This window comes from Dermacentor silvarum, chromosome 2, assembly GCF_013339745.2.
Source record: "Dermacentor silvarum isolate Dsil-2018 chromosome 2, BIME_Dsil_1.4, whole genome shotgun sequence".
Lineage (NCBI taxonomy): Eukaryota > Metazoa > Arthropoda > Arachnida > Ixodida > Ixodidae > Dermacentor > Dermacentor silvarum.
Genome location: NC_051155.1, coordinates 131463491 through 131607669, shown reverse-complemented (window position 1 = coordinate 131607669; position 144179 = coordinate 131463491). Strand labels below are relative to the sequence as shown.

The 144179-nt window shown below is 47.2% G+C and overlaps 3 protein-coding genes across 5 annotated transcripts in view; 1 reads left to right on the top strand and 2 right to left on the bottom strand.

The window, feature by feature from the left end:
* Positions 1 to 30923: 30923 nt before the first annotated feature.
* On the bottom strand, positions 30924 to 56838 carry LOC119441774 (tubulin gamma-1 chain). Its single transcript, XM_037706383.2, has 11 exons — positions 56701 to 56838; positions 56415 to 56465; positions 56291 to 56352; positions 56019 to 56186; positions 54810 to 54958; positions 52122 to 52335; positions 49314 to 49463; positions 47358 to 47510; positions 45149 to 45310; positions 39433 to 39624; positions 30924 to 35849 (listed from the first exon to the last, which is right to left on the bottom strand). Exons 1-11 carry the CDS (start codon positions 56747 to 56749, stop codon positions 35829 to 35831), a joined length of 1371 nt encoding a protein of 456 aa, XP_037562311.1. The 5' UTR covers positions 56750 to 56838; the 3' UTR covers positions 30924 to 35828.
* Positions 56839 to 57269: 431 nt separating this feature from the next.
* Positions 57270 to 106623, top strand: LOC119441773 (probable ATP-dependent RNA helicase DDX27). The gene is given in 20 exon segments (XM_049661606.1): positions 57270 to 57424; positions 58430 to 58573; positions 65397 to 65469; positions 68419 to 68495; positions 69607 to 69705; positions 73996 to 74101; positions 78849 to 79022; positions 87231 to 87382; positions 90507 to 90605; positions 91107 to 91166; positions 91168 to 91249; positions 97442 to 97677; positions 99471 to 99553; positions 99985 to 100054; positions 100056 to 100080; positions 102096 to 102296; positions 104403 to 104473; positions 105312 to 105438; positions 106084 to 106174; positions 106458 to 106623. Coding segments are annotated over 20 exon segments (2115 nt in total). The 5' UTR covers positions 57270 to 57376; the 3' UTR covers positions 106555 to 106623.
* Positions 106624 to 119656: 13033 nt separating this feature from the next.
* LOC119441772 (acetylcholinesterase) overlaps positions 119657 to 144179 on the bottom strand; it is a 132423-nt gene continuing 107900 nt past the window's right edge. For all 3 annotated transcript variants that reach the window (XM_049661604.1, XM_049661605.1, XM_049661603.1), the window contains exons 5-6: positions 125012 to 133226; positions 119657 to 124653 (exon numbers count right to left, since the gene is read on the bottom strand). In XM_049661604.1, coding sequence (XP_049517561.1) covers positions 133003 to 133226 — 224 coding nt within the window. In that variant the 3' untranslated portion in view covers positions 119657 to 124653; positions 125012 to 133002. The remainder of the gene's footprint in view (positions 124654 to 125011; positions 133227 to 144179) is intronic.

Genomic DNA, 144179 nt, shown 5'->3' with positions numbered 1-144179 from the left:
TGTAAAGGAGTACGTTTATCCAGGTAAATTACTCACTGGGGATCCTGATCACGAGGAAGAAATTTACAGAAGAATAAAATTGGGTTGGAGTGCATACGGCAGGCATTGCCAAATCCTGACTGGGAGCTTACCACTGTCGTTGAAAAGAAAAGTGTACAATCATTGCATTCTACCGGTGCTAATGGTACCAGTACATATGGGGCAGAAACTTGGAGGGTAACAAAGAAGCTCGAGAACAAGGACCGCACAAAAAGCGATGGAACGAAAAATCTTAGGACTAACGTTAAGAGACAGGAAGAAAGCGGTGTGGATCAGAGAACAAACGGGGATAGCCGATATTCTAGTTGACATTAAGCGGAAGAAATGGAGCTGGGCAGGCCATGTAATGCGTAGGATGGATAACCGGTGGACCATTAGGGTTACAGAATGGATACCAATTGAGAGAAGGGAAGCGCAGTCGAGGTCGGCAGAAAACCAGATGGGATGATCAAGTTAGGAAATTTGCAGGCGCAACTTGGAATATGCTAGCGCAAGACAGGGGTAATTGGAGATCGCAGGGAGAGGCCTTCGTCCTGCAGTGGACATAAAATATATAGGCTGATGATGATGATGTAGCTCTTTTGCGCTAAGTGTTACGGGCAATGAATTACTGAAGGCCAGTTCTCCCTTCGCGTTCCTGATATGTGGAAGCTCTAAATTATAATTACTTAACTACATTGCATAAACCCCGTTCGTGTCTATTTGCGAGGACACATTATCGGAAGGTTCTTGGTACTTGTCCAGATCAACGTGCACCTTGCGTTTCAAGGTTTTATTTTAGATAGGGGGTTGTCAAATTATTTTAATTAGTACAGTCTGGCGGTGAGAGTGGCTTGCATGTGGCGCTTGAGGCATTGTGTGTGGCTGACAAAGGTCGCTCCTTGGAGCTTGTCATCTTGCATTTCTGCAGTCCAGTCAGAGCCCACCCACCTCCCGAGAGGCCTTTGGCCAGAAGATCCTCGTTCTTGGAAGCTGCGGCCCCATGGCTTTGAGTAATGCAGGCATCAAGCCGGCCGAGTTGCATGGAACAACTCGACCTCTCGATGCACCATCTGGCGGCGGAGGTGCTGTTGTGCCTGGCGGTCCTTCAGGACAAAGGATGCCTCACCGACAGACGTGCAACTGTGGAGTGCTGTTCATGCTTCGTCGTTTCTCCAGGCCGGGGAGCGTCACCGTCCCTTGAGACTAATGGACGAGCAATTCGACCCCAGGCTGCAATGAGACATATGCCTCGTGCGTCGCTAAAACGGCAGCGTCGCTCTTGGTGTGTTTCCGTGAAGCACCGGCACACGCCCGGACTACGACGGGGCTCGGCGGTAGCTTCCGCGAAAGCCAGTCTCCCGACTGACAAGCTGACCGTCACGGAGTGGCCACTAATTCTTGCAAGGGCCAACGTCAAACATTTCCGTGGGAACAGCATCGACGTTTGGTTCCCAGGTTGCCACCCGTTGCCTGGTATGCGGGGGCGATCGAGTAACATTGGAGGCGGCGCCCGGCGGAACGGTACCACATCATGGGCGGGATTTTGCGAAAGGTCGATGACTGTGATTGGCCGAGAATAACCACAGTGAAATCCCTCGACGAGTGAAAGGGGGAAATGAACTGATAAAAAGCGGGGCTTGAGTGTTGTGTGGAGGCTCGGAGATGGAAACGCTCGGACATCCAAAGACGTTGTTAGCATGCAAACGGCTCCAAGAATCATGGAGGCCTTCGTGCAAAATATCATGTACATTTGTGTATAAAACGCTTTTCTTAAATGGAAAATGAGACATCCACCCAATCGTAGCAATTGCTACAAAGGAAACGGTTACTCGAAAGAAAAGCCTCCCAGTTAAAGAAAAATTCGTCCTGGTCCGAGACTCGAACCCGGGACCACCGCCTTTCCGGGGCAGCCGCTCTACCATCTGAACCAACCAGGCGGCTAGCAGATGGCAGGGCGAAATAGAAAAATCGGTTCAGAAACATCGGAACGCTGGAAAAAAATTAACCAGGGCAGTTATCTTAGCAGAGATGACATAATCCGACGTTTCTGAACAAGCGCTACAACTTTTGTATTGAGGATTTTTCGCTAGAGTTAATAATTAAAAGTAATCATCGTTAATTAACCAGCTTGTCGGATTAAAAAAAAAACATCATGACGTGCTCCATACGTCTCAGAATAATACTGCGCCAATACAACACGCGTAGCGCCTATGTTTGTATTTTTAATAGTTGGCTAAAGTTAGCTGAAACACCCTGTATATCGAAAAATTCCAGAGTTAATATTGCCCCGCCACAAGGCACTACTGGCCATAAAATGACCTCCAGCGCTTGTCGAATGGGTACCGCGGTGCTACAGTTGACCTGCCGAGAGGGGGCCGAGCCACTCCTTTAAAAAATGGAGGGGCGGCCGGGCCCCCTCTGACTTTTAGCACTGAATAGTCGCCACCGAAGCACCGAACGCAACTGTCGGAGGCCCTCAGGAATCAGGAAGCTGGCTCAGCTTGCTCTTATTTCATTAGAACGGTCATGCGAACGAAAACCTGACTTTCGGTTTGTGTACGGCACCAATGAAAGAGTAGAGGAGGCGGCGAGCGCAGTGCGCTGGAATGCCCCGCACAGCTGCCCCACGCAGTTGGTGCTCGGTCACGTGCGCTCGGTCCACGTGGCCGTCCCCTGATGGTCGGTCGTGGAAGGAACACGTGCCGCGCGTTCCGATAGCCGCGTTACTGGCTACGTTTGTGTTCTGTGTGCTCAAAAACTAATGCTAATGCATTACTGTCCCACGAATTAAGTTGACCCCTGATTTGTTCATTTTTAATTTGGTGCATTTGAAATGTAGCCGGGGGTATATTCCAGTAGTGTAGCAGCGGAGTCGGGGAACCGGCCCAGAGGGGAAAGGGAGAGGGGTGCTTACATGAGCCTTAACCCAGGGCCTCCATTTTCTTTTAATCAGGCCCTGACACCAATAAATATATTAGACTAACACACTAATAGACCCAATAGGAGGCGGAAACAACTTTATTTTGTTAATTTGGCTTAGGGGTGGCTACCAGGTGATGCCTTACAGTCACCTCCTCGGCTCTTTTGATGGGCCGAAGTTGAACCTACAGGTTCGGGTTCATAAGTATCGCTTCCCACGCTTCAGGCGAAGGAGCGGCCAGGAGATCTGGCGTGGGGGGGGGGGGGGATCTTATCTGCAGTCCCAGAGAATATGATTTAAGGAGGCTATGGACCCACATAATGAGCAGTGTGGGTCGATCTGTCAAGTCAGGGTAAAAGTGTGCGTATATTTGTGAGCTGGGAAAGGAGTGCGTTTGGAGTCGGCGCCAGGTGACTTCTTGTCCCTTGGTGAGCTTGGGATGAGGTGGGGTTTTTTTCCATCTTGCGAGGCGGTAGTAATGGGCAATATCGTGGTATGTGGTCAGTGGCTCGCTGACCAGGTCCCCTTGGTCAGAGACGGGACCCACCACTCGGCTGACGAATCCTCGAGCACACTGGTGGGCCGCCTCGTTCCCCGGGTCCCCTGCGTGAGCCGGGACCCATATCAATTCAATTGGGGTGGGTTCTTCACTATCTTGTTGTTTAGGGGACAGTAGGGGATGCAGTATTCGTAGCGTGACTGGGGCCACGATTCCACGTGCAAAGTTGGATATGGTGGTCTTTGAGTCGCTGATTATAGTTGCAAATCCGGCTGCTGCAGCGAGGGCAATGGCCGACTCTTCTGCCTCCGCCGAGTTGAGGGCACGGACATAACAGGCCGTCCTTATTGGCGTTGCTCGGGGCGTAAATTGGTTGTTGTCATTGTTGTTGATGATCTTGGGGAGGCTAATTACGCTGATTGCGTACGTGTCATGTGGCAAGGAATATGGAGTAGTGTCTACGTATGCTGCTTCGGAGTTGGACCCGTGGGTTTTGTGCAGGGCTTGAGCTCTTGCTTTTCGTCTGCCGTCGTGATGACCTGCCAGCATGTTCTTTGGCAGTGGCTTGATGATGAACCTCTTTCTAATGTTGGGGGGAATGGTGGCAGGATCGTTGTGCGTTAGAGATACTCTGTGCCCGATGCGGTCTAGGATCCAACGACCTGTCTTGCTTCCCTGTAGTCGGTGAATGTGCGCCATGCGGTGTGCTTCTAGAAGCTTTTCCACGGTATTGTGTAACCCCAGGCTTAGGAGGTGCTCGGCAGGGGTGGTACGGATGAGCCCCGGCGCAGATTTGTACATTTTACGAATGAGGCGGTCCAGTTTTGCTCTTTCAGTTTGGAGTAGATGTAGGTAGGGAAGGGCGTAGGTGAACCTTGAGATGACAAATGAGTGGATGATTTGGAGTAGCTCCTTCTCCTTCATACCTTGCTTGCGTGCCCTCACTCGGGTAATTAAATGGACCGTCTGATTCACCGCTAAGGTGAGACGATCAATGGTGATGTTGTTGTGGTGATTCTTTTGTACAAAAAGGCCCAGGACCCTCATATGATCCACGTTAGGTATTGCAGTGTTGTTGACGTACACGTTAATGTTGGGTAGTGGGGTTGTTATTCTGCGCCCGTCTGGGGGTCGCAGTATTAGTATCTCCGATTTGCTCTGCGAGCACTCTAAACCCGCGTCAGTCACATGCTGGACGACCGTGTCGGCTGCCTTCTGCAGGGTCTCTTCGACTTGTCCGTCGGATCCCGTGGTCGTCCAGAGCGTAATGTCGTCGGCGTAGAGAGTGTGTCGCAGGCCGGGTATCGTGTCGAGTTTGGATGGTAGCGACTTCATTGCGAGATTAAATAGGAAAGGTGATAGAACAGCTCCTTGAGGAGTGCCGCGATCTCCGAGATTGATCGGTTTGGAGAGTAGATTGCTCACCGAGAGTTCGACCGTACGGTTGGATAGAAAAGAACATATGTAATTGTACGTGCGTTCTCCCGGTTGTAACTCGGCCAAGCTGTTTACTATGGCAGTATGCTTCACGTTACCAAATGCTTTGTGAAAGTCTAGGCCGAGTAAGGCTTTGGTGCTTGTACCACTCTCTGGTCTTAGGAGATAATGGGCAGTTGGATGAAGGCATCCTGGGTTGATAGGTGAGCTCGAAGCCTAGCATAGTGGGGGGAAGTAGGTTGTGCTCTTCCATGTAGTTTTGTAGACTGCAGAACACGACGTGTTCCATTAGCTTGCCCAAGCAAGAGGTCAGGGATATGGGTCGAAGATTTACGAGGTCGAGTTTCTTGCCCGGTTTCTGTATAAAGGTGACTCTGCAGTATATGGCGTGTTTCCATTCCGGGTGTAATTGTCCGGATTTCCAGCATTCGTTCATGCACTTGGTGATGGCCCCTACCAATTTTGAATCGAGGTTTCGCAGCGGCTTGTTGGTCACACCGTCGGGGCCGGGCGCCGATGTTGTACGCAGCTGATGGAGCGCGGCGCCGACCTCTGCCTCCAAAATGTCGGCGTCCAGTTCTTGGTTGGGGATTCCAGTGTATTGTGGCAGTTGTACTGTTGTTGCATTAGTGCTGCTGCTCTTCTGATTCTGGTGGGAGGTATTGATGTACCGGTTGGCGAGCTCCTCCAGCAGCTCTTCGTCGGTACCCGGATATTGGTGGATTATACGCTCGAATTACTTGCGTACTACCGACTTGGAACTACCGGGGTCAATGAGGTGTCGCAGCAGATGCCACGTTTTCTTACAGACCATCTGGCCATTCAGGCTGTTGCAAATTTGGCCCTATTGCTGGCGTTCGAGTGTGGCGCTGTGGGCTTCAATGTCACGTTCGAGTTTCGCGATGCGACGGCGAAGCTTCTTGTTGTGCCGTTGACGCCGCCACCTGCGCATGAGGCCTTCTTGCGCTTCCCACATGTGGAGGAGGCGGCAATCTGTCGTCGGCTGCTCTTGAGTGACCTCCATTTCGTGCGTCGCGGTGGTCACGTCCTGCTTTAGCGACTCGACCCATTTTTTAGACCCAATAGGCTATTAGTTCGTGTATTAGAATTTTCGCCATGGTGCGGGTCGCGACAGGCAAGACATTTATTGCATATTTAATTCTTTTTATTAATTTTCTGCAAGAATTCTTACGTGATCCACGGCTTCCTAAATTTTTTAGATGGGTAGTAGGTCTTTCGCGGTAAACTATAATAATATATTTATTTGAACTTTCCAATAAACGAAATGACTGCAATGTTTGCGTTGTCTTCTGTTAGAAAGTCAGGCCAAGATGTGTGAATTAGTCCCTGACGAAAATTCTCCACGTTAGGGCATGTTATTGAACAGAATGATATAGGCGGCCGCTTCTTCTTTGTTTGCTGCTTAGTACGCATGGATATGGGAGGGTGATTTAAAATTAAATTATGGGGTTTTACGTGCCAAAACCACGACCTGATTATGAGGCACGCCGTAGTGGGGGACTCCGGAAATTTGGACCACCTGGGGTTCTTTAATGTGCACCTAAATCTAAGTACACGGGTGTTTTCGTATTTCGCCCCCATCAAAATGCGGCCGCCGCTGGGAAGGTGATCACTAATAGTCCCAGCTGTATCATCCTCAGAATTAATGGTCATGAGAAACACGTCGGCGTATGTATGGATGAATTGACAGCAACTCTTGTTGGCATATTAATCGTGTTAAGCAGTCCGAAGTTATCAAACAACCACGTAGGTCACCTCGTATTTAGAAACATTGTTGAATAAGACATCAGTATTAATATCGTCGCCACATACAATTGAATATATCTGTTCATCACCGCAAGGTGAAAAAAGTTCTCTGAATGAGCAGCAAATTTCGAAATACTTCCGAAAGCGGGGGGAGGGAGGGGGGGATATACGGCGGAGATAACGTACGTAATTGGTTAGGGTGACTATCAGCATTTCACAATGAGGTTTTAAGCAACAGAATTCATTTAACAGTTCAAAGTGAAAAAAATTATTTCACAAGCAAGAAAACACCACCACCTCGACTGTATGAATGATTTACCCAATACACATAATAACCCGGCAATGAAAAGAGATTGTCATCATTCGTGTACCAAGCCTCTGTTAACACGATTATGTCAAATTAAAAATCAAGCTGTAAAAAAAAATCACAGCATATTCACGGGGTGAATGATGATGAGTGGGCGAAGCTCCGGAGAGAATCATCGGATCTCCCGCTTAAGGGGACGCTAGCACAAACGCGTTAGAAACGTGCAGTACTCTCTAGTAAGGGGGAGCAGCCACAGCGTCTTACGCAGCCATTTACACATGCCGGAACGTGCACCGCGTTTGCCGACGCCATCACATGACTGCTGAGAGAGTATACCCCCGTATTCATAAACGCTCCTCGACTTGAACTTGACTTGCCACCGCTTTGGGCAGCGCGTTCGAAACGCGTTGAAGGTAAGGCGGAGAGGCCACAGCGTCTTACACCAGCTTCTTACACGGGCCGTAACGCGCTAGCACAAACGCGTTAGAAACGCGCTAGAAACGCGGTCTTTCGTTAATGTTGGGTATTTATTGCCATCGTGGTGCGTGTGTCCATGTCCGCTTCGTGGCGTAGTGGGCTAACGCCGCGCGCTCGGCAGCGAGGGGTCCCTGGTTCGATTCCGCGCTACGGACACAACTTCGGAATTTTTTTTCTCATTTTTCTCAGACTGGTTACACACTACTACTACGACGACGGGGACGAACGGGTGCCGCTATAAGGAGCTTCGCCCCTAAAAAGACATCTAGAGACAAATATTCGTTTCTCGCGGATCGGAAATTTAAATGAAAAGGCCGGAAGATCCCACGCCCTGTGGAAATCGCTGTTATGCGAAGCAGTGTGCGGGGAGTGTACCATGAGAGCACCAAGACTTAGGCGGCTGTTTTATGACCTACATGACACGCATGTCATGACATTCATGTCATGAGTACTGAGGAGTCCCTTTAGCCCTTTAGTTAGGCCTAAGAGACCTTAAGGCAAAAGCCTTAGTCATGCTCATGACTATGAATTCGACCTTTAATGTTTAGCCTTTTCCATCACTTAGTACCGCATCCGAATCCATTACATTGATTCTTGAGTGTTAATCTTTTTTCGCTGAGTCATTGTCATTTTTGCTCAGTCATGGTCATGACTATGACTTCTACCATCATCACTTAGTGTTTCTCTCACTTAGTGCACACATGCGAACCCATTTCAGTGGTTTTTGAGTGTTAATCTTTTGTTGCTGAGTCATTGTCATTTTATTGCGATAGCAATTATATGGACACTTCAACCGGATTTCTGCCGTCGGCGTCGCCGTATCCGTTGCCGTGAGGATCCGTAAAAAGTCCAAGGGCGATCGTCGCCGCGCGCCGTATGCGCGAGCGAAAGCGCGGGGGGGGGGGGGGGGGTACGACGCGTGCTATCACGGAGAGCGAACGTATGGCGGAAAGCAAAAGCGACCGACGCGCTAAATGCCGTGGGGGTATGGGAAGGAGTGAGGCGGGGCGACGCTCTGTTGCGGCACCAAAGGCGTATCTTGCAACCGGGCGAAGGGGAACTGGCCGCTCAATCTCCCACGCGCAAGCAAGAAAGCGGGAAGGCAGCGCGGGAGGGAGGGGGGGGGGCGCACTTCCACTCTGCCAACAACCGCGTTCGTATACTTTGCCCGACTGTGGCGGTCGCCCGCACCGTCTCTTATCTCCACACGGCTCTGACCATTCTATGCGCTGTACATTCTCCGCTCAGTTTCCGTTGAAGCGATAGACCGCACGAACCTTCGCCCGCTGAGGCGTTGCTGCGAGCGTTTTGAGAGTCGTTGTCTGCGGTCCTTCAGTGTGATCTATTCATGTTTGCTTGTGCGCGCTGACATCACGCTTGTTAATTCAGTTAGTAAGCGAATGTGGCCAAATTTATGCAGCCGATAAAACTACTATCCCAACTCCGAATAGCTCTCTGCTAATTTGCTATCGCAATTGATGCTTCGCCTTTCGGGCGAAACAGCGACATTTTTTACTGAGTCATGCTCATGACTATGACTTCTACCATCATCCCTTAATGTTTCCTTCACTTAGTACCCACGTCAAAATCCATTTCAGTGGTTTTTGAGTGTTACTGTTTTGTCGCTGAGTCATTGTGATTTTTGCTGAGTCATGCTCATGGCTATGACTTCTACCATCATCATTTAGTGTTTCCTTCCCTTAGTACCCATGTCCCAACCCATTCCAGTGGTTTTTAAGTGTTAATGTTTTTTTCGCTGGGTCATTGTCATTTTAGGTGGCTGTTTCATGACCTACATGACAAGCATGTAATGAAATTCATGTCATGACCTATCATTTATGTTCGTCATACACTGTTGTCATACTATGCCAATTTAGGTACCTACCAAGTTAACGAAACGACCATGAGAGCACCAAGACGTAGGAAGCTGTTTCATGACCTACATGACACACATCTCATGATATTGATGTCATGATCTATCATTTATGTTTGCCATACACTCTTGTCATATTATGCCAATTTTGGTAAATACCAAGTTAACGATACGACCATCAGAGCACCAAGACGTAAGCGGCTAGACAGATACTGTCAAAGTGGTAAATGTTGGCCAAGAAATGCTTCGCATTTAAAAGCTTTATGCCAGACAGGTATTTCTCACCAGTATGTCGAGGCAATTATGTCGCTAAAACGCATACATGATTGAGAGGAATATACAGGGTGATCGAAAAATACTGTAACGCACTTTGAATTTTATTTTATATTGTTCGCATTTTTTAGCACCGACGTTATTAAATTTCAGTTCCTTGTGCTTCTTTGATATAGAACTGCTATTTTTACTGTTCTTGGTGTCCCGTCTTTCTAGAAAAAAAATGGTCTCTGAAGAGTTGTGCCACACAATCGTTGCCCACCACAAGCAGGGTATTTATGATTACAGAGATCGCGAAGATGCTCAAATTGCAGAGTGTTCAAGTTCATCGCGTCGTCCAACGGCTTCGGGTAACAGGGGGCATCAAGGATCGGCAGCGAAGCGGGAGGCCACCAACGACAAGAACCCAGGAGCTGAAACTGGCCGTCAGCAAGAAAATAAAGAGAAATCCACTGAGGAGCATGAAAAAACTCGCCCGAGAACACGGAGTTAGCAACTCGACCATGCAACTACTCGTAAAAGAGGATATCAAGCTCATAGTGCGCAAATCAGCGAAAGGACAGCTGCTCACGGACCAAATGAAGGCCTCCAGGATGGAAAAGTGGCGAGGATGAAGCAGCTGAGCTGCGATGAAGCCCTGAACCGGATTCTGTTCACCGATGAGAAGCTTTTCATCGTCGAACGGGCTTTGAATTGACAGAATCCCCGAGAATTGTTGCCGAAGGGTTCTTGGCGAACTGTCAGAGTGTAAAATACCCATTTTGCCAAAAAGCATCATGGTCTGGGGCGGAATTGTGAAGGAAAAGCTCGTCTTTGTGCCGAAAGGGGTCAAACTCAATGCCGAGATCTACCGCGAGTTGATCCTGGAGGGCACCGTCATTCCCTGGGGTCAAGGGAATGCAGAAAACACTGACGCTGGTTGCAGCAGGACTGGGCCCCTGCCTACGGAGCGAAGAAGACTCTCGAGTGGTATAAGGCGAACCTTCCCGGTTTCTGGGGGAAGGGCGTTTGGCCTTCGAATTCCCCCGATCTCAATCCGATGGACTTAGCTGTTTGGGGGATCCTGGAGCAAAGAGCGTGCTCTTTCAAGCACAAATCCATCGAATCACTCAAACGTGCTCTGGAGAAGGCCTGGGAGGAAATCACTCTAAAGGCATCACGGCTATTTTGACGAATTTCCGGAAGCGTCTTCAAGCTTGTATCAAAGCACAAGATGGACATTCTGAAACTGAAATTTGAGTTCTTCTGCAGAATTGAACGGCCTTTCGAATAAAATAAAGCGCGCCTTGTTTCGTTCGTTTGTTTAAGAGTTATGCTTGGTTTTTCGCGTTACAGTATTTTTCGGTCACCCTGTAGATACAAACGCAGTTGGAAGCTCAAGCTGTCTCTGAGAAATCATCCTTACTAAACTTAACAAGAATGGCAGGATATCCATCCTTGCATCTCATCAGAACTTTACCATTAGCACACCACATGAAGCGGATGTCATTCTCCCGCGTCCATTGCTTTGCTTCCTAGAACAGAGTTCGAATTTATTTGGTCAGGTTTAAAACGACCACTTGAGATTTTGGTGTCCCTTAGCCTCTTACGACTATGTAGCCAGGTGTCCCGAACTGATTGTTGCGAAAAACGTACAATGACACCTGGGGGGTATTCTGTAAGAATCCACCTAGTGGACTGTCCACTTCGGCTGTCGCCATTGGCTCAGGCCTCACGAGCGCGAAGGTGACTGGCACCTTCGCGCTCGTGAGGCCTGAGCCAATGGCGACAGCCGAAGTGAACAGTCCACTATAGGTGGATTCTTACAGAATACCCCTTCCCCCCCCCTGGTGTCTTTTCAACAGTAACAAGGTAACACACACTTTTCGATTTCGTAATATACAAGTACACATTAATATACAAGTTCTGAGAAAAACGAAAGAAATCGCGGTCAAATTGCAAGCACCCGACTCCAGTTACTACCCGCGCAAAAATGCCCGAGGTCGTCTGCTACGTTGCAACAGAGGCAAGAAGCCATAACCGCCATAGTGGCCGTTGCAGAGCACAGAGTATGTTCGTCGTATTTATAGGTTGTGCACTGTTGTAACAATGTTTAACTGAATGTGGCGCACTTTCCGAGGCCAGTGCAACATATCAGTAGGTCATAGCTGCACCAGTCGCATGAAGATGATGCCGGGTGTAACGTTTCACTTGTAACATAAGCTCGCGTCATGTGCTCAGGACTGTCGTATATACGTCGTGCGTCCGTTTGCTTCAGTTCGTAGCGGTTGGTAAGATACGCGTATATCAATATTTACGTTTACGTCCTATAAATACTCATTGGCACGTCACTGTGTGCGGTTTTCATGAAGCGCATGCATAGCCTACATGTTAAAAGGGGAGGATTGAATTTCTCCGCTGGCTTGCAGCGGTCTCGGTTGTGCTCGAACCCACGTGCGGTGGGCTTGTACGACGACATACTCTGTTTGGTTTGAACCATGTACGTTCCGCGCAGCGACTGTGTATTAATGGCATAACCAGCGAGACACGCATACAAAGGAGAACGCGTACGTGCACAGGACGAGCACTGCACTTTACAAGGGAAGTGTTGTAAATTCATTGCTCGTTCTGACCACTTCTCTTGCGTACGCGCCTTTATATGTTTCGTAGGTTTCCTGTTCAATAATTTGCACCAACTGACCCAGCAAGGAAATTCCGTTGTAAAGGTGGGCTTGAACACTAGAGCGTGAGACCTTTTACAAAAAAGTTGTCGCAGTTTCACCTGAAAGGCGAAGCATCAATTGCGATAGCAAACTTGTAGAGAGCTATACGGAGTAATGATATTAGCTTTATCAGCTGTATAAACTTGGACATGCAGCAGCATCGGCCACACGCAGAACTGTTGTCGACGCCATCGGCGTTTTGCCCGCGTTAGCTCAAAATGCGTGCGGCGTTGGTGACTGTTGCCGGAGCCTCTGATATAAATAGGCACTTGGTGTCGCAGATAAACGTCGCCTCCCTTCCCCTCCCCCACGGCCTCTCGCGCGTCTGAAGAAGGCGCGTTTGCTCTACATATATGGTGATTGTAAAGGAGAAAAGAGACGCCTACTTCTGCAGCCCTTAAGCGAGCACGGCGCAGAACGCGCGTTTGTTCTCCGCCGTGCGTTCACTCCCCGTGAAAGACGAGCCCCTCGCGCCCTTTCACTCGCACATACAGCGTTCGGCGCGCGGCGACGATTTCATCTCCAAATGACGTCATACGGAACCTCACGGCGACGGCGACGGCAGAAATCTGCTTTTGAGTGTCCATATAATTGCTATCGCAATAAAAATATCGCAGAGCGCTATCTAAGGTTTTCGGTACACGTTCGCGTGTCAAATGGAAATGTTTTCTACTGTTCCTATGTCTGTGTAGCATTTTTGACTGATGTTTTAGTTCTGTTTGTAACCAAAGAATGTCGCAGTTTCGCCCAAAAAGGGAAAGCATCAATTGCGATAGCAAATTAGTAGGCAACTATACGAACTAAGGATAGTTTTATCGGCCGTACAAATTTGTAAACATTCGCTTACTAAATTAACAAGCACGGCCGGTGTCCCTAGTGCACAGGTAAACATGAACACATCTCGCTCGATGATCCTTCAATACTAAATGGCACTGCTGCGCAACACTTTTGATGGTGTGCGGGCCACCATCGTCATCGTCTTCTATCACGCGCTGACGACCCTTCAATACGAAATGGCAATGCTGCGCAACACTTTGATGATGTGCGGGTCACCGTCGTCATCGTCTTCTATCACGCACTGACGATCCTTCAATACGAAATGGCACTGCTGCACAACACTTTTGATGGCGTGCGGGTCACCGTCGTCATCGTCTTCTATCACGCGCTGACGATCTTTCAATACTAAATGGCACGGCTGCACGACATTTTTGATGGTGTGCGGGTCACCGTCTTCTATCACGCGCTAACGATTGTTCAATACGAAATGGCACCGCTGCGCGACACTTTTGGTGTGCGGATCACCGTCTTCTATCACGCGCTGACGACCCTTCAATACGAAATGGCACCACTGCGCAACACTTTTGATGGTGTGCGGGTCACCGTCTTCTATCACGCGCTAATGACCCTTCAATACAAAATGGCACTGCTGCGCAATACTTTTGATGGTGTGCGGGTCACCGTCGTCATCGTCTTCTATCACACGCTGACGATCTTTCAATACTAAATGGCACGGCTGCACGACATTTTTGATGGTGTGCGGGTCACCGTCTTCTATCACGCGCTAACGATTGTTCAATACGAAATGGCACCGCTGCGCGACACTTTTGGTGTGCGGATCACCGTCTTCTATCACGCGCTGACGACCCTTCAATACGAAATGGCACCACTGCGCAACACTTTTGATGGTGTGCGGGTCACCGTCTTCTATCACGCGCTAATGACCCTTCAATACAAAATGGCACTGCTGCGCAATACTTTTGATGGTGTGCGGGTCACCGTCGTCATCGTCTTCTATCACGCGCTGACGACCCTTCAATACGAAATGGCAATGCTGCGCAACACTTTTGATGGTGTGCGGGTCACCGTCTTCTATCACGCGCTAATGACCCTTCAATACAAAATGGCACTGCTGCGCAATACTTTTGATGGTGTGCGGCCGGGTCACCGTCGTCATCGTCTTCTATCACGCGCTGACGACCCTTCAATACGAAATGGCAATGCTACGCAACACTTTGATGATGTGCGGGTCACCGTCGTCATCGTCTTCTATAACGCGCTGACGATCCTTCAATAAGAAATGGCACTGCTGCGCAACACTTTTGATGGCGTGCGGGTCACCGTCGTCATCGTCTTCTATCACGCGCTGACGATCCTTCAATACGAAATGGCACCGCTGCGCAACACTTTTGATGGTGTGCGGGTCACCGTCTTCTATCACGCGCTAATGACCCTTCAATACAAAATGGCACTGCTGCGCAATACTTTTGATGGTGTGCGGGTCACCGTCTTCATCGTCTTCTATCACGCGCTGACGACCCTTCAATACGAAATGGCAATGCTGCGCAACACTTTGATGATGTGCGGGTCACCGTCGTCATCGTCTTCTATAACGCGCTGACGATCCTTCAATAAGAAATGGCACTGCTGCGCAACACTTTTGATGGTGTGCGGGTCACCGTCGTCATCGTCTTCTATCACGCGCTGACGATCCTTCAATACGAAATGGCACGGCTGCGCGACATTTTTGATGGTGTGCGGGTCACCGTCTTCTATCACGCTCTAACGATCGTTCAATACGAAATGGCACCGCTGCGCGACACTTTTGGTGTGCGGGTCACCGTCTTCTATGACGCGCTGACGACCCTTCAATACGAAATGGCACCGCTGCGCAACACTTTTGATGGTGTGCGGGTCACCGTCTTCTATCACGCGCTAACGACCCTTCAATACAAAATGGCACTGCTGCGCAATACTTTTGATGGTGTGCGGGTCACCGTCGTCATCGATCTTCTATCACGCGCTAACGACCCTTCAATACGAAATGGCACTGCTGTGCGACACTTTTGGTGTGCGGGTCACCGTCTTCTATCAAGCGCTGACGACACTTCAATACGAAATGGCACAGCTGCGCAACACTTTTGACGGTGTGCGGGTCACCGTCTTCATGTATCACGCGCTGACGATCCTCCAACACGAAATGGCAATGCTGCGCAACACTTTTGATGGTGTGTGGGTCACCGTCGTCATCGTCTTCTATCACGCGCTGACTATCTTTCAATACGAAATGGCACGGCTGTGGGGTCACCGTCTTCTATCACGCGCTGACGACCCTTCAATACGAAATAGCACTGCTGCGCAACACTTTTGATGGTGTGCGGGTCACCATCGTCATCGTCTTCTATCACGCGCTGACGACCCTTCAATACGAAATGGCAATGCTGCGCTACAGTTTGATGATGTGCGGGTCACCGTCGTCATCGTCTTCTATCATGCGCTGACGATCCTTCAAAACGAAATGGCACGGCTGCTCGACATTTTTGATGATGTGCGGGTCACCGTCTTCTATCACGCGCTAACGATCGTTCAATACGAAATGGCACCGCTGCGCGACACTTTTGGTGTGCGGATCACCGTCTTCTATCATGCGCTGACTACCCTTTAATACGAAATGGCACCGCTGCGCTATACTTTTGATGGTGTGCGGGTCACCGTCGTCATCGATCTTCTATCAGGCACTAACGACCCTTCAATACGAAATGGCACTGCTGCGCAACACTTTTGACGGTGTGCGGGTCACCGTTGCCATCTATCACGCGCTGACGATCCTCCAACACGAAATGGCAATGCTGCGCAACGCTTTTGATGGTGTGTGGGTCACCGTCGTCATCGTCTTCTATCACGCGCTGACTATCTTTCAATACGAAATGGCACCGCTGTGGGGTCACCGTCTTCTATCACGCGCTGACGACCCTTCAATACGAAATGGCACTGCTGCGCAACACTTTTCATGGTGTGCGAGTCACCGTCGTCATCGTCTTTTATCACGCGCTGACGATCCTTCAATACGAAATGGCAATGCTCCGCAACACTTTTGATGGTGTGCGAGTCACCGTCGTCATCGTCTTCTATCACGCGCTGACGATCCTTCAATATGAAATGGCACTGCTGCGCACCACTTTTGATGGTGTGCGGGTCACCGTCTTCTATCACGCGCTGACGACCCTTCAATACGAAATGGCCCCGCTGCGCAACACTTTTGATGGTGTGCGGGTCACCGTCTTCTATCACGCGCTAATGACCCTTCAATACGAAATGGCAATGCTGCGCAACAGTTTGATGATGTGCGGGTCACCGTCGTCATCGTCTTCTATCACGCGCTGACGATCCTTCAATACGAAATGGCACTGCTGCACAACACGTTTGATGGCGTGCGGGTCACCGTCGTCATCGTCTTCTATCATGCGCTGACGATCTTTCAATACTAAATGGCACGGCTGCACGACATTTTTGATGGTGTGCGGGTCACCGTCTTCTATCACGCGCTGACGACCCTTCAATACGAAATGGCCCCGCTGCGCAACACTTTTGATGGTGTGCGGGTCACCGTCTTCTATCACGCGCTAATGACTCTTCAATACGAAATGGCACTGCTGCGCAATACTTTTGATGGTGTGCGGGTCACCATCGTCATCGTCTTCTATCACGCGCTAACGATCCTTCAATACGAAACGGCACTGCTGCGCAACACTTTTGATGGTGTGCGGGTCACCGTCGTCATCGTCTTCTATCCTGCGCTGACGATCCTTCAAAACGAAATGGCACGGCTGCTCGACATTTTTGATGGTGTGCGGGTCACCGTCTTCTATCACGCGCTAACGATCCTTCAAAACGAAATGGCACGGCTGCTCGACATTTTTGATGGTGTGCGGGTCACCGTCTTCTATCACGCGCTAACGATCGTTCAATACGAAATGGCACCGCTGCGCGACACTTTTGGTGTGCGGATCACCGTCTTCTATCACGCGCTAATGACCCTTCAATACAAAATGGCACTGCTGCGCAATACTTTTGATGGTGTGCGGCCGGGTCACCGTCGTCATCGTCTTCTATCACGCGCTGACGACCCTTCAATACGAAATGGCAATGCTGCGCAACACTTTGATGATGTGCGGGTCACCGTCGTCATCGTCTTCTATAACGCGCTGACGATCCTTCAATAAGAAATGGCACTGCTGCGCAACACTTTTGATGGTGTGCGGGTCACCGTCGTCATCGTCTTCTATCACGCGCTGACGATCCTTCAATACGAAATGGCACCGCTGCGCAACACTTTTGATGGTGTGCGGGTCACCGTCTTCTATCACGCGCTAATGACCCTTCAATACAAAATGGCACTGCTGCGCAATACTTTTGATGGTGTGCGGGTCACCGTCTTCATCGTCTTCTATCACGCGCTGACGACCCTTCAATACGAAATGGCAATGCTGCGCAACACTTTGATGATGTGCGGGTCACCGTCGTCATCGTCTTCTATAACGCGCTGACGATCCTTCAATAAGAAATGGCACTGCTGGGCAACACTTTTGATGGTGTGCGGGTCACCGTCGTCATCGTCTTCTATCACGCGCTGACGATCCTTCAATACGAAATGGCACGGCTGCGCGACATTTTTGATGGTGTGCGGGTCACCGTCTTCTATCACGCTCTAACGATCGTTCAATACGAAATGGCACCGCTGCGCGACACTTTTGGTGTGCGGGTCACCGTCTTCTATCACGCGCTGACGACCCTTCAATACGAAATGGCACCGCTGCGCAACACTTTTGATGGTGTGCGGGTCACCGTCTTCTATCACGCGCTAACGACCCTTCAATACAAAATGGCACTGCTGCGCAATACTTTTGATGGTGTGCGGGTCACCGTCGTCATCGATCTTCTATCACGCGCTAACGACCCTTCAATACGAAATGGCACTGCTGTGCGACACTTTTGGTGTGCGGGTCACCGTCTTCTATCAAGCGCTGACGACACTTCAATACGAAATGGCACAGCTGCGCAACACTTTTGACGGTGTGCGGGTCACCGTCTTCATGTATCACGCGCTGACGATCCTCCAACACGAAATGGCAATGCTGCGCAACACTTTTGATGGTGTGTGGGTAACCGTCGTCATCGTCTTCTATCACGCGCTGACTATCTTTCAATACGAAATGGCACGGCTGTGGGGTCACCGTCTTCTATCACGCGCTGACGACCCTTCAATACGACATGGCACTGCTGCGCAACACTTTTGATGGTGTGTGGGTCACCGTCGTCATCGTCTTCTATCACGCGCTGATGATCCTTGAATACGAAATGGCAATGCTCCGCAACACTTTTGATGGTGTGCGAGTCACCGTCGTCATCGTCTTCTATCACGCGCTGACGATCCTTCAATACGAAATGGCACTGCTGCGCAACACTTTTGATGGTGTGCGGGTCACCATCGTCATCGTCTTCTATCACGCGCTGACGACCCTTCAATACGAAATGGCAATGCTGCGCAACAGTTTGATGATGTGCGGGTCACCGTCGTCATCGTCTTTTATCATGCGCTGACGATCCTTCAAAACGAAATGGCACGGCTGCTCGACATTTTTGATGATGTGCGGGTCACCATCTTCTATCACGCGCTAACGATCGTTCAATACGAAATGGCACCGCTGCGCGACACTTTTGGTGTGCGGATCACCGTCTTCTTTCACGCGCTGACTGCCCTTTAATACGAAATGGCACCGCTGCGCTATACTTTTGATGGTGTGCGGGTCACCGTCGTCATCGATCTTCTATCAGGCACTAACGACCCTTCAATACGAAATGGCACTGCTGCGCAACACTTTTGACGGTGTGCGGGTCACCGTTGCCATCTATCACGCGCTGACGATCCTCCAACACGAAATGGCAATGCTGCGCAACACTTTTGATGGTGTGTGGGTCACCGTCGTCATCGTCTTCTATCACGCGCTGACTATCTTTCAATACGAAATGGCACGGCTGTGGGGTCACCGTCTTCTATCACGCGCTGACGACCCTTCAATACGAAATGGCACTGCTGCGCAACACTTTTCATGGTGTGCGAGTCACCGTCGTCATCGTCTTTTATCACGCGCTGACGATCCTTCAATACGAAATGGCAATGCTCCGCAACACTTTTGATGGTGTGCGAGTCACCGTCGTCATCGTCTTCTATCACGCGCTGACGATCCTTCAATATGAAATGGCACTGCTGCGCACCACTTTTGATGGTGTGCGGGTCACCGTCGTCATCGTCTTCTATCACGCGCTGACGATCCTTCAATACGAAATGACACTGCTGCGCAACACTTTTGATGGTGTGCGGGTCACCATCGTCATCTATCACGCGCTGACGACCCTTCAATACGAAATGGCAATGCTGCGCAACAGTTTGATGATGTGCGGGTCACCGTCGTCATCGTCTTCTATCACGCGCTGACGATCCTTCAATACGAAATGGCACTGCTGCACAACACGTTTGATGGCGTGCGGGTCACCGTCGTCATCGTCTTCTATCACGCGCTGACGATCTTTCAATACTAAATGGCACGGCTGCACGACATTTTTGATGGTGTGCGGGTCACCGTCTTCTATCACGCGCTGACGACCCTTCAATACGAAATGGCACCGCTGCGCAACACTTTTGATGGTGTGCGGGTCACCGTCTTCTATCACGCGCTAATGACTCTTCAATACGAAATGGCACTGCTGCGCAATACTTTTGATGGTGTGCGGGTCACCATCGTCATCGTCTTCTATCACGCGCTAACGATCCTTCAATACGAAACGGCACTGCTGCGCAACACTTTTGATGGTGTGCGGGTCACCGTCGTCATCGTCTTCTATCATGCGCTGACGATCCTTCAAAACGAAATGGCACGGCTGCTCGACATTTTTGATGGTGTGCGGGTCACCGTCTTCTATCACGCGCTAACGATCCTTCAAAACGAAATGGCACGGCTGCTCGACATTTTTGATGGTGTGCGGGTCACCGTCTTCTATCACGCGCTAACGATCGTTCAATACGAAATGGCACCGCTGCGCGACACTTTTGGTGTGCGGATCACCGTCTTCTATCACGCGCTAATGACCCTTCAATACGAAATGGCACTGCTGCGCAATACTTTTGATGGTGTGCGGGTCACTGTCGTCATCGTCTTCTATAACGCGCTGACGATCCTTCAATACGAAATGGCACTGCTGCGCAACACTTTGATGGTGTGCGGGTCACTGTCGTCATCGTCTTCTATAACGCGCTGACGATCCTTCAATACGAAATGGCACTGCTGCGCAACACTTTTGATGGTGTGCGGGTCACTGTCGTCATTGTCTTCTATCACGCGCTGACGATCCTTCAATACGAAATGGCACCGCTGCGCAACACTTTTGATGGTGTGCGGGTCACCGTCTTCTATCACGCGCTAACGACTCTTCAATACGAAATGGCACTGCTGCGCAATACTTTTGATGGTGTGCGGGTCACTGTCGTCATCGTCTTCTATCACGCGCTGACGATCCTTCAATACGAAATAGGCAATGCTGCGCAACACTTTTGATGGATGTGCGGGTCACTGTCGTCATTGTCTTCTATCACGCGCAGACGATCCTTCAATACGAAATGGCACAGCTGCGCGACATTTTTGATCGTGTGCGGGTCACCGTCTTCTATCACGCTCTAACGATCGTTCAATACAAAATGGCATCGCTGCGCGACACTTTTTGGTGTGCGGGTCACCATCTTCTATCACGCGCTGACGACCCTTCAATACGAAATGGCACCGGAAATGGCACCGCTGCGCAACACTTTTGATGGTGTGCGGGTCACCGTCTTCTATCACGGGCTAACGACCCTTCAATACGAAATGGCACCTGCTGCGCAGCACTTTTGATGGTGTGCGGGTCACCGTCGTCATCGTCTTCTATCACGCGCTGACGATCCTTCAATACGAAATGGCACTGCTGCGCAACACTTTTGATGGTGTGCGGGTCACCATCGTCATCTATCACGCGCTGACGACCCTTCAATACGAAATGGCAATGCTGCGCAACAGTTTGATGATGTGCGGGTCACCGTCGTCATCGTCTTCTATCACGCGCTGACGATCCTTCAAAACGAAATGGCACGGCTGCACGACATTTTTGATGGTGTGCGGGTCACCGTCTTCTATCACGCGCTGACTACCCTTTAATACGAAATGGCACCGCTGCGCAACAATTTTGATGGTGTGCGGGTCACCGTCTTCTATCACGCGCTAACGACTCTTCAATACGAAATGGCACTGCTGCGCAATACTTTTGATGGTGTGCGGGTCACGTCGTCATGTCTTCTATCACGCGCTGACGATCCTTCAATACGAAATGGCACTGCTGCGCAGACATTTTTGATGGTGTGCGGGTCACCGTCGTCATCGTCTTCTATCACGCGCTAGACGATCCTTCAATACGAAATGGCACTGCTGCGCAACACTTTTGATGGTGTGCGGGTCACCGTCGTCATCGTCTTCTATCACGCGCTGACGATCCTTCAAAACGAAATGGCATGCTGCGCGACATTTTTGATGGTGTGCGGGTCACCGTCTTCTATCACGCGCTGACCCTTCAATACGAAATGGCACCGCTGCGCAACACTTTTGATGGTGTGCGGGTCACATCGTCTTCTATCACGCGCTGACGACCCTTCAATACGAAATGGCACTGCTGCGCAATACTTTTGATGGTGTGCGGGTCACCGTCGTCCGTCTTCTATCACGCGCTGACGATCCTTCAATACGAAATGGCACTGCTGCGCAACACTTTTGATGGTGTGCGGGTCACCGTCGTCATCGTCTTCTATCACGCGCTAACGATCCTTCAATACGAAATGGCACTGCTGCGCAACACTTTTGATGGTGTGCGGGTCACTGTCGTCGTCTTCTATCACGCGCTGACGATCCTTCAATACGAAATGGCACGGCTGCGCGACACTTTTGATGGTGTGCGGGTCACCGTCTTCTATCACGCGCTGACGACCCTTCAATACGAAATGGCACTGCTGCGCAACACTTTTGATGGTGTGCGGGTCACCGTCTTCTATCACGCGCTAACGACCCTTCAATACGAAATGGCACTGCTGCGCAACACTTTTGATGGTGTGCGGGTCACCGTCGTCATCGTCTTCTATCACGCGCTGACGATCCTTCAATACGAAATGGCACTGCTGCGCAACACTTTTGATGGTGTGCGGGTCACCGTCGTCATCGTCTTCTATCACGCGCTGACGATCCTTCAATACGAAATGGCACTGCTGCGCAACACTTTTGATGGTGTGCGGGTCACCGTCGTCATCGTCTTCTATCACGCGCTGACGACCCTTCAATACGAAATGGCACTGCTGCGCAACACTTTTGATGGTGTGCGGGTCACCGTCGTCATCGTCTTCTATCACGCGCTGACGATCCTTCAATACGAAATGGCACTGCTGCGCAACACTTTTGATGGTGTGCGGGTCACCGTCGTCATCGTCTTCTATCACGCGCTAACGATCCTTCAATACGAAATGGCACTGCTGCGCAACACTTTTGATGGTGTGCGGGTCACCGTCGTCATCGTCTTCTATCACGCGCTGACGATCCTTCAATACGAAATGGCACGGCTGCCACATTTTGATGGTGTGCGGGTCACCGTCTCTCTTCTTTCACGCGCTGACTACCCTTTAATACGAAATGGCACCGCTGCGCAACAATTTTGATGGTGTGCGGGTCACCGTCTTCTATCACGCGCTAACGACTCTTCAATACGAAATGGCACTGCTGCGCAATACTTTTGATGGTGTGCGGGTCACCGTCGTCATCGTCTTCTATCACGCGCTGACGATCCTTCAATATGAAATGGCACTGCTGCGCACCACTTTTGATGGTGTGCGGGTCACCGTCGTCATCGTCTTTTATCACGCGCTGACGATCCTTCAATACGAAATGGCAATGCTCCGCAACACTTTTGATGGTGTGCGAGTCACCGTCGTCATCGTCTTCTATCACGCGTTGACGATCCTTCAATATGAAATGGCACTGCTGCGCACCACTTTTGATGGTGTGCGGGTCACCGTCGTCATCGTCTTCTATCACGCGCTGACGATCCTTCAATACGAAATGACACTGCTGCGCACCACTTTTGATGGTGTGCGGGTCACCATCGTCATCTATCACGCGCTGACGACCCTTCAATACGAAATGGCAATGCTGCGCAACAGTTTGATGATGTGCGGGTCACCGTCGTCATCGTCTTCTATCACGCGCTGACGATCCTTCAATACGAAATGGCACTGCCTGCACAACACGTTTGATGGCGTGCGGGTCACCGTCGTCCTCGTCTTCTATCACGCGCTGACGATCTTTCAATGCTAAATGGCACGGCTGCACGACATTTTTGATGGTGTGCGGGTCATTCTATCATGCGCTAATGACTCTTCAATACGAAATGGCACTGCTGCGCAATACTTTTGATGGTGTGCGGGTCACCATCGTCATCGTCTTCTATCATGCGCTAACGATCCTTCAATACGAAACGGCACTGCTGCGCAACACTTTTGATGGTGTGCGGATCACCGTCGTCATCGTCTTCTATCATGCGCTGACGATCCTTCAAAACGAAATAGCACGGCTGCTCGACATTTTTGATGGTGTGCGGGTCACCATCTTCTATCACGCGCTAACGATCCTTCAAAACGAAATGGCACGGCTGCTCGACATTTTTGATGGTGTGCGGGTCACCGTCTTCTATCACGCGCTAACGATCGTTCAATACGAAATGGCACCGCTGCGCGACACTTTTGGTGTTCGGATCACCGTCTTCTATCACGCGCTAATGACCCTTCAATACGAAATGGCACTGCTGCGCAATACTTTTGATGGTGTGCGGGTCACTGTCGTCATTGTCTTCTATAACGCGCTGACGATCCTTCAATACGAAATGGCACTGCTGCGCAACACTTTTGATGGTGTGCGGGTCACTGTCGTCATCGTCTTCTATAACGCGCTGACGATCCTTCAATACGAAATGGCACTGCTGCGCAACACTTTTGATGGTGTGCGGGTCACTGTCGTCATTGTCTTCTATCACGCGCAGACGATCCTTCAATACGAAATGGCACAGCTGCGCGACATTTTTGATCGTGTGCGGGTCACCGTCTTCTATCACGCTCTAACGATCGTTCAATACAAAATGGCATCGCTGCGCGACACTTTTGGTGTGCGGGTCACCATCTTCTATCACGCGCTGACGACCCTTCAATACGAAATGGCACCGGAAATGGCACCGCTGCGCAACACATTTGATGGTGTGCGGGTCACCGTCTTCTATCACGGGCTAACGACCCTTCAATACGAAATGGCACTGCTGCGCAGCACTTTTGATGGTGTGCGGGTCACCGTCGTCATCGTCTTCTATCACGCACTAACGATCCTTCAATACGAAATGGCACTGCTGCGCAACACTTTTGATGGTGTGCGGGTCACCGTCGTCATCGTCTTCTATCACGCGCTGACGATCCTTCAAAACGAAATGGCACGGCTGCACGACATTTTTGATGGTGTGCGGGTCACCGTCTTCTTTCACGCGCTGACTACCCTTTAATACGAAATGGCACCGCTGCGCAACAATTTTGATGGTGTGTGGGTCACCGTCGTCATCGTCTTCTATCACGCGCTGACTATCTTTCAATACGAAATGGCACGGCTGTGGGGTCACCGTCTTCTATCACGCGCTGACGACCCTTCAATACGAAATGGCACTGCTGCGCAACACTTTTCATGGTGTGCGAGTCACCGTCGTCATCGTCTTTTATCACGCGCTGACGATCCTTCAATACGAAATGGCAATGCTCCGCAACACTTTTGATGGTGTGCGAGTCACCGCCGTCATCGTCTTCTATCACGTGCTGACGATCCTTCAATATGAAATGGCACTGCTGCGCACCACTTTTGATGGTGTGCGGGTCACCGTCGTCATCGTCTTCTATCACGCGCTGACGATCCTTCAATACGAAATGACACTGCTGCGCAACACTTTTGATGGTGTGCGGGTCACCATCGTCATCTATCACGCGCTGACGACCCTTCAATACGAAATGGCAATGCTGCGCAACAGTTTGATGATGTGCGGGTCACCGTCGTCATCGTCTTCTATCACGCGCTGACGATCCTTCAATACGAAATGGCACTGCTGCACAACACGTTTGATGGCGTGCGGGTCACCGTCGTCATCGTCTTCTATCACGCGCTGACGATCTTTCAATACTAAATGGCACGGCTGCACGAGATTTTTGATGGTGTGCGGGTCACCGTCTTCTATCACGCGCTGACGACCCTTCAATAGGAAATGGCAGCGCTGCGCAACACTTTTGATGGTGTGCGGGTCACCGTCTTCTATCACGCGCTAATGACTCTTCAATACGAAATGGCACTGCTGCGCAATACTTTTGATGGTGTGCGGGTCACCATCGTCATCGTCTTCTATCACGCGCTAACGATCCTTCAATACGAAACGGCACTGCTGCGCAACACTTTTGATGGTGTGCGGGTCACCGTCGTCATCGTCTTCTATCATGCGCTGACGATCCTTCAAAACGAAATGGCACGGCTGCTCGACATTTTTGATGGTGTGCGGGTCACCGTCTTCTATCACGCGCTAACGATCCTTCAAAACGAAATGGCACGGCTGCTCGACATTTTTGATGGTGTGCGGGTCACCGTCTTCTATCACGCGCTAACGATCGTTCAATACGAAATGGCACCGCTGCGCGACACTTTTGGTGTGCGGATCACCGTCTTCTATCACGCGCTAATGACCCTTCAATACGAAATGGCACTGCTGCGCAATACTTTTGATGGTGTGCGGGTCACTGTCGTCATCGTCTTCTATAACGCGCTGACGATCCTTCAATACGAAATAGCACTGCTGCGCAACACTTTTGATGGTGTGCGGGTCACTGTCGTCATTGTCTTCTATCACGCGCAGACGATCCTTCAATACGAAATGGCACAGCTGCGCGACATTTTTGATCGTGTGCGGGTCACCGTCTTCTATCACGCTCTAACGATCGTTCAATACAAAATGGCATCGCTGCGCGCCACTTTTGGTGTGCGGGTCACCATCTTCTATCACGCGCTGACGACCCTTCAATACGAAATGGCACCGGAAATGGCACCGCTGCGCAACACTTTTGATGGTGTGCGGGTCACCGTCTTCTATCACGGGCTAACGACCCTTCAATACGAAATGGCACTGCTGCGCAGCACTTTTGATGGTGTGCGGGTCACCGTCGTCATCGTCTTCTATCACGCGCTAACGATCCTTCAATACGAAATGGCACTGCTGCGCAACACTTTTGATGGTGTGCGGGTCACCGTCGTCATCGTCTTCTATCACGCGCTGACGATCCTTCAAAACGAAATGGCACGGCTGCACGACATTTTTGATGGTGTGCGGGTCACCGTCTTCTATCACGCGCTGACTACCCTTTAATACGAAATGGCACCGCTGCGCAACACTTTTGATGGTGTGCGGGTCACCGTCTTCTATCACGCGCTAACGACTCTTCAATACGAAATGGCACTGCTGCGCAATACTTTTGATGGTGTGCGGGTCACTGTCGTCATTGTCTTCTATAACGCGCTGACGATCCTTCAATACGAAATGGCACAGCTGCGCGACATTTTTGATGGTGTGCGGGTCACTGTCGTCATTGTCTTCTATTACGCGCAGACGATCCTTCAATACGAAATGGCACAGCTGCGCGACATTTTTGATGGTGTGCGGGTCACTGTCGTCATTGTCTTCTATCACGCGCAGACGATCCTTCAATACGAAATGGCACAGCTGCGCGACATTTTTGATCGTGTGCGGGTCACCGTCTTCTATCACGCTCTAACGATCGTTCAATACAAAATGGCATCGCTGCGCGACACTTTTGGTGTGCGGGTCACCATCTTCTATCACGCGCTGACGACCCTTCAATACGAATTGGCACCGCTGCGCAACACTTTTGATGGTGTGCGGGTCACCGTCTTCTATCACGCGCTAATGACCCTTCAATACGAAATGGCACTGCTGCGCAATACTTTTGATGGTGTGCGGGTCACTGTCGTCATTGTCTTCTATAACGCGCTGACGATCCTTCAATACGAAATGGCACTGCTGCGCAATACTTTTGATGGTGTGCGGGTCACTGTCGTCATTGTATTCTATCACGCGCAGACGATCCTTCAATACGAAATGGCACAGCTGCGCGACATTTTTGATCGTGTGCGGGTCACCGTCTTCTATCACGCTCTAATAATCGTTCAATACAAAATGGCATCGCTGCGCGACACTTTTGGTGTGCGGGTCACCATCTTCTATCACGCGCTGACGACCCTTCAATACGAAATGGCACCGGAAATGGCACCGCTGCGCAACACTTTTGATGGTGTGCGGGTCACCGTCTTCTATCACGGGCTAACGACCCTTCAATACGAAATGGCACTGCTGCGCAGCACTTTTGATGGTGTGCGGGTCAACGTCGTCATCGTCTTCTATCACGCGCTAACGATTCTTCAATACGAAATGGCACTGCTGCAGAACACTTTTGATGGTGTGCGGGTCACTGTCGTCATTGTCTTCTATAACGCGCTGACGATCCTTCAATACGAAATGGCACTGCTGCGCAACACTTTTGATGGTGTGCGGGTCACTGTCGTCATTGTCTTCTATCACGCGCAGACGATCCTTCAATACGAAATGGCACAGCTGCGCGACATTTTTGATCGTGTGCGGGTCACCGTCTTCTATCACGCTCTAACGATCGTTCAATACAAAATGGCATCGCTGCGCGACACTTTTGGTGTGCGGGTCACCATCTTCTATCACGCGCTGACGACCCTTCAATACGAAATGGCACCGGAAATGGCACCGCTGCGCAACACTTTTGATGGTGTGCGGGTCACCGTCTTCTATCACGGGCTAACGACCCTTCAATACGAAATGGCACTGCTGCGCAGCACTTTTGATGGTGTGCGGGTCACCGTCGTCATCGTCTTCTATCACGCGATAACGATCCTTCAATACGAAATGGCACTGCTGCGCAATACTTTTGATGGTGTGCGGGTCACTGTCGTCATTGTCTTCTATAACGCGCTGACGATCCTTCAATACGAAATGGCACTGCTGCGCAACACTTTTGATGGTGTGCGGGTCACTGTCGTCATTGTCTTCTATCACGCGCAGACGATCCTTCAATACGAAATGGCACTGCTGCGCAACACTTTTGATGGTGTGCGGGTCACTGTCGTCATTGTCTTCTATCACGCGCAGACGATCCTTCAATACGAAATGGCACTGCTGCGCAACACTTTTGATGGCGTGCGGGTCACTGTCGTCATTGTCTTCTATCACGCGCAGACGATCCTTCAATACGAAATGGCACTGCTGCGCAATACTTTTGATGGTGTGCGGGTCACTGTCGTCATTGTCTTCTATAACGCGCTGACGATCCTTCAATACGAAATGACACAGCTGCGCGACATTTTTGATCGTGTGCGGGTCACCGTCTTCTATCACGCTCTAACGATCGTCCAATACAAAATGGCATCGCTGCGCGACACTTTTGGTGTGCGGGTCACCATCTTCTATCACGCGCTGACGACCCTTCAATACGAATTGGCACAGCTGCGCGACACTTTTGATGGTGTGTGGGTCACTGTCGTCATCGTCTTCTATCACGCGCAGACGATCCTTCAATACGAAATGGCACAGCTGCGCGACATTTCTGATCGTGTGCGGGTCACCGTCTTCTATCACGCTCTAACGATCGTTCAATACAAAATGGCATCGCTGCGCGACGCTTTTGGTGTGCGGGTCACCATCTTCTATCACGCGCTGACGACCCTTCAATACGAATTGGCACCGCTGCGCAACACTTTTGATGGTGTGCGGGTCACCGTCTTCTATCACGCTCTAACGATCGTTCAATACAAAATGGCACCGCTGCGCAACACTTTTGATGGTGTGCGGGTCACTGTCATCGTCTTCTATCACGCGCTGACTACCCTTCAATACGAAATGGCACCGCTGCGCAACACTTTTGATGGTGTGCGGGTCACTGTCGTCATCGTCTTCTATAACGCGCTGACGATCCTTCAATACGAAATGGCACTGCTGCGCAACACTTTTGATGGTGTCTTGGTCACCGTCGTCATTGTCTTCTATCACGCGCAGACGATCCTTCAATACGAAATGGCACAGCTGCGCGACATTTTTGATCGTGTGCGGGTCACCGTCTTCTATCACGCTCTAACGATCGTTCAATACAAAATGGCATCGCTGCGCGACACTTTTGGTGTGCGGGTCACCATCTTCTATCACGCGCTGACGACCCTTCAATACGAAATGGCACCGGAAATGGCACCGCTGCGCAACACTTTTGATGGTGTGCGGGTCACCGTCTTCTATCACGGGCTAACGACCCTTCAATACGAAATGGCACTGCTGCGCAGCACTTTTGATGGTGTGCGGGTCACCGTCGTCATCGTCTTCTATCACGCGCTGACGATCCTTCAAAACGAAATGGCACGGCTGCACAACATTTTTGATGGTGTGCGGGTCACCATCTTCTATCACGCGCTGACTACCCTTTAATACGAAATGGCACCGCTGCGCAACAATTTTGATGGTGTGCGGGTCACTGTCTTCTATCACGCGCTAACGACTCTTCAATACGAAATGGCACTGCTGCGCAATACTTTTGATGGTGTGCCGGTCACCGTCGTCATCGATCTTCTATCACGCACTAACGACCCTTCAATACGAAATGGCACTGCTGCGGAACACGTTTGATGGTGTGCGGGTCACCGTCGTCATCGGTCTTCTATCACGCACTAACGACCCTTCAATAGCTAGGAAATGGAACTGCTGAGCAACACTTTTGATGGTGTGCGGGTCACCGTCGTTATCGTCTTCTATCACGCGCTAATGATCCTTCAATACGAAATGGCACCGCTGCGCAACACTTTCGATGATGTGGGGGTCACCGTCGTCGTCTTCTATCACGCGCTGACGATCCTTCAATACGAAATGGCACCTCTGCGCAACACTTTTGATGGTGTGCGGGTCACCGTCGTCATGCATCGTCTTTTATCACACGCTAATGATCCTTCAATACGAAATTGCAGCGCTGCGCTCCGCGTATCGCGAATTTTCGCGATTGGCTACGCAGCCCATCCCCCACAGTGGAGCCACATATGTGACAGGAAACACTCCAGGAAACACAGATGCATTTCCATGATGTGTGAATGTTTGTGCAAGCTATCATTAAAGTTACCACTGTAAAGAAGTGTCTATAGTTGCAAGCATGAGTTGAGGCATTTAGAAGCACATTATTCAATAGAACAGAAGTGTGAGAAAAATTTCACTACTGGTAGTCCCATTCCTTGTCGATCGTGAAACTGCAATTATTGAACTGTCTCAAGAACTAGATTGCTTTTCATACACAGGCAGCAGGCGTGTAGCAGCAATGCTACAAGCATTACTCAAGGGTTCTGAGCTGGGCTCCTTCCAGCCTTCCAATCAGCTAGACGATGGGACAGATGGAAATAGACAGGACAGGACCCGCGCACCGTTCTGTCTGCTTTCACCCATCCTGTTGTCTGCGCTGTTTCACCAAAATCAAGCATTACATTATGTCACACACTATGCAAGTACCTGGCACAATGATACAGTGACAGACAGAAGGAGATGACCCAATGACAAGCATTCACTTGTTTTCACAGACAGAAGGAGATGACGCAATGACAAGCATTCACTTGTTTTCTTGGCTTTGCCTGAGGTGTCATTTTATTTAATATAACAATTCAAACAACAAAATGTGTCACAAATGCACAGCAGTAAGTAGTACACAAAGAAATGATAAATTAGTCAGTTCACAGCTGTACAGATGACTAATGCAACTCTACCTTGAAGGCACTGAATAGGAACAGCACTTTGCATGCACAGGCAGGCCAGAACGAAATGTCAATGTAGAAAAGTGCAGAACACTTTTCATATATATTTACTAGAAATCCCCTGTTCAGATTCTTGCCTTGAGTGGTCACTAAACATACATAGACCCAAAACAGAGCGTCTGAACAAATTGTGACAGAATCACTCGTGCAAATGTAGAAGGTTATAAATACAATCTACAATAGCTTGCTTTCTTCTTTTACCGCTTCATTTCGGCTCTGCTTGTGTGTGACACACAATGCCTAGAAAAATAAGCATGTTTGCCGTATAGACAAATCCTCTAGGCGGTTGCAAGACTTTTCATCAAGTTAACCACATTAGGACAGCAAAGCTACGACAATGCAAGCCATTCCTGGCCCGTGCTCCTGGTTCCATACCGTGCCTTACAAGACAAGCGAAGGCTGGATCTAACATGACAAAGTCAATGCATGCCTTTACCATGCCTGCCATCTAAAAACGCACAACACAAAATGTTGTACGGTGTGAATTAAATGATAAAAATTATGCATTGTGCATGGCTGAAACTAGCGAACTGCTATTAACATCTTCTGACAGAAATAGAACTCCCATTTATGGCTGGCTAGTAATCTAAAAAACATGAATTGACAAACTTTTGAATCACTGGTGACAGGCTGTAACCTTCAAATTCAGAACGGTGCATACAAATTATAAAAAAATCTGCACTCTTTGAAGACATCTGTATAAATGAAATACTTCCTTCAGAATTGTGAAGAGCATGTGTGAAAACCAAGCAGTACACATTCCTAATCTAAAAATCTAGAATAGCTTTTAAGAGATGCATTTCCATGATGTGTGAATGTTTGTGCAAGCTATCATTAAAGTTACCACTGTAAAGAAGTGTCTATAATCGTGAGCATGAGTTGAGGCATTTAGAAGCACATTGTTCAATAGAACAGAAGTGCGAGAAAAATTTCACTACTGGTAGTCCCATTCCTATTCAAAACTTTCAGTTGTTTCTAATGATTGAAATTTTCATGAGCCAATCACAAATGATTAAGTGGATGACAGGAAAATAGTACTCCCATCCCACTGCTTAGGACAGTGTATTGCTATGAAGTATGTTTCCAAATAGGCCAGATACCCTAAATATATTACCAGCATTTAAAAACACAGATTTAAGAAATGACAAGATGTCACTGGCAGCTGTGATTGCTTGTGACCTTTATGTGGCTGTCCCGCTGAGCCTACTTACTAGTCCACACACTATAAACAATTTCCGAAACTTGCCCTAGGGGAAATGTGGCGCTACTGTCTATGTGGTTTCTCTCAGCATTTCCTCTCTACTTGAACCAGCATAGGAATGATGGTAAGCACAAGTATTGGCTTGACAGATGGCTCAGAGTTCACTACTGAGGCTCACTACAGTTTCGTACATATCCTTTCTGGCCAATGAAAAAAAAGGCTGCAATACACTACTAAAATAATGTGTTGTACATGGTGCAGTGATGGTGCAAGTTTTTTCTTCTAAACTCTAATTTCTCTGCTTGCTCAACAATGTTCACTACTGATGAAAATGTCACCACGCCTGAACGAAACCATGTGCCTCAAGAACACTCAGGATACTGTGCAATGTGGCAAAAATGCACAAAAGCACCATAATCAGGGTATTGAGTCCTTATTGCAGAAGCAAGACAACAAATGCAAATTTTAAGAACGGCTGTAGTGCCAGCCAGTTTTTCCTCGAGCAAGCTTGGGTCTACTCCTCATACAGTCAAAAATAGGCAGAACCCCTTGATTAACGCACACACACAGAAAAGCACAAGTTAAAGGCCAGGACTAAATTAAGCAAAAGCCTGTGTTTACAGCATCAGGAACATTCTGTTGAGGTCTAACAACTCGTTCCAGAATATCTAGCAGATAATGTTCACATATGCAAGGCTGCTTAAAAAACTGCGAAAGACCCGGCAATGTTGGCAACTTTAGTATTTGAAAGCAAACAAATCTTTTGCTAATTTCGGCTGCACCTTAACAAGCCTTAACTAGAAAATGCAACACTTTAATCCACTAAAGCGCATTTATTACATACCCCTAGTAAAGCCATGCATCTGATATATACATTTGAAGTGTAAAACAAAATTAGTACTTTACAGCCAGACAGATCTAGTAATCTCAACTCCACGTCAACATGCCTAACAAACACAACAATCTAAATAATACTAAGACACCTTTATTCCACAGCACTTAATTCATAAATGCAAGTTTGAAGTTCATACAGTTTAACATTATGCCCATTAAGTATGGAACAGAGTGCACATCACAGATGTTTCCTGAAAAGTTGGGGTGTGCGAATAGTCGTTTTTGAGAACAAATCGAATACAAATCGAATAGCGCCAGAACCAACTCAAATTGAATAGTCCGAGATGTTAATCGAATACAGAATGTTTTTCTAATATTTCGCGAGTATAGGCACCGGGCGCGGGATGAATTTGGACCGGTGGCGCCTTCATGCGGCGGCGCAGCGAATGTATTGGCATGTGGCGGCCAGGCCGCGCGCAGCAGGCGCTGCCGTGAAACCAAGTCTGATCAAACATGTTGCGTTTTTAGGTGCACCAACAGTTACTGAAACATGACTGAAGCTCGTTAGGCCATTCAATTCAATCGTTCATCGCGGCATCGCGTTTATCAGGCGGAAAGTCTCTATATGTGCGGTGTGTAGGCAACAGCGCGTACAGTGCTCAGCAATTGAAACGCGATACTCGAATCGCATGGTCACCAGCGCTTTTTGCACTGACTGTAAGCGCTGGGGACGCATAACTGATGCATTGTGGTGTATAGTGAAAGCGAGAACCTTCGTAACGCATTATGACTGCATTTGGTCCCACGGCGCTCACCTGTGGCGCGAAAAAAAAAAAAAAAAAAAACGGCGGCAGCTGCGCGCTTCCAGCGCTTCAATCGCTGGGCACTGTACATTCCCGAACCTGATTTGCTATGGTCTAGCTGTTCTAACGTTAATGAAAGAGCCGCTCATACGCAAAAGCTTCGTGTCCCGCTTGCCTGTCTTCGCCTACGCAGTGTAACGGCTCCGGAGTGTGGGCACCGAAGGCGAACACTCAGATTTGTAGTCATTTTGCCGTCTTATCAGTGTATCAGTGTTCCTTTTAATGTACAGTTTCCTTTTTAGCAATTCCCAACTCTGCTTGCGTCCGGCACATGACTGTGCTGTGCATCGACGGCGAACGCCAACGCAGTGGCGTGTTCACACTCACCGCCACCGACGGCTCCCGTCGCGCTAAGCTATATAAAATGAAGCGTGACTGAAGATTGGGCTAGTTTATAAGCAATTAAGAATGGGGAATCATTGCAAAGATAAAAGAACTACAACGGACAGAGAACGGGAACTTACTGACACATGTGCGATCGGCGAAGCAGCTCAAGAAACAGAATAAGAAAGACGTATGTCTCCGTTTTTTCTGTCCATAATTTTTGGGTTCTTCACCTATTTACATGATTAAATACGCGAGAATGTTAACGCGCACAGCAAAATAACATCTGCAATATAACTTCTGGAGTTCCACGTCTTAGCTTGCCGCGGAGCTCCGTTCGCGTGGTGCATTTGCATCACAATTTGCGCTCGTTTTTTGCTTTATATACTACTTGATGCCACGAATATGATCTGCCTCGTACAAGTGACGACCTTTCTCAAAAACAGACACACGAAAATGCGTTTTCCGGTGCGTCAGCCCTTAAAACCCGCAGTGCCAAATCACTGGAAGCACCGAGCGCCTTCGTCCCGTCGTCTGCTTCACATGCCAGTGCTCCGACAGCTGCCGCTCGCGGCGCTGTTCCCCAGCATATCGCCGGCGCGCCGCTGGCGCCTTACAACGGCCGCCCGGTGCCTATTGTACAGCCTTCTCACTATTACTACTGTATCAAACAATTTCCACATCCTGGTTTTCACATTTGAAAGTTTCTGTTATTACAGTGCAGATTATTAAGCATGCTTTATTAAAAGTGCAAAGAAGCATTAGGCACAAATAAGCAGTTTGTTTACTCTAGTTATGTCCACTGTGGATGGAATGAAAGTTAGCTATCGCATTTTTGCTTCTAGTTCATGTTTGACATGTAAAATCGATGACCTGAAGTATTTGAGAACTACCCGAAAAATATTTAGATTTTCAATTACGGACCGAATCATATAGGACAATACTATTCGATTTGCGATTTCAAATGTTTTGAATATTTGCACGCCCCAACTGAAAAGGCACCACTGGTGCGTCGCTTTGGCACACATTATAAAACCTGCTTCCTTTTTTTTTTAATGTCTTGGAGTCTCTGACATCCAAAGGCAGCTCAAACTACAGGCACAACTAACTCAAAAATAAGGTCAACAGTTACGAGAAATGCCACACACACACACAAAGAATAACTTACAGTAGCTTCGAAACACAATTCAACAACATTGCGTAATGCCATTTCCTAGAGCAGTGTGCGTTATAAGCATTTGCAAAGCATCGGTACTAAGCAAATGCTCGAAAAGTGCATGACTGAGCATGTTCAATATTTTATCTATGTACAGAAGACATGTAATTATAGAGGAATTGAGCAGCACACACTGAAACACAGCTCCTTCTACAATGGGATAACATTGCGACACAGTTATTTCCCCCCCCCCCCCCCGTCTTCAGAATTTGCTTTCAGAAGTTGCAGCCGGACATGGAATATCAAATGATAAGTAGTACAAGCCCACTTCACTTTGGTGCCACAGTTGACTGGAAAGAGAGAAGAAGGTGCGTAAAGATATTGCAACAACTCTAACCAGTCTTGTTTCAGAAAGCGTAATCGTGAGGAGAACACATACATCAGATCCAATGCAATATGTATTTACGTTAGCACGATAAACACAAGCAAGGTTGATGGACGAGCCTTTCGTGAATCTGCCATGCTAACGGTTCAGTTAACAGGTATCTCTAAAAAGACGTAAATTGAGAACAAGAAGCATACAGGACATGACGCTAGTCCTGTGTGCTTCTCGTTCTCATCTTATACATTTTTTTTACAAATAGTTAAACATGTCTCAATTCTGAAATAGGCACAAACTGGCTAGACTGTCTTCTCCAAAAGGTACTAATACACCACAGCCACGTTACATGTCTGTAGCACTTTAAGATGGAAGACTTTTTTCCACTGAAAAGCAACACTGCAGAAACTGATCTGCAAGGAACTACCGCATTCAAATGATGAATCTGCTGCTCGTAATGAAGTTGGAAATTACCGAGTCGAGCGCGGAGATAAACGAAATCTGACGTGGCTGCAGCATCTGGACTGACATTAGGAAGGAAACTATATGAAATTATCCGACGAGTGCAATGAAGCCGCCGCCGGTTCCCACGAAGTTTGGAACAAGTTGTCAGCATTTTCAGAAGCCATTGACAGGTCACGGGTGAAGAAATTAGTGTGCGCGGACAAAGGTGCCACGACCAGTGGAGGGCTTGCGAACGAGGACTTCCTTGCTGACGTCGTCTATCAGGACACGCATGGAAGGAACAGTGAGGACAACTCGGATCCTGCGCCCACTTACTCCAACATGATGCGTGCGCTCACCCTGTACTGACACTTCTGCATGAATGTGGTAGGCTGCGGCCTCAGCTGCTCAGAGTCCTTGGACAAAGTGGAAAAATGCGTGCTCTTCCAGGCAATGAAGATATTTAAGCAGAAGATTCAGGACTATTACGTGCCACAGTAAACTGAAAGTAATACAGGTGTCACATGGCGCACTTTCTATCGCAATCAAGCCCGATCTGGATCTAATTTCTCTGTCGTGATTGGCTCTTTAGCGCAAGCTGTGGGAGGGAGCCAATAATAGTCAAGAATTTCAACTCTGATCAGTCTAAGTGGTAGTGTGACACAGGTATTAGCCCATTTTGTCAATGAAGTGCTGTTACAAATTAAGTGTTATGCTGTTCAATTATTTTTAACGTTTATATCGAATTATGCCCTCTACTGAACTGGAAGGTGCTTTTTTAGTTTGATATAACTGTTTTTTAACCAATAATGTGTAAGAGTGGTGTTGATTAATATGCAGAAGACAAAGATAATGTTGAATTGCCTGGCAAGGGAACAAGAATTCATGATCGCCAGTCAGCCTCTAGAGTCTGTAAAGGAGTATGTTTATCTAGGTCAATTACTCACAGGGGACCCTGATCATGAGAAGGAAATTTACAGATGAATAAAATTGGGTTGGAGTGCATATGGCAGGCATCACCAAATCCTGACTGGGGGCTTACCACTGTTATTTTAAAAACCATTTTGTTCACCGTCACAAAAGCAAAAAGGTTGTCAGAACAGCCATGGAAGTTGTGTGTGGGGTATATAGAGTGGAACCTCGTTAACACGATTCTGTGTAATACATTTTTCGGGATGATACATTTTTTTTCTTTTCCTCATAATACGTTGGATGATACGATTTTCGGATGATACGCTTTATTTTACGGCTCCTGTGAAGATCGTATCGAGATTTTACTGTATAGCATCGCAATGAACACACACAAAATACAGTTAAGGCTGCAAGCGCTATTAACTGGCTAACGTCTGTAATGGAAGCTAGAGGCACGTTAAAGGAGCTAAATAATACTGCACTGTGGGAGTATTCAATATTTTAGAATTGATCGAACAGACATTCTTTGAAACTTGCCGTCATCTGTAAACCTCATTAGCCATTTTGGAATTTCTAAAGTATTTAAGATGAATTAATATAAATTTGGTAACATGTACAATCGACAGTTTTAGGAAGCAATTTGCACTGCCAATGACATGGCTCATGGTCAAGAAAAGCCAAAAAAGAACTAATTTACAGTCATGAACTGATCTTTCGGACCTCCTCCATTATTCGAATATCCCCATGGCAACGACACCTTCTCTATTGAACCAATGTGTAACAGTGACCAAAATTTCGTACCCAAAGGATGGATAAATTTCCATCATTTCAAGGTAAAGTTTATATGTTTTATCCTTTTCTGAGGGACGACACTGGAACCATAATAAATGTTAAAAAATTTTTCGGTGACACAATGAAATAAAATTAGGTGTGCACAGGTTTGAATACACACTGTTTTCTTAAACGAGCTTCTATTAGAATTGGGTCAATGCAAATGTAAAGCAAATGCAAAGATTTATAAGTTCTCAAGTGTGCTTTATTTTGTTGAATTAGCAGACCATCACATTCGTTAAGACACTTCAGCAACTTACTAGGTGTAACGTTCCCATGCAATACTTGGATGTAACAATGAGCAGCCCTGGCAATGTGAACTTTTGTGGGTGTGTTATGGTAAAATAAACCGCTTACTACAACGTTCCCATACTGCAATACTGGCTAAACCAATTAAATCTGGCTACTGGATGTCTGTGCCGAAAAGAAGAACGCAAAATCCAGGAAACAATACAATAAAAAACACGAGCCACCGCATCCGCCTGCATGCGGCGCACCTTTGTGTCACGTACCCCACACGGCACGTCTTCGTCGCATCGTCCTACGCATCGCCAGCCTCGCGTGCCCCCTCTCCTGTTTCCCTTCCACCCATCCGATACACGAAGCGACTGTGCTGACGTCGGATGGGTGGAAGGAAGATGGGAGAAAGGTGTGCGAGGTTGGCACGCCTTTCGAGTATCTATTCATGGGGATATTCGAATAATGGACGATGTGACCAAGACGTGCCGTGCGGGGTGTGCAAGCACGAAGCACAGGCAAATGTGGCGGCTCATGCCCTTTTTTTTCTACACTCTTGCATTTATTGATCAGAGGGGGGGGGGGGGGGGGGCATACCCTGTGGCCAAATTTAACTGTTATAATCGATAATGCCGCATGGGAGCATTATAGTAAGTGGTTTATTTTGCTATAGAACAAATACAAAAAGGTTACAGTGCATCGGCTGCTCATTGTTATATCCAATCTATTGTTAAAACCGGTATCGTTATAAGTGAGTACGACTGTATCATGCATGACATTGGCATGGCAGCAGTGGCTGTATGACGTAACTAAGTTATTCTGTGGAAGAGCAACAGTTGAAGCTCAATATGACAAGCATGGATATAACTAGGTAAATCTAATATGTTTGTCACCAATATCAGCACGCAACTAATATATGCTTGTAGTGAGTATCCGTTACAACAAAGGTATCTTCATGCTGGATGTGATATTCTGGCAACAAGGTTCGACTGCATTTAAGTGGCCACACGCACTTTTAATAGTATGCTTCCTCTGCAGCTTAACTTTTCAGCAAATATGAAAATCTCAATAAGAACAAAATGCACCCCATGCTCTCTGCATTGCGTTATACTTGAAGTTGTTTATCGTACCTGACGCGAGACCCACGAGAGGTAGTCCGCTTTCGTGGCTGCGACATACTCGTCAACCAAGCCCTGGACAACGTCGCGAGAGCCGTCCAGCTCCTCCAGGCTGTCCTGGAACATGGGTTCCTTGCGGAACTGCTCCAGGAAGGCCTCTCGCTTGCGCAGCTTGTCAAACTGCTGCAACGTGCGCTGGAACAGCTGGGCAAAACAGATGTTCACAGAGATGGAGACTTAATTTCATGGCACGGTGACAGCAGGCCAGAAAAAGTTTTCCCAATAGAAAAAAAAGAAGTAAAATAATGTCATGCAATACAGCCGTCGCAGAAATCAATGAAAGCAACTTCTCTCACAAAACAGGAGAATTTCATCAGAAAGAAGTTACGCTCTTGGGATGGGCTTGAATGAGGCGAAGGAATGTGCTAAAATGATGCACTTTCAAGGAAAGAGGGAGCCCTCCATAAGAACAAATAAAACATTTGGCTACATTTTCCCTTGAAAGACCTAACGGGGGAGGAAAAGCCCTGCATGAAGGAAGGCAAAAGAAACTTCAGCAAATAATGACATTCCGCGAAAATGTCCGAAACAATGAATGCATGCCTTTTACTGCCACCAAGGGCTTAAATTACCACAGGAACATCCGAAATAGCTCTGAAGGCCTGCCAGTACACTTATTAGGCATATCAGTTCTCGCACTGTGACAGAAGACAGTGGGTGCAAGCGTGCATAATTAAGAAATATATACTGTGTCTCAAGACAATTGCCTCTTCCCACTCTTGGTATGCTTCACTGCAATATTTCGCGTATGATTCACCGCGTAACACTGCTGTATAGAGGCGGAACTGACTTTCGGGACCCAGCATTATGCAACGCATCGTGCTTTCCGAGCTTCGAAGCAATTGGTGAGGATTACAAAGGCGGCGCCAGCGCCACTGCTGAGAGCGGCGAATTCTTTCAATAAAATACAGGGCACCGAACAGCCAGAAGCTTGGTGGTGAATGTCGAAGGAGGTAGGCCTAGCGTTGCCTTGGTGGTGGCTTGATAATGCCGTTTCCGACCTGTGGTCATGACAGAAAGTCCGGAAAATTGGACGGTGAAGGGTTTTTGCGTCCGAAATTTCAGACGTTCTTATACACTGACTCTATGGGGTACATGGCGGTGCAGTGAAGGCGCCTGAAAAATTTCGTGTGCGAGAAATCGCTCGTTGACTGTACATGATGTATTACGGCAGTGCACTTCAATACAAGGACATAACATAGTGAACAAACATGGGCGCAATAACAGCTCTCATGTTTGTTTACTGTGTTACGTCTTTGTATCGAAGTGCACTGCCATGATATATCACGATCAACCAACCAGCCCACCGATGCTATTCCTTTTCAAACTTCATCAGTGGTTTAGTACAAGCTAAACCGTCCCAACCATCCAGTCACAAGAGTATGATTAGTAAAACAGGATGTCAGAAAAAAGATTAACAGTAAGCATTTTCCCTTGTTGCCCTTGGTTGTGCTGCCTAGAGCACTGCACGGGCCCGGGCCAGCCCAAAAGCCCGGGCCCGGCCCGGCCCACGGGCCGGGCCGGGCCGTCCGAAGCGTTTGTCGGCGGGCTCGGGCCGGGCCCGGGCTTAAAGCTGCGTTAAAGCCCGGGCCCAGGCCGGGCTCGGGCTTGAGGCCGTGGGCCCGGGCCGGGCTCGGGCTTGAAGCCACGGGCCCGGGCCAGACTCGGGCCCGCTCATTGAAGGGCCTAATTAGGCCTTCGAACACACCCGACCGTTATGCATTGCATGTTTCAATGCATTCTGTGCCAAGCTGAAGTGACACGTGCAAGGTGACTGTCATCATCATCATCAGCCTATATTTATGTCCACTGCAGGACGAAGGCCTCTCCCTGCGATCTCCAATTAACCCTGTCTTGCGCTAGCTGATTCCAATTTGCGCCTGCGAATTTCCTAACTTCATCACCCCACCTAGTTTTCTGCCGTCCTGGACTGCGCTTCCCTTCTCTTGGTATCCATTCTGTAGCTCTAATCGTCCATCGGTTATCCATCCTACGCATTACATGGCCTGCCCAGCTCCATTTTTTCCGCTTAATGTCAACTAGAATATCAGTTATCCGCGTTTGTTCTCAGATCCACACCGCTCTCTTGACTGTATATCTTATCAGATGACTATATCTTATCAAATAAAATAGTAAAACAGATGGAGTTCTCATTTTTAACAGCGGAGGTGTTTCAGCCGGGTCTAATGTGTCCGCTGAATCCAAAAATGTCGGCCGATCTTGGCAGCAGTGCAGAAAGGGTCCAAGCGCAATAGCACATACACCTGTGAACTAGCGAAGCCGAGCCTGGTTAAGTCTAGCTAAGAATGGTGGGGACTAATTGCATATCGATAGGAAATTGATAGCCAATCAATAGCTAGTCGATAATCGATCAATAATCAATAAATTCCCGAAAATGCTGGGGATGACTTTAGCCTAGCTAGCCCAAATACGTGGCCAATACCTTACGATAGCCAATCGACAGCCAATCAATAGCTAATCGATAATTGATCAATAATCAATAAATTCGGATAAGTTGGCAGTGCTTAACCTATCCCAAATACGTGGCCAATATCTTGCAATAGACAATCAATAGCCAATCAATAGCTAATCGATAATCAATCAATAATAAATCAATTCCGGGAAATGCTGGGGATGACTTGGTAGTGCTTAGCCTAGCCCAGAAGCCAGGACTAGCTGGTGCCCATCTTCTCTGCTGTCTCTTTAGCATTGCGCCGCCAGTGCAAGCTACGCTAATTTTTTTTTTCCGCAAAAGCAAACATTGTTTCCGCGTAAGGAAAAATAAATTATACAAAGAACCACTCCTGAAACCATTTCCATGTTACCGCTTTTGCGATCGCACTATTACCAGTTTTAATACTATGGCATTATTTTAGCGCTAAGGCCAGTTACTTTTGTGCTTCAATGCATAAAACAGTGTTTTCCTCAAAAGGTTAACTGGAACGCCCATGCATTTCGTCGGACACTTTGAAAGTTAGTATATCGAAACTGGTTCAGTCCTGAGAATTCGTTCGAAGTGGATACGCCTTGCGAACTCAGCGGCTATAATTCGTAGATTGAAAGATGTGCCGTAAAATAATTAATTAAAAAGTTAATTCGCGTAATTATGTTAAATATTCAATTAGGCCATCAATGTCAGAATTAGCTTGGAACTACATAAAACAATTAGCATCCTTAGAGCGTCGTCGCATTAATGCAAACACAAGAAATCCTGAGATATGGTGGATTCCATACTTCAGAACACTCTATAAGCTTCAGTCGTTAAACATTACCTACCATTCACTTTGAACAGATACAAAAATGGCGGTAATTTCAGTAAGAAAGGACTCAGCTGACATTTTGGTCGCTTGTAGTGTATCTGATGTGATTATTATTCTGCCTTTGTGTATGGTTCTGGGTATATAATGTAAATCCTGTTTCGTTTTCTTAGCAAATGTTCATCTTGTAAAATTCAGTCTCATGCTATGTTGTATAGGTGGTGTTGCGTTGTTTTGTATAGCTAGTATTGTTATTGTAGTGTTGTTTAAAATGCATTCTGTTAAAAGTTTTTCCAATTCTGTTAACTCGTCGTGACGCAAATATTCTTTGGCTTTCCGTTCATAGCTATTTCGTCTATGAGGAATTCCAGCGATAGCTAGAAATATATGTGAATTATTGTGCATGTGTGCACACTGTTTGCTGTACTATTGCCCTGCCTGGTCTTTTGGGTCACGTCAAGCTACATCATCATCATCATCATCATCAGCCTATTCATGTCCACTGCAGGACGAAGGCCTCTCCCTGTGATCTCCACTTACCCCTGTCTTCCGCTAGCTGTTTTCAACTAGCGCCTGCAAATTTCCTAACTTCAACATCCCATCTGGTTTTCTGCCGACCTCGACTGCGCTTTCCTTCTCTAGGTATCCATTCTGTAACCCTAATGGTCCACCGGTTATCCATCCTACGCATTACATGGCCTGCCCAGCTACATATGTAGGTTTTAGTCCAAAATGACCGTCCAGCATGTAAACTGGACAATAAATTGATTTGATTCGATTGATTTCGTCGGACACTTTGAAAATTATTATCTCGAAACTGGTTTAGTCCTGAGAATTCGTTCCAGGTGGATATGCCTTGCGAACTCGGCGGCTATAATTCGTAGATTGAAAGATGTGCCATAAAATAATTAATTAAAACGTTAATTAGCATAATAATGTTAATTCTTCAATTAGGCGTTTTGATTTCTCGTGGAAATAATGGCCACCTCATCGAGTAGTTTAGATCAAGGATTATAATTGCGCTATCTGCCACAGGCAATCTTTAAAAATTTGGTTCAGCTAAAATGAAACGCCCTGTATATTTGCATGCTAAATGACATCATAGAACTATATCGTACAAATCAAGGTAAGTGCATGCGCACCACCAGAAAAATAGTAGCACAGGCAATGGGCCGGATTGCTGATGTTCCCGTGGGAGAAACAAAGATTTCGGCCTTTTATTGCTTATATACTGCAGCTTATTAAACCTCTAGAAGGTGAGGCTGATAGATACGGCACAATCTGTAAGTAAAAAAAAAAGATTTTTTTTTTATTACAGGCCGGGCCTGGTCATGCACACGCGGGCCCTAGCTAAGCTTAGTAATGAACGCCCGGGCCCGGGCCGGGCCCGGGCTCAGTTACACGGGCCCGGGTCGGGCCCGGGCTTGGAACCACGGGCCCGGGCCGGGCCCGGGCTAGTCTGGGTCATGTACGCCCGGGCCCGGGCCGGGCTCGGGCTTTGTATTACGGGCCCGGGCTGGGCTCGGGCCTCGTAAAGCGGGCCCGGGCCGGGCTCGGGCCGAAAAATCAGGCCCGTGCAGTGCTCTAGTGCTGCCTGCATGCATCTGCATGCACACCCTCCACCTGCCAATGCCTTTCTTTAATACTATGAGCACGAACATGAATGTCTCTGCTGCTTATCTTAGTTTTGATAACAATCTTGCAACGCTTCTCACAGCAATAGAATTTGCTGCAACACAACATTTTCTCACATAGCCACAAACCTGCGAGTAGAAGCTGCAACAGCCAAGTTCAGGGTGAAAGTGCAAAGAACATCAGCTGCATCAGCTTTTATAAAGTAAGTTTGTTTCCTTTCATTACAATCTAATCTGGTACTTTACAGTAACTTCAGTGAAACAATTACCTACCACAAATCAAATCAGTGGTGCTTTGGCTGGAGCTCACTGTCTACTATCAGTAACAATCTAAGAATGCAAAGGCAAATACACAGCTGTCCAAGTCGCAGAGAATATGTATAGATGCATAAGCTCGGTTATGTGGCGTAACGGTGAATGCCAACTTATTTCAATATCGGCATCCTTTGTGAACTTTGTCATGGAGTCACAGGGCAGGTACAGTGCCATTTTGTGGGTGATGCTTGCACTAAATTCTTACACTATCATTAAGAATACATAGCTTGAAACAATTTGTCTATGTAACGAATGCATTCGAACTAAAGAGACAGAAAGGAACGAAAAGCAGAAAGGTTAACTTAGACTTTGCCAAGCTGACTACCTTACACGAGATGGCATAGTGAAAAAAGATGCAAGTGTTGGGAGAAAGAATGGGTGACATTACACAGGACAAGTGACATGCATAATCGAGCACTGAAGTCCATAGCCTTCGGGTATTGCACAAGATGAGCTAAGTACCGAGGTGACGCCTGTGTGGTTGGCAAGCATGAGCCCGCTGACTCTGTGCTGCGTCTGGACGTATGGTGACTTGCGAGACAATGCCACCTGGATGCTAGCGGGGCCCCAGGGGATGAACTGCACCAGCTTGCGCTCGCGGATCCTTTGCAAACTCTTGTGCACCTGCACAGACATCCCTCCGCACTCAGTAGATGTCAGCATAGTGCGCATACTAATACCAGTGTCACACAGGCACTTTTGAAGCCCTTTCCGGATAGAGCTGGATCCAGATTGAGTGTCACTACACTCCTTGCCTGTATGATTCTAGTCAATTGTGATCTGTCCATTGGTTTGAGCTTCTCGATTGTGATTGCAGGCTGATGTCTGCACTAGGGTTATAACTGCGTATCAGGCAAATTTGTGAAGTGCTTTGGACACTGTTTGCAACAGCTGGTGTGCTAGAGCTCACCCAACTTGATCCAAATGATTGGACCACGTAGCAGAGATCACTGTCTATCACTACAGAAAAATTTGATCACAATCGGGCTGGATTGCAATCGAAAGTGCCCTTGTGTGACACCGGTAGAAAACATGCTCCGGCAATCGTGGCGAAACAAGGCAATTATGGAACACAGACTTTTTGATAGTGGGCAGACAAACCAGGAAAAGCCTCAACGCAGAGCAAGGATTTTAGCAAGAGAACATGCCATCATCAGGTGAGCAGCTGTTGCTCAAGTGCACGAAGACAAGACTCTTTGTCAAGACGCTGGCTCTGGACTAAGGCTTCTCCAGTTATCCCTCTGGCAATCAACCTCAACAAAGTTTTTCAGCCCCACGAGGACAGGTTATCAGAATGGGACACATATGTACACAGGTGTGTGTGCTCTTTCTATGTCCTTATCCAGGACACTGTGACACTTTCCAAATATGCAGCGCTGACAAGCTTGAGGCTCTACAACGGTCAATGGTGATAGCTAATCGAATCAACACGAGGGCTGGTACTATCCGAGAAGCTTTCGTGCTGATCAAAATACGTTTTATGCAAAGGCCAATTTCTTAATCCCTACTCTTCTTTCCTCAAGGTCGCATCTGCCAAACACACAGCAGTGGGGGTTGTCATTCAAAGAACTGGCAGGTAGACATGCTAGCACTTCGGGTTGAACGTGATGATGTCACCAGAACTGCCTGCTGCTTTCCACAATGTTTGAAAATAAACCATGACTAGGTGCACAAAATATGGGAAGTCTTGGTACCTGAATATAAGAAGAGACTGAAATTGTGCACGCAACATTTTTTGGGGTGAAAAAAAAAAGAAACGCAAACAATCTATAACATTACAGAATAGGGTTTTTTGCGGTGCTCCATGTAGAGTTGGTACTAATTCTGAATGCTGCTTCCTGTGATTTCAAAAGTGATAAGTGCCCCCGCTTATGAAAACTGCCATCATATTTTTTCAAATGAAAGTAGTCATTTTTTTAGGTGCCCATACTTTGGCACTACCAAATGTGCAGCACGCGTCACGTTGGATACAATGGCATCTTGTCTTTGCTTGCGACGATTGAATGTGTTAATGTTATTTTGCAAAAAGCAACGCCAGAAATAAACCCGCCATGGCAATGCACAAAAATAAACCCGCCATGGCAATGCAGCGGCTGTGGTGTTGTGCCACTGACCTCGAAGTCGTGGGTTCAATCACAGCCACGTGGCCGCATTTCGATGGGGGTGAAATGCAACAACACTTTTGTAGTATTTAGATTTAGGTGCACGTTAAAGAACCCCAGGTGGTCAAAATTAATCCGGAGTCCCCCACTAAGGAATACCTCATAATCAGGCGGCGGTTTTCACAAGCAAGACACCAGAATTTTTTGCCTAACTTATGCGCAGGCTCGTTTACGGATGGACATTGCCATCAATTCCAAATGACACTTTTCTCACCTAGCGGCATGCCACCAAAGTGACGCTTGTTCAAAGTGTTACTAAATTTATCGTCTGAGTGGGGTATTAGACCGCTCCATAACGTTTCCTGCTAAAATTACTACAGGGAACTCTGGCGGAGCAATCGTTGAGCTTCCATGGGGATCATGGTTTGTACATAGACTTGTCTGATCTTCTTGCTTGCGGATTCGGTCAATAAGACTCTGACCATAGAGGAAATTCTATATGGCTTGGCCAGACACTGCACTTTTTTAAAAACCGCTGGTTACTCCTTTCTCTTGTGCAGCGGACTCACCTGGGTCGGATCTACCTCGCCCTGGATGATGTTGAGGATGCTGATGTAGCAATGGCTGGCTGAGCGATCGTGCCCGATGGAAACCATCATGTTCTTTGGCTGCAGCAGCCGCCTCATGACGTCAAGCACAGTCGTCTTACGCACGCTGGGCGCCTGCGGGCAAGTGACAAGCCACAGTTTGCCCAACATGAACCGCTAGGAAAAGCACACCGACCAAACTTCAGCGAACTGCAATTGCCAAATGAAATGTTTCTAGTGCTTATTTATTCAACCGAATAAACTACTGTACACGCTTGAGTTGAGAAAAATTTGAAAGAGCTGTAGTGTACGCCTGGTTAGAGCTAATTCAGGCTAGCAATATTTTCACGTGAAGCTGCAAGAAGGAAGCTTCCGAGAGCGTACAGTGTTGCTTTCAAGCTAAGGGTTGTGGCGTACGCTGAGCAGCACGGCAAGCGTGCAGCTGCCTACAACTTCGGCATTGACAAAAAATACACAGACTTGTCATATATGCATAAAGAGGAGCTCACAGGAGCAAATAAATTCATTATAAGAAAACAAAAGCTTTCGCTCTTTTGGTACAGCAAGATTGCATGGATCACGCACAGAGAGAAAACTTGGACCAAAACAGCCAGTTGTCATGTTAGGGCTGCATGTCACCAAAATTGTGAAAAAAAAAAAGCGTAACCCGTGCACGAGTATATCTAAATGATTACTTGAAATTTGGAGCATTCAGGTATTCTGCACTCGAATAAATCTTCACACGACTACAGGCAGGCTCAAAAGCTTACAGGATGCAGGATCTGATAATAAGAAGCAGGATACTTTCAGCACTTGGGCATGCAGCCTGGATTTCAAATGTGCTACATGTACTAGTGTACGTAACCAGCATAGTATTGTTCTGTTTTAATGGTTGTAAGTTAAAACTGGACATCTATCACAGAGCCTGCAACCCATAAACTTTTGACCCTGCCTGCGCAGTCAACATGAACAGAGTTTACAGCTAGCCTAAATCCACGCATCCCTGAGATGGAACAGTGCAATCTAGTGCACAGTGGCTCACTGGAATGGATGTGCTGTCGCCAAGCGCACGGTCAAACTCCCAGAAGCCACATTTATAAAGCGGGGGAATGTAAAACATGTGTGGTGTGCCGAGATTCTGGTGCTCAATAATGAAAACAATGTGGTCAGAATTATCCCAGATTCGCCATTGATTACAAAATCCATCCTTGCATAAACGCAGCGTAGGGATTGTTAAACCAGTAAACAAGACGATTAAATTTTACCATGAACCAGCAGCACCTCTGAAAAGGACAGTACGTAAACAGGAAAACGAGCCGATTCGTATAGGTAAATTACGTTCCTGCAATGCCAGAAGCAGCAATCTTACCGTGAAGGGAGGCTTGAAAAGCTAGAAAAGATGAAAAGAAATGAAGAAGTAGTAGAAGAAGAAGAATTTTATTCAACCAAATAAACTACCGTACATGCTTGAAGATTTCTGCAGCAGCTTGCCAAGACATCACGGATTCAGCGTCTGCTCATGCCTAGCTAATTTTTCATCGGTAAAGATGGACTACACCGTATCCTAAAGGAGCCAAAGACTGAACTTGGCAAGTTTCGAGAACATTTACTACACTACAACGGTCAACTATGACAAATGAAAAAGAAATGTACTTTGAAATCCATTTTTTTTCCTGTGTTGGTATAAAAAATGTTCATTTTTGGATGCTGTTCGTGAAGTATCGACTTGTATTTCAAACATAAAACTTTGCATGGAGGCTGCTTTATCTAGTTACACTATCTGAAAGTAGGATTCCTTATGTAGTAAAAAAATTTGTTGCAGTGGGCCTTTAAGCTGTAATGATAAATTATACTACTGGAAGTGTGAGTACTATTCCAGTCTAGTTCCAAAAAAGGGCTTGGTGAGTGTCTACAGACGATAAGATCCAGCACACTCACCTCGTGGTCAGTTGTGAGAGGTGTGTAGCCTGTCATCAGGAAGTGAAGCTTTGGAGTTGGGATCAGGGGTGCCACCAGACCAATGAGGTTGTTATTCATGTAGCTGGGATATCGAAGGGTTGTTGTGCTCACAGACATGATCGTTGAGACCTGAGCCAAAGAGTGACAGAAAAAAAAAAGAGACGGTTTTAATAAAGTTGCTTCCATCCATTCTCTTTTACAACATGAGCACACATGAAGAAAGACACGGAAGACTGGTTTTTCTTGAACTACGACACAAGAAACATACAGAACAGGGGTGTAGCCAGGGGGGGGGGGGGGCTGATGGGGCTTCAGCCCCCCCCCCCCCCCCCCGAAATTTTTTCGTGCCGGCATGCACCGCCGACCAAAACTACCACTGACGCCGGGAATCATTCTAGATTTTGTCTACAACGTCTTTTTCACGCTCGAAAGACATTTCGGCACGAACATTGCGAACTCGGGCTGGATTTTGTGACAACACCCTTGCACCAGGAGTCACGTAACGCATGGAGCTCCATCCGAGCACAAACTTTCAAGGGCTTTTCGATAGCGAGCGGGCGCGTTGCGGCATCTCGCAGCGGCCGCGGAATCTACGGACCGCATGGATTTCAATTACGAAACTTTATGGGTATAAAGTTCTCATAAACTTTCGACGCGAAAGGTGCACTGACATTTCCAAAGGCGTTCTTTAAAAGATTTTCAATTCTGGAACTTTATGGGGTTAATGCTGTTATAAACTTGGGCCAACATGCCTGCACTGGAGCCCTCGTGTCCAAGCCTTTCCAGAAATTAAAGCACGCGCTCTCAATCTTTCACACACACGAAAATACTAAATATCACCGTGACTGTGAGCTAGCAGCTGATAATTTTCTCCAACCATTTTCAGGAAGCGTGCCCAATGTGATCGATCAGCTGGACCAGGGCAGGCAAAGTAAAATATGAGAAAACAGGAGAAGTAACTAGCCTATTATTGAGAAAATTCTTTTTCCGGGCGACTAGGTCTGCCTCTCCGTGGCCACAGGGACAGTGGCCCTATGGTTTTAAGCATAGCCCCCGCTGAAAATACAGGTATTTTCAGAGCGCTTCTTCGCATGCGAGCTGATTGTGGAGATACATATCTGAAGAACTATTTGGAAAGCTGCCCCAGTTGCCGCGCGCGGCATGACGCGTTGCCGTGCGTTTCTGATGCGCGTTTTTGCTGCGTGTTTTTGCCGCTAGCGTGGCCGTACCCTAAAGTCCGAGGGCGATAACGCAGTCGCCGTGCGCCTTATGCTGTATGTGCGAGTGAAAACGTGTGAGGGGAGCCGACGACCGCGTCTAAATCTCGCGCGCGCAAGAAAAGCAGGGAGGAAGCGCGCCTTCTTCCGTTGCGCTCGAGGCACCGGCGAGAGAGCGAGGGGGGAGAGATAGCGGGGCGGCGCGCGGTCGCGCAGGCTGTATCTTGAAGGCGATCTGCGTTGGGGCATAGTCTAGCAGTGTAGGTGCGTCGGCAGCTCGTAGCTTTCTGCGTGCTGTGTGTTCTCGGCGCTCAGTTTGCGTTGAAGCGATAGACAACAGCACGAAGGTCACTTCGCTCGCTTCTCCAGCGGCGCTTCCACACACCACCAGCGCGTGTCCGCGCTCATCGAGTCTGATGTGCCACAGCGTGTACCAGCGCGTCGGCAACATCAGCTGGAAAAGGAGAGAGTGGTGGCTTGGCGGGCTAGGCCAGCTGCAGCAAGCGGCAGGATGAGATTTGAATGAAGGGAGGGGGAAAGGTCACGCCCGCGGCGGCAAGATCGCCGGGTCGAGGGATGCAGGGCCGCCTCGCACACGTGCGCTCCCTTCGCATTCCATCGCGGCGGAGAAGGTGCTTCCGGTTGCTGCTCGCGCAAAAATGACAAAATTTGGGCCGAAATCTCTAGGTGGTCGGAGGGGGAAATTCGTTATATTGAGGGGGTCTCCCGCTGCCACTTCGTTACGTAGAGGTCTCAAATACATGTGCTTCTATGGAGTAACGGTGGGGAATCGAAAAACTTTGTTATATCCAGGAATTCGTTATATGGAGGTTCGTTATAAGCAGGTTTAACTGTAGTTCTAAAGTTCGTGTGATATTTTCTTTACTTATTAAATAGAAAAAAAAAGGCGGCAGCATTGATATCAGTTATTTCTGCCACAATTTTTGGGACATAGGAATATATTCTTTTATGAAAAAAAAAAAATACTTGACAGTGCGTAGCGTTCAGTAATTCGTTTGCAGCATCTAATATACAATGGCATTGGCAATGACAATGCAGTTGGTATTCATGTATTTGATCCCTCGACAAATTCTATAAGGAGGAGGCCGCACTGCAAGGTGAGCGAGCCCCACCCCGAACAAAATTTCTGGCTACAGCACTGATACAGAGGGGTGTGGTATATTTTTTGCGTTCCTTTAATGCTGCCTAACCATAAAAACCACATTAATTGATTTAGTACCTTACAAAGCAGTCCTGTATTCTTGCAGTTACAAAGTGTTACCTTCGTGACATTGTTTTGGCAGAGGTATTGCAGTCTATTTTCATTGATTTGACGCAGTCGGCAATACAGGCAAAATTGGTTGAAGTTACCCAATGCTCAAATGAAAAGAGTTTAAAAAAAAAAAGGGCTCCCTTATAGAGGTTAAAACACAGCCACAGTAACAGGAGAGTCAAATTAACTGCTGTTCAATTAAGAAGTCTGCTGCACTACCCATTGAATGGCAAGCAAGGAGACATTACGGCAATGAAGAGGTCACGTCGTTCATTCCATGTCAAAAACAGCACTCACCAGTGTGTTGATGTGAGCAAAAGATGGGTTTTCAATATGGAGCCGGTCCACTGCAATCTGGTTGAGAGCGGCATTGTCGAGGACAACTACTGAGTCCGCATTCTGTGTAAGCCTATTTAGAGTGAGCATTGAGTTGTACGGCTGCACCACCACGTCGCTCATTTCATCCTGATTCGGGAACACCGAGTACGTCTGGATCAACTTCTTCGGGAACCTGGAACATGGTAAGGTAATTACACATGCCAAAAACAGTATATGATCACATTTTACAAACATCTTCCAAGCAAGGCCGTCAACACACATTATATTTCAAATTTCTCCAGCTGAACAAATCGCAGATCCTTGAAAGTGTTGTCATGTGCAATGAACACAACTTGTATCGGACGAAAGTGATCTTTCTGCCAGTACCGCCAGGGCAAATCGTTTGAAATTACAAACTACATAACTAAATTCTGGGGTTTTACGTGCCAGAACTACGATGTGATTATGCGGCACACCGTAATAAAGGACTCCGGGGTTAATTCTGACCAACTGGGGTTCATTAACATGCACTCAATGCACGGTACAAGGGTGTCTATGCATTTCACCCCCATCAACATGTGCCCACCGTGGCCAGGATTCGATCCCGTAACTTCGAGCTTAGCAGCACAACACCAAAGCCACTAGGGCGGGTACAAACTACATAATTGTATAAATAAAACTGATTGCTGATAACTTTAGCGCATTGCATTTTTTTTACTGACTCGCATAACGGCAATGACATTAGAATGTTAGCATCGTCATACTCTGCAATAAAATTCCACAACCAAGCTAAACACTCTGCCAATGCGCGGGAGGCATAGATAGCCTCAAAATGAAAAGGACGATATTAAATGTATTTGTCACTGCCAAAGACAGTGGCCATGTTGAACAATTACTATCTCCACCTACATTGCCAAACACTGACAATCACCCCCAAAATAACATCTTTTCAACTAATATTGGGCATACATATTCTGAAACCTGTAGACCAGTCAACTAAATTTCCCAACATTACTTACATTACTTAGAGGCTCCTTACCAACACTACAGCATGCCTCATGTGGGCATTTGTGCAGCAAGCTTTCTCAGCATCTACTGTGCTTTCTGGTTGTGCATACGGGGCTACAGTCTGTTTCCAGCAGAGCAGAGCCATTAGTTTTCAGCACAAATGTCCATGAAAGCAGGTACACTGCACTTTTGTACGACTGATGTACCTTATTTCAACATTTTAATTAAACACAATTAATTAAACATAATTAATTAACAAAAGCGTACAGGAGGAAGGCTAGTGCGGTAGCTTAACTCAGCTGGTAAAGCACCGCAAACTTAATGTGGAAGATCGGGACTCGGCTTCCACTTGCGGCAAGTTAGCTCTTTGTCCACTTTCGCATACATGCAAACCTGTGAACTTTAAAATGAGTGAAATTATGCTAAAATGACACCAGAGGACGTGGGTGTATGGCACCCATACCTTTATTAGACATGCCCCGAGAAGGCCTGTAACCAGGGCGAGCGTTAGGAGGTCCTGATACACCCCAAAATTATCACTACACCGATATACTGCTCAGCACAAGTCACATATATGTCATTATATTGTATGTACAGTGCGGTCCAATGTTAAGTGGGACACTCTACTGTGCGTCTCGCTTTTTGCTGGCACTCTAGCCGCAGGTGCCGACTGAAGCTGTGTCAACGTACTGCACATTAAGTGTGTAGGAAGGTGCCAGCGCCACCCAACCACAAGTGTGATATCAGATAAAAAAATTCTATTTGCTTTAAACTCCCGTGTTCCCTTTAACAGCAAAGCGCACTTTACATGCCAACATATGCATTTTATGTTTATACTATCATATGCCAGCGATGTGCTTGATTCACACGCTAGAATGAGGGAACAGAAATCTTTAAAAATGGCTGTCGTCGTCTCTGCTAACCCCCGCTTCCAGAATATAATTCCTGGTACTGAACACATGCCTTTTCAGGGATACATATGCACTATATTAAAGATGATTTACCTTTAGAAGCAAGAAACTTGGAGCAGGAGAGACTGACAAGCAACACATTGTTTTTAGAGCACAGTTATTTTTTCAGTGACATTTCGGTTGCCGTTCTCACCTGTTTCAGGAATTGCCTGTATAAACTTGCTTGAAGCAAGTACACCTCTTGCATTCTTTCACCATCAGAAGGCTTCCAAAGGATGGTTCACAGACCAACAAGTGATTTACGACAAAACTTAATTTCTGTAAAACTTGATGCAGTATTTGTAAAATTATGAAAGAAGCTCCCTCTTGTAAACATTATTAAAAATTCAGGAGGATTGGTAGGTGTGACTTTTGTGCTTCTTTAACTTGTTATTTGGACATTTAAATTAAACTTAAGAATTAGTTTCCCCTATGCTCTCTCTGACTTTCTGTTCGCTTCAAATCGTTAATTACTACTAATGAAAAATCAAGCTCCTCGTAACCCCTTATTGCTGTTGCTATGAAAAGAGGGGGAAATTGGCATACAGGTCTCTCTCCATTAGCTTTCTTATTGACACAGTGCAAAGGCCCATCACATCTTAGCAACAACCCCCCCCCCCCCCCCCCCGCCACTCACAAATACTTTTTTTTTCTTTTGTTTGGAAATTATTCTGACGGTCCCAGATATTGGAAAGATGACCACAGATACCTGTCGTTCAGGTGTTCGAGAATGTACGAGCCCATTCCAGAGCCTGTTCCGCCAGCAATTGAGTGGCAGAGTACGAAGCCTTCCAGAGAGTCGCTGCCATCAGCCTCTCTTTCAATGATGTCAAAAACGTCCTCATGGAGACGTTCCCCCTAGGTTCAGAAAAAAGACAGCACATATATATATATATATATATATATATATTTTAGAAAAGCTTGACAAAAAGCACAGCTGCGCCCACACTTCATATACTTGCGCTGAAAATTGTCTTAGAAGTGCCTCCACTGCCCAAAAAAAGTGAAGCGGAGTTGCAGTAAAGAAGCAAACACAATGGGATTTCATGGCGCATAGCAGTGCTGCTAAGAAGAGAGACAGTTAAGCCGCGTCCATGTTGTGCAGGAAGCCACGTCACTGCCTTGAATTTCCCCATCCTGCTACCACTAGCATGAGAGACAAAAACTTTGCTGTTAAGCTGGAGATGTTGGCCTGCTTGACCACCTGGCATGCTACTCCAGGTAGCGGGTGATCCCTATGCTAAAACGCATTGATAACAAACACACTAGCAGCATGTACACTTACCGACACACACGTGCACAATAAGGCTATTCACAGAGTTTTATGAAGGCCTGTGGACCTTAGGAAAGCCAAAGAGCACTTTCATAGAATGCAACATGCAGGCAGTGCTTTTACACGAGCTGAGAATGCGCCGCAGTGCCAAGATTGAGTGGCGCTGCACGTGTAGTGCAACCTTAAAAGATTATCGCCCTTAAAAGTAGTGGCAGCAGTCACATTGTACACGTTGCAAGTCATCAGGAGCATCACACACGCAGCACATTGGCAAATCTGCCTACTGAATACCACCAACAAAGCAGCACAATAAAAGATTCGCAATGAAGCTTCCACGACGTCTTATCAGCAAGTAGCGGACGTCGCTGTGGCAAATGTTAACGCTGATCAAAATGCTGCATCAGGCAGTATGTCGAAGGTCTGACCGGTTCTGGGCCGTGACATTGCTGCGATGCCCTTCCGCTCGATTCTATGCCGCTCTCATCATCCAACCTTTACGGCCGGCTGATCCTATCAGCCTAATTGTCGACGATGCGGGAAAAGGAATGGCAATGCGCAACGAAATCCCGGCCCAGGTCTTTTACAAGCAGATGACTGCAGTGCGACAGAATCAAGACTAACGTGCACCACTGTGGTTGTCCCCACCTGCGAGTAGCCGACAGCCCAGTTGTTTCCAGCACCGCCACCAGACTGCGAGAGATAGACGTTCTCCTGGTTGTACAGCTTGGCATACGGCGAATTCATTATTGTGTTGATTACTCGTGGTTCTAGATCTAGGAGTACCGCACGAGGAATGTAATGCTGATCGTCCGCCTGTCGGGATTTAAAGGAATGAAACGGGTAAGTCGTGTGTAAAAGCGACGCAACGTGTGACAGCTCAAACGATCGATGATGTTCCGTGAGCAAGAAGTTCGTACCTGGTAAAAGAAGACGTCTTTTCTGTCTATGCCATCAGTTGCGAAGTTTTCTAGGACTCCCTCTGAACAAGAGAAAACGTTGTTAGACTCTGGCAAGGCAGCAAAGACGGGGGAAAAACAGTACCTGGGCTGATGCCATGCTCGGCGCACAGCTTCTTCCAAAATTCGAAGCCAACTGAAATATGAAAGTATGTTTGAATTAAGTCAGTTCTATTACGTTAACGAGGTGATTTGCACACATGCTTTCGAATAGTGGGGATATGACAGAAACCAAAAGGACAAAGCTATGTTAAAGCAGGAATTCATTTTATTCTAAGCGACTGTTTGGAGCAGACGCCATTCCCGCCACAAACGGTCAACAAGCGTCGCACTCGATGCAGCGGACGACGAATTAAACGCTACCGCCTTACTTTGATTGCCACACTGGCCGAGCTGCAGCATTATCATCTCCCGTGGCATCGTGGTAGCCGAAGCACAGCGAAATCGACGAAAGAATTCAACACAGCGCACGCACAACACACAAGTACCAGCAACGACGGTGCCGCTCTTGTTCTAATGATCGGTTCGCTGCAAGCTGCAGTGACGTCAAGAGGGCGCTGATTGGCGCTAACGCCGAGTTTTACTTTAGTCTACACGCGTTTTACTTCTCTTCAAGACCTTCAAGGCTGGCACACTGGCTAAAGTAAGTACAATCTTTCATGAATAAAATGTAAGCTATATTGGCGGCGTTACGAAACATTTAAGCATAATAACGTCGCGTTAACATTTTGCTCATGAACGCATCGAAACCAAAACTGATGTTCATACGTGCGCTTTCTTTTTAAATTTTTTTGCTGCACCGTGGTGAAAATTGTACTACATATTTTTATTTATGAATAAATAAAATAATTAAAATGACACTTGAGTGTTTGTTTTAATTTTACCTGCCTCGCGCGCAGTGCTGTCACTCACTACAGTCTACCGATAGCCAATGGCGGCTGCCATTGGAACTGTTAATTAATACCGCCAACCTCGCACTGCATCGTTTCGCATCAGCATCGCACGTGTGCGGCGACTGTGCGCGTGTGTGTCTTGCTGTATTGAAATATGACCGAAGAACTTGATGTGTCTGACAAAAGTGACAGCGAGGACGAGGTAATGAGACTCGCGAAGCTTGTCTTGTGCTCCAAACACCTGCAAGTGACGTGCAATTCCTCCGATCTAGAAATCAGGATGACGCTGTGGCGTTGTAAATTCTCGCTGTCAATTCGTCGCGCATGTACTGTGGAATTTTCCTTACACATTTGTGGTTCATAGCAGCCATGTACGTTTTTCTTATGTGATAAAGTTGGCAATATGGTGTCTGGCCAGTTTTTTCGAGACGAGAGCCTACTTCCAAGAAGGTTACTGATTTTAGCTGGTGAATTTGTAAACACTACTGTAGGTGCTTAATTCCGCCGTCGTGTTTCGATAGTTGGCGATTAGCGATGAAACGTGTATCACAGGAGCGGAGCATGTAATTCGGAAGTCTGCAGTAATGTGCAATGAACATGTTAGGTACTAGGTACGTGCTGAAATTGCGCGTAATTGCGGATTCATCTTAAGTTCCACGTTCTCTAAATATTTAGAATCAACGGTGCCTTCTGGTCGTTATTGCACCTGTCCTGAGGGAACTTACAATTTAGATGTTTCTGTCGGAATGCCTGATTTTAATTTAAACAAGCGTATGCTGTCATATTACTGGCCGCTGGTCAGTTTCCTATGATTGCAACCTTTTCTTTGTACCTTTCACACTCCCAACTGGATATGGTTCCTTCAGGCACCAGTAATGATTCGGGTGTCACTTTTATACAACTAGCACACACTAACCACCTAACAAGCACTGCGTAGTACTTACAGTGGTAAATACTTGGTTATTGCTGTGGTGATTAGTAGTGTTTTTAATATGAGGCATTTCTTGCTGCATTTCATAGGGAAAAACCTGCCATTTGTTACAAGCTGTGGCCTGCATATGCATCGATTTTAATCTGCAGTTACCTACGGAGCTGTGATATCAATTGAAATCTCATTGTTCCGAGAAGAGCTTTTCCTAGAAAACCTGCTGGACTGTACATTAAAGTGCGTTTTACGTTGATAACTAATTTCGTCTCTGTTCTGTAGTGTGCCTTTTCGTCGGACTTCCATTTTGTGGACACTGCTGCTGAATACTTTCATGACACGTGGAGCGACCTGACTAAGCTTGTCAAGAAGAAGAGGACGGTGAAGATAGATGAGAAAATATCAAGGGCAATAGAGAAACGCAAGGTATGAGCATTTTTATAGTTTCGTTTACCATAGTTGATATGCTGCCCACAAGAAGCTAAAAATAATTTGTTATTAGTGGACCAATGCTTTGTATTCCTATTAAAAAGTGTATATTTTGTATCGGAAGCCAGCATCTTTGTGGGAGAATTGAACCTTAAAACTGGTTGCGTCATTTTCAGGTTTAATGCAAATGAGTTCTTTTTTCCGAAAATCAAATCGAAAGGTACAAGTAGCATTTTCTTCCGTCTTATAATAGGAACTTATTCCTATTGCGAGTGGTTTAGTGCTAATGACGGAGTTATAATGAGGAGTGTCTACGTCATCAGGTTAGTACATGAATGTTGCGGGGGATCTCAAATTGTGCCCTGTATTCACCTCAATTCTCTATTACTAAAGTTCTTTTAGGGATAACATTGATGCATTGAGACGTTCTCGAGCATTAATCAATCACTTTATTTATTTATTTATTTATTTATTGAAAATACTTTCAGGGCCCGAAGGCACTACAGAAAGGAGTGGGGAAAAAATGACAAGACGTGCAACTAACAAAAATAATACAAGGCATTTTGTAAAGCGATCTTGAACTCGTGATCATCAGTTATGCTTGCGATTGTGGAGGGAAGGTGGTTCCATGCGACGCTTGTCCTAGGAACAAAAGAGTCATTGCACAATTTTGTGCGACAAGACGGTAGACCAACCTTGAAGTGATGATCGGTCCTTGAAGAAATATAATGAGGTGGATGAAACAGGATGGTCCTTTAAATCGTTGTTATAATAATAGATTTTGTGAAAAAGATTAAGGCGAGATGACTTTCGACGCAACGAAAAGTCAGGCAAGTTTAGGGTTTTCTTCATAGACGTGACACTGGAATGACGTGAATAATTCGATAAGATGAAACGTGCTGCGCGATTCTGAATAGCTTCAAGAGTTTGAATGAGGGTGGTCTGAGTAGGATCCCATATGGCGCATGCGAACTTTAACTTAGAACGTACCAAAGTTTTGTAAACTTCAGCGACGATGGGGCATCAAAAAAATTTCGACGCAGATAGCCAAGCATGCGATTCGCGTTGTTAGCGACATATTCGACATGCGTATTCCACGAAAGGTTAGAAGAAATGTGAACACCAAGGTATTTATAACTGTCAACAGATGGCAATGGAATATTATTGAGGGAGTAAGTACGCGGACAATGAGTAGTAGCGTGGCGAGAAACTCGCATGCTTTTACATTTAGTTGGGTTAAGTGTCATGAGCCATTGATTGCACCATTCAAACACCCTATCTAGATCGTGTTGCAGATTGATATAATCAGCATGGTTAGTAATTTTCTGGTAAATTACACAGTTATCTGCAAACAGTCGGACAGTTGAGAAAGAAAGCCAAGTAGGAAGATCATTAATATAAATCAAGAAAAGTAGAGGGCCCAAAACGGACCCTTGCGGAACACCGGATGTTACGGGGGAATTAGCTGAACAAAAGTCATTAGCGGTCACATACTGGCTACGGTTAGAGAGAAATTCCTTAATCCATGCAAGTACACTGGGGTCTATGTTAAGTTGATTAAGCTTGAATATAAGTAGGTCGTGTGAGACGGAGTCAAATGCTTTGGCAAAATCTAAATAAATGCAATCAGTATCAACGTCATGATCCGCGCTAATAAATAAGTCGTTGGTAAAACATAGCAATTGCGTTTCGCACGAAACTGTTTTACAGAATCCATGCTGATAAATACTGAAGAAGGAATTCGACGAGATGCGAGTATATTATATGCTCTAAGATTTTGACTGGGATGGATGTTAATGATATGGGACGGTGATTATTGGGGGAATGTACATCACCAGATTTATGCACAGGGACCACCTTCCCTATCTTCCAGTCAGAAGGCAGTGTCGACACCTGTAATGACTGTTCAAAAAGCTTTGACAATATCAATGAAGAATACACTTGTGTACACTTCATCATTTTTGATGAGATACAATCTGGGCCGGCCGATGAAGACACCTTTAAATTGACAATAAGCCTTTCTACACCAACTGCATCAATAGCGATGGGATCCATTGGTAAAAAGTTGGTTTTTGGTATTTGTGGAAACACTGTGGGAATGCTCTTATTAAAATGAGTAACAAACACATTGTTCAGAACATTGCAGTACTCGCTTTGAACTACTGGAACATTAGATTGGAATAATTGAATGTGTGTCCCTTTAGAACCGTTAATAATGCTCCAAAATTTGCGGGGGTTAGAAAGCAGTAGCAAAGGAAGAGTTTTATGATAGAATTCCTTCTTTGCTTTTGAAAGCATAGTACAGAATTCTCGGTTAAATTTTTGATAGCAAGACCAGTGGTATGTTCTGGCTGTTAGCTTTGCCCGTCGAAATATCCGCTTCTTTTTGTTGCGCATGCGCTTTAACGTGTTATGAAACCACGGAGAGCGAGGACTCGATGAAACTTTTCTTTTAGGTACAAAGCGATCAATTAGGGACAAGAGTTTGTTTTTATAAAGCAACCAGTTGACCTCAACCGACCGCTGCTCAAAACCAGCAAAAAAAACTATCAACAAAGGCCTGTAGTTCCACATTCATTCCAGTAATATCTGCTTTGCTGCAGTCTTGGATGACCCTGGTTTTTTTCTTGTTGGAAACCCGTGCTCGTAGGGTGAAGTGAATTATAGAGTGGTCGCTAATTCCCGGTGTTAAGCAGGAAGCTAGATCTGGTGTAGTTGTAAGCACTAAGTCTAGAATGTTAGCGGCAGTGGGAGTTGTACGAGTGGGAAAGTGAACGAGCTGAGTTAAGTTGAAGTCTTGACAAAAAGTTAAGAATTCCTTGCTTTCAGCTGAGTTGTGTTTTAAGGAAACAGGGGCTCTTTCCCACCTAATGTCTGGAAAATTGAAGTCGCCAAGCATGAAGAGGGGCGATTTTGGGTATCTGACGAACAGCTGATTGACAGCATCGTGCAGGTCATTACAAAAGGACAGTGATGCAGTTGGTGGCCGATAGCAAACACAAAAAATTATTTCGCGAGAATCAATGAGCACGTGTACACACACAAGCTCAAGTGAAGATACAATTCGAATAACATGAGAAGCAAGCGTGTCGGCAACCGCCAACAGAACACCACCACCAGACCGGTAATCACGATCACATCGGTAAAATTTGTAGCACTTTTCACAGTCCAAAATTTCTTCATTTTTAACTTTTGCAGACAGCCAGGTCTCCGTCAGACCAATAATATCAGCAGAGCATGAATCAATAGCGGAAGACAATTCAACGCGCTTATTCAGGATACTCCGGACATTGGAAAGGAAAATAGAGGCGTTCCTTGCGCGGGATCTAGGCAGACATAGCTATGATGCACTAGAAGTGCCGGCACGTGCAGTTACAGTGGCCGCGCTATCTTGCGTATCTGCCGATCGTGGCAAATCAGTTTCGCGTACGCTGTCAGTTACTGCGCAGTAAACATACCTTTTTTTATTCATGATCAGTTTATTCATGCGAAGCGAGTACGGCTGCCCTGCTACCTATGCAAATTCTGTTAGTTTCCTCCTTGAGTTTCCCGTAGCTCTGCACAAATCTTCGCTAGCATATACACCAGTACCTTTGAGCTTATGTTTCTGTGCCCAGACTGCATCCCTGACTTTAGACGACGAAAACTTGATGATAATTGGTCGAGTCTTTTTATCGGTGTAGGATCCTAACCTGTGCGCTCGAGAGACTTCCGAGTCAGGAATTTGTAGTTTAACATGACGAGACAAAACATCTTGAACAAGGCTTTCTGACTCAACCCACGTTTCAGTCGGGCAGTCCAGTATTCCAAAGAACAATAGGTTATCTCGTCTGGATCTGTCTTCAAGATCATCCAGTCGGGAACTGAGTGCCTGGCCTTCAATTCTGACAGCTTCAGTGATTAAACGTGGTGCATCACTGAGAACTGCGGAACCGTCGAATGATTCGACGAAAGATTCAACCGCGGATAATCTTACTGTTAAGTCAGCAACTGTTTGTACTAAGGCCTCCTGTTTTGTCTTTAGGTCATCAAGAACTTCCATGACTTCAACGTGACGGTGGTCAACTTTTTCAGAAAGTTTAGTGATAGCATCAAGTATTTCTTTGTTAGTAGGGCCAGGGTTTAGTTGAATGTCTCCGCAACATAGTAAGAGCTTTGTAACAAATACGCATTCACACAAACACTCAAAAAACACACTTGGGCACGGTAGGAGCAGCAGGCAGACATTGCTAGTCCGCTTACAGTAGAGAGAAGGAGGTTTACTAACCTGCACAAAAAGCAAGGTCGGGTTTATGAGCGACTGCATGGCTGCCGCTCCACCGTGCCCACTGACCTAATACTTGACCTAATAGCTTGACCTAATACTTGCATTTAGTGTCCTCTAATTATTTAGTCATTCGAGAAAGCAATTCTATTGTTATTTTTTTTACTCTAGACAGACAAGGGGAAAATCTCATAAAGTACTGTGTCAGGAAAGCATTTTCACAGACTTTTCTTGAAAAAAGCTTAGCCTGAGTGCTGTCGTAGTTTATCACGTATAAAAGTCCTTTAGAAAATCAGTACTTGCCATAGGTGTTGGATTGTGTTGCTGCATTTAACCAACTAAATTATTGTCTCCCAGAAGCTGCTGGGAAGTGTTTTTGTCTCGTTTTAAACTCGGAGTAGCACTTCAGACTGGGAATAGCTGATCCTGTGCCAAACATTGTACAGCCACTGCTGCCGACACTAATTCAGGGGAAACTGTTCGGTTGTGGGTCTGTTCTATTCATGCATAGCAGTTCACTACACCACCTGCACTGATTCGTGGTAAACTGAACCACATTCCTCGATTCATTGGTGCAAAAGCACATCGCTCCTGTCTTTTGATTTGCAGCTTGGTGTGGGAACCTCTGCATGTGCTGGCAAGCTGGTTTAGCCAAGGTACACGACAGTAAAGTTAATATTTGGGCTATTGATCATGCTTAATGTGCTTACTGTGCAAAACAAAACATGGATGGAAACAAGAAACAACATGAAAAGCACTGACTTCCGCCCGATTTTATTATTCGCAGAAAGAACACTTATATAAGTTTAACAGTGCAAGGATACCAGAGGGGACAAAAAAGAGAACAGGGCGATCTGTTCTTTCTTCTGTCCCTTCTAGTATCCTTGCTCTGTTAATCAAACTTTTAAAGCGTATTTTACCAACAAGCCCAATCTTACATCCTACTTATATGGGACAGTGCTATATGAGACCAATATCAAAACATGCAGAAACAAGGTTTAGCCATTGGGTAATGTGTCAGGCAGGGAAAAAAAAATAACGCTCCCCAATGGGGAATCGTACCCTGGCCTCCCGTGTACCTCTTTCCCTCTTCTCGCAGTACATAAAGGTGTCTAAAGAAATGTACAGGGTAGTCTACTATTAAGGGAAACGTGTCATCAGTATTCAAGCCAGTATAACTTCCAACATTTCTTCTACTTCACGGAGGAAATGTGCCTGATATGTTGCAAAATGGTGATGTCGATAAATTAAAGAATAGTTTTCTGAATTTTTGCTTAACATTAGCTGCTATGAGCTCTTGAATAATAGGTGTTTCCCTTGAAAGTGGCCGGCCCTGTAGCTCAGTCCGGCTTCTCTACCTTTGCGTTCATTAAACCTTTCTCTCTCTTGCTGTAGGTAGTGTGATTAGATGACAGCCTTGCTTCTGTACATTTTTATTTTGACTGTTCATTGCACAGTCCTATGTAAGTGTTTTTTTTTTCTGCAAATAATAAAAGAATTTGGAAGTCAGTGCTTTTCAGTTTGTTTCTCGCTTCCATTTGTTTTTCGTTTTGTGCTGTAATACATTCAGAGTCCAAGGTGATGTTTGCTGACACAGTGACCGTTTCTAAGCAATGTTTGGAAGTGTTGTAAACCACTGCCTAATCTCGGGGGGGGGGGGTCATTTTGAGGAGCCATGCTGGTTCTCAGTGCTCTGGATTCGGCATCATTTCTGGCGAGTGGTAACGGTGATGTTTGATGCCAAAACTTTCTATTTTTGCAAGCTTTTCCGGACACCTCTACTTGCATTTTAAGCAGAAAATTTTGCACGGACGCTGCTTTATATCAACACTATTTTTGGCGGTCAACACTATCTGTGGCAGTCAAAAATTTTGTTGCAGTTTGTCTTGTAGATTGCAAACACTAGCTGGAAGCTTGTGCTGTACTGAAGCAGCAGCCACACCTGCCGCTGGGTCACTGAATTGTTTGACCAAGCCCGTCACATGGCCAGCACTATCTCTTTACTTGATTGAAATTGCGTGCAGTGTGCTGCAACATTGCTTTTGGCGCCACGTGTGCATTGCACTGCCACCATATGAAGTGGTGCCACGGACTGTGTGTGAATCGAACAGACCAGTCTACTACATTGAGTCATAGTGATCACCTGTCTACTTCTCTCCTCTCTGTTTTCTTGCTTACACTCTAAATATGTTGGAGCAGCGCTCAGCTGAAATAAATAGCATATACTCTGAAGCCGTTTTCCTTTTTCTTTTGTGCACTTTCTTCCTGCAAGACGTTTTGCATGCACATTGTTGCAAACAAAGTTTTGTGTTTTGGCTATCTCGTTTTTCATTGACAAAGGAGGCAAGTCTCCATAATTGCATGCAGTTCCATTCTTAATAATATAAATTCTTATGTAGTAAAGGAAAGAGAAGTCTTACCGCTAAAATAGAAATCTTATTTGAAGGCCATATGGTGACTCATCTTTTTCTCTTTCTCTCTTTGCATAGAAACAATTCTCTTTGTGCATTTTAACATTTCGTGTATTTTTAATTGTCAAAATGTTTGCATTTTCAGTCGAAGAATGCTGAAGATGCTACAGACTCGCAAAGAAATGGAGAAGGAGAGGAAGAGGAGGAACATGTCAAAGGTTAACTTCAATACCTTGACCTCTTAACCACCTTGAATTCTTACTACCCGCCGTGGTTGCTCAGTGGCTATGGTGTTGGGCTGCTGAGCACGAGGTCGCGGGATCGAATCCCGGCCATGGCGGCCGCATTTCGATGGGGGAGAAATGCGAATACACCCGTGTACTTAGATTTAGGTGCACGTTAAAGAACCCCAGGTGGTCCAAATTTCCGGAGTCCCCCACTACGGCGTGCCTCATAATCAGAACTGGTTTTGGCACGTAAAACCCCATAATTTAATTTTTTTTTTGAATTCTTACTCTGAGCATATGTCTTTCTATTTGAGCATTAACAATGTATATAGGGACCATTTTTTATGCTATGTAGTTGTGCTTTTCTTTCATCCTGTTGTCATATTAAGGCTGTTTCACATGGCACTATTTTCACTCAGCGACAGAATGATTTTTCATTGCTCTTCGACCACTGCAACCATCGTAGCTTCCCAGGACTACATTCAGCCAAGTTGGCTGCATCGTGTCACAGTGATCGGCATGATTTTGGGCAGGGTGACAGAAAATGCTGTTAAAATGGGCATGTAAAAGCTTTCAACAAAAATTGCTGTTTGACGTGAGCGACAGCAATTTTTTTGCTCCAGTCAAGCGGCTTTTACTGAGCACTGCAAATTCAGATTGATAGACTTCCTTCGTAGTAACTATGCTTAGTAGGACTTCGTAGGTACACTTCAAGATAAAGTGTATCTCACACAGTATACAAATATACAACACACAAATATAATAAGTACTTATTGTGTTTGTGCATGTATTTTAAGTGTAACTAAGTGTAGTTATGGCTATCTCACCCTAGCCATCCACATTGTTTGTCTAATCGGATATAAGGCTGTACTTGTACATTATTGAAACATAGCTGCATAGAAATTTTTAGATCTTTGGAGCACTTGAGACTGAAATGCAGAAAAGGCAACACAGTACATGTACTGTGGTGTCCGTATCTTCCGTTGCGCCTAAATGTCTCTCTTTATTTACAACCAAAAGTTTCAATGCCAACATGCCGAACAGTCAGCATAGTAGCTGTACAGTGGAATCTCGATGATACGATCAGGGCTAATACGAATTTCCGGATGATACAAATTTTTCTGTGGTCCCGGCCGAGCCCCATTACTTTGCAACGTGCTAGAGACCGGTTGTTACGAATCGATTTTCGACCCGCGTCGGTTGATACGAATAAACGCCGCCCCACTGACGGCCGCGAAAGAGAGCAGCGCGCAGTCACGCGCTTTCACCCTTTCTTTTTTGGTGCGGAGGTGCGGACGCGGCGCCGGACAGCGCGGAGGCTGCGACTGGGCGCGAAGAGTTTGAAGCGGTGGCGCTTTTGTTGCTTTTGTGCTTTTCCTCCTTTTTCCACGTGCCATCGGCTGGACGGAGTGGCTGCTGTGCTTCGGGCGGCGTTTCTTGTGCTTGCGCCATTTTGCCTAGTCGCTGCGAGCTATGCCTACCGAGATACGATCTCGGCTGATTCGCGCGGCCGTACGCCGAGGCACGGGAGCCTCCGTTGGTGCGTCTTCCGTCGACTGCGTTATCGGTGCCGATGGCACAGGGCCATCTTCGCTGCCGGAGTCACATGGTGCAAGATAGCGCGGCAAGCAATCTATGGTGCAAGGTAGCACGGCACGTTCAGTCGGGTGCTCCTCCGCTTCTCCCGCTAATCGCCGTATGAGGCTTGTGCTTCCATATTCCGAAGGCGTGCTTTGTCCAAAATTTCTTCTCCAACGAGCGACGATCCATCACTAACCTGGGAGCTCTCAGTAATCCGAATTCTGCGTGTCAAGTGAAGACGCCGGCATGGCTTACGAAGCAGACAACTGCGGTTGCCATCTTGCCCCTGTCACAGCAGCAACCAATGGAGAGACGCCTTTCAGCACGGCAGCCAATCGGAGGCCCGCTTTCACCGGTGGGCCCGTGTGACTACCTATCGCAGACCCGTGCTTCTTTTGCGTTTGTTACAAGATGGCGACTACGGACGAATTGAGATGCGGAACGGCGAAACTTTGAGCTTTCGAACGATACCAAGATGGCGGCGCTCGGTGGCGGGAAATACGAGATATGACTCCGTGAACTGTGGTGATTTTGCGCGATTTAAAGCTGTTTTCTCACCCTGCGCACTGATGAATTAATCTTTTTCGGGCACTTTGAGTGCGTTTTCAGCCAAACCATTTTGATACAGCGTAGATTAGGCGTTGCAGATACCGAAACGCGTGGTTTTCAAAAATCGATTTTTCTCGCGGTTTTCGCGATCTGATCCCCGCGTCCCCCCTTAATTTGGCTAGTTTTAATTGTGTTTCGATGATACGAATTTCGACTAATACGAATATTTTTGTGACCCCGTGAGATTCGTATCATCGAGATTCCACTGTATTACTTCTTCCTTGCTCGCAGCAAGCTAGGTGCGGGATTGAGGTTTGCTAAACTAATTTTTGTGACCCATATCTGACCTTACGTAATGGTTCAGCTTGCATATTGGCCTTGTCCTTTTCTTGATATCTTGACAAGCTACTGCACTCGCTGCCAACACCTCTGACAACGTACTTTTCTACTTTCTATGCTCTTGGTATGTCCATCAAAGAAGTGCGATGTACCTATGTTTTAGAGCTGGTTGAGAATGCAAACCTAATCATTTCTGTCTCCAAGGTGAATGAAAAAAATTAATTTCACTTTTGTAGTTCTGTTGCATCTTTCAAGACAGCTACATGGCAGTTACGTATTGCTTGTGATGCTAAGTCATAATGATGGCAGTCCTTGTGTTTGTGCACTGAACTGCAGCTGTCTGCAATAACGTTTAAAACCTATATATGCACCTGCAAAGCTGTAGTAATTTGACAGCAAGCTAGAGAGCCAAGTCGATAATGTAGGTTGAAATAACCACTTCTAAAATTGTTGTTTGTCATTTGGTGCCAGATACACTCAGGACCAAAAAGAAAAAAGGAAAAGATTCCAGACTAAAGCAGAAAGCAGTCACTATGGAAGGAGTCGAGGTATGTGCTCAGAATGTTTTTTTCATGTGTAATGCATCACTTGCTCTAGATTTTGTTAGAGTTAATTGACCATTCTATAGGTTTTATAAATGCCTTTTAAAACTTCCATTCGAGGAAAGCATGTTTCTCTTTTTATTAGTTTGTCAGAACAGGTGAATGGGGTTTAATTAAGAGTTACATGCAACCTTGTTCACTATAACGCCAATTACAGTCAGGTTGAGCACAGTGCAGCACCCTGCTGTTAGATGTCAGGATGGCATGCATGATTTTATGCCTGAAAAAAGTGTGGCACAATGGTGTAAAGAAAGATTTACAAAAGTGCTTGTTGGGATTTACTGCCATTTATGCTCTGGCATTCGGCACGGCAGAAAATTTCTATTCAAAGTTTTTAAAATCGCAGTTGAACTTGAACCGTATGGCATTCTTGCAATATTATCTCAAGACAAAATGACTGGAACCCCCAGCTATGGCTCCCTCATATTAATAGAAGCCCATTGCAGAGGCCATGCTTTTGTGTATTGCAAACCCCGGAAGCTTAGGAGCCCGAAATGTGTCATTGTTGATATGTGTTATTTGTTTTTGCATGTGTGTCTCGCGGATCAGCCTGGGATAGCTTCTGCAGTAATTCTTTGCTTTGTGCTGCTTTTATCAAGCGAGTGAAATTATTTCAGGCACAATTCAACAGTGTGAGCGTGTGGAACAATATGTCCGATGTGCTTTCTGACTGTTTTGAAGCAGTCGACACAGTGGTAACCCAACAGTTTCTTGTGTCACACAACACGTGCCACCAAAATGGTGGTCACTGTCAGTAGTAGGGGCTTAGAGGCAGTGATCCCAAACTGAAATTTCCAGTTAATATTTGCGTTGGGAGCACAGTTTTATTTTGTGTATAAACATATTGGTCCCTCTACTCTCAGTTACAATGATAAGAGAGTAGTTGGAGGACCATGTCATGGCCCCTTTAAATTAGCGTTTGGGTGGGTATGGGTAGCCCTAAAGTTAGCAGAGAAGCTTCCGTGTGCAGACTGTGTCCCAGGCTTTGAGACAAAGTGGCAGTCATGCTGCCAACTTTTGATGTCATTCTTTTGGTGAATTGCCGCTGCTTTTCCAGAATGGAGAAGAAGATGATGCGGAAGATGTAACGCAGGCATTTTTTGGTGATGAAGGCACCTCCTTTCAGCAGATGAACTTATCCAGACCTTTACTGAAGGTATGTTATTACTGATCATCTAATGGGGGATCGAGACATCACTTTTATAGGTACCACTACAGCAGTGCTTTTGACAGAAATGTATTATGTGTCAAAGTGCTTCTGCTTTCCCCCTTGGACTTTGAGCTGTTGCATGTTGCACTACTATGGCTACTAACTGCTATTGAATACATTCTATCGTACGAGTGTTGTTACAGGTGTTGGCTTTAAAAGAAATGTTCATTCATCTGTTTGTATGGAAACCGACTACTCAGAATGGACTGCCCACTTGGTAGAACCAATGTACGATGGCAGGTGCAATTTTGGATGCCATTACATGAGTAGCATTTCGCGAATAAACTTCGTGAATATTTCTGTGTGGCGTAGAGTATTGTGGCTGATACTATAATGCAGGATGCCTTTTCACAGCGTCCCTGTAGAACAATGTCGACAAATTCTTAATTAACAGTCAGCATATGAGTAATCAAAAAATGATTAAAACGTTTTGCCAAACTTAACTATTCTTTTACTTTGACTGTAGTGTTTTCAAATTTTAAGATTGGCAGGTCTATGGGCGAAACGGCTAGTAGGTGCTGCTAAATTGTAATGATATGTGTGCATGGTCACATTGTCTATGACCTTGTAGGCCTGAGTGTACATTACTTTAGTTCAGACTTCACTTTAGCCTGATAGAAAGTGACAAAGATGGGTCATGCATTAAGGTAGATGATAGGCCTGATTGATGCACCTCAAAAGAGTTGAACCAGTTGGACAAGCAAACACGCTATAAAAGAGAAAAAGGACAGCACTATTTGTGAAGCATGTTTCTTTAAAAGTGTTGGAGTGTTTCCCTTTGGCATTGAAATAGAGAACCTCTACGTGTGAGTGTTACAGTCACCATATTTACTTGATTCTAACACTTCCCTGAATCTAAGGCACACCTAATTCGTACGGGCTTAAAGTAAGAAAATAAAAGTGCACCTGAATGTGATGCAGTGTCAGTTTTTAATGAACTTTCATAATGAAAACGGCGTGTCGTTGTTGCCATTTGTGGGTCATTGGCCACAAATATCAAGCACGATCACTTTAGATACTGCTGTCACTTTCGTGAGACTCTGCATTGGAGTTATTGAAGTATATGACCAGTGTTCCTGGCACTGTGCACACATAGCGAGCTTGGCACTGCGGCAAAAATGCTGGCGGCCGATTACAGCTACACATTCATTGCTGAGTTGCACGGAATCTCGCAAAAGGGCTAGTATCTCTGAAAGCTAGTGACCGGGGATACCGCTCTAGATTGTAGCTGAGTGCAAAATGAACCAACAGCAACCTTCACAAAAACATGCTCTATTGTCATTTTGTGTTGGTGATGATGTTGTGACTGACAGCTCTGGCGTTAAGCTTTACCAATACTGAAAACGCGGTTTTGGTTTCGTATCTGATTGTAACACACAGGCAATTATCGGGCCCATTTACTCTGAAAGAAAGTGCGTGTTAGATTCAGGTAAATGCGGTACAGTAAAACTCCGATGATACGATCACGGCTGGTATGAATTTCGGTGTGATACGAATTTCTCCTAACATTCCCTGGCCAATACGAAAATACAAAAAACATTAGGCTGTTTTGAACGTGTTGCCGTGTCACTGCTGATCATACGAACGCGTGAGCAACAGCGGTGGCGGCCGAGCCACAGAGCAACTGGCACAGACAAGCCGGCACAGCAGGATCTGTGCGGGACTAATTTTCACCAAGCAACCGGCTATGTCAAATAGCTGTGCAATCTCTCATTGGTCTCCTCATCGAGCGGACCGGACCACGTCACAGCCTGATGCTTTGACCAGCGAGGAAGAAGACGACGACTGCTGCAGCGACAGCTGCGGCAACCGCCACGACGGCCAAAACGCTCCCTGCACTCGACGTGCTGAAGCGTTCAGTGGCATGCGAAAACATTCGTGAGATCACGTGCGCGCACTTTTATGCCTTCCAGAAGGTGATTGTTAACTATTTGGGCAAGAAGAAAACGCACATGCATAGTAAAACCCCGTTGATCGTTTTTCAAGGGACCACCCAAAAAAGAAAACAAGTTTCACCCAAAAGGTGAAGCAACGATTGCGATAGCAAATTAGTAGACAGTGGCACGAAGTAAGGATAATAGCTTTGTTGGCTCTATAAACTGGTAAACATTCGCTTACTGATTAAATTAACAAGCACAGTGTCACGCGTACCCAGATAAACACGAACACATCTCGCTCGATGACCGCAGGAACTCATTGTCAAAACACTGAAGTAAAAAATCACGGCAGTAGCAGCGAGCGAATTGACCTTTGTGCAGTCTCTCGCTTCAGTGCGAACTAAGCATCAAAAGCACAGTGCATACGAAGCTACCGGCACTAGGTGCACTTTGTCAGCATCGCAGATCTTTTTAAAGATGAGGCGTGCGCCAGCACGTTATGTCACAGATCGCTTTCGTCGCAGACGGTGCACGTCGCAGATCGCTTTCAAGATACGGCGGCAGCGCTGTATCTGCAACGTGGCGGTTGCTTGTTGCAACGTACAAGCTGGCTGCACCGCTAAATTTACATGACCTCCACATTCAAATGCAACGTAATATGCAGGAACATTACAGATTCACAATGTATGAAGGGGAACTTAATACAGTAAAAGCTCGATGATACGATCACGGCTAATACGAATTTCCGGATGATGCGAATTTTTCTGTGGTCCCGGCCGAGCCCCATTACTTTGCAACGTGCTAGAGAACGGTTGTTACGAATCGATTTTCAGCCTGCGTCGATTGATACGAATAAACGCCGCCCCACCGACGGTCGCGAAAGAGAACAGCGCGCAGTCACGCGCTTTCTCTCCTCTTTTGGTGCGGAGGCGCGGCGCCGGACAACGCGGACTCCGCGACTGGGCGCGAGGAGTTTGAAGCGGTGGCACTTCAAGAAATAAATGCCTTTTACGTACATGTGCCTGAGTGAGTTCACCTCTGATTCTTTAATTTAGCTACAGTCGAATCTCGTTAATTCGAACACGCTTATTTCGAACATACCGCGCACCGACAATGCTCTTAGCAGCGCGCCAAATAACGCGGCGGCGCCTCCGACCGGCATTGCTCCGACACCGCAGTAGAGCAAAAGCTCAGGAGAGACCCCTCAATGCCGCGCGCGAAGGAACGGGGAAAAAAAAAAAGAACCCGCGGCGGAAATTTCCCCCTCTCTCAAATTGCAAGGTCGCCGTTTCTGCATCGCGCCGGAACAAGCGTGTACGTGCCGACTAGAGTATTCTAGCACACACTAGTGCCGACGTCTCAGCCACGCGGATAAAATGGCAGTGAACCCTTCTCCTCTATTTTCTAGTCACATGTTGACCTTGCACGCTGCGGCAGCAGCGCAGAGGGAAGCAGCGGCGGAGGCACAGTCGGGCCAACGAAACTGCCACGCCCGCAAACGCTCGCTTCCCGATAACGGCAGAAAACGAAACTTCAGGGGGCGGCTAAAATAAGCTGGCGCCAGCACGGCGGCGGGCGCGCACGGAGATGTACGCTTGGAGTCGAAGGTGAGAGAGCTACGAGGGAGTTGAGAGAGAGGGCGAGGGGAGCCACTGAAGCGGCGGAGGTGACGCGGCCAAATCCGCTTCCCTGGTGCGCCCTCCTCCCTCACCTTCGACGGTCTCCGCGCGCACCCGTGTGCCGGCGCCGCCCGCTCGCTCCCTGAAGCTTCGTTTTCTGTCGTTATCGGGAAGCGACCGTTAGCCGGCGTGGGCAGTTTCGTGGCCCGCGCTTGCTATGCGCTTGTGCGCCGCGATATTTCACGACTCGCACCGTTCGTGCATCGTGCTATGGTGCACGAATACTTCAAAAATACGTCCTTTTAATTCGAACAAATTTTCGGGCCCCTTTGAGTTTGAATTATCGAGATTCGACAGTAGTTTTAATTGTGTTTCGATGATACGAATTTCGGCTAATACGAATATATTTCGTGACCCCGTGAGATTCGTATCATCGAGCTTTTACTGTACATGGAAGTCAATGGGATTTTGGTTGGGACCGCGAAAATGTGACGTAGCAGCAGCGAGGAACGTATCAATGGGGTTGTACTATTAGAAAATTTTACTGGTAAAAATAAATTAATTTTTTCTTGATTTTGTGTATGTTTTGATGATACAAATTTTGGGTGGTACGAATATTTCATGCGATATATACGAATTTTGGTGGTACGAATATTTCATGCGACCTCATGAAGTTCACATCACTGAGATTTTACTGCACTTGTTTGGTCCAATGTGAACACTTATTTTCATCATTCCAGGCACTGACTGCCATGAACTTTGTCCACCCAACACCAATCCAATCATCAACCATACCGATGGCGCTCTTAGGCAGGGATATTTATGCATGTGCTGCTACAGGAACAGGTGAGATGCTTTGCAAATTAACCCTAGAGCTTCTAAGCACAATCTGTAGCGTTACTTACAGTTTGTACCACTATATCGGGGCAATTCATCCAGATCGCAGTTTTTTTTTTTTGCATTGATTGCCAGGAACGGAGCTGTTCTATTCAACTCGACAGAGAAAACAGACTATAAGGTGAAGATGATACAGAGAGCCAGAAGCACCAAACTGTGTGCCTTTGTATAATGTGCTGTTTTCTCTCTTGCCATGAATTACAAGCTTGCAGGAGCTGGAGAACTTGCATGCTTTGTTGGCTCATATCTGGCATATCTGGCTCATATTGTGTTTGGGCAGTAATGCATTTTTTTTTTCTTTTTGCTGGAGGGGTGGTCTAGATCATGTGCCCTGATACAGTAGAAACCCGCTGATAAGTTTTTGATGGGTCCGTAAAAATAAAACTTAAACGACTATTTTATTTTAATTCTTATGTTTGAAAAAAAGTTGCAGTTTCGCCCAAAAGCCGAAGCATCGATTGCGATAGCAAATTAGTAGACAGCTATACAAAGTAAAGATAGTAGTTTTATCGTCCGTGCAAACTTGTAAACATTCGCTCATTAACTATATTAACAAGCATGGCGTCAGAACGCACAGGCAAACATGAACACATCACACTCGCTGAGCACGAACACTCGCTGCAAGAACGCTGGCATGAGGAAGCGTGGCGGCAGCAGTGAGCGATGCGACCTCCGTGTTGTCTATTGCTTCAACGCAAACTGAGCGCCGAGAACACTTGGCACACACAAACCTACGAGCCACCAATGCACCTACACTACCTAGACTCAGCCCCCAACGCAGATCGCTTTCAAGACTGCACGCAGTACGCAGTTGATGCCAGAGTGCAACACTGCCCTCTATCCTCCTCTCCTCCCTGTGCCTCGAGTGCAATGGAAGAAGGCTCGCTTCCTCCCCGCTTTTCTCTCTTGCGCGCGCGAGATTTAGCCACGGTCATCAGCTCCCTTCGCACGCTTTCACTTCAGCATATGGCGCTCGGCGATGGCGTTATCGCCTTTGGACTGCATACGGAACACCTATGCACCAAAACCAATTTTAGGGCCCCAACGCGTCATCAACACCATCTTTAGATTGCAAATACAGATCTCTCGGCACTGTGGGCGGCCAATCCCACCGTCAAGCCATCAAGCCAAGCAACATGAAAAGTCAACATGGCCGCTCGGGCCGGCGCAGGGTTTCCGTTAGCAATGCATGATGCGGGAACGGTCTCACAGTTGTGACGCAACAGCGGGGTTACCAGTGCAGTGGGTCCTATGGGAGCTATGCTGGGATTGGGCAAAAATGACGTAACAGCCAAGAAAATGCAGTAACCGGGAACGTAACAGCGGGGTTCTACTGTAATAGTAATTTGAACACACGTGTCTTACAGAGAAGGAATGTCTTTTGGAAGTCATTTCTTTCTTTAATATGAAAAATAAATAGGACATGTAACATATCCTGTAATTCAGGTATGCTGTATAGAAATATTTATGGCATAAAAGTAGGCTAGTTGAATTTCTAATAACTGATGCATTTCCAGCGCTTCGGAAGAAACAGAAAAATATAGTGAAAGGGAACAACTGGGTGAAGGGCACGCTGATCCCCCTAGTCCCATTCTCTTTTGCTCTCTGAATTTTTGTTACTTCCGAAGTGCTGGAAATGCATCACTGGTAAAAAAATTGCTGGTTAAAAATTTTTTGAATTAATTTTTTCTAACGGAATTAAGAATGTAGTGGCTGACACATTTATTCATGGAGTGCGTGCAATATTATAGTGAATCTATTTCTGCCTCATTGGTGTGGTGTCCTGAAGCGTGTTTTTAAAGCGAAACTTTATATGGCGAGGCGAAACTGCTTGTCCACAGAAAACTATCATCATCCGCATGATGATAGTTTTCTGTGGACAAGCAGTTTCGCCTAGCCATATAAAGCTTCGCTTTATAAACACACTTCGAAAACTATCATCATCCGCAACCCGCCGCGGTGGCGCAGTGAGCTAAGGCGTTGCGCTGCTGAGCACGAGATCGTGGGATCGAATCCCGGCCGCGGCGGTCGCATTTCAATGGAGGCCAAATACAAAAACGCCCGTGTGCTTGCGTTGTAGTGCATGTTAAAGAACCTCAGCTGGTCAAAATTTATCCGGAGCCCTCCACTATGGCGTGTCTCAATCAGAAATTGTTTTGGCACGTAAAACCCCAGAATCAATCAATCATCATCATCCGCAGCTGGCTCGTTAGCGCCCCTCGTCTCACTGCTCCCACGTTTGTCATTGTCTTCTTCCATTGAGAAATATTTTAATTAATCGTTGCATGTGTACACAAAACTCCTCCGTGAGAACCGCAGGCACATGCGCGCACAACCCTCGTAGGAGAGAAGGTAAATGCAAGGGGAGAGAGAATGGCTGAGTTTAAGGATGACGGAGGTACACTCGTGTCTACATACACAGTGAGGTGGAAATGGCGCATCCGATGGTTAGCGCTTATGGGGGTATGAGCCATTCATTGTCTTACTTGACGGACAGATTTAATTTTGAAGCAATATAATTTTGGAAGAATTGCAAGTGGCAATGTGATAACGGTGGACCGCGGGCATATACCATTAGTGACGTCATTCTCTCCGTCGCAGCCGAATGCATGTGTAACCTCATTAAGAAACACAAAGACGTAACCAATAATTGAGAAAGACTTTAATGAACCGTCAGTGATAAGCACTGGGGCAGCACATTTCAGCTTTGCTGGTTAACCATCTGTACCATCTGGTGGCTTGGGCGGTGATTTTTTGTTTTGTTTATTGTTGTTAATATTGATTGTGGATTTTTATTTTTGAACTTTTGGGTATTTAACATGATGTGGGAGAACGCAAAATAGCTCATGATTTTCAAGCGTAATTTATGTCAGTTGTGTGCAACTTCACTTATCATCTGGAAATCCAGAGCAATCTCATTGTTTTGCACTTTCTTATTTCTTACATTCGCATCCCATCTAAGGGAGCTTGGAGTGTTCTAGTTACAGTATGACGAACCAAAAATCACATTGGTGATCTGTTCTTATGTATACTACAGTGGAATCTCGTTGATACGATTCTGCACAATACAGTTTTCTTGGGGGATAATAAGTTTTTTTTTCTTTTCCCGATGTATGATCTGGTTGGGCAATACGTTGGATAATACGATTTTCGGATGATATGCTTTATTTTCTGGTTCCCGTGGATATCGTATCATTGAGATTCCAATATACATGCCCCTACACAGGGCACCTTAAAATGTGATCTAGACTGATATTAATTTAATTTATCAATCTCAAATGGCTCCCTTCGCAGCTTGCACTGATAGCCAATTGTGATTGAGATATTTTATCTTGATCGAGCTCTATTGGTGATCGAAAGTGACAGTGTGACACTGGTATTAGGTTGCTATTGAGGGGGATGCTTTTGATTATACAGCAACAGCTTGTTTATTTGCACTTCATTAATTCGAACTTTTAGATAATTTGAACTGACTGTCGCGGTCCGGCCATGCAGCACAGACGCCTACGGGTAAACCAACTCATTATTTTGCATGTGCATCGGCTTTTCAATAATTTTAACTGCGCGCCACCAAACTGCATACTGCCACGTGGTGATAAAGAAAAGGAACCCACAATAAGTGGTTATGACAATAGTGCTGACCAAAAGAAAGAAAGAAAACGGAAAAAGTCCCGTCCCCTGGAGCGTTTTGACAGCCAAGGAAGAGTGGGCATGGTCTTCAAGCCGATAGGATGCGCTCCCCTGAATGCACTCCTCTGGTAGCGTGCGCTCCCAATCTTGGAGGCCATAGAGCGGGCCACTGGAAGCCAAGTCTGGCCAAGCCAGCGGCAAATCCAACATGGCGACCCCCAAGAAAATTGCATTAGCTCTATGGGAACCCTGACGATGCATATATGAAGTCTGAAATACCCATGAAGTCCGAAAAATCCGTCGGCTACTGTCATGGAGGCGCTTGGTGTCGCGCACTTATTTTTCAACTTCAAGGAGGTTGAAGATGAAGCTCTGCATCACTTTCACGCTTTGGAAGACAAACTGATGACCATCGCTTCCAGAAAAAAAGCAAGTGATCGCAGATTATTTTGGTCAATAAATATTGTGAGTTACAAGTGCTTTCTAGCAACCCAGTCTCAATTCAGGCTGTTTTTAATGACTTTCGTTAGTCCAAATTCAGCTTAATTCGAACTCCTTAAGCGTCTTTTTAAAATTCGAATTAATGAGCTTTTACTGTAGTACATTTGTACGAGAGTTTCATTCGGCATTTGTGTGAACTCGTTGATTTCACATGCTTTATAAAGTTTATGGCACAATTTGCTTCTTCATTTATGTCTCCGTGTAAGCTTGTGTTCGTGTTTTTCATTGCACAGTCGTTTTATCCTATACCTTCAGCGGTGGTTCAGTAGCTGTGGTGCTTCGCTGCTGAAATTGTTGTCCTGGGTTCGCCTTCTAGCTGTGTTGCCTGCATTCTGATGATGGCAAAAGTCAATATATTCCTGATGTACCAACTTTTGTATTCATGTCGACAGACTTCGGGGGGTCAAACTTATCCAGAGAGCCTCTGTATCGCTGTGGAATGTTTAACCCCATGAAAAAAAAAGAAAGAATTCATTAAAAAAAAACGAATTAAGAGGAATTTATAGGGAGTCCCTCTAGAACTGCATGTGATATCAGACATGCGATGGGCCCATGTCTTGTGCAGGAAAGACGGCAGCCTTCATGCTGCCTGTGCTGGAGCGGCTGCTGTTTCGCCCCAAACAGGATGTGATGACCCGTGTGCTGGTCATCGTGCCCACTCGTGAGCTGGCCGTGCAGGTCTACCAAGTCAGCCTCCAGCTGGCCCAGTTCACCAACATCATGATCACGCTGTCTGCCGGTGGGCCTTGCCTGCAACTTTCACAACTCACTTTTTGTTTGTGTTGTAGATCTAATGCTTCAAATGTCTCTTCACAATTTTCTTGGTGCAATGCAGTGAAGCCTTCTTGAGATCCAGTTTTGGAGGGGACCCACAATTTCTGGGAAACTCATTACAGCTCATACTTTATTCAGTTTGCCTGAATAAACTTTTAGAGCCAGGGATGTGTGACAGTTTTGCTGTTTTTAATGGATTGTGGGAGCTTTCTCTCAATTGTACACACCCAGTTCCCAGAAACATGGCTATGTTTCAGTAGTACGTTTTGTTGACTGAGTTGGTCAAACATTGACAAGTGTGGTAGAGTATACGGCAATTTTAATACAGTAGAACCTCGATATGGTCCTGTTACGTGCGATTTCCCGATGCCAACGTTTGCGATCAAGAACACAAAAAATGACCCGATAGAGCTACACTTATTTTCTACTGGTTCATACGTTCTCGGAAAACACGATCTTTCAGCACCCATGTTCAGTACATGGCCAAACTACGATTGCATGATAGGTTTTCTGGCAGCCAGATCCCATGTAAACAAGAAAATGTGCGAGGCACGTGCGTCCGAGAACAGTAGTCGTCTGCCACGGCAGCTTCACTGCAATACTCGGCCGCCCGTCTCGCGTGAGAATGCCAGCGCACACTCAGTTTTCTTATTCCAGTACCAGCAAATCACTTCCTGGGTCATCGCATGCTGCAATCATAGCTATCCTCAGCAACCCTTTTACAATAAGCATCTTCACCATCTCTTTCCCAGTGCGTGGTGCCATTGGAAGCGTACTGCATGCTTTTAATCGGCGATAACCCGAAAGCACCGCCGTTCCCTGCTGCAGACTGCGTTCATATATGTTTTCCGTCGCTATATCCCATGTAAACAAGAAAATGTGCGAGGTGCGTGCTATGGAGAACAGTAGCCACCCGCCGCATCAGCTTCCCCGCAATACTTGCCCGCCCATCCCACATGAAAATGCCGACGCACACTCAGCTTCTGATTCCGCCAGCAAATCTCCTCCTGGATTGTTGCACGCCACCAACCCTTTTGCGATAAGCATGTTCACCTATCTGTTTCATAACGTGTGGGGCATAGTGCCATTGGAAGTGTACTGCACACACTTGAGTAGGTGATAACTAGGGGTGTGCAAACTTCGAAAAGTTAGAATATTATCTAATATTATATTTCTAATATTATTTGTATTTGATTCGAAAAATACATATTTAAGAATGTTCGAATATTCAGTCGGATACGAATATTCGAACAATATCAAATGTATTGATGGCTGTGCGGGAGCAAACATTTCTTAGCATTTGTTTATATCTAATCTATTATTGGGGTGATCTGTGCTTAATTTTATTAGATGCAAAGCAGCTTATGGCGGGGGCTTTGTCCGTCCCTCCCGCGGCGTCCCACATCCCCACAGTGCATCCGTGTCCCCTCTCTCCTCTCCTACGCTCCCCCCTTTCTCTCCTCTAGGAATCGTCTAATCTACGGAGCGGCGCCCGTGTCCGACACCCCCACAGCGCGTCCCCTCTCTCTCCTCTCCTACGCTCCCCCCTTTCTCTCCTCTAGGATACGGAGCAGCGCGCAAGACAGGTGGCGCAACAGCTGCATACTCTGATGATGATGATGATGATAAGTGGTTCTTGAGGGAAAGGGAAAGGTTGGCGCTATCTTCTGCAGCCCTTGAGGGAGCACGGCTCAGCGCCAATTGGGGGCGCCACGGTAGTTCATGCGTGTCTCTTCCCCCCCTCTCTCTCCTCTCCTACGCTCCCCCCCTTTCTCTCCTCTAGGAATCCGGAGCGGTGCGCATGACAGGTGGTGCGACAGCTGCATACTCCGCTGGGGGCGCCACGGTAGTTCCGCAGTATGAAAATGATGGAGTGTGCGCGCCTCATTCTCTCTCCTGTGCAGCACCGCGATGAGCTCTCGGGCCGCTGCCGCGAAACCATCTGCCGCTCAAGCTAACCATCTCCCCGTTGCTTCGCATCCACACATGGTTCCCTTTAGTGGGAGATGGAGTAATTTTTTATGATTTCGTGCTGCTAGTGAAATTTCGCCTGTAAAGCACACTAGATGTCGAAACTTTGCGGAAAAGCCATCCTATCAGTAGCTAAGGGCAGGGGTTAGCGGTCAGCTAGGGTACACATCTTTGTTTTGCAGCGCCACCCCCAATTTTGAGTTTATTGCTTAACGGCAAGTGCGATGACTGATGACTGGCACAGGATCCACTGCCTCCGAGTTTATGGGCATTCGATGTGGTATAATGAGGCACAAGCTGGCAAGGACAGCTAGTGGGGATGACCAAATTTTCCAATTTACCATGGGCCAAATACACAGTGCTTTAGTATATATAACGGCTTACTAGTCTAGTTTTTTAACATTAACAGTGTAATTGGAATGTTCCAATGCAACAAATTAACCCAAGTTGCTAATAAATTTATGTGCATATTATTCAATATTCGAAGCTAAGTATTCGTCTTAGATGTGTATTAGAAAATTTTGATATTCGCACACCCCTAGTGATAACCCAAATGCATTGCCATTCCCTGCTACAGGCGGCACGATGTAAGGGTCGCTCCAGTGGCATCTGGCATCGTCCACCAGCTCAATTTCGTTTTGGTTTCCTTTAAATCACTACACAATACGAAAACAACAAAACGCATCTTGGGTCACCGGAGCCCCACCAGCTCCCCGCGCATCGGCGTCACGTGCCTCCTGCCGCAACGATTCGCCCGATGCTTCGCATTACGTAGATGTAACTATAGTTGGAGTCTGTCAGATTTTTTTAGTTACTTTAGATTGTATGCTTTTCCAGTTAGTACATCATTTTTTTCAAAAACGTTTGAATGAGCTTCTACTACATAAAGCGTCAGCCAATTGCATAAGTGAGCTGAAAACAACGATGGCTCGCTGGAACACACTTCCTCAGGAAGGCTATTACCAGAGTGTCCCGTGTCATAAATGCATAGCCAATAGTAGATGCTGTGGCATCATCTGCTAGACAGAAATGAAGGCATTTTCACCACACTGGTGGTGTCTGTTTTTAGGCCTAATAGTGACGAGACAAACAACTTACCTCAACGCAGTGAAACATCATCACTAGTACATTGTACTCAAAGTAAGGGGCTAAACTTTGCCGTTTATTTTTTGCAATGGCAAGTTCATATTGAAGCAGGCAACCAGGGTACACGGGTGGAACTCCTGCGCCAATTGCGCCATTTTGATACAAACGTAGATTGCTGCGCCAAACTGCGCCAAACACGGAAAATTGACCGAAATTGTGCCACGCTGCGCCAGAACAGCTTCGGCATGCGTGCTCTGGCAGTGGCCGCGGACAGCGAGCGGATTCGTTTTCCGAAAAAGAGTGCAGCCGATCACATTCCGCAGACCACGCGACGGCGCCTCCCTCAGTTTCTTGTTATTTTCGCGCTTATAACATTGGACTTTTCGGCGCTTACGGCAAGTGGCCGGCACACGCGCGGCCACTCCCGGCTGTTTTTACTACTGTCGGAACGGCCAGGGCGGCTGTATTTAGAGTGTACTAGAATGCGGTTGATTGGGCAGAGCGGCGCGGCGCTCCCTAGCTGAGACGCAAAACAACGAATAGTATATAGGCTGACAGCACTGCGAGCGAACTAGTTAATATAGGGAGGCGCAGTAGGTTCACTTCAGCGGGCGGGTGTCTCTAGTCACAGGACCAGTATACCGTAAAAATATTCCAATCTGTTTTTAAGCCCGTGTGGGCGAGGCAGGCCTGAGCTGTTTTGACACATCGCAAAGGGCTAATGGCAGATTTGGAATAAAATTCGCAGTTTCGCCCTTTCGGCTTCGCCTTTCGGGCAAAACTGCATTGATTGCGTTAGTACATTAGTAGACAGCTATCTGAAGTAAGAATAGTAGTTTTATTGGCCGTATAAACTTGTAAACATTGGCTTACTAAATAGAAGGGCGAATAGTGAATTGGATGTTCGAAGCGAATTCGAAACAAATAGTGATTTGGTCGAATACAGTAAAACCTCGATAATTCGAAATTTCGGTTAATTCGAAGAATTTGAGCGGTCCCGTCATTCTCAATGCAAATTCTACCGGATAATTTGAATGGCCCGCGCCACTCTATTCGGATAATTCGAAGTTTCCGGCTAGTAGCAACGTGCGGCGGTTAGGTTAGGGCGCTCCGTACAGTCGCCAACCGATTTTCCAAGCTCGTGGGAACTGAAAAATAGTCCGGAAAACTCGTTCGGCCGAAAAAAAAAAGTTATTAGTGCGGCTTAAAAAAAATCTCTAATAATGCCCTGCCTCAAACTACGCTTGGAGGGGATCGACTTGCTTGGATTTGCGCAGCAATGACGTTGTCTCCGTGTACAGTCGACACGAACGTCACCGCGTTGGCGATCTCCGCCAACGGAGTTCGCCACGGAGATCCAAGAAACGAGCTTCGCACCGCTTAGCTCTCGCGAAGGTACAGGAAGTAGCGCCGATCACTGAGACATGGGTCTCCGAGACACCTGCTCAGTGTACACGCCACGTTCAAAATAGGAACCGAAACTTGAGAAAAAAAAAAAAAAAACTCACTGAATTAACAAGCGTGGTGTCAGCGCCCGAACGAGCGCGGCCGCCGCAGCGAGCGAAGGTTCGTGCGGTATATCGCTTCACCGGAAACTGAGCGGCGAAAGCACAGCGCATACAAAAGGTCAGAGCCGTCTGGAGATCGCTTTCAAGATACGGTGCGCGCGACAAACCGCTCCGGCACTAAGTACGCAGTTGTTAGAAGAGTAGAAGCCGCCCCCCCCCCCCCCCTCCCTCCCATACCCCCACGGCCTTTCGCACGAGGGAGGAAGTCGCGTTTACGCTCCGCCGTGTGTTCGCTCTCCATGAAGGCGCGCGTCCCCTGCGCGCTGTCACTCGCACCAACGCCTCCTAAATAGTCATTTCAGGAGGCGTTGCTCGCACATGCGGCGGGCGCGCGGCGATAATTTTATCGCCCTTGGACTTTGTATGGAACCTCAGGGCGGCGACGCCGATGGCGAAAATCCGCTTGAAGTGTCCATATAATTGCTGTCGCAATAAAAAAACATCCCACAATAAATGGTTACAACGATAGTGCTGAGCGCATTGCTAAGAAAAAAGAAAAAGAGCAGTACTCTGGAGCGTTTTGTCAGCCAAGGAAGAGCGGGCATGGCCTCCGAGACTGGAGGATTGCGCGAGCTCTCTATTGATAGCGCGCGTTCCATCTTGGAGGCTATACAGCGAGCCACTGTGCAATCCAAGCCAGTGCAAACTCCAACATGGCGGCCTCCAAGATTGGGTAGCGCGGCTCGGAAAGGGAGATTTAGTCCGCAAAATCTAACTTTGGGGTCTCAATTCGTCCGAAAAATTGGGTGCGAAAATGCATGAACTCAATGGGAACCCTGACGGTGCATTGTGTTTCGATAATACGAATTTCAGCTAATACGAATATTTCTCGTGGCCCAGTGAGATTCGTATCATCGAGATTTCACTGTACCGTAAAAATATTCCAATCTGTTTTAAGCCCATATGGGCGAGGCCTGAGCTGTTTTGACACATCGCAAAGGGCTAATGGCTGATTTGGGAATAAAAAGTCGCAGTTTCGCCCGAAAGGCGAAACTGCATCGATTGCGATAGTACATTAGTAGACAGACTATATGAAGTAAGAATAGGTAGTTTTATCGGCCGTATAAACTTGTAACATTGGCTTACTAAATAGATGGGCGAATAGTGAATTGGATGTTCGAAGCGAATTCGAAACGAATAGTGATTTGGTCGAATAATTTCGAATCGAATAGTTCAAATAGTATATATCACTTATTACAGCAAAACCTAATTAATTTGAATTTCACGGGACCGAAAAAAAAATGTCCGAATTAACTTAATGCCGAATTATCCGAGTATCCAGAAAACAATAACCATATGCTTACTACTACATCAGCAGATTTTATTAGTGGAATGGATGTGCAAGTCCTTTTGCTATCTTGCACAAAAGCAGTGCGTAAGCTGCAATTCTCGTCATCTCGTGACTGATTGGCTCTCGCAGCGGCAATCGAGGCTTCGAGACTTCCTTCATAGCATGGCCATGGCGCGCGCCTTCAGTTGCGACACGCTTTGCACTACCGCGTGCACATCCTGATTATTTTTTCGCCAGTAAGCTGATCACCAACAGATCGCATGTCCATCGCGATGTAGCCGGTGCTCTTCATCCTCTACAGCTTTGCACCGAGTCAAACTGACATAACTGTTCATCGCAACCGCGGCCGCTATCGACGCGATTATGAACGTCGACTTTGTGGTGCTTAAGGCACGCGGCCGACGCACGCACCAAGTCAGAACGAAACTACCATTCGCTGCAACAACTGCAGACGAAATCGCGGTCCTATCTATGTGATCATGGATGGTGACTACGCAGCTTTTTAGGCACGCGCCCGACGTGCGTATTGAGTCAAAACGAAACTACTTTTTGCCGCAACCGCTGCGGAAGAATCCGCGGCCGCTATCAACGCGGTCATGGATGGCGACTATGAAATACCCGCGGCCAATGCGTTGTTATGCGTGGCGGTAAACGCAGTAAAGGCACAAATATGCACGAAGCGTTCCGTCATTCAAGTATGATTTCTTCTGATGACAGTGGCGATGTGTACTCCGCCGCTTCGTTTCGGTCGTACGTTAGCGCCGTTTCTGCTCTCTTGTGTCACACATTTTCGGCTCTTTAATACAAAAACGCATAGCCTTTAAGATTGATGGGTGGTGGATGACAGCCATGACTTAAAGCATAGCCTTCGAGATGTGTTTTTCTACCGACCGTCCGTGGCTTCTGGTTGCCTATTCGGGAGCGCTGAATAATTAGAAAATATCGAATACCTGAATTCGAATCGGAGTGAATAATGAATATAGCATAATTCGATCGAATATTCGAAAATAATAGTGACGAAGCGTGGCAGCAGCAGCGAGCTAACTAAGCGGCAAAAACACAGCGCGCACGAAGCTATGAGCACTCGCACTCTGCCCCCATCGCAGACCACTTTCAACATAGGGCCCGCACTGCTGCGCCATACGCAGCAGCCCCCCTCCCTCCATTCCCCACGCGGTGCCTTGCACGCGATCAAGGACATGTGCGCTTCCTGCCTGCTTTCCTCCCTTGCGCGCGCGCGAGATTGAGCCACCATCATCGGCTCACCCTCATACGATTTCACTCGCACATACACCATACGGTGCGTGGCGACCATGTTATCGCCCCTGGACTTTATACGGAACATCACGGCGACAACGACGGCGGAGATGCGCCTGGGCTGGCATTTTGTAGCGATGCCTTTTCGTGCTTATCGCGCTTTGTCAGTGGTCAGAGCGACGGTCCGCCCGCGTTATCAACGGGATCAGCCGGCTGTGAGCGGTGGATGATTAGACTAGTATAGAATAAGTCATAAGGCATCGCTACAAAATACCGGCCCTGGAGTGTCCATGTTTGCCTATCGCAATAAAGACAGATTGGTATAGTTTTACGCTATACCAGCCCAGGGTAGATTCGGTGACAGGGTAGTCTGCGGTGACATATCGTGACCCAGAAATTGTTAGCGCATCGATTGGACGCATAATTTGAGAACATTTTCCGCTATCATCATGAGTGTTGGTGCGGGAAATATATAGTTCGATTGTAGTTCCGACTGATGTTTTCTGCTTTACATGAAACCATGCGCCGTGCCACTGCTCGATCCACTCTTCCATATTCTGGTATGCTATATAGCTACAAAGCATGCTTCTGAGTATGCACTTTGGGTTGGTTTATTTTGTTTCACCGTGGTTTTGAAGTGCGCTGCCATATTCCATTATTCCACCAAAATTCAGATTGGCCTGCTCCAAACTGCTCCAAAATGAAATTTTGTCTGTGCCAAACTGCTCCAAAACCAATTTTACTTGCTCCAAAAATTGCTCCAAAATGACTTTGGGAAGTCCCACCCCTGAGGGTATTGCTATGTTGTGCAAGCTACACATTGCATACAAAGCCTGCAAGGCTAAATACAAAATGTAAAATGCATATGTAATCCTTAAAGATTCCCATTTTGTTGTGTCGAGGTGTACTATGGACCCCCCCCCCCTATTTCATAGCGAATTCATGAGTTTTGCATTCACTATGTTAAGTTGTCCATTGTTTTAATGTGATTGTATTGCAGGCGGTCTGGACTTGAAGGCCCAGGAAGCTGCTCTGCGGAAGGTGCCAGACATCATTATTGCCACCCCAGGTCGTCTTATTGACCATCTGGAAAACACGCCAGGCTTTGACCTCCGCAACATTGAAGTACTCATCCTTGACGAGGCTGACAAGTGAGAAGCCGGAAATTATTTTTTTGTTTTTACTGTCAGATTTCCCCAATCATTCAAGTTCTGGGCATCTCTAGATTCTAGTTTGTAGGGCTTAGTCTACTGGTATGCTAGTGCTAGTGGGCATAGGTTGGCATACTCACTCACGAGCACACTGGCACGGGCTCACTCCACACTCATTTCCTAGGTGCGAGATAGAGCGTTAGTGAGTGAGTGTGAGTGGACGTCTGTAGGAACAGGAGCGTTGGTGAGTTTAAGGGGGGGCGCCGGTTCTATAATGGTAAAAAAAAAGGCTGAAAAATTTATTTTTAGAAAAACACACTTTAGGAATGTTTGGGCCCTTGAGCACCTGCCCTTCATTTATTAACCGTGATTTCGATCGGTAAATAGGAAAAAATCGACTTTCAAAACGCCACGGGAGCCGCCAGCCGACCGCTGCCATCTGGGGCTTGTTTTGTAGCTGGTTTCTTTGTGAGCATATTGCGGGAGCTCAAAATGGCGCCGCTCAAGCTGAACGACCGCTCTCACCACTTTTCCGAAGGGTGGTTGCGAGCCTCTGATTGGGGGAAGCACGCGCGCGCAAGGCTGAGCCCCCCGTCACGCGCTTTCCATTGGCTGGCGCGGCCACCGAGGCGGCCATTTTGCTTTTTCTTTTTGTTTTGCGTGGGCCGCCGTCTCAGTCCTATGTTGCTCCCGGCTTTCTGGTGGTCGTCTGCTACGCTTGCGTTCATGCGGCTCACGCACCGTCTTTTCGTCTTGCGCTCGTCTATCCTATCCTTCGCCTAACCTCAACTTATCCTATTTTAAATCTAACCTATGGATTACGTTTACAGATAAAATCCCTGTGCCTTTTTTTTTTTTTTTTTGTGGCTTCTCAGTTTGACTTCCCCACGATCTCCTAAGCTTCAGACAAGTGCAGAAGCTTCAGTCTTTCTCTGTTCATGCATGCCGCTGCTGTCCCTCAGCTTATTTCATGTGGGCTGCCTCAATTGATTCTGTTGAGCTGGATAGGCCTTGCACCAAGCAGGGCTCGGCACAGTGGGAATTCCTTTTTCTTTTTTCATTCCTATTGTGAATGTCTCCCCATCGAAGACCACTGTAATATATTTGCCTGTACAATAAAGGATTTCACCTGTCCCCTGAGGGCTGATTTGGTGTTTAACAAAAAAATGCACGTAGCAGTGCGGCAGCTGGCCCTCTGTAGCTGCTGCCACTGAGCTGCGGTGCTCATAAGGAACGTTAGTTTACGTTAGTTTATACCACTACAAAGACATTCTGGCAGAGTTCGGCGGACTGTGCAGTAGCTATCGTACACTTTGTCTTTCTCTCCTTGGAACTAACGAGTGATGACATTATTAAATCCATGAGGAATGGAAGGAGGCAAAAGTTGCTGAAAGCAGCAGTGATGAAGAGCCTGAAGACAAGAATTTTGACTGGAAGGCAATAGTGGGCATTTGATACTTTGCAGTTGTACCTTGTGTCGCTGCTGGGTTTTGCCACAGAGCGTGCGGTGAACTTCAGTTCTATAACATCAGCTGAAGTGTACAGAAGAATAGCCACACATTTATCTAGTATCTCTCATATTCATGTTGAATACAAAGTTTTTTTTTTTTTTGCCAGGCAGGCTTAGCCTGCTATATTGCGAGCGGTAATACAGTAGCCGACGTATTTTTCGGACTCCAAAAATTCGGACTTGTTGGATATTTCGGATTTCATAGATGTACCGGTTAGGGTTCCCATAGAGCTAATGCATTTTCGCTAACCGATTTTTCGGACGAATCTTGGTGCCAATGTTCGATTTTCCAGACTAAATCGCTCACTCCGAGCCACGCTACTTGATCTTGGAAGCCGCCATATTGGATTTTCCGCTGGCTTGGTCGGGCTTGGCTTTCAGTGGCCCCCTGTATAGCCTTCACGATTAGTTGACACGTGCTATCCTCTTGTCTCGGAGGCTATGCCCGCTCTTCCTTGGCCGACAAAACGTTCCAAAAAGGTGCACTTACTTTTTCGGTCAGCTCAGCACTATCATCATAATCACTAAGAATCCGTTTTTTTTTTCTTTGTTCTTTTTTTTATGTTTCGGTTGCGCCGTACGCTGTGTGTGGGTGAAAGCTTGCAAGGGTGAGCCAGCAACGCACACGGGAGAGAGGAAGGCGGCCGGAAGTGCGCGGACTTCGTTCGCTTGCGGGGAAGGCGACGGAGACTGTGGGGAGTTGCGTTCAGCTCTTGCGGCTGCTGCCGATGGAGCTGCCGCGCAGGCAGCGTATCTTGAAAGCGATCTGCTATGTGGCGGAAGTGTGCGCCCGCGGGGCACATCTTCAAAGCGATCTGCGATGGGTACAAAGGGCTTGCGCCGAGTGCCAGTAGCTTTGTATGCTCTGTTTTTCCTTTTTTCTTTCGACGTTCGCGTTGAAGTGAGAGAATAGGCAATGCGAAGGTGATTTTGCCCGCAGCTTCTGGCGCTTACCCCAGCGTTCTAACGAGTTTCCGCGGTCATCGAGCGAGATGTGTTCATGTAACCTGTGCGCGTGACACTGTGCTTATTTAGTTAGTAAGCGCATATTTACAACTTTACACGGTCGATAAAACTAACATCCTTACTTCGTATAGCTGTCTATTAATTTGCTATTGCAATCGACGCTCCACCTTTTGGGCGAAACTGCGACATTTTTCTTAAGCCGCTCTAAGCCTCGTAATATTTTTTCTTGGGGGAGGGGAGGGGGGGGGGTGCGCAAGTTTTTCGGACTGTTCGGTTTTTCGGACTGTTCGATTTTTTGGACCATTTTTCAGTCCCCGCGGCTGCATGCACAATGTTTACAACGAAATGACTTGTAGTAATGTCAAACCTCAATACAACTTGTAAATCTAAAATTATTGCCGATATCAGCATGTAATGAATGTATGCTTGTAACAAATATAGGATATAATGAAAATATTTTCACGTCAAATGCGACTTTATTATAACAACGTTCAGCTATATAACAGAGGGTTTTGGAGGTCCCAAGCGCTTTGCTGTAAAGGCACTTGACTGTAGTATGTCAACTTGTTTAGTCTGCTGTGAAATTACTTTGTGGTTCGTCATATAAAGGCACCAATCTCTTATTACTGCTTTCATTGTCTCTCTTCAGATGTTGGATGAAACCTTCGCATCCCAGATGAAGGAGATTATCAGGCAGTGTGCTCCAACAAGGCAGACGATGCTGTTTTCAGCCACCATGACGGAGGAGGTCAGTAGTACTGTGTTTTGTGGGGTAATTCAAAACTCTTACCCACCTTGGACCTTTTATATTTGGCTATCAATGGGGTATTTAGTAGTTCACTTTCTTTTTCTTGTGTCAACACTTGTGCTTTAATTCATGACAACCTCAACAGCTTGAATGTTCCATTCATTGTTAGTCAGCAGGCTGGCTTATTGTATGAAAGGCACAAGAAATTCCCTTTTTGTATGTTCGTACTACTCTGTCTACTGTGTTTTGTTCCAAGACCTTTCGAGACACCACGGCTTCATAGGGAGTGTGGATAAAGCTAACAGAAGTGGTCTTGCTGCTGTGATGTAATGCCTTGTGGTGTGATGTCATTTACCCATGGTACTACTAGAAACCTTTAACATTGCTACTTCCTTAAGTGTGCTTTATCTCTCTAATGGCTGTTGCACTGTGTCGCGCAACACAGATTGTTGAAGTCGAGTCAATTGATGTCTCTCTCTCTCTCTGCCACTTGGAATGCAGGTGAAGGACCTAGCTGCTGTATCACTCCAGAAGCCAGTCAAGCTGTTTCTCAACAACAACACAGACTGTGGCGCTCAACTTGCGGCAAGAGTTTATTCGTATCCGGCCGCAGAGGGAGGGTGACCGAGAAGCAGTTCTTGCTGGTGAGTAGAAGTAAGGTCTCAGGACGCACAGCTAGTCCGCTGATATCAGTCTGCTGATATTAGTCTGCTGATAAAGATGTAAATGGCGTGGAACAAAGATTAGGACAGGAGTAAAAGCACAAATGCTTTATTTGTGCCTTTATTTCTTTCCGGGGTCTTTGTTTTGTTACATTTACGTATCTATAGGACCAGTGAACCAACTAAGCCAGACTTAAGGTTTGATCAAGCTGTCTACTGACACCATTAACGATGTCTCTGCCATTGGATCTCTCTTGGGTACTTAAAGAAAGGGTTGGCACGTACATTGTGCTTCAGGGGGCATTGAAGGGGGTCAGGGGAAAAATCATTGCAATATCACTTATAAATCCTCGCACTATGGTAAAATTCTGCTCTAATAAAGTTGAAGAAGGAGTGTAAATTAGTTTGTTACAACTAACACTTCATTATAATCACTGTACGCTATCACAGCCCCAATTGGCTGCAGTGATGGGGGGTGGGCAGGTAGGGTAGTCTCCATTGGATAAGCCTAAGCCAATGCCCACTGTGCTTGACTAAAGACTGGAAAAAAAAAAGGCTCAACGGTAGTCAACATCTGCATAATACGAAGCATTGTGTGAACTATTGCAGCACAAGGCATGCTTTGTTGTTTTCCTATTACCTTGTCTTTTGGGATGTTGAACAATGGAATGAGCTATTGTCTGAATGATAATACAGTCAACGTCCGATTTTTTGGACTCCCTAGGGACCTCGAAAACGTCTGAAAAATTGGGCAGTCTGAAAATATGAATGCATGCCTTTTACTGCCCCCAAGGGCAAAAATCTCACCACACGCACATCCGAAATAGCTCTGAAGGCCTGTCAGTACAATTATTAGGCCTATCAGTGCTCGTACTGTAATAGGAGATGCCGGATGTTCGCGTGTATAATTAAAGGGGCCCTGAACCACTTTTTATCGAAGTGGAGAAAGACATTTGAAGTGAAAATGGGCTATTTCAGAATCACTTTGCCGTAAAAAGTACTTCAATGCTTTCAGCAGAAGCGGAGTTACAGTGAAAGCTCGTTAATTTGCACCTCATTAATTCAAACTTTCGGGTTAATTCGAACTGATGGTCATGGTCCGGCCACAATATATAGGCGTCTATGGGTTAACCAACTCGTTAGTTCACGCGCGCATCGGCTCCTCTATCGATAATTCGAACTGCGCGCCGCTGCGTGGTGGTATTTTATACTGCCGCCGCAAGCTTTCAAGGCTCAACGATAGATGGCGCGAGCGCAGCGGCGTCACTGTCGTCATTGCGCTCGCTCTTCGCATCGTGTGATGGTTCGTGCCGGACGTGTCTGCGTAGTCTCCGTGTCCTTTGTGTGCCGCACATTCAGTCGCTAGGCCTCGTGTACGTCAGAGCTACGAAGTCGTTCGGTGCCGTGTCGCTACGATGTGACGCTGCTCACGGCCTTGCATATGTTGGTGCGGGCCTGGGATCAGGTCACGGCAACAACTGTTGCCAATTGCTTCTGCCACAGTGGCTTTTGTGTGACCAATGAGGGCACAGCTTGCGAGCCCGACGAGCGCGAGGCCGTGGTCATTCCTGCCGGATTGCGGGATGCGCTGGAGGACGTGACCTTCGACGACTACGTCGATGCAGATCGCTGTGCAGCGGTCTGCGGCACAATCACCGACGATGATATCATCGCGCAGGTGACTGGTGGAGAAGCGCCCGTCGTCGATGTAGGTGCGGATGACGAAGAGGATGATGCACCCACGCGGCCCTCAGCTTTGGAACTAATGGAGGCTATGCGTGTCGTGCGTCTATTCTTCAGCTTCGAGGAAGACGCAGAGGATGCTTTCTGCCACGTTCGCGCGTTGGAAAACAAGGCTATGGCGATCGCATTCAAAGAAGAGAAACAGACAGTGATCACGGATTATTTTCGCAAGTAAATATTTTGAGTGATTTTCCAACAACCCGGTCTCAATTCCTGCTGTTTTTTCAATGAATTTCGTTAGTTCGAATTTCGGTTTAATTCGAACTCATTGGGCGTCCCCGCGATATTCGAATTTTACTGTATTGGCAATAAAACATGGCCTCCATTGTGCTCCCCTTCCTCCTTGGCCAATGCCTTGCACTGCGAAGGCTACAGCGGAGTGAGGCGGGGCCACAACGCTCCGCCTCCGAGACATCACCGTGGTGTGTACTTCAAGTTTCATTTTGGACTTCCGATTTTGGTGCCTACAAAGCGCTAAACTTAAGCCAAACGCAGTTGTCCTCAGCGAGCCGCAGTGCGCTTAGTCAGTGGACTCATGGCAGCACCTCGCGGCGGCCTAGGTGTAGCTGACCGCTGCGACCAATAGTAGTCCTGTATTCATTACGAAATAAAGCACACAGAAAAGAGCGAGGATCGTGGGGTCTTTTGAAACGAGAGCGTTTGAGAGAAAGGGGACTGTGTTCCGCTTGCGAGCTCCACGCACCGCGTATGACAGCAAAACTTGGCTGAGATGTTCACAGCACCGTATGCTACCCGCGGACTATGTTATTTCAGCAAGCCCGATGGGTGGTTCAGGGCCCCTCGGGCTTGGTGTAAGGTATACATACCGTGTCCCGTGACAATTGCCCCTTCCCACTATGCTTCACTGCGTAATGCTGCTGTATTGAGGCGAAGCTGACTTTCGGGAACTGGCATTGTGCAACTCGCTGTGCTTTCCGAGCTTCGAAGCCATTGGCGAGGATTACAAAGGCAGAGTCGGCGTCATCGCTAACAGTGGCGAATTGTTTTAATGAAAAACATGGCACCGAACAGCAAAAAGCTTAGTAGTGAACGTCGCAGTAGCTAGGCCTAGTGTTGCCGCGGGGGTGGCTACGGCTGCCAGCAGATCTGTGTGCGAGGGCACCGGTTCGAGGCGTCGTGATAATCAAAATGGTGGTGGTGGTGGCTTATTCGATTAATGCCGTTTCGGACCTGCGGTAATACTAAAAATACAGGCAAAGAGTTTTTGTGTCTGAAATATCGTACGTTCTTATACATTGACTCTACGGGGTACATAGTGGTGCAGCAAAGGCATCCAAATTACCGGGCATGTCCAAAAAATTGGGCATTCGGAAAATTGGTCGTTGACTGTAATAATAATAATAATAATAATAATGTTTATTGCATCATATACTGTGTACATGACACTGGGGACAAGCATTAAAAGCTGTCAGAAACGACATCTTGACAGAGCCACATGCCCCCGTACATTGATTGCAGTGCATCAGGAACAGAACAATATGTCTTTGTATTATACGTCTTTGTAAACAACCATCTGTGGCGCGGCTGACGCTGCCGGCCTAGTCACGCAGCGTGGCGTCCCTCTCTTGAACTAGGTGGCGCAAAACTCGTGCTGCAGATCTCACGGATTGCTGGCGTTAAAAAGAGCACAGGCAACCCTGTCTCAGTGCCAGAAGATGACAATCAAGTGTTTATTGCACTGTTATCTGCCTTTTGAACGTTGCTATTGGAAATGCAAATAAAAGTTCCAGTGGGGGGGGGCCCAAGAAGTTACAGCTTGAGTGATATCGTGAACAAACATTAGGAAGAACTCAGAAGAAATATTTTTTTTTTGTAACTTGTTTGAGCAGTAACTAGTGTATGTGATGCGCTCCTGTACAAGGGGTTGGGGGCCAAAGACCGTATTTCTTAATTTCAACTGGTTGCCTGGATGATCTAGTTTTGTGCTCGCAACAATGCACGGATGTTCTTGTTTGAGTGCCCGGATAACGGCTCTGGCTTGTGGCTCAAGGTCACTTAAAGCATGAAATGCTAAAAGCATTTCATGCTTTAAAAAAACGTTTTGCTTTGTGCAGTGTCATGCAACTTGTCGGCCGAATTCAAATGCCTTGCAACTTTATCAGGAGCTGGCAGTCACACATGACCCAGTCTTGCAATGTTAGCAAGATTGGTGGCATTCGCTTCCACGGGTAGCCTTATCTCTGCATTCCACGCCTTCGGTCGTCTTCGGCGCCCGATGACAATTCGAAATTTTCTACCTTTGCACCCATCAGATCGCGTAATGTGAAGTAACTTCGCTGCCGCAAAGAAAAGTAAACGGATTCCCGTATTTTAAGCAAATCATGTCCTTGTCACCATCAGGCAGCCGCTAGGACGCAGCAACGAAAGAAACTCGAGATAACCAGGTAGATCTTGAAATGTCGGTTTTGCAATATGCAGAGTGTGCAGCTCGCAGAACCTGCGCGAAACAAGTGCACCAGCGATTCAAATATGTGTCAGCCGTTAGGAGCGCTCCCTGCACTCCACGTGACTGCAGTAACGAATCGTAGGTCTAGTGTTCCGTTTTCGCACTCGCTTTTGTTGCTTTTATTTCTGCATGGAGATATCAGCGCTGCAGCTATCTGAAACTCTGATCTCTGTTGTTTACGGTGATAACAAGATGGCGGCACTGTGTCATCGGGAAGCTGTGCTTGCGCGGTAAGTGGTGCTATAGCACGTCCCGAAGCCTGATTTTGTTCCCGATTTCAAGGAAAACACACTAAAGGGCAGTTCCCTCAAATTCTGCTGCGTATTTCTTCAATATATTTTGGCATGAGATCAAACATTTTTAGCAAGTCTGCTATTTCATTGGCATGTCCCCCCTTATTTCCCACTTTTTTTTTATGTGTTTGGGTGATACAAATTTCAGATGATGTGAATTTTCGCGTTGTCATGAGAGATTCATATCATTGAGATTGTACTGTATTTTGTATTCGTTAGTGCCACTCATTTCAGCTTCCAAAGTTTGTCTGGTAGTTTCATTTTATGAACCACATGGTAGCTTCTATGAAGTCGTTGGCAAAGAAAAACAAAGAGAGAGAGAAAACTTTGAATCTTTATTTTATTGCAATAGCAATTACATGGACACACCAGGCAAATTTCCACCATAGGCATCGCCATGGTTTTCTGTATAAAGCAACAAAATGGTCAATCAGGCTAGTTGGTCGACTTGCATCTTGAAAACGTTTTAAGCACAACAATAGACAGTACATGATAGAAAGTGTCTTGTCCCGTTGTTTCTATCGCATACTGTCTATCGTTTGACTTAAAAAGGTTGAAGTTTTGTATGAAGTCGGCGTGCAATAACATCACGGCCGCGTGCCGTATGCTGTAGGTGCGAGTGAAAGCTTGCGAGGGTGAGCCGAGAAGTATGGCAGCTTGGTGCAGCTGTGTCTTATCGCGCTAACAAGGGAGAATGGCGGAGAGTGTGCGCGCAGTCTTATCATGCATGCAAGGAAGTTGGGGGGGGGGGCATGTTAGTGCGCATCTTCTCTTCTGCCCCAGCTGCAGTGGCTGCGTGCGGCCACGCGCATCTTACCTTGGAGGCAATCTTCGCTGCGTTCAAAGGCTAGTTGGCTGGACAGAGCTGATGACTTTGTGTGCACCATGTTCTCTCGCGCTTAGTTCGCGTTGAAGCGAGAGGCAGTGTGAATGGGAATTCAATCGCCACTGCTGCCACTCTTCATCACCCCAGCGTTTCTATCGCATACTTTCTGATGTTGGATTTAAACAGTTTTCAAGTTCTGTATAAAGTCGAAGTGGGATAACATCACTGACATCGCGCTTCTGTGGTCATCAAGTGGGATGTGTTCGTGTTTGCCTGTATGTGCGTGACGCATGCTTTTTTATTTATTTAGTAAGTGAATGTTTATGGCAGTTTATGTGGCTGATAAAACAAGTAACCTTACTTCTTATAGCTGTCGAATAATTTGCTATCACAATTAATGCTTCGCCTGTCATGCAGTACTGTGACTTTTTTTGTAATGGGTACGCAGCACTTCATACACCTACTTTGTTGCGCAGTACCAAGGTTTGAAAGCTTAGGTTAGTTGGTGGACTGATAGTAGGTGTCCAAAATCGAACTGATAGTAGGTGTCCGAATCTATGCCCCAGCGCCGACTCCCTCATGGATAATAAAATCCGTTCTTAAAGGCCAAGCTTCTACTGACTGCATGCACCTGAAGCAATTGCAGAGCCAGGAACAGGTCAGAAAAGCCATGTTTTAGGCATCAAGGCGTTTGTGCTTCGACAGAGGCGTCATGAGAGTTCATGCTTTGAGGAAGTATCATGAGCACGAAAAAAGCCTGCTTTCATTACGTTGCATCAAATGAAGTTGAAAGTACTCTAGGCTAATAATAACTGGCTGCCATCTCCTTATTCATTATCTTGCAGCGCTGGTGTGCCGGACGTTCCACGACCATACCATCGTGTTTGTGCAGACCAAGAAGCTTGCCCATCGGCTGCGTGTTCTGCTGGGCTTGCTGGGAGCGCGGGTGGATGAGCTGCACGGCAACCTGAACCAGGCACAGCGCCTCGAGGCTCTGCACCGATTCAAGGAGATGGAAGTGGACGTGCTCGTCACCACTGACTTGGTAGCCCGAGGACTTGACATCAAAGATGTGAAGACGGTGGGTGTGCCAGTCCTCATTTAGGATTCCCTCTCACATGGTCAATGAAAATTCTTATTGTCCTGAAAAGGTCGCGCATCATGTCGGATAAATCCAGCTATGTCTGGTACGGCATCAGAAATTTCAGTGGCCGTTATGAATTGGTTCAACAGATTGAGTAGGTCTCAACGCTAGGCCTGGCTGCTTTAGCATTTGCTACCAAGCTTCCTGCAGTTCGGTGCCATATTTTTTATTGGAAGCATTCACCGCTGTCAGAAATAACGCTGACTCCACCTTTGTCATCCTCGCTGATGGCTTCGAAGCGAGGAAAGCACGGCCACCCGCCGTGGTTGCTCAGTGGCTATGGTCTTGGGCTGCTGTGCACGAGGTCGCGGGATCGAATCCCGGCCACGGCGGCCGCATTTCGACGGGGGCGAAATGCGAAAACACTCGTGTATTTATATTTAGGTGCACGTTAAAGAACCCCAGGTGGTCCGAATTTCCGGAGTCCCCCACTACGGTGTGCCTCATAATCAGATCGTGGTTTTGGCACGTAAAATTCCATAATTTAATTTTAATTTTTGAAAGCACAGCAAGGGTCAAGCGTTGGAAAAGGCCAGTTCCCAAAAGTCAGCTTTGCATGCAGTGAAGTTGTTTTATGCAGTCAAGCAAACGGCATGTGTTGCGGTAAAGCATACCAAGATTGGAAAGGGGCCGTATTTGCACAAATCTAACGTGCATCTTTTTATAGAAAAAGAAATGGATCCGGAAACTGCCTGCGCACTACACTTGGGTGCGAAAGCAAAACCATATTCATGGTGTTGGCAACAGCGTACCGTTAGAGCTGTCAGACACAGTGTCATCGCCATCATGAGATGGCAGCAGAGCACGTTTTCTTGAAGGCTGCTGTGAGTTCATTTTGGGCTCTTCTACGATCACTTTTGGAGATGCTATCACTTTCGCGCAATTTCGCAACCAGGCACTGGATGTCGGCATATACGGCCCCCAGTGTTTCTTGCGCTGTGCCAAGCTCGCTATCTGCGCAGAGTGCCAGGAGCACTCTTGGCCGCACATTTCGACTAGTCCAATGCAGATTCACGTAAAATCTCGTTAAATTGATTGTAGCATCTCTAAACGTGGTCACTCGAGAATACTGCCTTGTGTGCTTGGTATTCTGTGACCTATAATCGTCACCACTGACGACGCCAGTAGTGACGATAATGGGACGCTTTCATTATGAAAGCCCACTCAAAAAAATGTTTGTCAAGATAAATTCCACATGTCTCGTTTTTTTTTTTTTCTGATCACAAGCCTAGAGACGTTCTATATTTTTCTTTTATAAATCAGGCAAGTGTTACATTCAGGTACACGTTTATTTTTTTACTTTAAGCCTGTGAAAGTTGGGTGCTTGTTAGATTCGGGGGTGTATGAAAATTGTGGAAATGTGGCAAACTTTAATTATACTTGCGCACATCCTCCACCTCCTGTCACAGAGTGCAGATACACCTAATAAACGTACCAGCAGGCCCTCACAGCTATTTTGGACTTGCCTGTGGTGATTTGAGCCCTTGTGGGCAGTAAACGGCATGCATTAATTTTTTTGGATGTTATCATGATCCCTAGGGAGTCTAGGGACATTGACTGCACCACTGCAGAAACTGCAGATAAGTATTATCACAGGTGCTCTCTCCTTTATTGTACTTGTTGTCACAAGGCTGATCTGCAGGTTCTTGTTGCAAGACCAAAGCAGTTTGCATTGGCAGTTTGCTTGTCATTGAAGTGATTGTTGACTGATGTGTGTTTATATACTGCAGGTAATCAACTTCACGTTACCTCACACTGTTCAACACTACGTTCACCGTGTGGGCAGAACAGCTCGAGCTGGCAAGAGCGGACGGTATGTGATGTATCTCATCCTGAATTGAAACCGGTGATTATAAAGCATCATGTCTGCTCGGGTAGTAAATTCATATGAAAAGAAAAAAAAAGACCTGGGAGAAGAAGAACGCCGCTTACAGTGCACTTGTAGAACACTTGGTAGTTGCTGATTATGAGGTTGATCGGGGCAAGGTTTTCATAATTGCCAGGGAAAGTAACTGGATTTCATGGTGGTGGGCTAAGTTTCTGACTATCCAGACACTGGGAGAAATACTGTATTGCAGTGATGTCAATCTTCTGCTTGCATGTGCAAGGGGCTTAGATTGGCTACTACAGTGAAATCTCGAGATAACGAACTTCTGGGTACTGCGGTAAATTTGTTCGGTATTCCAAAAGGTCTTATAGTGAAAGCCCCAAAATTAACCGTTCTGTCCATCAACCTGTTTGCAGGTCAGTCTCAATGGTCGGTGAGCAAGAGAGGAAGCTCCTCAAGGAGATCGTCAAAGCAAGCCAGGACACCAGTCAAACAACGAATTCTTCCACCTGGTAGGTGTGTTTAATGGCAAAAAGAAACTTTATATGGAAACACTCCAAAGCTGTTGTAGCATTCATGATGTCTTTACTGAATATTGCCATGACAGCTGGCACACCACAGAAACTTGAAGCCCCGAATGGGGTTGACCAGTACACATTTCTTGCTGTGATTTGGGTTAATATGGGTGAACGTTGCCACGGTGACTAGCACCTTGCAGGAACTCAAAGCTCTTACAGTTGCATGATGTGGCTTGTATTTGCTGTTGAGCTGCCAGTGCTGGATTGACGCATCCATTGATGATCCAGTGATTCATCACATCTTAAGCACTGACCAGCACAAGACAAAAGCATCAATAGTTCTGTATTGTCTCGTGCATGGTGCCTAGCCACCTTCATGCAGCACAGAATAAAGCTAGACATTTATGTGCTGATGTTATGTTATTATAAACATCTATGCATAAACCGTAAAACATCACTTTGTAGATATGTATGCATGCGTGTTTGCTGCCTGCCTGGTTCGAACACTGCGAGATCGCGCCTCGCGTCGCCGTGCTCGTGCAACTATTCACTTTTTCTTCCCGGAGCTTGGGTGGCTGCTCCAATCTTCTAGCGGCACCTTGCGGAACTTACATGTGACAAACTGATAGCCTGTGTAATTACTGCGTGTGTAATCGCTGCTTGCTCGCAGTGATTAGAAACATCTTTTGTGTTGGGCGCATTCATTCAGCCTGGGAAGTTGTAGAGTCCAAAAAAAAAAAAGAAAAGCTGCCATCGTGTTATTTTAAGCTCGTTTACACTATTAGCTACACCTTTCTCTCCTGCCTCGAGAAATTGCTGCTTTCCAGCTTATCGATATAACTTTTTCACGAAGTCGGGGACAGTCAACCCTTTGCCTGCTGATAGAGCTTTGCCACGCGGCCTTCTCATGCCCAAGAACATATTGTGTATAGAGTGCACAGTTGTTGACTTTTAACAATGTTGCCATTTCACTTGTTTGTGATTGCAAGAACGCTTAAAGTTGAACTTGTCAGCTATCTTCTGGTTTGGCTGTACATGTTGCTTGTTCCGCTTTTCTTGTTATGTTTCTGCCATACCTTGTGGTGCAGAAAATGGCAACTTCTTCTTTTTACTGCCTTTGCACGAGGTCATGGGTTCTATTCCAAGCCACAGCAGCTGCATTGCGATGAGGGCAGAATGCAAGAACGCTTGTAAATTGTGCTTTGGGTGCTCGTCAAAAAACTCGATGTGGTAAAAATTAATATAGAGCCCTCCATATGGCATCCTTTATAACCCACTGTGTAGTTTCCAGATGTTAAACCACACAATTTAATTTTATTGCAATATCAACTTACACACGCTTGAGGTGCAGAAATACTGTTGATGCCATCGTTGTCAGGCTGTCTTGTTCAACGGCGCATATGTGGCTCGCGCACGGAGGTTTAGAGGGTTTTCAGATGCAGAGTGCGTTTGGCTGCAAGGAAGACGAAGCGAAGTTGACGCACCATCAACGCCACGCTCCATTGCCTCGGTGGCAGAGCCAGGACAGTGTTCTGTCTTTCGCTGCTGGCATGAGTGTTGTGCACATGTGCACTATAAGCGCACTAGCATTCCTGATGAGCTGCTGTGTGTATGCTATGCGCTGAGCAGAATGGGACTAAACGTCAAGCTAACATTATCTAATATTTTATTGTGCGCTGAATTCAAGCTGATGGTTTCCCGTTGGTCTCATCTCACGCACAATCCAGTTGCGACACCTGCAACCCCACTGGCAGCCCTTTTTATCACTCCAGCATTGTGAGATGCCTTGTCGTTGCCAGAGCACTGTTTCTTCTACCCAGCAGGAGTTGCCTTTGTACTGCATCTTGCCAACATGTCGCACCCGCGTATACATACTAGAACACCGTCCGAGGAGGCCAAGCACAACGCTATACCTTGCTATATGCTGTCAGTGCTTCACCCTTGGGGCGAAACTTCCAAATGTTCTTTTTTACTGCCTAATCACACTTTTTCGTTGTGCACTTGTCCAGATGTGGTGGCCCACTTCCGGGAGAAGATAGCCGGCCTCGAGCAAGAGTTGGAGAGCATCCTGCAGGAGGAGAAGGCTGAGAAGGAACTGGGAGTCATTGAGAAGGAGGTCGAGAAGGCGTCCGAGCTTGTTAACAAGAAAGCTGCCAATGAGCCACCGCGCACCTGGTTCCAGACACCTAAGGAAAAGTTTCGTGAGCAAGGTGCGGGACTCATAAGTAGCATGAACAGTCAGTTGCACTCAGAAGCAGCACTGTTTTGGCAGGTGCCGTCAAACGAGAGTAAATCTGAAGGGCAGTACATGCCATGGAGAAAAATGAGCAGGGTGCTCTGTTTTCCTCACTGCACATATGGACGGCTTGTGCAAACTGTGGTCATTCGTTATTGCGAATAGCATTTTAGGACTTCACAAGCGGCCAGCACAAAACCGACCCCAACCCAGACTTAGACGTATCTTTACATGCAATTTGAATTTAACAAAACCACTGCGTGCCACGTCTGTGGAATAATTCCCCTTTGCGGCAGCAACACACAACACTCATTGCTGTGCAATTTGGGGGTCCCGCTGAAGGCGTTTTATTTGTGCTCACTCAGTTACACGTAAGTGGGAATGGGCTCGGATGTTCTGCAAGCTGAAAGCCACTTTCGAAACTAACAGCATATATGTGGTGTTGGCAGTCACCGACGCAGGGGCCAGAGAGGAAGGGCTGAGAACGAAAAGACATACCAGCCGCGAGGCGTTGGAGTGCTGAGGGACACTCGAAGAGAGACACGCAGACTTTTTAGGGTGTTCGAGAAGCGGTGACAACTTGTTCCAAAAGGAAGTCAGTACCAAAACCCAACACACCATCCAAGTAGACAGGCGCAGTTGGCGCCTGTCTACTTGCCCACGCGTGACTATTGGCTGTTGAAACTGCGTATTGTTGATAATATAACAGACACACACGGCTGGGCAACTTAACGTGCAATTCGCAGTACATGGGCACTGATGGCAGCACAGCACGTATCCATACAGGCTAGCTTGCATTGGCAGTGTGTCCATTTCTACCTTGTCTTCAATAAAAACCTGCAACAAGCACTTCGACGTGTGTGAGGCACTCCGCGGTCTCACATCTGGGTGATGCGGGCTTTTAGCGTCATGTATATATACAGTCAACGTCTGATTTTTCGGACTCTCCAGGGGCCACGAAAACGTCCCAAAAATCAGGCAGTCTGAAAAGACGAATGCATTCCTTTTACTACCTCCAAGGGCCCATTGACTTCCATGTGTTGTTTCCCTTGATACGTTGCCAATCTGTAATGTCCCTGCATCTTACGTTGCGTTTGAATGTGGTGGTCACATAAATTTAGCAGTGCAGCCAGCTTGTACGTTGCAGTAAGCGACCATGATTTGCCATTAGCGACCCAAGTTTGCGCAAGCCAGGCGCTGCACATGTGCACAGATCAGTTGGCGAAGCACCCAAAGCGAAGTGTGCATCAGTTAAAGCCTACTGGGAACCATGCACACTGGGCCAGATCCACTGAGTGCACCGTTAATTTATTAAGGCGAAAGCCTTAGATGGCTCATGGGTCGAAAATTTGACCATCCGGAAAATTCAATGGCACCAAAATTGGTGGTGCCGTCATAGTGCGACCAGCAAAGGTCGTGGGTTCGAGTGCCTTAATTAAGATAGAATTAATTAAGACACTCGAACCTACGACCTTTGGTGGCAGAAAACAAGTTACTAATAGGAGGTATCAACGCGTTCGAATAGTAATCTGAATTAATTCAGTGAATGTTTCATGAGTGTGTAGGCTTTCGCCTTTATCCTCTTTAGCGTATGCTAAAGTGACTGAACGTTTTTTGGAGCTGGCAAGGGTCTTTTATGCACAGCATAATTGTTGGTTCTCTCAAGTCAGCTTCGCCACAATGGAGCCGTGTTATGCGGTGAAGCATAAGCAAAATATCGTGGTCAACAGAGTTGAAAGGAGAGCCACTGTTGCGAAACATTGTAGATGCCCCTTAATTATACACGTGCACAAGCACCATCCTCGGTAACAATACGAGCGTAATAACTGTACTGGCAGCCATTCAGAGCTGTTTCTGACATAGCTGTGGCGATTGGTGGCCTTCCTCACAGTTAGGTCTCTCGGGCTGTTGCATCTTTTTTTTTCGCGGTCTCTTGAAAAACGTATCAGTGGGGTTCTGCTGTATCACATTGTTCAAGGGGCAGGTGACCAACACTTGGCAGTCTTTACTCCTTTATGTAAAATGCCTGCCTGGTGCAAAGTTGCGCTTAACCTTGCATGTTTCATGCACTTTCTTTCAGTACAACTGAAGCTTGGAAAGCACAGCAAGCACACCCTCAAGAGGTTGAAAATACCTCCACGGGCTCAGAATGTGAGTATTTCTAAAACAGGGTTCAAGGTGTCGGAACATGTTGAGCCTGCTTAATCATCTTTGGTAATTCTCATTGTGAAAGGTGTAAGGGAACATGAATGCATGAAAATAAGGCAGCTAGAGTACTGCCGTTTCAGTGCCTGGCGCTCACTACCTTTGGTTGCTGGCTGACGGTATATTTGTAAACACATAAGAGAGCACAGGTGTAGTAGGCGACCCCGCTTAATGAATTACTGATCTATCTATTGGAGCAGTTTAATATCCCAAAGCAACCCAGGGGCCTTGAGAAATACTTCACGTCTCTAGATTAATATTGAAAAGCTTGGTTTCTTTTTAATAGACAAACAAATCTAGGTGCACAAGCGTTTTCTGCACTTGGAAACCTGGCTGCCGATATGGGGAGTCAAACCAGACACACGTAACTCAGCACCCAAATTCCATAGCCATTAAGCTACCATGACAGGCACCCACTTTAGAAAGCTGCCTTGCAAATTTGTTCATTTTATCTGAAATTTGACTTTTTTAACGGAAGTGCACTCTATCGCAATAAACAAAACAAAGAATCCCAAGCTGTGCAGCTAATCGAGCATTCCATCTTAAAGTGGTTCTACTGTAACTTTGTTGAGGGGCATTGAAGAAATATGCTTTGAGTAGTGTTTGTCTTTTTGAATTGGGCATTGATAGGCCTATTCCTCTCTCTTCTTTATTTTCATGTGATTTCTTGCTTACATATGTAACAGTATCATTGCATGCTCTATTGACCCGTATTGCTTAGTTCTGTTGTGTCGCAGAGCAGGCAGTGTCACTGCTCGAGCTATATTTTTGCTGTCATCTGCAGGCTGAAGATCGTGTCTCAAGGGAGTTGGAGAAAACAGCGCAGTACCAGGCACGCTTGGCTAAGAGAGCGAAGAAACCCAAGCGCACGCGGGCTGTCACTGAGAATGATGGCACAAAAGCGCATCCACGTGAGTGTGCCATAGTTCTACGTCTTTCAGTTCTTGGCTAGCCCTTGTCAGGCATATGTAGCACTAGCATCTGTATCAGCTATGTAATGTAGCGTGCTTAGGCACCATTAATCACTTCGTCTATCTTGTTGACATGCTTATAAAGTAGTGTCTGGCTCTTTCTATGCATAGGTCGTCAATTTATACGCTTTGCTCTTCTGGATATGGTTCTCAAGGAATGCGGTGAATGTAACTACCGCCGCAAAAAAAATTCAAGTGTGCTTATAAAAACTGAGCATTATGTGGCATTTGTTCTTAATATATTTCTGAATGTTGCAGTAACTAGACTGCCCAAAAACAAATTTAGGAGGAAAGCACATTTTCACTCTATCTTACACCACAATCAGTTAGAATGCCAATTAATGAACTTTTCCTTTGGTCTTGCACTCATGTGCAGAATGGGTGTAACGTGGTAGGTACAACGGTGGTCGAACTTGGGCGAGGGGAGGCAAGGAAACACGCAGACGGAAAGGGCTACACATAATGTGTACTACTTTTACCGCCCAGACAAAGATATTTTTAACAAGTGTTACGATAACCTGTGAGATAGTCCAGTGCCGCTCTTTGGCTCAACATTTCATGTAACCTGTGGATTTCTCATTGCAGCCAAAGGGAAGAAAGGTGCCCAGAAACGCAAGGGCTTTGATGCTGAGCTTGTGGACACCAGCAGGAAGGCTGTCAAGAAATTCCGTTATGGGTATGTAGCTAGAGGGACAAAATGAAGGGGTCTTTGTGATTCTTACATAAGTGATGGCACAAAGGGATCTGGAAAAATTAATTTGCCTGTGACATCACGCTGTCGCAATAGCTTAGGCGCAAATTCAGTGAGAAAATAAATTTTGTGTGGCTCTGGGCGTGAGCATTAGCTGTCGCTTGCCTATGTAATAGTGCATTCTCCAATTCACGTCCCAGTGAAAATTCTGCTGATATTGATAGAATGTTGAGACTATTTCAAATTTATTTGCTTTTTTCCATCTTAGGCCTTCCTACACGGAGAAGGTGCAGATGGGACTGGTCAAGAAGAATAAAGGTCCTGTCAAAAAGTTCAAGTCAAAGAGCCGATACCGGAGGAAATGATTATAAGGCTGTAGAAGTGGTCTACATTTGCAGCAATTATGTGAATAGTAAAGGGACTTTTTACAGTGATGTGTGGGCACTGAGTTATTAGATCGGAAGTGCAGAGAAGAGCGCTTGTCGAGCTAAAAAAAAAAAAATAACTTGGCTGCATCTCTGCATGGCAGTGTTGTACACGTTCCTCTAAAACAGGAACGAAAGCTTGTTACTTCCTAATCTGGAAATGAGTTCCCGTTACAAGTTCCTTTAATGTGAAAGGAACGCGTTCCAGTTACACTTCGAACATTGGAACGTGTCGTTACATTAACGTTACAATTTTAAAAAAATTAAAATATAGTGTCGGGATAATCCTGAGGTAAAATATAGTGGGCAATTTAAAACTCGCATCGAAGTATGTATATTCTACGAACTTGAACATCGCTGGTAGCAGATAACCTGGAGGTACAAAGAATCCAAAGAAATGCTCCTAGGCAAATTTTTTCAGGGAGCACTGGACATACTCCAGGCATGTCTAACTGCAACTTTGGTGCTCGTCTATTACAAGTGCAACGCATATGGCACTTTCCACTTCGGTCTTCAAATGCGCAATCAGGATACTGCGCTTCAGATGTACAAATACAAAGTTACTCACGTGCACCAATATAATTAAATTTCTTGCACAAGAAACCTCATCGAAAGGAACAATACATAGGCGCTTAATGAATGCTGGTTCAATATTGCAGTATGAGTGAAAAAAAAAAGTCGCAGTTTCGCCCGAAATGCGAAGCATCGATTGTGATAGCAAACTAGTGGACAGCTATACGAAGTGAGTATAGTAATTTTATCGGCCGTATAAACTTGTAAACATAGGCATACTAACTAAATTAACAAGCATTGTGTCACGTGCGCACTAGCAAACATGAAGGCGTCTAACTCGATGACTGCAAAAACTCGCTCGTCAAAACGCTGTAGTGAGTAAGCACGGCAGCAGCAGCGAACGAATTGACCTTTGTCCCGCCGCACGCAGCAGCGCGAACTATGCCGTGAAAACACTGCGCAGGGAGGAAGGGCTCTGCCCCTGCCGCAGATGGCTTTCAAGATAGCCGCCCGGGTGGGAGCGCGCGGTGTAATACACAGCCTCCTCCCTCCCTACCCTCCCCCCGGAGCCTTGCGGAGGGCGCATGGGGTTGCTTAGGCGGTGCGGAGTAATACGCCCCCCTCCCCAGAGGTGGGACTCCTGCACCAATTGCGCCATGCTGCGCCACAGTGGCTTTGATGTGTGTGCTCAGGCAGTGGCCGCGAACAGCAAGCAGATTCGTTTTCTGAAAAAGTGCAGCCGTTACATTCCGAACACCACGCTACGGTGCCTCCCGTACAGTGTCTGGTAATTTTCGCGCTTATAACATTGAACTTTTCGGCACTTCCGGAAGTGGCCGGTGCGCGCGCAGCCACTCACGGCTGTTGTCGCTGCTGACGGAACGGCCAGGGGAGCTGTAATTAGAGTGCACTAGAATACGGTTGAGTGGGCCGAGCGGTAAGTACGGCGCTCCCTAGCCGAGGCGCACAACAACGAAAGGTACTCTTTGGCCATACCTGGCCCTTGCGCCATTAAACACCATACATCATCAACAACGAAAGGTAGGCTGAGGGCACTGCGAGCAAACTAAATATTAGGGAGGCGCCCGCTGCAGTGGGTTCAACGGGGGGGCTTCTCTGTCGCAAGGGTTGGTATAAAGTCAAACTATTCCAATCTGTTTTATGGCCATATAGGCGAGGCCTGAGCGATTTAGACCTATCAGGAAGGGCTAATGGTGGACTTGGAATAAAATGTCACAGTTTCGGCCGAAAGGCGAAGCATCGATTGCGATAGCAAATTAGTCGACAGCTAAACGAAGTCAGGATAGTAGTTTTCTCGGCTGTATAAACATGCAAACATTTGCTGCTTACTAACTAAATTAGCAAGCATGGTGTCATGTGCGCACAAGCAAACATGAACACGTTTCACTCGATGACAGCGGAAACTCGCTGTCAAAACGCTGGAGTGAGGAAGCGCGGCAGCAGCAATGAGCGAATTGACCTGCGTGGCGGCTCTCGTTTCATCGCTAACTGAGCGGCGAAAACAGAGAAAGGTGCCCTGTGTCCACGTCGCAGATCGCTTTCAAGGTAGGGCCCGCGAGCCGCGCCATACGCAGCAGCCACCAGAGTAGAAGCCACCCCTCTCCCTCGTCCCTCCCTTCTTCCGGGCCCTTGTGCACGATGAAGACAGCGTGCTTCCTCTCCGCTTTCCTCCCTTGCACGTGCGAGATTGAGCAGCCATCGTCTGCTTACTCGCGCACGCTTTCACTGCACATACAGCATACGGCACGCGGCGACGATGTTATCGCCCCTGGACTTTGTACGGAACATCATGGTGACAACGACGATGGCAGAAATGCGCCTGGTATGTCCATGTAGTTGCTGTCACAATAAAGGTAGATTGGAATAGTTTTACATTATACCAGCCCAGGGTTGTTAGCGGCTCTCTGGGTCTGCGGTGACATATGATGACCCAGCAATTTGGTTATCGCGTCGATTGGACCGCATAATTTGAAAACACTTTCCGCTATGATCATGAGTGCCGGCGCGGGAATATATAGTTCGATCGTAGTGCCACCGATGCTTCGGCTGCCGTGCTGCCGCTCGACCCACTCTTCCATATTCTAATGCGCTATAGCTACAAAGTGCGCTTCTACTACGCGCTTTATGTTGATTTATTCTGTGTTTCATCGTGGTTTCGAGTTGCGCTGCCATATTCCATATTCCACCAAAATTCAGATTATCCTGCTCCAAACTGCTTCAACATGAAACTTTATCTGCTCCAAAATGAAATTTAGTCTGCTTCAAGCTGCTCCAAAATGTAATTTTGTCTGCTCCAAACTGCTCCAGAATTCAATTTTACTTGCTCCAAAAATTCCTCCAAAATGTCTTGGAAGTCCCACCCCTGTATGCATGGTAGCGAAGGTGCCATAGAAGCCCATACGTCCTGCAATGGCGGCTTGTGGAGGCACGGAAACGCCATCTACATTTCACGGGGCCAACTTCTCGGCAGGAAAAAATCAACATTTACTGTTTGAGGCTTGTTGCGCCAAGTAGTCTACTGTGCCAGTTCACGTTGCATAGCTATGACATCTCATAAACTGAGCACACAATACAAATGAAGTGTAGTAAGTGAGAACATTCGCCACAACTTCGCGTCACAATCTAACATGATTACTCCCATCTGTATTTGTAGACCTTATTCTCTAACAGACACATTACACGTGTGAGCCTTGGGAGTTTTGCATGAATTCAGAGCAATATGTTCACCCAGAGTTTGAACGAAGTAGCATATCCATATGTCATTAGTACCAACGCACATCTGTTATTTCGGTGTTAAGATAATATCAGCATTACATTGAAATGATTCACAAAAAGCACACTTTATTCTTCACAAACACACCATGCGTCACACACAGATTAGGAAGTATGTCTAGGGTGGGGTTACGTTGACAGGCCCATGCTATGTGCATGGTAAGGTGTGGCAGGCTCCTCACAGTGAGGGCACGAAGAATCGTAGATGGTAGGAAACATGGTGTGTAGGCGGGTTGGGTGTGGAAAAGGGTTGGTTTGAAGCTGTCTCATGATCGTCTCCAGTTCTTTGCTGAGGGAGATGTGTCCAGATGGGTACGTTTTACGAGCTAGTTCGTAGGGCTGGGTAATCCCTTGATAAGTCAAGGTTTACGTATCATCATTATCATCAGCCTATATTTATGTCCACTGCAGGACGAAGGCCTCTCCCTGTGATCTCCAATTACCCCTGTCTTGCGCTAGCTGATTCCAACTTGCGCCTGCAAATTTCCTAACTTCATCTAGTTTTCTGCCGTCCTCAACTGCACTTCCCTCCTCTTGGTATCCATTCTGTAACTAATGGTCCACCAGTTATCCATCCTACGCATTACATGGCCTGCCCAGCTCCATTTTCCCCTCTTAATGTCAACTAAAATATCGGTTATCCCTGTTTGCTCTCTGATCCACACCGCTCTCTTCCTGTCTCTTAACGTTAGGCCTAACATTTTTCGTTCCATCGCTCTTTGTGCAGTCCTTGTTCTCGAGCTTCTTTGTTAACTTCCAAATTTCTGCCCCATATGTTAGCACCGGTAGAATGCAATGATTGTACACTTTTCAACGACAGTGGTAAGCTCCCAGTCAGGATTTGTTTGGTAATGCCTGTCGTATGCACCCAAACCCAATTTTATTGGGTTGACGTATATAGTGATTTAAGTGATTCGATGATGGAGTGTTGATTGTATTTCTCTATTCGACCTCTTTCTGTCTCTTTTAACAGCGGAGCTCTTGGTTAGGCCGCGTAGTGCGAACAAAAAATTGCGCCTGGCGATGCCGTCAACGCGCGTTACGTAGCAACCACCTCGCGGAGCGGCGTGTGCTTCGCCTCCTCTCTGTGCTGTGCACTTGTTGCCCCAACATTAGACGTTAAGGAGAGGGAAGGAGAGCATGCGCGTGGCTCGCGCTATGCTTGGGAGAGAGAAAGAAAATGAGATAGAGAGAAAGAAATTGTAGCAGCACCAGCGAGGCAACGCGCAGAGCTGCTGCCGGACGCCGTCCGCGTTTTCCCGCGTTCGCACCAAACGAGCGCGGTGTCCGTGATCGCAGCCGGCGCTTCTGGCGGCTGCTCGGCAGGTTCAACCAGCCACGCCCCGGCAAGTGCGGAGGCGCAGCTTGGCCGTGACGTCACCGGTAAGATAAAGCTCGGAGCCACCGCGACGGCGGCAGAACTCTCGTTGACTCTGTGGCGAGTGCATGTAGCCTTGACATGGGACGACCAAGGAAAATCCGGACACCCGAAGAAGAAGCCGCTCATCTTGAAGCGCGTCGCGCGGCCAAGCGAGAATCTGCGTGTTGGCGGCGAGCCGATTCGGAATACCGTGCCTAGCAGCAGTTAGCATTTGCTAGCAAAACTTAGCCAAGCCTAGTAAAACCTGGAAGAAGCTAGGCCGATCACCAGCGCCGCTGTTTACTCCAGCCTTGCACCCAGGCGCGGATCCAGGGGGGATGTCCGGATGTCCTGACCCCCCCCCCCCCCCCCCCCTCAGATTTCTGCATCGCCCCTCGCTGACAGGGTGATGGCCCTGTCGCAAAAAATGTGGCTGCCAGCATTCTTCAAAAGTATTTTTCGCAAGTACCAGTGGTAGCAGCAATGTAGAAGTAAAGCTAGCTCGCTCACAAGCTTAGCTGTTTTCTGTAGGGGTGTGGTGTCGCGAAGTTGCCGTAATTATTGTTTCTCATGAACACCTTAGACCTCCTGACGCCGGCCGTGCCTCACTTGTCTCGGCGGCGGCGGCGAGCGAACGAGGGGACGTCCCTTATGTCAATCACGCCCATGTCCGCGCGAGCGCCTTCGCGCCTGATTAACTTAGATCCCCCTCAGGGTGCCATGAGTTGCCTGTTACCGTTACCAGGAAAAGACAGGGGTGTGGCGTGGCGCGTTCACGCCGGAGAAAGATAGCTAACAAAGCGGAGAGGCGTCGACAGCAGCAATGTGAACAACGACAGCGAAAGCGGGACTGTGCAAAAGCGGAGAACTTGTGTCGCAGGACCACGAGTCCGGGGAAGAACGTCACTGTCTGCAGTCGTTCACGCCGGAGAAACATCAGGTGATGATGATGATGATGATGATGATGATTTAATGGCATCCCCCTGAAACGGGGCGGTGACAAATAGACACCTAGCCTGCTTGGTTTAGGCAGGAATGCTCTACGTGCTTTACAGCGAAGCTGTATATGCCTAGGCAAAACGTCCGTCCGTGCCCAGGAGAGCCCTCCGTAGGAACCAGTGCACATGCGCAAAAAAAAAAAAAAAAAAAGAAAACCACGTTGGGAAGGAGTTAAGAGCAAGAGGAGAGGGAATGTCTGGGTTTTTTACCACGGAGTAACACGTGTTGGTGACGTACAGAGTGGTCCACTGTTAAAGGGAACACTGGAGCGCAGCAACACCGGCCGGCGGCTGCAACGAGTGCCGCGCAGGCGCAGTGAGTGCTGTGGGCGGTGCTTTTTCGTCGTCTGCTACCGTCGGCTGCTGCGCTTCAGATCGTGGTGGTGGCGGTGGTGGTGGTGGTGGTTACGCTTAAAAGTGGGGCGATCCTGGTGATAGTGCGGAAAGAATCCAAGCTCAATGGCACACCCCTGTGGGCTCGGGGACCTGTAACGTGCCCTTGAACTCAACAGCCCTTCCCCCTATTGAGAAAATGGGGGTAAGCGAAGCTTGTCCGATTCTAGCGTGAGGGCTTCCGAAGCCCAGGCGAAACATCAGCGAAGAGCCGCCGGCCCTGAGTTTAGGGCAAACGAAGCGGAACGCCTGCGACAGCGTCGTTTGCCACAAGCTTCGCTTACCCCCATTTCCTGAACAGGGGAAGGGCTGTTGATTTTTTTATCTAGCATTTTTGTGTACATATCCTTAATCTTTTTTCCCTTTCAAAATCTACCTTGTACCGGTACCTATAACTGCAAGAGATCCGCTCGCGTCAATTCTCTGCTTTTGTTCCACCAGTACTCTAAACGTCTCTTGCTTATCTGGACTGCTCACCCGGTGATGGTTCCACCCACTTGAAACCCAAGCGCTTCTGGGAGGTGTACGTTACCTACGATTCTCACTGGGTCGCATTCCATTAGGATGTGCTGAGTGGTCTCCGAATTTTGGCTGTAGCATCCACATGCCTAATATAGTTCCGAATATTTGCCCCAGTATGTTTTTGTCCTTAGGCAACCGACTCGAGCATCAAATAGCACGACACTGCTCTTTGTGTTATCGTACAGGTTTTCCCTTCTAATTTATTTCTTCTCCAATTAACTGTCTCTGTTTCTCTCACTTTCTTTCTGGTGACTCCTGGTTTTCTATTTACAGTTTCAATAACTCTGTACTTGGTTGCCAACTTTCTTGACCTCTTCCTCCATTCTGTGTCCACGCTTTTCAAGTACACATACTTCTGCACTTTAGCCGTCCATTTATTTTCATTCATGTTCCCGAGTCTTCCAACTAAACTTAGAGACTTAGATAAATTATCAGGCACAGCCGCCAAGCACAAGGCTGTGCTGGGCAACGTCTTTTTCCGGTATGTTTAGAGAAACCGATACCTCTCTTCGCTATACAGATGTTGCACTAGCTGTATGAGAGGCACGTTTATCTTGAGCAGAAACGGTGAATTTTGGTAAATAAGAAAGGCTACTATCATCATCATCATTGACAGAAGCTGACCCCCCCTTTTCCCTCGGAAAAAAAAAAAAAAAACAAACCCGGGATCCGCCCCGGGCTTGCACCGATTTTAGCAAGCTGTAGCAAGCTGCTTTGTAGCAAGCTGCCCAAAATTTTCATGTTCATTATTCACTTATTTCGTATGTTATTTGTATCTTTTATCACGCGCCATTACGTCGACCGACCCTATCTTCTTTAGCGTCGGCACATGGTTGACCCTCTTTTTTTTTTTTTTTGATCAAGAGGCCAGGTGGGCCGATCCGGGAGATATTGCAGTCTATGGTGCAATGTGGTTATTTTCAACTACATTGGCTCTAATCACGCCCGTACCGTCAATTTTACCTACTCCGCGAGTAATTATCGCTTCTTGTGGGCACCGCCAAAGCCGCCTTCTAGAACATCATTGCCTCGCGCAGCTCTACTTAGTCCAAGCGACCTCCCTCAATTTTCCTGAAGTGTGCCGTACGGCGGCTTTGCCTCAACATGTCTATATCTACGGCGATGTACCCTTTACAGGAGTATAGTGCACCGTGGTTAGTTTACGACTATATTGGCGGCAATTACTTCGATGCGGTTAACTTTGCCTAGTGTGTGACTACACGGCGGCCACATTTAGATGGGGGCGAAATGCAAGAACACCCGTGTACGTAAAAGATGCCCAGGTGGTCAAAATTAATCAGGAGTTCCCCACTGCGGCGTGCCTCATAATCAGATCGCGGTTTTGGCACGTTAAACACCATAATTTAATTAATTAATTACTCTGTGACCAATTCTGGCTTGTCCTGCTGAAACCTACATTTTGAAATCTCTTGCGACTTGCTACGACGCTCTGGAGGCGCTAAAGGGCAGTTTTTGTCAGGAAGTGGCTACAAAATGCCCACATCCCAGATACACCAAAGTCGTATGAAGCCAGCTAAAAAGACCTTGTCTTCAAAATAGTACAAAGAATAACACACACAGACATGCTTCGGAAACGTTATGATGATTTTCCTTATCTCGCAAGTCCTTGTTGACGTACATTATCGTATGCATATTCAGAATTTCTGTGTCAGTCCCAGACCTGCCGAGCCTTTTGTCCTTGTCTGTTGTCCTGTTGTCTTGTTTTACTGGTTCCCGTTATACGCTCCTGCAACAGAATTAATTAAAACTAATTAGCCGAATTAGCAACCTTCCTATGAACGTAACTTAGTTGGGCAAACGTTTTCCAAGTACCACAGCTACCGTTCACAATGCAGAGCAACGTAAGCGCCCCGTTTGCGTCCTATTGCGTATTACCGTCGTTTATCGCCGTTTACATGAAAGCGACATGCGTTAAATGCGATTGGCCATTGCCGTATTCACGTAAACATGGCCACTAAAAATGACGCTTTCGTTGACTCAAGGCTGGCAGGTACTGAATATATTTATGTGCCGTTTTTGCTTGAGTTTAAACCAAAAGAAGGCACATATACGGGGGTGGGGTATTTTATTACGATAGCAATTATATGAACACTCCAGTCGAATGATCGCCGTTGTCGTCGGCGTCGACGTTAGGTTTCGTATAAAGTCCAAGTGCGATGAAATCCTGTCGTGCCCCGCACACCTTATGCGGCGGGTACGAGGGCAGTTCACGAGGGTGTGCCAAGAAGGATGGTGGCTTGAAGCGCGCCCATTGTTGGAGGTCACGTGACAGAGCGTGCGAAAGGAGGGGGTAGGGGCAGGTAAGCGCGCGTCTCCTTTCGCCCGGCCGTGCACCACCCGCGCCCTATTTTGGAGGTAATCTCTGCCAGGTGGAAACGTAGCCGAGCTGGTGGCTGGCGGCTGCATGTGGTCGGTCTTCGCGCGTGCCTACGGCTGGAGGTCGTGTAATGTCAAGTTTTAGACACGCGTTGAAGGGAGATGCAGCAGAATAATTTGCTTCCCTATGTGAAACAGTGAGGGGTCGCGGTCATCGAGTGAGATCCGTTCATCTTTGTCTGTGGGCGCGTGACACGCATGCTTGATAATTTAGTTATAGTAAGCGAATGTTTACTACGGTTTATACGAGCGATAAAACGCGATAACATTCATTCAAAGATCACTGACTGCTCTTCACGCTTTTCGGCAACTGCAGCTAATGTAAGCGTAATGTTTACCGGGAAACGCTGGCGGTGAAAGCTATGCACGAAGGCGAGCTTTCTGGTAGAAACGCGGCCTCTTGCGTGGGCCGATCCCGGAGGTAGTGTACAGCCGCGCCGAGAAAATGACATCATTTTCAGGTTTCTGTTATTGTTTCGCACTTTTAATATTTCAGTCTGAGAAGATTTAGCACAAAAGGCATGTGCTGTAGGTGTTTGTTTCATGACATTTGTTTGTGGGCTTTCATTCTAAAAATTCAGAGGAATAACTTTGTCAAGAATGTAAGACAAGGTACGAGCAACCTTAGTTGTAGAATATGGTATGGTAACATAATCTACATATACCGCATGACATATAGCAAGGCGTGGCATATACATATACCTGACTATATACGGAAATTTTCTCTAATGGGCAACGTCGCCGCCGACGACACCGGATTTTTCGCGACAGGATAGGTTACACTGTTACTTGTTCTCATGATAATAAGTTCGCCCAATAAAGAGTGAACTTCTTAACTCACGCCTTTGGCAGTGTCCTATTCTTAACCGTTCCTACATGAGCAAGAGAGAGAGGCGAGGAAAGGCAGGGAGGTTAACCAGACGCACGTCCGGTTTGCTACCCTGCATTTGGGAAAGGGGATACGTGTAAGAAGACAGAGAGGGAGCGCAGTTTCGTGCGCAGTTGAAGGTGCGCACCGAGTCTATAATATGTCGCCAAGACCTGCCGACTTGAGGTACTACAATAACGCTTCCGCGGCTTTCTGTGCCATCGACGTGCACAACCATGGTACAAGGATCTTCATTTCCGAAAAGGGTCTAGAGTCCAGGCGGTTTAATGCTGTCCGGAGATGTGCGCACTCGACGTCGTACCGGGGAGACACACAAGATGTGTTCAATAGTTTCTGTTGTTCCAAAAGAGTCGCACATGGGCGTATCCCCCATTCCGACGTGGAACGAGTGGGCCTTGCAAATGCCACCCCGAGCCAGAGGCAGCACAACAATGTCGCTTCAGAACAGGAGATTTTTGATGGCATTTGTAGGTTGAGGGCTTGATCAAGTGCATGAAGATGACATTTCGAGAGGTTGGGAGAAGTCCGGTATTTCTGTGTCATGCTTCAGTCACGAAATGACGTTTTTGCAGCGTCGGTTCCAGATAAGGGGATCGGAACTGGTCGGACTCCTATACATCGGCGGACCGGGCGGCCTCGTCGTCCAGGTCATTACGTGCAATGCCGGTATGTCCAGGAAGCCACTGGAATATAATTTCGTGCCCTTAATCAATAGACTGATGGTGGTCCTCTTTTGTCTGGTATACCGGCTGCCCATGAGTCCTGTGATATAGGGCAAAGTGCACACTACGTGGCAGTGTATTACAGAGAGGGTGCGGGTACAAAACGCGGTGTGTCGTTATTTCTAGCTAAGGTGTACGTCGAACGCTAAATGTGACCGACGAGGACACTGAGTACGCTTCGTTCGAGAAAATGCCGAGTGTGCTTGATATAGCGTGCACTACCACCGACTTGTCGTGCAATTCACCTCAGTCAACTGAAGCCCCTAAGAAGCCAAGACGATCACATGCACTCGAGATGCCTTGTTGAAGAAGTGCGCCCGTGGCCACGACGAAAGCTTCGACAACGAGATGAAAGGCTGCGCGAAAAACGGAATGAATATGCAAGGGCAGTGTTGGCTACGCTATTAATACTCCCGCGAAGGCAGACGTTGATGTGAGGGTCCATTCGAGCAGCGCAATTGTGACTTCCCTCGTTGCCAGCAGGAGCTGCTAGGAGGGACAGTGAAACTTGGGGGCTTAAAGACACACTACAGGTCCTTAAGCAATATCGGCTGAGACATCGACTGTTTCATTGGCCTGGATTTTCGTGCCTAGTAGCTTGATGACCAGGGGAGCCAGCAACAACATGAATGAGGAACCGTGGGCTTATCACTCCGAAGGTGCGTTAGTTAGGGTCAGCAACCAAACCCAAGTCTTCGATGCGGTGGCTAATAAAGAGCGTGCAAGTATCATTCCAGAAAGGTGGTCCATGTCCTCGCTTACATGACGTACAAGGAGATCATCATTGTTAGTAAAAGAAAGTGTCTCGAGTGATCTTGCTGATAAAAGGCATAGAAATTCTGTAGCAATTGTCTACTATTGTGTGCAGAAATTGTCTACTAATGCGTAAGCAATGTTTGGCTCGGCTGTGACTTCGTTTTTGCTTAATTTTGCTTACTTGCTTTTCCTAGCTTATGCGCATCTACCCATGGCTTTTCCGGTGGCAAAGAATGCTTAGGCTTTAGTAGGCAATTGTCAGATTTTCTCGCCGCATCCGGCCCCTTCAATGCAATCGTACCAATTGAGCGCACGTCGACGGAGCAGAGTGATCTAAAGGGACCACCAGTAGCCGCAGTAACGCGTGAGGCGTTGCGTAAGGGGAGAGTGCATGGCCGCGATGCCCCTCGCTCTCTCAAGCCTGTGTTATGCGCGCGTTCCTTGTCCAGGCAAGCTCTCGCTTACATTCTGTCTGTGCCTCGCAAGGCCCAATGAAAACGCGCCAAGCGTCTCAACGTGCTCGCTTGCCCCCCGAGGTGTTCATAGCTCTAAAGATGTTCAGCAGCGTTGAATTAGACATTGGGCCACACCGAAGTCCACCCCAATGTCCACCCTGAATTGGACATTGGCTCAACCCCAAAATTTAAGTTGGCCCGCCCACAAATTTTAGTTAGGCCACCCTCCAGCCCCAAACGTCAAGTTGACCCACCCCTTAATTTAAGTTGGCTCACATGCAATTCGAATTGTCCCACCCCCAAATTTGAGTTGGCCCACCCCCAAATTTTAAGTTGTACTGCCCCCAAGTTTCACTTGCCCCACATGCAAATTTCAAGTTGTCCCACCGCCAAATTTGAGTTGGCCTAACCCCAAATTTAAACTTGACCCATCCCCAAGTTTAAGTTGGCCCACCACCAATTTTCAAGTTGTACTGCCGCCAAGTTTAAGTTGGCCCACCGCCAATTTTCAAGTTGTACTGCCCCCAAGTTTAACTTGGCCAACCCTCAGATTTCAAGTTGGCGCTCCCCTAAATTTAATTTGACCTACCCCTACATTTCAAGTTGGCCCACTCCCACATTTCAGTCGGCCCACCCTAAAATTTCAGTTTGACTCACGTTCAAATTTCAAGCTTGCCCACCCACAAGCTTAATTTGGCGGATGTCCAAATTTAAGTTACCCATCCACAAATTTAAGTTGCATCACACCCAAATTTCAAGTTGACCCACCCCCAAATTTCAGTTGGCCGACCCTTACTATAAGATTCACCACACATCTTCTAAGGAGCCCTATATATCTCTCTATGGGTATCCTCTTTTTTTTTTTTTGGGGGGGGGGGGTGTTTAAATAGTTCCTTAATGCTTAAAATTTTCCAATCATCTACATTTACACTATCATAACAATTAAATGTCTTAATTTTACAAATTACGCACTTTTGTGCAGATGCAAGACATTACACTTTTCGCGTGACAGGGCTTCGGTGCTCGCCAAAGAATGCTTACGCATTAAAAAAAGAACTTGCTGAAGGCCCAGTTGATGCATTCTTGACATAGTAAGGAAACGCACACGCACGCACGTACACACGCACGCGCGAATGCACATTCACTGACCTTGGTTTTAAAAAGCGCGCATGCGGCAGAAATTGATTCGGCCGCAGAATCGTCGTCGTATGGACTAACGCTGCGACAGAAAGGAACAACACAAGTGTACTTGTTTCCTTTATTTCCGAGGAATGGGCAGAGCGATGAAGGACTATTGTGCAGAAAAAAAGAAAAGATCAGGTAATGAAAAATATTAGTAATTCAAGGGAAGAGTCCATGGCGACATAGTCTTCGCCTTGACGTCGCCTTGAGGGACGCTGACATTTGTTGGAACAGGAAGCGCACACTCACACACTTCTTTGAGGAACACCGGTCCCGTTGTGCATGTTCAGGGTAATGTTACTTTGTTTCAGCATTGGACAACAGACAACCTTTGCTCAGAAATCCACCGTGGCGAGCCTTTTTTTTTTTTTTTCTCTCTTTCGGTATCTCCCTTTCAACTGTACTTCAAGAGCCCCCTTCGTCGTATTTGACGGCGCAAACATCAAACGAGTGACTATTGACACAAACAAGCACATCTGCACTCACGCAAAACGTAACTCAAGTTCGGGGCTTTTCGACAGTGAACAAGGTTCGAATAACAACTGCTTCTAGAAGGCGCGGGCGACAAACTGTGCAAGGAGGTACACATTGGAGTGCACAACTTTGCCGGCAGCAAAACTCGCACACAGACAAAACGACCGAAAATTTCGGCACTTGGCTTATACAAATAGCGTGGAATCGCGTCCTAGACTTTGTGCAACCGCATCGTCAGCATGCAATGACGGCCGCAAACGGGCGCTGCATCCCACAGACATCTTGCTCAAGGAATCAGGTATTGGACCAAACAGTAATTGTACCACGCAGTCTTGATTACTTTGGAGAAGGGACCGAAGTGCGACTGCAGCAGGAGGGTGTGGGGAAGGCAGGTCTGCGCGCTACACAAATACCCATCAAAGCCTTAAGTGGACCAGCGTCACTGATCAGCGTCATCAGATGGACGTCATTGACCAGCGTCATCACCACTGAAGCCCGTCAATGTAAACAAGCCGAACACGTGAAGCAAACAAGTCAAGCAAAATGTCCACGCAGCTCATTCTTGTGATCCTATCTTGGTGCCTCTGCTCCCATAGCTTGCGAAAGGGATGTGATGCTCTACAAAGCACCGTTCTCGCTTTTAATTCTGCGGGTCCACTTGCACCAGACGTGTGAACGTCGCCGTGAAGACGGGCGCCTAAAAATGAAACGTAGTACATCTGCTACGTCTTGGGGAGGGAGAAACGCGACATATAACACACACACACACACACACACACACAAAGAAGGAAAAGAAAAAAAAAGTGTGCGTGAAAGGAGGTCCAGGCACAGGTGCTCACGTTTATACAAGACACGCTCACAAACCCGCAACAAATTTCACCCGCGCAGGCAAGAGATACGCACACTCATACTAAATACACACAGGTCCGTCTTCGTCGGAAAGCAGCGACAGACCCAGAGTACACGGGAAACTCGAAGGAGAAACGGGAAGAACGAGAACGAGTGTTTTGTAGCATGCTCTCAAAACAAGGCATTGTTTCCCGCCGCAGCCTTCCGAAAACTTCGCATAGCTGCAGAACTCTCTGTCCCGACGACTGCTCGTACATACGGTTCAGTTTCGCTATAAGCTGCGGAATCGCTGCAGTCGTCCCCGTTCCTTCACCTCCGAAGACTGCGGGTGCATATATTGCCTGAGAGCATTCTAACATGTTCCAGCAATAGCCTCACGTCTGGCAGCGGTTGTTTCTGCGATCCGAGCGGGGGGTAACCCAGGAGCCCAATGCCGTTCGGGCAGGAACCACGCGCCCCTAAAGGGGGGGGCACCGTTATACGGTGTTTGCTCACCGGACGACACCGACCGAAGTACCACCTGGCACGGCGTACTAGTGGCAGCACGCAGAATCGATATAAGTTGCTATATAACCCTATACGGCAACGTCGTTCACTGGGTGTCTACGTGTGCAGAAGCTACAGTGCATACCGTAGTCAACAAGTGCGCATCATCGACCTTAGTCTACAGTCCACTATATTAGTAGCAATCCCCTCCGAAGCAAAGGCGACGGCTTTATATACTGCGCAGACGGAGGATTCTAACACGGCTTTTCGACGGGAGCGATAAACAGTAATAATTTATGCTTTTTTTTTCTCGAGGTGACCCGGCGGCCAGGAGTATAGATACATATATGTGCGACTCGCTAATAGGTGCGCGCCAGTGGGTCGTCACGTGGCGTTGTAGTGTTCTACGTGCATCGCTGATGACTGCGCCGCGAACGTTCTCGTTTACATGCTGTAATCTCGAAGACGAAGAGCTCCAGTTTTAAGGGTGCGCTGTACAAACGCGCACTACGGTGACGAGGGAAGCGCTATACAAATGCTTTCACGAACGGTGAAAGCTACGAGACGATGACAAAAGCGTTGCTGAATCCTCGCAAGAGAGACCGTTACGTGAGGTTAGCATGCCCTTCACGAAAGTTTTTTGGAACGCCAACTGACAATTTCTGCAGGCGGCGGCCGGACTCGTTCGGACCTCATGGTCATCGACGTCACTTGGTCATGCCGCCACTGTTAGAAGTGCCCCGCCCGCCTATCGTCAGTCTCAGTTCCGGCACCGCTTTGAAAATGCGTGTTTTCCTTGGGCAGGGCTAGCTTTAAAGCGTTGTTCTACCTTAAATGTGTAGTTCTGGACCCCTCGTCCCCGTCGCGCAAGTTTGCGAGTTCGACCAACTTACACTCCCGCTACCGTATTTCAAGTGCTTACTACCCTCAGGCTAAGTCGGCAAATCGGGGGGAAATGGGGGTCACGCGGTAGGGTGCTTGAATTTACAAAGGTTTACTTCGCTTCAGGAACTATACGGTCTGGAAGTGTGGGCACAGTATATATATATATGTATCTATATATACACTTGTGGACTCGTCGTGTGTGTGTGAGTGGAGGGGGCTCCGTGTCGTATACCTTGCAACACCGGTGCCGCGTCTTCCCCTGTGGCCGTGTAAACTGCATATAGTCGAGTAAAAGTTTTCACGAACATTGCGAAGAGAAAAAGAGCGAAGAAAAATAAGATCCGTATACGTTTCGAAAGAGTAATAAAAAGGCAAGAATGGCGCGCCTGCCGTCCACCGCTCGCTCTATACTCATCTCGCATAGCGACGACGGAGACGGCCATAAAAGAGCACGTTGATGAATCGGTGTGTACAAAAGATATAGAGAGTGAATTCAACGATTGTCTTCGCTTTTTCTTTGTTTTACTTTATGCTGTTCTTTTCGAACACGCTCACCGTGTAGATAGCAGGAGAAGGTCAGGTATGAACATGTACCGTTTGATTCCTCAATCCAGCGCCAGCTCTATTCAAATCGCCGCTTTCTTTTCAACGCGATCAAAGTGATGCGTCACAGAGCAAGAAAACTGAAGCACGGTCAACACTGCGGACTTGTTGGTACACCGACTAGAGGAGGCGCTTGCCAAACAGCCTCGCGTCACCTGTACGACACGGCGCGACACGACAGGTGTCTGCGCTAAGTGCCACCAGAGTCGAGTTAGGCGAGTGACAGTATGGTGCCTCTGTGCAATAATGCCATAGTCATATGGCCTATACCCGACTACGAGGCGACATACGCGATCGATGGAAAAATGCACCTTCCATTCGCCGAGGCGAATCTTTTAACGCACAGCGAGGGATGCACGAGGGCAAAGTGTAAAACAACATCTTGCAAGCATTTTGATGGAACACGTTGTGGCATTAGTATATGCTATGTACCGCTATTCTTAGCGCTCTGTAATGTTTGTGACACCTCAGACTAACGCGTGCTAAATAGCACGAGGCGGGCCCAAACTGAGCAATGACGTCACATGCGAAGGCAGGGCCCCCATCATAAAGAGAGAGGTGAGTGATACTTAAGGCGGTCATCCTTTACTTGCGATGTCAAGTTATGCTTAGTGTCGGCAGTGGTTCGCAAAGCCGCTTGTGTGAAGCCCCTTCTGTCTCATATGTGCCTCCGAGATGTCTGATCTCGGAATATATTACCTGCGATAGCGAGTCGTGCTCACTGTTTTGGTTTGCGTCATTTTGCCTGATACCCCTTGTGTGTAATATCTCTAATCGCGAAAGAAAAATAAGGAAAATTAAGAAGTCGGAAAACGTGGAAAGTTTACACCAAGATCTTGGAGGCAACAAAATCGTAATGTGCCAAGCCACAATACCGGTCCGCAGCAAAAACGGAAGCTTCACGCTCATAGCGTGTGCACGTTGTTAGTGCGAGTTGGTCATCGTGCACATGAACCGCGGTGATTGGTGAGCGAGGGAGCCTACACCATATTGCGAAAAAGCAAAGACTGCTTTTGCAAGTCATTTCAGTGACAGTTTTTATGCTCTTCCAAAGCGCAGGTTTCTTAGGGGCTCATTGCCTGCGCGCGTGACGTCATGGTCAAAGGGTACACGCCTTTTGTTATTTAAGACGTGTTAAGATTCAGAACGCGAAACCATTGCCTGGAAACGTCGCGAGAAATAAAACGAGGTGCTGCATGCGCTCAGGGGATTGTTGAGTGACGATCTGTGATACGAAAAGGCTTACGGTGCAACCAAGGACGAGAAAAAAAAAAAAAAAGGAATGAACGCGAAATAAGTAGCGATTAACCCATGATCGCTTCACGGATAGCAGCAGACAGAACACCGAGCGAGCACTCCGATTAAAGTTACTTAGACGGGGCGCCGAGTCGTGAAAGGTACGCATGCGTGCATGGCACCGGCGAGGAGAGAGCGTTAACTTGGCCTGTTTGTGTGACGTCTTCCCAAGCCTACAGTGACCTAGACTTAGTCAATAGACGTGCTGCCTCTCTTCTTGCTTGATTTTCAGTTTTCGATTTCCTTTTTTTATCATGTCCTGTTAAGGCAATGTCGAAAGGTGACGGTCTAATGGTCTTTGTCTAAAACCAGCTTTAGGATGCTTATTGAGCCTATCGCTACAAATATCTCGTACACACAGCGCCTAGCCTGTGAGCGCTCTAGATAGGAGTGCGCATGCCTGTACGAGCAGGCGTTCGTACGCGATGGATTCTGCTGGTGCTGTTCGCTAGTGTCCACTAAAGTCCTTATATAAGAAAAGTACCGCCATCCTTTGATAAACGCCGTTTTCTCTCTCCTGTATCTCCGATTGGACGATGATAGCGTGCGCTTTTCACTTCTTTATATTTTCTTTTTTTTTCGCCTCAGAGCCATGTTGAAAGTCCTCTGCGCAGCCGCAGTCGCCGGCGGCGGCGGCGGCGCGCGCCCGGCCTGAAAGCTTCAACGTGGACTTTCTAGGTGCGCCACCGTCGACTTGGCTTTCGCAAGCAAAAAGTAAAAAAAAAAAAAAAAAAAAAAGCAAGCGCTTTAGAAGAGGAGGCGGCGGAGGAAAGAGTAGATGGCGGTACTTTTCTTATGTAGGGACTTTAGTGTCCACGACATACTTAAAAATCAAAGATCGCTTTTCCTGTTCCTTGCTTGCGTGTAGCTATTCGGTGCTCTTTCAAGTAAGCTTCGCAAACACAAAACTATCAGTGGAGGTCTCTGCGGCAGAAAAAACAACAACAAAACAATAAACCAACGGCGAGACTTTGCTTGTTAAACTTTGACGAAGGGCGTCTGGACTGCGCAGGTTTCAGCGTCAAGTCGTAACCTCATTCGAGCCGGCAGTGGTTTTTGGTCGGCGGTGAAGCCAGAGCGGGCGCGGGCGCAGTTTAGTCGAGCTGCCGCCCTTTTCTTTCTTTCTTTTCTTTTTTTTGAGAGAGAGAGAGCCTCTAGTTTTGTCACATGTGTGACGACTGGGAACTCGTTTGGTTTAGGATAACCCTGAACCCCTTGAAAGAGAGGGCCCCGCTTGGTACAGAGTTAATGCGATTGTCTCGGAGCAACTATATAGATCCACAAGTGTGCGTAAATAGTAGCGTTATTATAATAGCTCGTACGTGTTTATTTATACTTTCATATAGTATTTATATTTATATATAATATATATTTATATATATATACTTCTATGTACAACGAGTAAGATATGTCCCTCGAAATGCACCGTGTGCTTGCCCCAAAAGTAAGCAGAAAGGAAATTGTACGGATGCGACAACGTGTATAGTGTACAACAGACAAGCGACCATAGCATTCCTTCCATTAGAATTTCACCCCTTCCTCTGGAAATGCCTCGCAGTTTCCTTGTTCTTTCTGTATGTTTGTTGTCTCCCCACATAACTCCTATAAAGGAAATTGTATTAACAACACTTCTCACGTACGATTACGGACGCATGATGCCAAAACTGAAAAATTCAAATCAAAGCAGCAAAAGTGAAAATCTTGTGCTGGATAAGAAATTTCGTGCGCGACATGCACCACACACTTCTTTGGTAGAGAAACACCGATTGCGCGCTTTTATGAAATTAATTGAATAAATTTTGGAATTAGGCGTTTCGATGTTTGAACTGACCTGTTCGCATTCCACTTATCTACGATAACAACTTATCGTAGCTTCAGGCAGGCGTTCCAGGTTCCTTGTAAGCATGATAAGCTCACGCTTTGTGAAATTTCCGGATTTACTCACTCTAAGAGCGGTTTCGCGCCTCGACAGCATGTTACATCGACTGATATGTTGTGCGTAATGGCGAAACAGCACGTTTCCCTTCGTATCATAAAGTTCAAAACAACACTCATAACTCAAGCAAACTTAGTTCAATGGAGACTAAAGCAAAATGTTAATGAAGCTCTGTTCGAATGTGGAAACACCACGTTGACTTCCTAAGCGATTTTCTGTGACGTCACTTAGAATTCATCGACTTAACTGACGTCATTGTGACGTCAGCTAAGCTTTCGGCAAAAAAATATACTCTATATATTAACAATACATCGATGGCTTGTAGACTAACCCTTTTAATACTAATTAAAAAAAGTGATGCCCAATTTGGCGCTTTGACCTTCCCGTCCATTGAAAATTTGCCTCGGCCGACAACGTGGGGACCGTTATTTATAGAAGCACATGCATTGTCAAGGTTTCAGACTGAGAAGGAAGAAAAAGAAACAAAAAACAAACGAACATGAAAATCGTTGTAGCTGCTTGACGGCACTGCCACGTAATGAGAATGATATCTGAGATCACCAGGGAGCATCTCACAAACTGTCGTGAGCCTCCATATTACAATATGCTACACACTTTCTGAGCTTGTAACGCCATTACCCACCAACTACCTGCATATGGTGCATTAACGCTTCTTCTGCGTGTAGCCAAACGAACGATTTGAGAATGGCCACGCAACCGCTGTATGTATCGACGATTACTTTCAAAAAGTCGATCACACGCCCAGGGAGAAACAACGGTGACAAGACACGCGGCATACATGTATGTATATTCCTTTCTTTTCTCTCTCGTCTTTTCACCACGCGCTATTCCACAGCATTCCCCCTAGCGCGGGCCGCGGTAACTTCGCATAAGGACTTTGTCCAAGTGGCGCGAAGTCGGGGGAGAAATCGTATAAACCGAGCATCGAACCCCCAGACAGTGACCAAAACAAAACAAGAAACTACGAAAGAAGCAGGCCTTTACTCGGCCGCATTTCTTTCTACGCCGATACATGCACACACTAAGCTGCCTACACAAGCACACGGCGCATGCGTACGCTGGGCAAGAACGCGAAGATGAAAAGAACTTCGCGCTCGGGCGCCAGAGAGAAAGAAAGAGAGAGAGAGAGATGATGGACAGGGCTTGTGGCGAGTGTCATTGTGGGGAACAAGCACGTTGCCCTGTACGAGATATGATGGTGTAGTTCTACCGACAACTGCTGCCCGGCGTTATACGTGCTTTCTCCTCCTCGTAAGGCTGGCAGGTATTAAGGCTCCCACGACGAGGGAGACAGGGAGGCCATCTGGCGACGCGGTGACGTAGGGGGGGAGGGGGGGGGGATCGACATGGTAAGTACGGTACGCGGAAAACCTCCTGGCTGCATCAGGAAGGGGGAATACCCTTCCTGCAGAGGCAGCGCTTTACGCGGGGCCGAAGAGGACTCGCGTCGAGGCCTATGGTCTACTTGGTATGTATACGTATATGCATACGCGGGACAGTTGGGACTCGTGTAGAAATGCGTTTGTTGCAATCTTTCTTGCGTACCACCGTGGCTGCGCCGATGAGCGGGGACCGTGAGCGCGCGTTGCTTTGCATTTATCTTCGCTTTTCCCGTCCCCGGTAAGCTCCTTCGGGCTCGTAAGAGCCGTCCAATAGAAATCGGCAGTCAGTAAGGCCTAGACATAATGCCCTAAGGAAAGTTTCTAACTGCTTCTCTCACTCAACGGTGCCGGTTGTTTGACGATAAATGCGTAGCTGCAGTGAGCGCTGACTTCTACGTAAGAGCTTGCAGTCGAAGTAGTCGACGTACAACTTTGGAAACTGCCGGTCTTCTGTCTGTGTGTTTCAAGCTACGTTTATGAAGAATTATGAACCAACTAGGCCTAACAACGAGAGCTATCAAGGCGATGGCGGGTGTTAGCGTACCGAAATTAGAGAAAAGGTCCGTACGTTGTTGTTTCGTTGAACCGTCAGGAACACGATTAGCTGAGAACTACTTTAAGAGCTTGTATACACTCTATGTGGTGTACAGAGTTACAATGCTCTTGCGTTATGATGACGTTCGCAAAATGTCGTGATATAATTAAAAGAAATGCCTTTGTTGCCCCCCCTTCCGAATTCCATCTCATTCGTTCAGCACTGCAGCATCACGTTGAATTCATTACGCCACACCTCCTGCTGAAGAACCGTTGCGGAAAATTCATCCTCCCTAGGCAACGGCGCTCTCTTTCTCAGTCATAGTGGATAAAAAATCGCGTTAAACTTTTCTGGGACAGTCGACTAATGGGTTCGCATGCAAGGAAGAGAGAGAAATAAAACAATTTCCAAGAAGGCTCCTTCTGCGTTCCAGCGAAGGCATTTGAGGAACTTCTTTGACAAACTTTAATAGGAACAATGCCGACGTTGAAAACGAGAAAATACGCAAAGAATAAACGTCAGGAATCGGTTAGGCATATCAAAAGAAAGGTGCGCGTTGCCTTTTTCTGGAGAAAAAATGGAATAACGCGGTCAGAAGGATGGCAGTGCAGCCATTTATCCTCCGCCTGCGGGTATCTTCCGCTCAGTTGCGTGTCCAAATGAGATTTTTTTTTTCAAGCTCGGACTGTTTGCAGACGATGAATAATCGTGCTCCTTCTTTATTTCTCTCATCGCTCTCTTGAAAATTAAACGTTCTCAGCGAATCTGTTCGGGTTGTCGGCAGGTGTCTGCTCTTGCGAAGTCTTCCACACCTATTAGGAAAAAAAAAAGTTTTTGCCGGCACCTCGTTACATCCTCCAGCACCTGCGAATGAATGCCGGAACGAATAATGGGCCACTTCGTTCCTACTGCAACTTTTTTTGTGTGCTTGATTTTCTTTGTTTCGAAGTGGAAGGCCGAAGAGACTGGTTTCACGCCTTTGTTAGCGAAGCGAGATCGAACGGTAACATCGGATCACCGGGGCGCTGATTGTGGCGTCAGCGACTGCTTTTCCCCTCGAGTAACAGAACCAGCTTCCAACAGATTTGCGATGAACACTGTCGCAGTGTTCTTAACGAATGTTCCAGCACGAGGTGAAAGCATCAAGTGCCGACTGAAGCTTACTCCTCCTAGTACCTGTTTGAACAAAGCTCGAGGGCTTAGCGTAGTATTTAAAGTTGCCCGTGGGTTTAGCCCGACGTCTAACACTTTAGCGTGTATTTTACTCTTCGCTGTGCTTTGTTCTTCGCGCCTTTCAATGTGAACGATACTCGAATATTTCTCTCGTCGTATGGTTTGATATCTCTTGTACCTTTTTTTTGTGTGCACCGTCCACTATCTTGTGGGTATCTGTTCGCATCCTTTATCTTTTGCTTCGTCTCTCATCTGGGAACTTAAAAGCAGCCAGAACGCTGGTGATAAGAGCTTTCAAAGCTACTTGCGTGCTTACTTGAAAAGACAAGGGTCACTCCTACGCTTTCTGTTCAGTGCGGATCCTCCACAGATTCCCATGACGCCTTTTGCGAAAGCCGTCTAACTAAGGCCTTAAACGCGAGTACAAACGGACGCCTGCTTCGAGTGGAGGTTCGAAAAACACAGAAACACGAGTGTGAAAGGATTTAATTTTTGAAGCATTCACTGCGAGGAGAGCGAATGTGCCGGAAATTGTTAACGGCTTTGTTATTAGTGCGTGTCGCGCATAGCATTATCATACGAAGTTCGCCTTCCCAGATTCACTTAGAACAAAGGATTCAGACAGTGACAAAGACTCCACCTTCCTTTTTCTTTCTTTTTTGTTTTAATGTAAGCGGAAGACATGCATCGGGTCTTATATGTGCCAGAAAAGTACCACAGAAAGGTACGGCCAAACCATTATCTTCCGGGCTGAGGGAATCTCTATGGAGCGCAGTATGTGTAAACCTACGCTGCAAGACCACTGGAGATCCGGGGAGTTCCTGAGGGTCCTTTTTATTTTATTTTTTTATTTTTGCGCGGATAGTTTTCGTTTCAGAAATGCCGCACTGCGGTTCATTTCCGCAATCCACGTGAACGGGAGGCACATCTGCCGATGACACGCGCTTCACCCGCTATTGTTGGCTGCGAACTTTATCTGACTCCTCTATCGAACGCAGTTGAGGAGTGAAGACCAGAAGGAGCAAGAGCAAGAAAGATCCTTCATCTTTTTCCTAACGATTTTGTTGGATTACGTGCCAGCAACTTAACTCAAGTTGAAGACGATAGGGGAACCGGGACGAACGAGGGGGTTCGTGTAAGGAAATGTATAGAAAAAAAGGAAACATTAAGCAACAAAGACTTCCTTGAGCGGTGGCTCCTGCGAGACATCTTATTATATAACTTATAGTAAGCTCAGTACTCAAGAGAGGCGTGATTTCACCAGACAGTCCAGGAGACGTCCACTGACCAGCGGGGTGGAGATGTGGCGAACGTATTTACATGGTGTTTTTTGAAGACGATGAACTGGGAAATAGCAGCGTGCCGGTCACCTCGGAGACACGGGAGCAGCGCAGTTGTCGATGAATTTGAGGAAAGTGAAAGCCGAAGCCGTTGTCGAGTGGCATTCCAGTTTTCACGGCTTCCACGGTGTGCAATTGTGTTGGCGCTATACTGCGAACGACGTTTCCCTCCCATCTGTGCCAGTTGCCAAGGGATTAGTTTACAATGAAACCAACAGTATAGCGCGAGACCATAACATTAAGGTACGTCAAAGCGAAAGCGAACGCGTGCGCAGGTCCCAGCTTAAAGGCTCGCGCCTTTCTTTACCGCCTCCATTTCAGCGATTCTTTCATTCCCGCCTCGCTTCTTGAGTGAATGGCATAGGAGAACCCGTCCGGCGAACAGTGGAAGAAGTTTGAACAACTCGTGGTGAGCGGCCAACGCAGGCCACCCAGCGAGTTTTACGGCGAGATTCGGAGCATGCATAGACACCGCGGGAACGCCGACGGACGCGTCAGACCTTGGAGAACACGAAACGGAAACGAACGAGAGAGAGAGAAATAAAAATGTGGGCGCACGTACGTCACATTCTCAGCGTAAACAACAGCACAGGAACACCCTATCGAAGCAAGCTGAGCGCTGCTTGCTGAAATCGACAAGTTCTTTCGCCAACTGCTTCGTAAACAGCCAAGTGTGTGAGAAGACTGTTGTGGAAACTTCCCTCTCGCTTCCGCCCAATTATCACCATTAGCAAGCCGCCGTGCTTGTTTACCGACGTTCCTTCTCATGTCAGGTCTTCCGCGAGTCGGTGCAGAATGGTACGGAAAGCTGGGGTTAAATTTCGCCATATTGTCTGCTCTGGTTGGCCCAGAGGGCTGCTACGGTTCTCTCTGATTGGCTCAAAGCGCGGCCATTGCAGACTTCACCAGTATGGCGGAATTTTACGGTGTACATAACAACATCCCCGGGCACCATAGAAGGAGAGCGGCCGGCGAACATGCGGCGTGGCTTTTTAATCAACGCTGCACTGCTGGTCACGGTAAGATGCGGGCGAAGGTGGGGTTTCCACAAATGCTGTGCGGCAGTTGGAATGTGACCAGGAGTCTCCCCAAGCTCCGAGCATCACAGCGCAGCGCCTGCTCTTGCAAGTGCGTGTGATGCACGTGTGGCATGCCGTTAGCAAATAACCAATACAATGTCAGCATAAAACCTCGGTAACCTAAATGCCCTCGGTCATGCGTAGATGCCGGGGGCGTTACATCAATTTGGGAGAGGTTTTCACTGCTAGTATAGGTGCACGTTAGAGGCATAACTGCCAAGAGCAGCTAACTCTGACACAGTTTGTCTTTGAAAACCTAATGCGGCGGTAATTGCAGCGGCAACAACGCCTATACTATAGGCCGAGTTATTCACTGATTCCTGGTTTCGGCCGAGAAACTTTTCAGATAACCACAGCTGAAGCATGCCTCGACAGACCCAGCACCGCGACAGCGTTTGGGTCAGTTTTGGTTTTGGGTTAGACTAGTGCGTCGGTATAGAATCGCCTAAGCGTCATTCTTAATGTATACGTATAGAGTTGGCGGAGCCTTAGAACTCTGTTCTTAGTTGCATGTCGTTACAAAGCTTACGGTAAAAGCAACGAGAACGCAGGAACATGTTTGGCGTATGCAAACAAACGATGAGGCTCAGTACGCAATGCAGCCTGAACGAAAGCTTCTCAGAACTTAGGTAAGCATTTTGTTCGCGAAGAGGTGACGGAGAGCCTGGCTCCAATAGTTTTCGGGAGACCATACCAATATAGGTTTACGCGAACGCACAGCGAAAAGAAAATGCTGTTTTCAGCGTCTGTCAAGGCATTCCTCAGCCACGAGTTGTGAACATACCACGCAGCCCAGATAACCAGAAATGTAACACCACCAACAACAAAAAACTCCCGTATGGTAGAGAACGTTCATCGGCGTAAGCCACACACAATTAGAGCAGGTCCAAAGCGAAACCGACTGCGACCATCCGACGGTCAGTCGATTCCTCTGCGTGCACGTGTGGCTCGGTCGTCGTGCACCATGCTGGTCATTAAGGGCAACGAAGTGTACGCAGGCTAGGCCGCAGTGGGGTCACCTGCGGCCCACGCGCGCAAGGATCTCGCAAAGTGACGTTCCACCGAAAAACCAAAAAGAAAAAAAAAAAAGAAAAAGAAAGAGGGAGTAGAAGAAAAAGGTCCACGCATTGCCGGGAGACGCTCGGGCACCGCACGGGGTAACACAACACCGCTGCACTTGGCTTCTTTTCTTCTTTCCTACATCGCGTCGGTGGGCGCCTCCAAAGTGGTGCCGACGTGTCCCGGAAGGACCGCGACACCGCGACACCCGGTGTTGTTTGTCCGCCGTGGCACCACGCGCGGCGGCGAGCAGTGTCCGTTGGGTGTTACGCCCTCCCGCGAGTATATAGTTAGCACCATATCCTACGGCGAGGGATGAGGGTCGTCGTCGCCGCTACCGCCGCGAGGCTTGCGTCTGCCGCCGCCAGGGGCAGAGGTAACAGGGACAGCAGCAGCGGCGGGAGGTGGTGCAGCGTCGTGGGCAGTGTCAGCAGCAGCAGTAGCGCCCAGCCGGAGGCAGTCCGTGCCGAGGAGGATCCGCCCGTGCAGGTGGCCGACATGTTGGGCTGGTTCTCTGCGCAAATGAGGAAGGCATTGAAACGTCGTGAGCCGGGGTCATACCGTTGACATTATAAGAAAACGTGCGGCGTGTCAACAACAACAAAATTCACGCAGAAACTCCTCTGGCGGTTGTATACGTATGCGTAAGCATTGTGCCCCTTGCTCATCTGCACGCAGCCCGGTGTCTTTATCAATGTTATGAAACTTGATCCGACCAGTATAAACCCTTATCAACCGTCACCGGTCGTTATCAACCTTATAGAAAATGATCTGACCCTTATAAACTCTTATCGGTCCTTATCAATCTTATCAGACTTGATGCGACTCTTATGAACACTTATCGGTGATTATTAAATTTATCAGAATTGCTCCGACATTATAAACCCTTAGCGCTCTTTAGCACCTTATCTATCCACGTCGAACCATTGTCAATCGAGATGAGACTCATATAACCCCTCATCACTCCTTATCATCCTTTTCAACTCATTGACTGCTTATCTGGCAGTGTTGCGCGACGCGAAGCGTATGAGCCCTTAGAGATCGATGGCATATCGGTCGGTGAAGGAACGCCCCAACAGAAGGCGCATCCCGCGACCACCGAAACGCCTTGGGGTTGTGGCGTGTTTGGCGCCCAAGTTTCGCACAGTCGAAATTTTCCTGTCTACAATGCTTCAAGTCGGCTCTACATGGAGTCCTAGAGGTGGCTTTTATTCCACGATCACCAAATTGTTCAACAAAGCCTTCACAGAAATTGTTCTCCTTTGGCATTTGTTTTGTAACGCCGGTACAACACATTCATATGGTTTAAATATATTCGCCTACGGCAAGCGTGCGTGTTAAGCCCAGTGGGTAAGGCACTCGGCTTCTGAGCGTGGGGTCGGAGGTTCTAAACTCACCCCCGCCAACGTTTTTTTCTTTGGCATCATTTTGTTTGATGCATTAATTTTACAGCGAAGCTGTTAAGGGCTCAGTCCCCGAGGGTCGTGTCCGCGTGTAGAAAAAAACTATCATCATCAGCATTGGCTCGAGCGTCCTCGTCTTTTTGAGCGCACAGCACCTCCTCCCTCCCGGCCGGCTGAGCCCCCGCCATCTCTCTTCTCTTGCGCCGGTCAACTTCTTATGCCGCGTTCCCCCCTGAGTAGAGTTGGGCCCGGCTTCGAGGCTAGCGCGGCAAGCCTGCTGGAAGCTGCGCCAGACTACAGTTGAGCCCTGCTGGCAGGCTAGCGAGGCTACGCAGGCGGCGCGTCTCGGCAGCAGACGCGCCCGGCTGCTCCGCGTGCCGCTGATAAACGGAAGGAAGGAGAGGAGGGCGCGCGCACCGGCTGGATGGCGGGGGAGAGATCGACGGCTGCCACGCATGACTGTGCGTGTGTATGCCCGCTCTCCCACTGCGGCGCATGCGCGCATCCCTGCCGGCCTCTGGCGCCTGTGCCGCCGATGCCCGCATCTCCCCTAACAGTGTCGACAACGGTGTTTAGCCGTTCCGTGACGTGAACTCTACGTCGTGAAGCTCTTGTCGTGAAGCTCTCCCGTGACCGTGAAGCTCTCTACACAACCAGATTTCCGGAATACTGGTACACACCTCACTCACGTACCCATTACGGCAAGCAAATGCTATGTTGTAGACTGCCTAGGCAACTCAATGAACTGTTGAGTAATGAAATTGATGCACTGTCGTATTCTCCAGCTGATCTTTCTAACTTTTTTTTCACGCCTCTAAATGATTCAGTTATGTATTTCTTTGCGTCTAAACTATGTCAGATTCAGTTATGATTCAAATATGTCTTTCTTTATTGACTAGACGATCAATGTTTTTGTATTTATATAATCGCAAATTTTTTTATATAGTCATTACGAAATATGTTGCTCCACCCTGCTGCTCGGATGTTTCTGGGTTCTTGGGACCAGTCAAGCTGCCATGAGCAGCTTTTTTTCCCACTTTCCCACCACAACACCGTATTGTACTTGTTTTGTGGAAAAATAAACATTAATTAATTCATTCAACTTCGCGTTGGCGCTCTTATCAGTTGCCCTTACGACTCACGATGGCCCGGCCGCCTGCCGTTCGTTCGGAGGAACAACGCAACGAGCGACTGCGTGCCAGAAGCGCGAATGGGCGCGCAAACGCCGAGAGAGCGTACGCAACAGAACGTACGTCCAGTGGTTTGAAGCCCTAGTCGAACAAGAGGTCGTTGGCCAAATACCCCGCAAACGACAGCACAGCCGGCAATGTGATGGGTTATGTTCGACGACGAAACATCTATCGTAATGACGGGCGACTTCAACGTTGACATTGCACGCCCGGATGGAAAGTGGTTCACTTCGTTTATGCTCGAGCGCTTCGGGTTAACGTGTGTGAACGAACCGACGGTACCAACTGCAACACACCGGACGTGTATAGACGTCGTGTTTATGAAGAACGTGCCTACCGTTGCCGTACACCCTATGGCGGTGTACCATAGCGACCATAAGACCATGGTCGCTGTGGTCACTAAATAAATGGAAACCACCAGATCATATATATTTCTCATTCTTTAAAAGTTCAAATAACCAATTACACCATCACACCTTAACAGTCATAATTGAAAACACATAATTCCCACCATAGTACAGCTTCACTGGTCTTCCATCTCCACCCCAGTAGAAGGGCTGACACTTTATCTTTATCTTACGTGACGGACGGACGAGTTCCCTCGGTGAGCAGGCATAGAAGTGCATACGCTTTTAAGATAGAGTCGGGTGGATGACATTTCCCTTCCATGAAAATTTCTGCACTTTGCGGGCTTTCGCAAAACTGATTTGCCAAAAAGAATGAAAAAAAGCAACAAAGCACTATGTGTGTTTTCCTTTCGCGATACATTGACTGGCGCGGACACTGTCGCGTGCGGCACGTTGCAAATGGAGCGAAGTGTGGCGCGACTGCCTCGCTAATCGGGAGATCGCGAGAGGCAATGCGTGGGTGACGCGTGGACGCGATTCACAGCAGCCGCCACAGACAGACCTCCTCTCATGCCGCGCTTTGTTTCCATATATGGTATCGGTGGCGTCATCGGTGAACAGACGACGCGCGCACTCTGGCGCCATCTCGAAGCCATCGTCGCCGTAGAGCCCTTCTCGCGCGGCACTACGCTTTTCTTCTCACGCTTTCGACATACCCTGCTCCTCCGTTTTCCACCTTATCGCGCTCTCTTCGCTATCGCCGTATTTCATATACCGCTCCGCGTTCGCTCTTTCATCCTTCGCCGTGCTCGTTCGCTCGGTTACGAGGGACGACGCTCGCCGCAGGAACGGGCCTCTAAGAGCGGTGCTCCAAAAAGAGAAAAGAAGAAGGAAAGGTTGATAACCCTAAGTGATATCGACCTTCTTGACACGTTAGCGTCCCCATAAGTACGTATTTCCCTTTTGCGCTGAGTGCTTCTTTCTTACAGTGCCTTAAGTGAGACCGCCACGCCCTTGCGCAGCATACTGCACATTTACTTTGGTTAGAACGAGTTAGTAACTCGGAAATGGCAGGGAGTTCAGGCTAAAGCTCCGTGTCTCTTCTACAGTAAACCCGCTAGCGATAATGCGATGCGAGTGACGTCGACAAGCAAATACGCCTATCAGTCGAGAGCCGTAGCCCATTGATTTAACGTAAGAAAAAGCTCCGCTCTGAGAACATAAAACCATTGATCGTTTTTCTTTCGTTTTTACTTGAAACTTAACGTGATATTGATTTGGGCAAGTTATAATGGCTCCACAGCAGGCAATCAGCGCAACCGCGACGCAGCTGACTGCGTTTATTATTATTTTTTTTTCAGTGTGGTTTCACGTTCACATATGGTTGTCTGCGAATGGATAACTTTAGACGCTAAGCAATATCAAGTCCAACGTCATAATTTTGTGTTTGTTAATTTTCGACCTTGCTTGTTGTCAACGGCCAGATTTGGGTTAAAACAAAAGAGAAAACTTCCGTAATGGCGTTCCAGCACTCACGCTCAATAGAAAACATTCAGAGTAAGCGCGTAGATAATATTAAAATACGAGTCTGTGTATGCACAGATGGAAAGCGAAGTGCTTCACTAACGAAGGGAAAATAAAAAAAGGAAGCATCGATGCAGGACGGAAAAGAAGCAAACGGCGTGGCGACTGCGGACAGGTGGTGCCATTAATCAATGAAGCCCTTCCTCGCAGGAGTGGCCGTGCGAAGCGCCGACGTCACGTGCGTCTAAATCTCGTTTAGGCATCGATCATCTATGCAGTGACGGAAACAAAATATACAGACAGAGGAGGAGAGGCCGAGGGCAATCGAAAGGCAAATGTCCTTACTCCGTAAGTTATACAGCAGGGCGCACTATATATAGAGCTTCATCTATATATGAGTCAAGGAAAACGCGAAGAAAAGACTGTAGCGGAACCACGCAGTCAGAAATGAAGGAAAGTGGAAAATGGACACCAAGGAAGGCGGCGAGCGTGGCTGGCTGTAGTATTGTATAGGACCTCGTTTAATTAAGTAGCACCACATTTCAATTACGCACACACACACACACACACACACACACACACACACACACACACACACACACACACACACACACACACACACACGCACGCACGCACGCACGCACGCACGCACGCACGCACGCACGCACGCACGCACGCACGCACGCACGCACGCACGCACGCACGCACGCACACACACACACACACACACACACACACACACACACACACACACACACACACACACACACACACACACACACACACACACACACACACACACACACACACACACACACACGCACGCACACACGCACACACACACACACACACACAATGGAGCAATCCCTATTCGATTTATACGCTTTCGGTATGCGGCAGGAATCCAATATTAACGACAGGTTGAACCGCGGATGTACTGCTTTAATAACAACCCAACCGAAGCGTCAGCTTTGCTGAACATTGCGCGCACGCACCAGTGAGTCCACAGGACACAGGACTCTGACGCGTAACGACGTATTGCACCACAGACGGTCGCGGACAGTCGATCAAACTTGACAAAAACAAACAAGCAAACAAACAAACGTGCATACGCCCATAGACTGTCTTCAGCTTCTTTTAGGTCTAGTGTTTTTTTATGTCTATAGTTCTAGTCGCCCAATCTTCAAACTTAGCATGCTGAAACAAGAATTGGGGTGCATCCAGTTATCGAAAACTCCGCATACAATAATCATTTACCTCAATCTCGGCCACTTAAAAAAAAAAAAAACCCGTGGTTTCACGGTATGCGTGCAACGTACATCGCTTTCTTCTACAGGAGTTGAACAGTCGCATGCAGAGGCCACCATGGTAGCTGTCACACGCGCGGCCATCTGGCGCTGCGCCGATGACTTAAAGCGAAGTTTTCGAGAACAAAACAGAAAGGCACGAACATCGATCCGGCCTCGATGGATCGCGGGAGGCCCGAGGGGGCTTGCAGCGCAAGGACGTTCTGGGCGCGGGACCTCGCCAGGCTCAGTGGGATTCTTCTGCGGCAGATGGAGTGTGACGCGCCCACACCGCTCCGTGCTGCAAATCTGAAACTCGATGCAACGGCCTCTTCGTTCTTGCAGCCTTTTCGTTTTCTTTTTGTTTAAAGGAGGCGCGCTCGCTTCGACGTTACGGGTGTACATGCATGTCACGGTTCCTGATCGTGCAGCTCCATAGAGCGCATTGGAAAAAGGCCTCGTGGCATCCGCTGCGTGGCGTGGGCCGCCGCTATGTGCATTTTACTACGCGTCTCCATCCTTGCATGGCACAGCAAAGGTAGCGCGGCTCGAACAAAAAGGCACGCCCTCTTTCTTCCTCGAATGGAACGGTTCTTGCATCTACATTATGCTCGAGTATAGTACAGCTTGATGCAACGTTTTGAGATTGTAGCGACGCAAACAACTGGAATAAAAGTGGTATAGAAAATTGTGCACCGGTTATTCATTCGGGCAGCTTGGAAGTTCGTTGGTGATGTCGCGTGGCTTACGAAGCATTCTCCACTTAACGATTTTTTTTTTCATTCCGACGCACGGCGAAGCGCTCCACGCATGCGTGAGCTTGTGCTCAAGAATGAACAGGTCAAATCGAGGTCAGGAACCTGGTCTAATCTCTATCAGTCAGGCGAGGTGGCTCTCCCTTTCAATATTTTTTTGTTGCCCAGCCACACTCTCACGGCGTTTTAATTTTCTCGCGACGCTTTTAGCAAACGAATGTATTACGGTCAGTTTCACTAACTGAATAATAGGAAATTACTGCTACCTCTTCCTGATGGGCCTCGTTGCAGAACAGGGGGAGTTGTTTGTGAGCAAGACAATTTTGACACAATAACCTGGATTCGCTGTAACAAGAAGGTCTGTTCTCCATAGGCTCATTGAGGGTTGGTCGTCAGTATGTTTACCATTTTTTTTCTTTCCACCACGCTGACAGTGCTCGTACCCGTAGGTATGCGCAAAGATCAGGCAAGAGGGGCCATGCACCCCCCCCCCCTCTCCTCCCCCTCGCCTGCTGAGGGGGCGGATCATGGCGCAAATTGCATGCACAATCGTTAGGTCCATATCCCATGAGCGGGATATGGACAGTGCTATTGCAGAGTAATGTCCTATTCAATGTCCTATGACAATGTCCTATAGCAATGTCCTTTTCATCAACAATAGGCACGAATTACAACAAATGATTGAGGACCTTAACCGAGAAAGTGTAAGAGTGGCGGTTGAAGAGTAATATCCAGAAGAGAAAGATAATGTTCAATAGCCTGGCAAGGGAACAAGAATTCAGGATCACCAGTCAGCATCTTTAGTCTGCAAAATAGTACGTTTATCTAGATCAATTACTCACAGAGGACCCTGATCATGAGAAAGAAATTTACAGAAGAATAAAATTGGGTTGGAGTGCATACGGCAGGCATTGCCAAATCCTGATTGGAAGATTACCACTGTCGTTGAAAAGAAAAGTGTACAATAATTTCATTCTGCCGGTGCTAACATATGGGGAAGAAACTTGGAAGTTAACAAAGAATCTCGAGAACAAGTTAAGGACCGCACAAAGAGCAATTGAACAAAAAATGTTAGGCCTAATGTTAAAAGACAGGAACAGAGCGGTGTGGATCAGAGAACAAACGGGGATACCCGATATACTAGTTGACATTAAGTGGAACAAATGGAGCTGGGCATGCCATGTAATGCGTAGGATGAATAACCAGTGGACCATTAGAGTCAGAATGGATACCAAGAGAAGGGAAGCGCAGTCGAGGACGGCAGATAACTAGGTGGGGTGATGAAGTTAGGAAATTTGCAGGTGCAAGTTGGAATCAGCTAGCGCAAGACAGGGATAATTGGAGATCACAGGGAGAGGCATTCGTCCTGCAGTGGACATAAATATAGGCTGATGATGATGTTGATGATGATCTAGTCTCTCACGCCGTCGTGATGTCTTCTTGGTCATAAAGTGGATATAGGTATAACCAGATTTGCATGACATGACATGGATGACATGTATGTAATGAAATGACACGTATATCATGACATGAATGGCACAACATGACATGATAAGAATGGCATGCATTCATGATGCGAATGCCATGACATATGATTACCTTACATGAATGAAACATCATGACCGACATGCATGACATGATATGACATGATATAACATGGATGAGATGACATGTATGACATGACATGAATGACACGACTGACATGCATAACAAAATGGCATGCTATGACATGTATGTCATGACATGCATGCGTGACAAGACAAGATCTCGTCGTCTTGCTTCTGTCGTCACCCGAAAGCTCGCGTAGCACAAAAGTGCTTACTTTGCACAAACACGTTCGCGCATTTGGTTAACTTAACTCGTTGAAGAACCCCGAACGATGCTGGATAGCCAGCTGCCTGCAAAGTGCTTCGCATAACATCGATCCCCACAGTAAGTGCAATCTGCATATTTTTTTTATTTAGTATCCCTTTAAAAACTGGAAGAGTTAACAGCGAGCGTCCATCTTTTCAGTTAAGCTGCCGTCGTCGTTATGGGTATCGATTCGCCAGGCTGCGTTTTCATCGTCAGCACCGCAAGAAGCACCGCATTCGTCACCAGCGTAGTCGACAAACACGGGACTGAAATAAATGCGTCGTCGGTTTCCAGAGCAAGCGCTGCGGAGGCAGAGGAACTAGCGATAGCGTTAGCCATCACGACGAGACCACACTGGGATTGCGTTATAGTTCTGACGGAGTCTCAGATGGCATGCAGAAATTCTTCCCAAGCCAAAATTTCCAGGGCCGCACATCGCGGTCTGAATGGAGCGCACCAGCTCCCGCCATACATACAAATCGTGTGGACTCCGGGGCATGAGTCCTTACGCGGCAATCAGCAGGCACACGCCTACGCCCGAGCGCATGCACACCGGGAGCCGCGAGATGACCGCGCCGAGCAGTTCCAACCAGAGCCCATACCATTAACCTACACGCACACCCTACAACACTATCGCCTTTCACGAAGAACACTACCGCCGCCTCACAATGCTCTGACGCGAGAGGAAGCCGTAATATGGCGAAAACTTCACAAACACATATCCACATTTCAGTCTCTACCACTCCATACACCCTGCGCTGTATTCCTATAAATGCCTACACTGCAATCAATGGGCAACGCTTTACCACATGGTATGGGCTTGCGCAAACATACCACAGCTCACACCCATAACACCCCCCCCCCCCCCCCCCCCCCACACACACACACACACACACACGGCAATGGGAGGCAGCGCTGTCCAGCTCCGACTCGACGGACCAGCTCAACCTGGTCAACCGAGCGAGAAGGGCATGCAGCTAAGGCCGCTGGACTCCTGGACTGAGGGGACCGACCACCCACTGCAGAGCGGAGGAGCTACCTACGCTAGCGTGCTCTTTTGCACAAAGTTTATTCTCTCTCTCTCTCTCTCAGGTTCATTGTCGCCACAGGGCGAAGAAAGACAATACCGAAGGTTGAACTCGCGACGCTGGGGTAATGTGAAGTTATAACCAGACGCACTAACCTAACCATTGTCAAGCTGTAACGTTTGGCAGTTCATAATTGCGGGGTGGGCTATGAATGTCGCCGCGTAGTGGAGATGATTGATTTTCACCACCTAGGGTTCTCTTAAGCGCGCTTAGATCTAAGTGCACCAGCGGTTTTTATTTCACTTCACCCCTATTAAAATTCGGCTGCCGCGACAGAGAATTGAACCTGTGACCTCGTGTTCAGCAGCACAATGCCATGCCACTGAGCCCACGTGACGGCTGCGCTTGTAAGTTTTCACACCTATCTGCTCCACGCAGACTGTGAAAGCGGTGGCGTCTGTGCATGTATTTGAGATGCCACGACGAGCAGTTCTGTTGAGGACGAGGAAGACGTTGTGTGCTTCACAACAATGTTGCTAAGGGTTCTATCTCTCTGCTGAGATATTGTCACATGTTCTGTTAATCCCTCTTATTTGAAAAGTTTGCTATATTTTCATATTAAATAGGTTTATTTTCTTGCTTTTGAAAAAATACATTTATTCCATTTCATTTATTATTTAATCAACGTCACTTTATTTCTCGTTTGTGCGCCATGGGTATGTTGCCTTGTTGAAAAGGGATCAACATGAACGAGTTGCTCGCGTAGGAAATGGTGCGGTTCGCTGTGAGAGCATGCTGCTGCCTTAGTGAGTGAATTCAGTACAAAGGAGTGACCTGCTGAATCTCTTTCTTTTTGGCGCTTTCTTTATGAAATAATATTTCCCGAGTATGCGTGGTGCAGAAAACCCTTAATATTGTGATGAAATGGGAAACGACGGCAATGAAAACGACGTCCAATGGTGATGTTTGATGGAGGTATGATGGAGGTAGCGAAGCCGCAGCGGTGCGTAACGCATGCCAGAGGTTATCAAATACAACACGACAGATATCGAAAACGAGTCGAATATTTCATTATTATAAGCTTCTGGTAAGATGTAAAAAGAGAGCCATGACAATACCTGTAAGGATGTAAGGAGGTTAACCATGAAGAGAGCCTGAGTGGCTACGTTGGGCCGAGCAAGGGTACAAAAATGTCTCAGTTTCGCCCGAATGGCGAAGCATTGATTGCGATAGCAAGTTAGTAGACGAAGTAAAGATAGTAGTTTTAGCGGCCGTATCAACTTTTAAACATTCGCTTACTAACTAAATTAACAAACACGGTGTCACGCGTGCACAGGTAAACATGACCGCATCTCGCTCGATGACCGTGGAATCTCGCTGTCAAACGCTGGAGTGAGTAAGCGCGGCGGCAACAGCGAGTGAATTGACCTTCGTGCTGCCTCTCGCTTCAACGCGAACTCTGCCCCCATCGCAGACTGCTTTCAAGATAGGGCCCGCGCGGCCGCGCCATACGCAGCAGCCGCCGGAGAAGACAACAATGACAACAAGATGTACAGACGGAGATACGGTTTTATTTGTGCACGCACACGCTCGAGACATCGCAAGACGGAATATTAAAAAGTCGCGAAAGGTCGAAGTGTTGCCGACCGGCTCACCGGTTCGAACGCTATCGCTATGCCCGCTGGTCGACACGATGAACGCGGCCCTCTCAACGACTTCACACTGTCTCATCTCGGTCTGCGCGTGCCCACTAAATATACGCTATCGCTGCCATCTCACTGGGAATCGGTGTCATCGCTCATCCTGCAGTCAACCCTTTTTCGACAAAAGACCGGCGCAAAAGAAAGCGCGCGTTACACAACTGCAACACCGGCAGCTAAGGAAAGAAACAGAAATGAGAAAAGGGAAACGTCGCAGGAAACAAGAAAAGGATACGAGAGCTTCGCGTTGTAGCTGCGGCAGCGGAGGCGGCGGTGCCGCGGGGTCAGTGCCGACGATGATGACCAGATTGACGACAGGGTGTGGTTTTGGAGGAGGGACGACAGCGAGTGTGTAAGGGAGAGAAGGCAGACAGGGAAAA

Bases quoted from the DNA above. Each gene is read 5' to 3' on its own strand.
- LOC119441774 (XM_037706383.2), bottom strand. From the start codon at position 56,749: ATGCCACGGGAGATGATAATGCTGCAGCTCGGCCAGTGTGGCAATCAA. The intron at 56,466-56,700 runs GTAAGGCGGTAG...TTCATATTTCAG, and splicing joins CGGCCAGTGTGGCAATCAAA to TTGGCTTCGAATTTTGGAAG. The intron at 54,959-56,018 runs GTGGGGACAACC...TTCTGAACCTAG, and splicing joins GGGCTGTCGGCTACTCGCAG to GGGGAACGTCTCCATGAGGA.